The sequence below is a fragment of the Volvox carteri genome (assembly GCF_000143455.1).
Source record: "Volvox carteri f. nagariensis unplaced genomic scaffold VOLCAscaffold_37, whole genome shotgun sequence".
Lineage (NCBI taxonomy): Eukaryota > Viridiplantae > Chlorophyta > Chlorophyceae > Chlamydomonadales > Volvocaceae > Volvox > Volvox carteri.
Window position 1 is genome coordinate 1,208,398 of NW_003307580.1, and position 140,510 is coordinate 1,348,907.

The window sequence follows — 140,510 nt, forward strand, 5'->3', positions numbered from 1 at the left end:
CACCTTCGATGACGACCACTGCGGCCCGACATCTCAACGGGCGGGCACCCCCTTCGGCACCAGCCCCGCCCGTCCTGGCGGCAGCAACCCCGTCGGCGGCTCAACACAGCCTGCCACACCGCCAACTCAAGTGGATGCCCCGCCCCCAGTGAACCCAGCGCCCCCCCTCCGCCCCAACACTTGCAGTCAACGGCAACCGCTGCACCAGCCGCTGGCCCCTTTCAGCCTGGCCAACAACAGCAGCGGCGGCGGCGGAGATTTGGGTAGTCCACCGCTGCTTAACAAAGCGTCGGGTAGCTCTGATCGCGCTGAGTTTAACGTGCCCGACGGCAGTGCCAACAGCGGACACAATAGCGCTGCACAGGAGCTTAACATGCCCGATGGCAGTGCGGACAGCGGAGGCCACAGCGCGGTGCAGGAGCCGCACAAATATGAGGAAGCGGTGGCGAGTCCGCAAGCTGACAAGTGGAAGAGTTCGATGGATGACGAGATCCTGTCGCAGCTCTCCAACAAAACATGGGAGTCGTGCACACCGCCGCCCAGTGCACGCATCCTCGACTGTCGCTGGGTTTACAAGATCAAACAGGAGCCAGGCAGTGAGGTACGCTATAAGTCGCGTTTGGTGGTGAAGGGATTTGAACAGCGCGCGGGCATAGACTACGGAGAGCTGTTTGCACCCACCACGCGTGCAGTCTCCCTGCGGGCACTTCTAGCTGTGGCAGCAGCCAGGGGTATGACGGTCCATCAGATGGACGTCAAAACGGCTTTCTTAAAAGGCGACCTAGCAGAGGAGCTGTGGATGCGACAGCCACCAGGTTACAGCAACGGCGACCCGATGCAGGCGTGCCAGCTGTTAAAGTCCGTCTACGGCCTCAAGCAAGCCCCATGCTGCTGGTACGAGAAACTGGCGGCGGAGTTGGGCAAGCTAGGCTATGAGCCGTCTATGTCCGACCCCGCACTATTCGTCAAGCGCGGGTCCGACGGCTCAATTTATGTGCTCGTGCACGTTGACGGCATGCTGGTGGCGGCACACAACCTGCAATTGGTCGCGGCCGCCAAGGCGGCCATAGCTGGTTGCTTCGCAGTACGAGACCTTGGAGAGGCGCGCTACTACCTCGGCATGGACATCATCCAGGACCGCCGCAAACGCAGCATCATGCTTACGCAGCACAGTGCTGGGCATCAGGTGCTGAGGGCTTTGAGGATCGGCCTCAGTTCATTCCTTTTTTCCAAACGCCAAAATGGCCTGTTTATTACTTTTAAGGAATATATTACTTTAAAAAAAGACACTGAGCTGAGTACCGGCCATAGAGGGCTGTCCTTGCTGCTGTAAATTAATGCGAAAACGATAGTCTTCAAACCGGTAACCAGCCCCGGTTACGGCCCAGTAACGATCAACCCGGTAACCCAATCGTAACCACCCCCATTAACGACCCCCGGTAACCATCCACCTGGTAACCGGTCTCCGCATACCCCGTTAACGACCTAAATTGCCCGATAACCGGGCAAGTCTATGTGGTAGGGTTTGGTGCTAGCGGTTTCATCCCGCATTGAAGCAGGGTTGCCTGTCTTGCACGTTTTCCAGCGTTGTTCATGTCCTACGTTTATGACTATATTTTATGTATTTAAGAGCTGATTTCCGCCTTGAAATCCTAGTTTTTGCGAAGTTTGATCGACCGGCTTCGGAGGGTACGATATTTCGGGGCTGCGGTCCCTTGGGATACCTTAGAATTTGTACGTGCTACATATTCGTGGTGCCTCCCGAATTATTGTAGCACGAACTATAAGTAGCACTACGGTACACTGAACAACCCCCAGGATATGAGCAAGGGGGCGCTAACATTGCTTGTCACCTACGGCGTTCGTTGTACGGTCTGCGACAGGCTCCGCGCACCTGGTATGCACGTCTTCGGTCGGTGTTGGAGCAGATGGGGTTTAAGCCCTCCACTGCGGATCCTGGTTTGTTCATCACGACGGAGAAGGGTGAGCCCATCTATATTTTGGTATATGTCGATGATCTCCTTATTGCTTGCAAATCGGTTTCTTTGGTTGAACTTATTAAAGAGCAATTGCGTAGCGTGTTCGATATGCGTGATTTAGGGGAAGCCAAGTTTTATCTGGGCTTTGAAATCCATCGTGACAGGGAGGCGCGTACTATTCGCATCTCACAGAAGCGATATGTTGCGGAGGTTCTTTCCAAGTTCGCCATGGAGGATTCGAATAAACGTTCTACTCCTATGGATGCTAACGTGCGATTATTGTCCGATGGAGATGCACTTGATGTGTCACGTTTTCCTTATAGCGAGTTGATGGGTAGTCTGCTTTAGCTGTCAGTTTGTTCGCGTCCGGATATCTCTTTCGCCGTGGGAGTTTTAGCCCGTCACATGTCTAAACCTACTGTGGCGCACTGGAATGCCGCAAAGGGAGTTCTCAGATATCTGGCTGGCACTCAGGACGTCGGTATCTCGTTTGGAGGCAACTTGGACATTGTGGGCTTTTGCGATTCGGACTTGGCTGGGTCCGAAGGACGGCGTTCGACAACAGGGTTTGTTTTCCTGCTTGGTGGTGGAGCCATCTCCTGGTCTTCAAAGATCCAACCGACCATCGCCACATCAACCGCAGAGGCCGAGTACATGGCGGCGGCGTCTACAATTAAAGAGGCACTTTGGTTACGACATCTTCTTCTTGATCTCGGTGTACGAACTGGTGCTTTGCCCATCAAGTGTGACAGCAGCGCGTGCATCGCGATGCTTGAAAGTCCTATTTCGTCTGCGCGTACGAAGCACATTGACGTGTGTCATCATTTTGCACGTGAGCGGGTAGAACGTGGTGAAGTCAGGATGGTTAAGTGCTGCACAAAGGAGCAGCTGGCCGACGTTTTTACCAAAGCGTTGCCAAGAGAAAAGTTTAAGTTCTGTGTGGACGGGTTAGGTCTGGAGTAGTTCATTACTCCTGTCCTACAGGGTTTATGTCACTTCAGTCAACACCGCTGTGCTTATGAAATAGCTGAGTAGTTATTTGTTGTACGGAAGTCTGTCCGCGGGGGAGTGTTGTAATTCCGGTCAGACTTCCTAGGCTTTTATAGCTTGTCGTCGCGATAAGCTTTGTACTACGATTGGTGTGATTCCTAGTTGGGTCTTATCGTACGGACTTGATCTATTGGTACTATTTGTACCCTGAGGCAAGACTTCTTTATCAAGCTGATTGTAACAACTATTGCTCATTGGGACTTTGGAGTGTCCTTCGAGATAGGGCATAGTGTAAGCTCGCTTATCCAGCTCGTGCTTAACTGGATCTTGTGTCAGCTATTTCTGGCTATTTACGAGTAGTCACAACAACGATCGCAGACAATCACTCGAGGAAGACCATACCGAGGAATGACGACGTCAATAAACAACTCAACTGCTTGAAGAGCAGTAAGGGTTATACGGCAAGGAGCAAAATGAATCATTTTGGTGAGTCGGTCAACAACGACGAAAATGGCATCATTACCATGAGAGTCAGGAGGAAGATCAGTAATGAAGTCCATAGTAACTTCAGACCACTTCTGAAGAGGAATACCAAGAGGTTTAAGCAAACCAGCGGGTTTAGTATGTTCAGGTTTGTCTCAACGAACATGTCGCCGTCGATCCTCTGGTAGTTCCAGAGACACGTAGAATCGGGAGACATGTGGTACTGGGAACCGGAATCCAGCACCCAGCTGTCGTCGGCATCGCTATCCGCGGGAGCGACGGCTTCTTGAATTCCGACGCCAGACTTCTTGACGACGGGCGGTGTATCGACGCGTGCAGAGATGACGACAGGCGCCTCGAGCGCCGCGCCGCGAGAAAGACGTAACCCTTTTACCGTACACCTCGGAGATTTTCTTTTCCGTGCGCTTCTTTTTGAAACATTGTTCCTCTGTATGGTTATCCTTGCCGTAATAACCACACTTGGCGCCTGGCGTATTCCTTGAGGTGGTTGGCGCAGTCGATGTACTCGCCCCGGAGTTACCAGGCGATTTACAGAATCGCGCCTTATGTCCAGGTTTTCCGCAGTTGTAACATTTAGTGGTATTGCGAGAGAATAGGGCGACGGCGACGGGATCCGTAGTCGCGCTGTTCTTGGTTGCCTGCTCGACCGGCAACAAAATCTTCTCCAGAGCAAGTAGATCAGTAGGCATGGCACCCATAAGCAAATGTTGTCGGGCCACTTCGAAGAAGCTGCTAAGACCCAGTACCGCTTGCAAAACAATGGCGTTGTTGTCCTTGGCCAATCCCGAACCCGCTTCCCGCATTTCACTCACAACGTTCTTGACGCGAAACAGGTAATCAACCACTGACTCGGAGCTGGCCATCTTCAGTGCTCGACAGATGTCATCGCACCAAAGGTTTACGACGCTCTGGAACTGTCTCTGGAACTGTCTCTGGAACTACCAGAGGATCGACGGCGACATGTTCGTTGAGATCGCGGACGGTAGGCGACTTCGTGTAGCTGGTTTTGGGGATCTACGAGTGCTTAGTGATCAGGACGAGGTTTTGGAGTTTACCGGGGTATTCCATGTCCCGGGATTCAAGCACCGTCTGTTGTCTGTCCGTGTCCTCGTTGAGAAAGGAGCGAGTGTGGAATTTGAGGGAATTTATGGAAGCTCCGAACGAAGACCCTCATATAGTCCGGAGAGTTGGAATTCGCGAGAAGGTTTCCTGCCAGCCCGTTCACTACCCGTTAGTATTCGTCCACCTCTGCGGGCACCTAAGGCTGTTGTCAGGAGTGGTGACGGTACCTGGTCTCATAGCTTCCCTTATTCTCGGGGAGCTTACCGCCTGAAGGGTACCATGATTTTGCCTGAACCCCCCGCGCCAGTCAATGCGTTTTCATCCAGGTCTGTGTCCGATGCCTATCTTTGGCACTGCCGGCTCGGTCATCTGAGCTTTCGGAACCTGGCTCGTCTGGTTGACGGTGGTATGGTCACCGGGATCGATGTACCGGCGAAGGATTTTCGTGTAGAGGGTGAGTCGGTATGCGGCACATGCGTCGAGGCCAAACTGTCACGTTCGCCATTCAGTTCTAGAGTTGGCTTTGGTGCATATGGATGTGTGTGGTCCGCTTCCTGTCACCTCCCGTGATGGCCATTCATACATTGCTACGTTTTTGGACGATTTTTCACGTATGTCAGTTGTTTGCCTTCTGTCGCGAAAAGATCAGGTGGCGAGTTGTGTGAAGGAGACGCTGACTATGTTGGAAAATCAGTGCGGTGAGAAGATTGAGAATGATTTGTCCAATACCCCTTACGAACTGTTATTCGGCTCTAAGCCCGACCTCTCCAATTTGCGTGTTTTTGGTTGTGTAGCGTACGTTCACATTCCTAAGCAAAATAGGGATAAGCTTGATAAAGTTGCGTCGCGAGGCATTTTCGTAGGATACGAGGCCGGTTCCAGGGCCTACCGCGTCTTTGTTCCCGAACTCGATAGAGTAGTAGTAAGTCAGGACGTTAATTTTGATGAGGAATCTGTGCTTACATCACTATGGGATGATGCTTCCGATGATGAGATGCAGAATCGGGTAGAAGATGTTAATCCGGTTCTAGCCGACTCCGATGATGAGCCGGCACCTAGTGGGGTTACCGCCGTTCAAGTGCTTGGGAGCCCTAGTGGTAGCGTCTCGTCGGGTCCTAGTCCACCCGCACCAGTGTCGGCTTCGGAGGGCAGGGGGGGAGAGGTTACCAGTGGATCTGCTGCTTCGCCTCCTGCGCCTCCTGTGCCACATGCGCCTCCAGTTCCACTTGTTGAATTTGAGGGACTTAGGCGTTCTACAAGAAGCAACTTGGGTATTCCTCCTGCTAGGTACTGTGATGTGGCTTTAGCTTTGGGTGCTGTTAATATTGACGAAGAGCCCAAATCGTTGAAGGAAGCTCTTAGTCGTCCCGATGCTAGTCACTGGAAGGCTGCGTGTGACGAGGAAGTTAAAGCGCTATTGTCCAATAATACGTTTACGCTACAACCGCCTCCACCTGGAGTTGCACCCATTCCTCTCATTTGGGTCTTCAAGCGTAAGCGGGATGAGCATGGAAACATCGAACGTTATCGTGCGCGCTTGGTAGCGCAAGGTTTTCGCCAAGAGGAAGGGATAGATTTCGATGAGGTATTCGCGCCTGTCGGAAAGCACACCACCCTTCGTGCTCTGCTTTCTGTTGTTGCTGCGCGTGGTCTAGTTCTGGAACAGATGGACGTCAAGACCGCGTTTCTTAACGGAGATCTAGAGGAGCCTGTGTTTTGCGGCAAGCCGCCAGGCTGTGACCTTGGTGGACCTGATGATGCTTGTTTGTTTCACAAGTCGCTTTACGGTCTGCGGCAGTCTCCGCGAGCGTGGTATGTTAAGCTCAAGGAGGAGTTGAGGAAGATGGGCTTCAAGCCTACTGCTGCCGATCCTGCTATGTTTGTCCGTGGCGAGGGGGATGATCGTGTTTATTTCTTCATCAACGTGGATGACTCCCTCACGGCTGCTAAATGCCAAGAATTGGTTAACGAGGTGAAAAGACGGTTGATGGAGGTTTTCGAGACGAGAGACCTAGGGCCTGTCGATCGTTTCGTTGGTATTGAGATCAAAAGAAGCGTGAACGAAAAGTGGCTTAAGTTGTCACAGCGGAAGTACACTGAAGGCCTGTTGTCGAAATTTGGTTTTGCTGATGCCAACGGTCGCGCTACACCGCTTTCGCCTGGAGTTCAGCTTCGCGTTGCTGAAGAGGGGGATGAGTCTGTGGGCAACGAGTATCGCGAGCTAGTGGGCGGACTTATGTATCTTTCGTCCTGTACTAGGCCGGACATTTCTCAGGCCATGGGAGCGCTCGCACGTCATATGTCGAAACCCACCAAAGACCATCTTTTGACGGCTAAGGGTGTTTTGCGGTATCTGGCTGGTACGCGCGATCTTGGTTTGGTGTTCGAAGGGAACGGTGGCCTGCAGGGCTTTGCCGATGCTGATTACGCTGGTTGCCCTGATACCCGGAGGTCGACCACTGGCTTTGTGTTTTTGCATTCGGACGCGGCTGTTAGTTGGTCCAGTCGTGTACAGCCTACTGTGGCAGTTTCAACTGCTGAAGCTGAGTACATGGCTGCCGCGGCTGCTACGCGAGAAGCTTTGTGGTTGAGGCAATTGTTCCTGGAGTTGGGAGTTGACGCTAACTGCGTCAGCATAGCGTGCGATAATAAGGCAGCTATTTCTCTTATCGAGAATCCTGGTTCTTCGGTGCGAACCAAGCACATAGATGTCGCTCACCACTTCGTACGAGAGCGAGTTGAGCGAAGCGAGGTTTGTTTTCGTTATTGTGGTACGGCTGATATGGTCGCCGATTGCATGACGAAATCGTTGAGTCATGCGATGTTCAAGCGATTTCGTTTGGCTATGGGAGTGCGATAGTCGAACAGGCTTGCAGACTGCCCGCGTGGGAGTGTTGAGGAAAATGTTGTCCGGTCAGTCTGTCGCCTGATGCTTGCGTGATATTTGGTTTCTGGATAGAGTGGAGCCATCTTCCGTACTTGCTGATCGACTGTCGAACTCGTCAATAAATGGGAATGAGCCAGCGATTATCTTTGGTCTGGCATGCTTCTAGAGTAGTGAGTTGTGGCTGAGCTGAGCCGTTAGTCGCTTTGTAAACGCTCTGGCAATCACTATTGCGTCCGATCCATTCAGCCTTCAAGAAACACGCTGACAGCTATCACAGGAAGTACAGTAGGAATGAACGAAAGAACGAAGACCAGGCCACCAGTAATGGCGTCGGACTAAGTCTAACGTTTTAGTAACACCGAAATGACCAGCCATAGGATGATCATGGCAAAGGCGAAGGATAGAAAGACGCATCAGGAATCACCAAGGCGTGCTCACGAAACCAAAATCCATCACGCTGAGTAAGAGTAGCGAGATTGGTATGGTTAGCAAACCAAGGATCAGCCGGAAAACGCAGTTAAGGGCTGGGCTTGTGCGTATCGACAACATTCTGTAGGCTTTGCACCTGCTGGGAACATTTCTACAGTAAACGATAGCAATTTCAAAGTCCTGGAAACCAGCGGCGGGCACGTTGCAATCACTAAATCAACACCATGAATCATTTTGGTTGCAGATAGGTGTGCGGCCCGAATGGACACTGTCACGCGGGCGAAAGTAAGGCGAAAGTTTCTCAGGTTGCGATAGCGCTCTGTACCCCATCACGGTTGTGTGCTAGACGTCGACAAAGAGGCGGCAAGAATTTATACATGCATACGAGTGCGACGGTCAAGCAGGCATTGTGCAAGGCGCATGATGTTTGGACGGCGAGCCTTCCTGTCATGCTAAGCAAGGGAGGTCAAAACCATGTATGAGCGGATCAGGCCGTACGGTTCAGGATGACGTCGACTTTACAGCAAACTAGCGCCATCTGTGCAGATGAACCGCACGGCAAGGAGGCCAGTGCTCACCGCCATTGGTTCGGATCCCATATGGCCCTGTACGCTGGCGTGCGAGTAGCGGTTGGGCCATCCGCACAGGGAGCTTGCTGTACCAACTGAATCACCCCATAATCCGGCTTGCAGATCGCAGAACGGATACGATATCCTTGTAACCCATAACTGTATACGCTAGCCTCGGCCTGCCCTTAATGTTTAGTTCTTGTCGACCGGTTTCACTTGGTGCCTTTAGTCGCTTAGAGTCCCAACTCCCACGCGCGCAAGTCGCAAGCCGCAACGTGCGTAATTCGCAGCTCGCGAGCTCAGAGCTCAACATGTACAGAGCTCAGAGCTCAACCACTTGATGCTGATCAGGGAAGGTAAAGATGTGGACAAATGCCTTTAGCCTTGCCAAAGGCACTTGCGTTAGGGCAAGCAAAATCGCAAGATTACCACGTTGAGTTGTATTGCTGTGCATAGTTTCTGGGGTTATGTCGACAAGCTTTATTGCGAGCTTGCGTAAGTAAGCTGGGTTAGTTGGGCGTAAGGCCCAATGCGTAACTGTTAGACTAACTGTTTCGCAACGGCCCGTGTCCTCAGGGCCGTCATTTATTGCGCGCATTAAGCTGGTTAGCTTATCTTGTTTTTGTTGTTCAGCGCGCGCTGATCAACAAAACAGGTCCCGCGCCTTCGGCGCGCTTTCTGTTACTACACCGCTGTGCCTTCGGCTCGTCAGCGAGACCCATCGGGTAGAGTGCAGTGGAGAATATATAGCACTAGCACCATAGAGTTAGCCCACCTTATTGAAGCACCTTTAGTAGTGCTAGTGGCGGCGCATGTCCCGGTATCGCTAGGCATGACTCCGCTGGTGGAGGCAACTCACAGCTATCCTACATAGCTAACTGGAATGTCACAGACTGGCATTTCCTCGAGGGCTTCTGCGACGCAGTTTATGCCCCCTGCTTTCTCCGGAGCGGATCAACAACTCCCGCCCACCCCGGACCCAACAAGCTTGCCCCTGCAGCTACAACACTAAATGTCCTCTTGACGACGTATTTCATCAAGCTCATCCCCGAGGTTTGGGCGCGACGCTGAAGGTTTGCTCTTTAGCGGATCAGGAAATCTACGTCCGCCCACACCGGTGGTGGCTATGTGTGCGCTTCGTCCCATCCCTTCCGCGTGGCGACGGGCTCTACAACNCCAGGCGTGGAGTTTCCGGGGCAGCACGAGTAGTCCGATATGTCCACCACCTCCGTGCCCCTGCATGCTAGGGCCTCGGCGCGGCTGGCCGCTTGGAAGGCAATTGGAGCAGATGCGCGCACATTGCACGTCTTGAAGCATGGTGTCCCGGTGGAGTTTCGAGGTAACCGCCCGCCGCCTGCCTTTGACCTGCCAAGTTTTCCTGCTACAGACGAGCAGAGCCGTTGGTGGTTGGAGAAGGAGGAGCCTCGCCTGGTGGCGCTCGGGGCCATCTCGCGGGTAGACCCCTCCCGTGCGGTTGATCATGTGGTGAACGCTTTTTGTGTCCCGAAACCGGACAGTGGTTCTTGGCGTTTGGTCGTTAACCTGAAGAGGATGAACGTAGCGCAGAAAGCTTACAAGTGCCGGTATGAAACCCTCCGCACCCTGCGGCGTATGGGCCTCGAGGGCTCTTGGATGGTGAAGGTTGATTTGGCGGACGCCTTTTACCACATCCCTATTCGCCCAGCGGATCGGCGTTTCTTCACTTTTCGTTTTTGTGGTGTTCTGTACGAGATGAACGCCTTGCCTATGGGGTGGCTAAATAGCCCGTATTGGTTTACGAAAATCATGCGCAATGTGGTGCGTTTTTGGCGGGATCCTTTGGCTGCGTCGGGTAAAGGTCGCAAGCGTCTCTCGCCCCCGCTCCCGCCCCACCAGTTTTTTCCCGTTTCCCGGACAGGGCGTCCTTCTCGTCCGGGTGCGCGAGTGCTGCCGTATTTGGATGACTTCCTCTTCGTGTTTAGTTCTGAGGAGCAAGCGCGTCTTGGTGCGCGCTGGGTGCGTGAGAGTATCGAGTTCTTGGGGTTGTCGTGTCACCCCACCAAGTGCCAGTGGGAGCCGTCGCAGTCAGTGTATCACTTAGGCATTACGATCAATACGGCAGCTGGTGTGTTTGAGGTGCCTAAGCAGAAGCTCGCCAAATTGCGGCGACTGGCGATCGGGTTGCGGATCACGGCAAAGAAAAATCGGCGCCTTGTCCAGAAGCGTGAGCTGGCTAAGTTTTGTGGTTTTGCACAGAGTGTCAAATTGGCCCTTACCCCAGCGCCTTTATTTCTCCGCAATTTTTACGACGACATTAAGCAACCTGTTGGCTGGTCCGGTCGAGTTCGCTTGTCCCGTGGGTCGTTACGGGACTTAGATTGGTGGGCGGACATCCCTACCCACCACTGCTCGGCGGCTATTCACCAGGGGCCTGCTGCAATTGAGCTTTCAGTGGATGCATCATGCCGTTCGTGGGGCGCGGTCCTGCATGGTCGTGTGGCGCGCGGTTATTGGTCGGCACCAGAGCTCTACGAGCACATCAATTGGAAGGAGTTGCGCGCTGTCCGTCATGCTTTAGAGTCCTTCCTCCCGTTCGTTCAGCAGCGTGTTGTGTTAATTAGGGAGGACAACATGTGCACGCAAGCAGTGCTAGGGCGTCTTTCTTCGCGCTCGGCAGCTCTGCATGCCGAACTAAAATTATTATGGGAATTCATGCAGAAGCATAGTATTGTTCTACAAGTCGAGCGTGTGGCTAGTGCTGACAACGAGGCAGATGAAGCCTCGCGTTGGGTAGACCGTGATGATTACCGCTTGCATCCCCGGTTTTTCCGCCTTTTGGAGCACCGCTTCGGTCCGCACCATGTCGACTTGTTTGCCACGCATATTAACACGCACCTCCCGGTTTTCTTTTCTCGCCACCATTGTCCGGGTTCATCGGGGGTCAATGCTCTCTTGCAATCTTGGGCAGGGCTTAATGCATATGGCTGCCCACCCTTGGACCCCGACTTCTTGCTCGCTGTGGTGCAGAAAGTGCGCGAGGAGGGAGCGTGCCTCACCCTAGTCGTGCCGTACTGGACGGCCCAACCTTGGTGGCAACAGTTGATGGAGTTGGCGGTTGACCTTGTGTTCCTGCCGTCGAATACGGAGCTGTTTGCGCCGGGCGAGGGTGGGTCGAGCACCTATCTACCACCCCCTTCCTGGCAGGTCGTGGCAGTGCGGGTGCAATCTTCATGTGGGCGCTTTGCTTAGCACTCGGTCGTTCCGTGAGGCGCTGCAAGTTCGGCCGTGTGTGTGCCCCGCTGGGAGCGCTTTCCTAGCATTTCACCCTTCCCTGTGGGCCGCGTTATTTGTTATAGGGGCCGTGGGACCATCTTTGAGGGAACGCCGTAGTTGCTTTGCGCCAGGGGAGCAGTTATGCAGTTATGTGGAGCGAATAGGTAGGGATTTGTCGTGTGTGCGCTCCTTAGGCACCGCGCAGGTAGTTGGTTTTTCGTCGCTTGGTGTTAACCTGCGTTTGGTTTCTCGTGATTTCGGAGCGGTTTCACTTGCTTGGTATCCGGGGTACCGCTGGTTCCAACCCCGCTGGATTTGGGACTAGATTCGAGTAGTACCTTTGGCGCGGAATAGGTCCCGGTTTCTCGCTGGATCTGCAGTCCGTTGCGACATCCCCGGTCTTTGATAACCTGTTGGTATCGCAGCTGTCGCTCGCCGGCCTAGGGTTGGTCCATTCCGCATGTCTTTGCCGGTTGCCAGGTTACCTTGTCCCAGGGTTGGTGCTAAGACCTGGCAGTTTTGCATCGCTGTGTTTGTGCGTTTTCTGTGTCGCGGTAGGCTGGGGCTCTTTCTGACTCCGTTTATGTTGAGCTCCTGTGGGGTCAGTTCCTAGCTGCCAAGAGCTTTATCCAAGCCCGTGCTGCTCAGCCTTATTTTCAGTGCCATGAGCTCCGTGAACTCCGTGAGCTCCGTGTATGTCTTGCTCGGTTAACCAAGAGCGCCCTGTGCTGGAGACAGCCCCTGCTGGCGGCGATTTTATAGTAGTTGGTTGCATTTGCAGCACTCCGTGGCTCTGTCAGACTCTCTTTGTGTTGGTCTTTTTGCAGGTGCTGTGTGGATTCTTTGAACAGTTGGCCGGTGTACCTGTTGGTTCGGAGGTGGCCCGACCTTGCTGTTTGTCGTGCTGGGTTTCGTCATCCGTATCCCTGCTGTCAGCGCCCTGGGCGCGTGGAGCGGTCGTTATTGCAGAGCCGGTGTTCAGTTCAAGCCCTAGTTGGCCGTTTAGTCAACCCTCAGCGGGCACATGTTTGGCATTCTCGCGTGTCTATCGTCCATTCCTTCAGTGGGCGTCCGTCAGCGTTTGTTGAGGGATCCGTCGCGTTTGTGGCCGGTGGGTCAGTCTGTGCGCGGTTGGAGAGCGCTGGTTTGACCTCGTCCTTGTGGTTTTGGCAGCGTTCTGTTTGTTTGCTCTTTTGCCTGTGTAGAGATGGCGTGTCCGCCGTCCTTGCTGCTGGAGTATCGTTTGGAGGTCGTTGAGGCGTTTTGCTTGGGGAGCTTTATTTCGTGTCGGTGTGTGTGCCTGTCTGGCAGCTCTCGCGTCCTTTGTCCCTCTAGCGGCCCGTCGCGTTGCGCTGTTTTGGTGCTCAGTTTGTTTGTTATTTCCGCTAGAGGGGGTATCTTCTCCTTTGGCATTTACCTATGGAGCAACAACTAATGCGAGCTTGCGTAAGTAAGCTGGGTTAGTTGGGCGTAAGGCCCAATGCGTAACTGTTAGACTAACTGTTTCGCAACGGCCCGTGTCCTCAGGGCCGTCATTTATTGCGCGCATTAAGCTGGTTAGCTTATCTTGTTTTTGTTGTTCAGCGCGCGCCCGCCCGCCCGCCCGTTTCTGGCGCAGCCTCGCGTTAGTTCAGTTGCGGTGTCTCTTTCTCCGTTCGTAAGGCCCGTCTTCTTCGGGCCTCTCAGTCCTTTTCTCTCTTTCATTCTTTGTAACAGAAAATGGCATTTACCTATGGAGCAACAACTAATGAAGTCAACCAACGAATCGTCGTCGTACTGTACCTGCTGTCTTGACGCCTGCAAAGAAATGTAAGCTGGAATTACGAAGTCGTGAGGCAGGACCCAACGTCTGGAAATGTATTTGGGGAAATAAGGCGATCCAAGAGAACCTTCAGTCATGAATTGCACTGTCACATTTGTAGCCGTTTGATCGTGTTTTTTTAGTTAATTAGTACTGCAATAATTAAATCTTTTATTCCTCCATATTTATACTTGGATACATGCTCCGTGTATCCTAAGCCTTTTCGGATGGGAAGACGTTTGCATGATGATCTGCGCAATCGGATAGAATACTTTTTCATGGGAGAGTAGTAAGATGTTGTCTCAGGACCTTGGCTCGTCGTTGGCGAGGCAACTGCCAACGATGGCGTTGCAGGCCGAGGCTCCTCCAGCTACGGGCTCAAGTGCAGCGCAACCTCAAGGTACGAAACCTCGGTGCGACATCCAGTCTGTTCACTCTTCAGCAGCGGGACGTGCCCTCGCACTCCTTGCGCCATGGTTCCTTTGATATCATCCCCCCTTCTGGATTTCTCCCACCGACTTCTATCCCTTACACAACTCCAACTCATCGGGCCCACCCGTCCTTTTCCCAACGTCAGAGGATGTGGACTGGTCATCGGTTGACCAAGTGGCTCAGATGGTCAGCCGCACAACCATGGGCACCATGCAGCAGCTCTGGCGGCAGCACGCCGCCGGCATGGACGAGCTGGGCCGGTTGTACGCGGAGCGCATGTACGAAAGCCACTCCCAAGCCGTCAGGGTATGTCTTTCCCTCTCTCTCTCTCTCTCTCTCTCTCTCTCTCTCTCTCTTTCCTCCTCTATGCATATACCGATGTGGTGCGGTGCGACAGGCACCCGCTGTCTACCGCCCACAGGTGACGCCTGCTGTACCCTCTGCTTTCCCTCTAGATCGGCCATACCTCTGTACTGCACCTCCCAAATGGTTTTGCTTGGGATGAAGCGTCGGGGTAGCAGCAATCTTCAAGTCCGAAGGGTTGCGGCAAGTTCGAGATGGGTGAACTGTCAGCCAATGTCAGGGCGCAGGGGCACACATGTACGCACATTGGATGGCACACAATTACACCACACCACACCACACCTCTTGGGGCGCAGTGCCGCGCCAGACCGCATATCGAGCCGTTCGCTGGCTCCATGAACACTGGCTCCATGAACATGGGCTCCATGAACACTGGCTCACGCCTCACTGGGACATTTGCCGGGTTATCAAGGACACAATACACAAACTTGCGTGATTTGCAAGGCATGGCGGGCGCTGCACAACCAAGTGTGAAACATCCGGGCAAGCAGTGCCCCGGCAGACCGCGCATGTTGCCTGCCTGTCGACACGTCGGTGTCCGTTAGTCCGACTATCAGTTAGCAGACTCGTCATTATGCCGGCATTTTGAAATCCCGTTGAGTTCCCGTCGATTTCCTTTTGCAGGAGATTGCAGAGGTTAAAAACTTTGACTTGCGGCGAGTGCTGGGGGTCCTCAACGGCTTCACTGAGGTTACTCGGGAGCTAGTGCTGGGCATACTGCAGGTTGGAGGAGATGGGATTGGAATTGTTGGGAGGGATGAGTGCTGCGCTGTGATGCGATGGGGGTGCAGCACATGCCCTGAAGTTGTGGCTGTACGCTCTGAAACGGGGTTTCGGAGGAGGCCTATGAAGCATCAAGGGACGAGTGAACGGTTTTGGAAACGGATTTTTTGGGGTACAACCCTCGGTGTGGTCACCGGGTCGCGCATGAGTAGTACACGGCATGACACGTGGATCCCGCAAACGGCAAACCGCACGGCTGTACATTGCGCTCCGGACACCACGCGGGAAGTTGGTTCACGCCGGTATCCTGGGTTTCCCTCTCTTTTCTGTCCCTCCTCTCCGGCCACAAAACGGACCCCGAATGTGTCGCGATCCTCCTCTCAGGAAATCAAGCGCCGTGATGAGGACTTTACACAACAGCTGTATCAGGTGCGGAGGCCCTAGGGATTCTGTGTAGATAAAGGACAGATGTGCTCCGCTGCCAGTCCCGACGAGATCTCACCAAGCCTTTCCCCCCCCCCCCCACGGCTGGCTCCTGACCACCTGCCGCATATGTGGCACTCTCTGTGCAGAGTTCTCGTGGCGCCTTCTCGCGCAATCTTCGTTCCGCCCTGGAGGCGCGCGACGCCTGGTACCGAGAGAAGTTGCGGGGACTGCGGCAGCGCCACGACGCACAGCTTGCGGCGGTGCGCCACGCGGCGGCTGTGGAGCTGCAGCAGCGGCAGGTGCGTCTCAAGGATTTTCAGAGGTATCAGGGCGATTTGAGAGTGAGACGGCCCCGATTCGAGTGGTGATTGACTGGGGCATCTGGGCGGAGACGGGGAGCAGCACATGCGTATGTGTGTGTGTGTGTGTGTGTTGCAGCTTGTGTAGTAGCTGGCCGCTGAAAAGGCCTCTCGAGATGCTGGTGGTCGCGCTTCGCGCGTATTTGTAGAGCCGTACTATGTACCAGCTACTACAGCTTGCATGTCCGTACATGCTCTTCGCACATGTTCATGCAGGCGTGCGTGCTTGTGTGCACTAGGGCCTCTTTAGGGTGTAGGTAGCACACTTGGAGCAGACCTCTACTTTGCGGCATCGTTGCAGTCAGGCTCAGGACAGCTCATCCGTCCGAACCTACTGATTGGCGCAGCGGCCTGGAGGCGGTTCATAGCGTGCCCTCGTCCGTGGCAATGCACCAGCTTGTGGAATATTTGGGTTATTTGGATTGTTTGAAATATTTGGAATGTTTTGGACATCACCCACACGGAAGAGAGGTGCAGCGGGTCCAATGTGCTCGAGGCCGCGGCCATTTCTTTCCTTGACGGACCGCCCAACGCATCGGCACACCTCTACGCTTGCGCAAAACACGCCGCACGGACCCGCCACCTATGTTTGGTCCCTGTCTTGAACATCGCCCTGCCCTTCGAGCCCTCAGATGCAACTCAAGATTGCGCTGGCGCGAACGCTGGCGAAGAGCGCGCGCGGGGAAAACCCTGCAGCCATCCTCAACATGCTGGGTGAGTAGTAGTAGTAGTAGTAGTAGTAGTAGTAGTAGTAGTAGTAGTAGTAGTAGTAGCAGTAGTAGTAGTAGTAGTAGTAGTAGTAGTAGTAGTAGTAGTAGTAGTAGTAGTAGTAGTAGTAGTAGTAGTAGGCCGGGCGACAGAACACCCCATGTGCTGGGTGGTGGATTGCCGTACTGCGGCAAATGCGGTACCATAGGGCACCATGGGCCGGCAGGGAAAGCCTTCCGGTGATGAATTAGCAGTAAAGAGCTACCAGGGGTATGTAAGTATGTAATAAATCTAGGGTACCTACGGCGCGGCGGGAGGTAGCCATGCAGACCGAATGGACAAATGTACACACAAACATATGTACACGATACAAGTGCACCGTACACAGCCGCACTTAACCCCCGTCGTAAGGTGCAAGGTACAGTTCCATGTCAGGCTTGGGTTGGTTACAATTTGAATTGGTGTATTGTACAACTGTATGTGTTCTGTCCCACAGCTGCGCGGACTGGCTCAGAGCTAGGAATGCATACGAGCGGAGTTACCAACGCACCCAGCGTCACCGCTGCCGGAGCTGTCGCGCTCGAAGTGCAGACCACTACCTCCGGCGCCGCCCCCGGCGCCGCAGGCGCCGCCGTCGGCGGAGCCGCCGGCGCTGGCGCCGGTGCCGGGGTATCGCCGGAGGCAGCGGCGGCGGTGCGCACTAACGCTGCCGCTATGGCGGCGGTTGCCGCTGCCGCCAACGCGGTACCCAGCGGCGGACTGGGGCTCGGCGAGGGCGGCAACAACGGCGGCTCTGTGGCGCCGGCGGACTTGGGGCCGGAGACCGCCATCCTTGAGGAGCTGTTTGAGGATGCTAATGCGGCGGATGCGCTAAATCGGGAGTTGGAGGCGTCGTTGGCACGTGCGAACGCAGACATCTTGGAGCTCCGGGACAAGGTAGGGTAAGGTGCTCGGGAGGTAGGGGATGCGGCTGCGGGACTTGGCAAACAATTGTGCCTGACTCGAAGGGGAGTGAAGTGGGTTTGAATTATGTCTTTTCGATGGGGTCTATTAAATCTCGTCTATAAACCATGAACCTTGTCTTCCCTAGGTCACATTCCGCCCCGGCACATTCGGGCCCATCTGGGCCTCATCTCTTTCCTTGCCTTACCGCCCCGCTCGTCCCCCCCGCCGCTGCCCCATCCCGTTCTAACCCCGTCTGGATGAAGTTGGAGGCGTCCCAGACAGCCGCACAGGAAGCAGCTGCGGATGCCGCGCAGTGGCGGAACAAGTGGGCAGTGGAGTCCACCAAAACGGACTCCATAAAGCGCGAGTCCATGGCCATCATCGCAAAGTGCGAGGAGGTGAGTGGATCTTAGCTGCGCTGTGGTGGCGTGCGTGCATGCAGTTGCTCTGGCTGGGGTTCAAACAGCGGAGCCGTCTTAGGGACGAAAGTCCCTTACCAATGTAGAGATATCCTACGCCCCGCCCTTTTCGATACATATCGACGACGTCCTGTCTCGTTAGCTTCTGTTCCGCAGCGGTTCGGAATCCCTCATAATCCCAAGCCTCTCCCCAGCTGCATGGGGCGTGCAACGCCCTGCCACGCCACGCCACACAAAGCTACGCCACGCCATGCCGCTTTACCACCTCAGCTCTGAACCCAACCCCCGTCGTCCTGTAAGAATCCACTTGATCGAGACCTACGCATAAACCTTGCCTGCGCCGCCTGCGTATACATGTCGTACTCTGCCGCGTCCGTGTACGGCATACATACTGGTTGGTGCTGTTCCTCCGCTCGCCGCGTCTCGCTGCGCTTCTACACAGCATCTGACCCAGCTTCAACAGCACCACATAGCGGAGATCAGCCAGCGGGACTACCTGCTGCAGCGCTGCAGGGACACCATCGCCAATCTGGAGGCGCGGCTGCCGGGTATGTGTGTGTGCGTGTGTGTTTTAAATCCTTTGAGCCGTGGGTAGGAGCTGTCGAGGATGGCACTACTGCGCATGTGTACACGCTGTGCTGGAGGTGCGAAATGCGTTCTGTTGTCGTATTATATCGGTTGTTAAAAGAGAACGTTAATAACGGATGCCGTGCAAATTGCGGTTGTGTGCGAAATTAATAATGGCGGTTGTGCTGTGGATGTGTTTGAAGGTAAAATGCGTGCTGAGCGATGTGAAGCACACATACAGGTTATGGACGGCACTGTTAACAAAATAGTTTAAACAATTTAGAAGAGTCAATCATGACGAGTTACTTGCTCTGCATTGCTTTGCGAACCCGCGTATGTGTCGCGGCATTGTCTTTTAGGGGTTCCCGTGCACCACGCGACTTATTTCGGGGCCCCTCATATCGTCTTTTGTAAGACTCCACGGCTAACGCTGCTGCTGCTGCTGCTGTTGTGCCCCACCACTGTTGCGTCCCTTCCTAACCGCAGCTGCGCCGAGTCCATCATTAGCCACGGAGCCGCTGCGCAGCACACCACCACCGCCTGAGCCCCCCCAGCGCAGTCCTGTCCCGCCTGCTTGAGGTCCGCCCGCCAACGGGCATTACGGTGCTGATGGAAGACATTGCACCTTCAACTGCTTGCTCCTAAACCCCTAAAACCCTACATTAAGCAGAGTTTTAGCTTTGTGTTCTGCGCCGCTAAGGCCGGAGACGCCGTTAGATGCAGGTTATATGCAAGCAGGAACAATTATGTCTCCATGTTGAGACGGGGACGAATTGTGACTTGAGGCGTTACGGAGGAAACAGCCTGACACTGAGAAATGAAGCAAGCAAGGGACGGCCCCGCGACGCTTTTCAAGGGGGAAGTGGTCCGTGGTCCACTTCGGAAGCAAGGTCCGTGCGCAGTGGGAGTGTGGTTGTCCTCAGTGCTGGACGTTCCGTGTGCGGCTTTCTTAGGCTGCCGTGCGTGAGGGTGTTTTGTAGCTGCCACGCGGCCAATAAAGGTTTTAGCTACGGTCAAGTAATGGCTAAATGCTGTGTGGTGCTTCTGTGTGTGTTGGATGTATCGTACATATTTAAATGCGATGCTGATACCTGCCGATAAAAGTACTACTGATGCACAGAATCGGTATGGATGTCTTGTTATTTTTGGGAGTGGGGGTTAATTGCATTCAGAATTGGATTCATGGAATGGCACGTCTGGAAGGGCGTACAGCTGCGACTTGACGCGCTTGGAAGCGGGTAGGGCCAACACTCGAACGTCTGGATTGCTGGTCGTGTATGCCTGGGTGGACTGTAAAAGACGGCCAAGGCTTTCGCTGTCTGCTGTCTGGCAGCTGGTAGGCGCGGAGCGGAGCAAGTTGTGGTTGCCGGGGCCTGGCGCCATGTTAGAAAACGTGGACGAACGGTTGGCACGGACGATCCTGAAGATGAACGAAATCCAAGCCTAGAGGAGGCCTGCGATGTCCGCTGTCTACCCTTATCGTAAGCTTAAAGTTTAAAGTGTTGCAGTACAACGCACATAACGAGAAAAGACCAGAAGATAGGACGTTCCAAGCTCTTTCGGATTGCGGGTACATAGGGAAGTTGGCCGTTGGCAGGGCTGGTGGGCGTTGGTCCATGCTCCATGGCGTTCTCCGGAATGGAGTTGTCCCTCGCTATTACCAAGACCATTCCGACGTTGTGAAGCAGCTGTGGTTAGGTCGAGTTGTGGTATCTGTTGTTGACAAAGATTTTCAACTTCGGATGCCTTGTAAACTTCATCCTTACGAATACCTTCAATCAGGTTAGCTCCTGCTACGAGTCTATTGCCATTGCCATTTCTGTTACAGATATTGGCTGTGCTCTTACGGCCTGATCGATGAAAAGGCCGCACCGAACCAAAAGGAAAAGAAATAATGTAGTAGAGCGAAAAGGGCGGGCGACGCGGCCTCCAGGGTGGGAGGGCGGGGCGCGTGCTGAACAACAAAAACAAGATACAGAAAACCTGCAACACGCGCTATTTATGCAAAAGACGATCCTGAGGACACGGATCGCCGGCCTCAAGTCGTACCACTTAAAACGGCCGTAAGGCCCTACGCCTTAGCTAACCCGGCTCAAGCTTCGCATAGCCCGCAATAATTCACTGATACCATTATCTCATACCGAGTGCTACCGTAGTCTCAGGCCAGCTGTCAATTCGAACGTTTGTTGACATATGCCTTCCCAATAGACCACAGCATGGCTCGCTACATCAGCAGTTTGACGTGCAGCCATATGCTTGGAGAAATGCATCCATCTAGGCCAGGACTTGACGCATCACTGCGAGCCGAACTAGCACCCTGAGCAGACCGCCATACTTGGCAAGGCATCTGAGCTCGTAAAGCCAAGAAGTATTGATTCTTTTTTTGGGGCCTTGAAACTCGGCGGGAGAATCTCGCCGGGCGCGCTTTGGGATTTCCTCGTCAACGCTGGAAATGAGCTCGCGACAGCAAGGTAACCAAGGCCAATTGGGTCATAGCTGCATGCCTACCTTAATACATACTTCTAAAGATGCAGAACCTACAGCTGCCAGGCACGCAACCAAGCTTCCGCAGTTTCCTGCGCGGAGGTCCACGACAACCGTTGGGAAATCACCCTTGAGGCGGAGCAGGTACGCAAGATACATCCTATAGTATATGGAGCCTATGGACGGGCCACATGCATCTATTTAATACGTCGCTTACTTCCCCGGTCCAGGGTGGACGCCCTGCCAGGCGTGCCGCCGGCAGCACGCTCACCGGCAGGGCGTCTTGACCCATCGCAGTCAGTGCGGACAGGGGCTGAAAAGCTCCAGCAACTTGGCAAGCGCAAAGATGCAGATTCCAACAAGTATGACTCTTTCGACGACGAGGCGGGAGGCGTGGACGGATTCGAAAGCCCCCAGCTGGCGAAGGCACGCGCACAGGTGAGGGGTTACACCAGCCGCGTCCAGGTCTCAACCTGACCATCCTAAAGCCTATCTATACCGTGAACACTGTGGAGGCTGCGTCATGGAGAACTGGGTCTGTCTCCAAGTGAAGGCCTGGTGGCCCAACGGGCCCCCAGAGGGCTCGGGAACACGTTGAGCCATGCGGTGCAAGGTAGTGAGCTCGGGTTTTTGCTGCGTAGGTGGCCCGGGATGAAGTGCTATCCTACATGCACCATCGGCGCTACCAGCGCAAGGACACGGGCAAGCGAGCCATCGTAAGTCCTGCCCAAGGCGCCATCAATGGCCCTGCACCCCACGTGTAGCTGCCAACCTTGGGTACTTGGCCATCGTTAAACCCCGGGCAGTGTGCAAGTCCTGGCAGCGGACATGGTGGACAGCCACCTTTCACGGCCATATGATACCATTTGCTAGCCACTGGCCAAGGACCATCACATCCATTCAGTACCATTTTGCCACAGGAACCCCTGGCGACACCGATTCCTGACTGCCCGAGCACCTCACCGCGCAATATCCCCCTGTCATCGCGGCCGCCGCCTGTACAAAGTGCTTCCTGGTGCTCTCCTGCACCCTCTTGGTTTCCCTCCTCCACAGGCCCACACGACCGAGCCCCGCGACGATGATTCCGATTTCGACGATGATCGGACCATCGGGACGGCCACCAAGAGCCAGCCCACTCCAGACAGTGCCGGCGACCCTTCGAAGCTGTTGCAACGGGTACAGCAGGCGCTAGACAGATGGCCGCCAGGCCGGCGGACTACACAGCAGCAGCAGCACGACCACCACCACCACCACCACAGCTTCCCAGACGACGACCTCCGGCCCACCAGCGCGGATCAGTCCCCCACACGCCACGGCCGCAGCTACTTGGAGTCGTCGGGAGCCAGCTTGGTGCCTGTGAAGTCGGTGGTTGGGACTGACGAGGGGGCTGGCAGGGATATGGTGATCGTGCACCGCCCCTCGTGTGCCGGTCAAGGGCATGAGGAGCGGAGTTTGGTGGCTCGAGCGGGGGCGGGGGACATCGTGAAGGCGCCTGAGGCGTATCTCAGTGAAGGCGCGTTCTATGCGTTTAAGCGGGAGCTTGCGGCGCGGGTAATCCAGACTCACTGGCGGCGGTGGCAGGGCTGGAAGGCCAAGGTGGGTGACTGGCTTCAAGGCGGACTGGCTGGATGAATGACTGGCTGGATGTGTTTTCTGCCGGTCATGCACGGCACTGCACCACACCGCGACTTGGGAGCCCCCCTCCTCCCATGCCACAGGCTGTCATTTCGCGCTCGTGCCTGAAGCCTATCGGCCGGAGACTCGCCAGCTCTATTATTCTGTCTGCACGTTTTTACTTCAACTACACTACACTCTCCTACCCTGAGCTTGTTCCCTCCGTAACGACGACGTAACCACGTCACTTTTGCTGTAACTCTGCAATATTCAGCAGCCGTATTGGGTCGTGATGCTGGGAACCCTGTCTGTCAACTTCGCAGGTGCGCCGCGAGGCCGAGGAACGCATCTTACAGCAGCTACTGGCGGACGATTCCGGCCTCAGCCTCAGATTACTGCTAGGTCCCAGCCCCAGCAGCGGTAACAGCAAGGGTGCCGTCGGCGAGGTCGCGGACGGCGCACCATCCCGGGAGCGTATGACCGCGGAATCCATGCCGCCACAATCCACACACGCCAGGGCGCTCACCAGCGCTATCGTGCCGACCAGCCATACCCATGCGCTTCATCAGCCTGCAGGGCGGTCCTTGCAACCCGGCAGGCCTGCTAGCGGCAGCAGTGGAGGAGGAGGAGGAGGAGGAGGACCGCAAAGCAGGCCGGGGACTGTCGGCAATGTGACAGACGCGGCGGCCCGGGTCCCTGTTGTGCGTCCGGCATCAGCTGCAGCAGCCCCAGCGTTGGCCCGGGGCAGAAGCCCGGCACGTACTGCACCCGCTACCGTACCTGGCGCGGCGTCGCCGGGCCGGGGTGGGCGGCCTGGGCCTGGAGGACCGGCTGCGTGCAGGGAGGGCTGCGCGGGCCAGGGCCCGAGCTTCGACTCAGATAAATCAGCTGAGGATTTCGTCCGCGGCGCTTGCAGGGTAGGCTGGGCAGGGTTGATTGTGGGGCGTTAGGCTTATCCGCGATGGCGGCCAGTTTAAGGGCGTTTCTTGGTTTCCTTCCTGTTGCTGCTGCCTGAATTTCTGAAACCTTCTAGCTCATCTTCGGTCGCTAGCCTGGGTGTGCTTCACGCATATGGGGAGTTTGAGCTGCGTCCATGTCGCTGATGCTGCTTTACGAGCAATGGGATTAGGAGGGGTCAGCAGCACGGGTTTGCATGCAAGCTCAACTCAATCCCTGCATACCTAACACCCCTCCCGTCCCCCTAAATACACACATGCACACGCTGATTGGGTTACAGCCTTCAGAGGACAGCGTGAGGCCATGGCGGAGGCACGTTGGCGGCCACGCCGTCTACACCTTCGTCGCCACGCCACAAAAGCAGGCCAGCATTGCCGCTGCTCCGCCTGACGCTTTCCCGGCGGCAGCAACGCAGCCAGATCGCGCCGGCGCGCGCTTCACGACTGCAGAGGCGAGCATGCCACCCCGCGGTCTGCCGGAAGATCACCATGAGGCCAAGACAGCTCCGTCCAGTTACGTCACCACATCCAGGGATGACGATGACGACGCTGCAGCCGCGCCGCAGCAGGATCCGCGCCCTACGTCCTCTGGCCCGAAAGCCGGCCCTCGCCCACCTTCCCCGCCACCGCCACGGCATCACCATCAGCAGCAGCAGCAGCAGCAGCATGAACAGCAACAGCAGCCGTCCCTGGATGCGGACACCAACCCCGCCATGGCGTCCCCTACGTTGTCCGCGGCCACAGCGCAGAGCATCGGCGATTCCGTCGTGGGACTTGGCGCCTCACCTCTCACGCCCATGGCAGGCCCATCAGCCACCCGTGGCGCACCTCAGCCCGCCACTGCTGCCGCGGCATTCAAGCAATCTGATTTAGTTTCTCAGCCACAGCTGAAAGACCCGCGCCCTCAGGACGGTGAGACGCGATTTGAAGACCGTTCGCGGTGCAATGCCCGCCCGCAGCAGCCACATCAACAGCAGGACCAGCAGCAGCAGCTACAACAGCGGCCGCGCTCTGGAGCAAGTGTGTCCGAGCTCGCATCGCCGCCGCTAAGCCCGGTCAGTGGGCCAAGGCCACCCCCATTGCAGCCGGACCTCTCGCCTAGCCCGCAGCACCGAGCCCGTATGCAAGCGCTGCAGAGGCTGAAGCTGCAGGGCAGTATGCGCGGCACCTTGAAACCCAGCAGTGCAGCAGCGCCGGTGCCGGCACCGGCAATCGCATTGGCGCCACCATCACAGCCCCATCCGCCATCCGTGGCCGAAGCGGAGGAACGGCAAGGGCAAGGCCGCCATTTCTTAGACAGCCAGCCAGAACGGCAGCGTGAGCTCGGTGTTGCTGTCCCATCGGGCGAGCTACAGCAACCCCGAACACGGCGGCAGGTGTGGCTTCAGGCTGAAGAGGGCCTGGAAGAGCCATGCAGGCAGGAAAGCCGGAAAGGATATCGAGAGCAGGGCGGTTCTTCTAATAGCGGTAGAGAGCATCAGCACCAGCAGCATCCGCACCTGCAGCCGCAGAAACTTGTCCATGTTGATGTTGGTGGGGATGGGGATGTCCGTGGGCGACAGCTGCGACAGCAGCCCTCAGCATTATCAGCAGGAGCAGCAGCCAAGCGCCCAGAGCTGCGGCCAGAGCTTTCCGAGGAAGCAAGCCTGCGGTCGATGCGGGAAATGCCCAGCAGCTCGCACCAGAAATGGCCATCAGCCCTCTCGCCTTTCTGCGAGCCGCGAATTCAGGATGCTACCGTGATGACATCACCGCGGAGCTGGAACTGCGGCAACGGCCGCCTGGCCACAGCCCCTCCGCCGCGTGGCGCTCACACGGAGCAGCCGCAGCCTCCAACACGCCATGCAGATTGCTCTGTGCAGCCTTGGGAGCACGGCAAAGGAGGCTACATCGATGGCGCCGACCCCGCAGCCCCCGTGAACCCGGACTGCCGTCCTGTCTGCCGCGGCACGTCCCAACACGTGCCTCAGCTCAGGCCTTCAGGCGCCGGACGCCCGTTCTCTGCCGCAGACGCGGACGACACGAGATTGCGCGGGGCGAGTGGCGTACAGGCGGCTCCGGCGCCCAGGTCAAGTTACGCTGGTGATGAGGGCTCCCTGGAGCAGCTGGCTGTGCACAGCCAGAAGAGGCTCCTACAGCATGCCGTACAAGGACCCACGGGTCGTGAGGATGCCGTGGCGTGGCCTGAGGAGCCGGTCCAGGCCGGTGCAGGTGGCCCCGCCGAGCGTGGGATGGAGCAGATGGTAATGCAGGGGCGGGGAACTCCTGCGAGCGTATGGGGTGACGCCGCTGGTGGGGCAGCGAAGGACGCAGAGGGGGCGACGCTGGGTAACGCGGGCGATGGCGGGAAAGCACGTGGCGGCATGAGCAGCAGCAGCAGCAGCGGCGGCGCCAGCGGCGGTGGTGGAAGTGGCAAAGTGGGGCGGGGTGCGGTCAGCTGTGGAGGCGGAAGCAGCGGGGCGGGCGACGAGGACCCACGGGTCGCAGTGGATACAAGCGCGACGGCCCAGAAGATGTCGTCCATCCTGAAGTACCTGGAGGAGGTGGAGTTGCAGGTACACGTTCCGGGCCGTCGTACACCAGACCATTGTTTTTTTTCAGAGCGACGAAAATCGGGTGACCAGCCATGACTATCAACTTTTACGTAAAGCATATCCACGTAGCTTGCACGGAACTTGCATCGTGAGTGACATGCGGCATCCTCTGTGAATTTTTCCGTTCCGGCGTTGTTTTCTCCACAGGCCGAGCAAGAAGCCACCTGTGCAGCCCTGGCGCCTGCGCTGCTCGCCACGGAGCCGTCTGCTGCAGCCGCCGTCGCCGCCGCGCTGCTGCCTGGAGGCATCGCGTACACCACCCTCCACACGCAGCACCACAGCGGCTGCAGCGACGGTATCAGCGCCCGCAGCGGCAGGGGCAGCGGAGGCGGCCATGTCCGGCTGTACGGCTACTCCTCGGGGACCGCAACCGCCAACGGAACTCGCCAGGTCACCAACTCCTCACGTCCGGGGACTGCTCACACCATGGGATCGCTGATGTCACAGCAACAGGTACGGGATGGGGCTAGGGCTTATACGGCTTCGGGCCATGTCCAGCACGGACTAAATGGACTTGACTTGTCCTTTTCACTGCAGCTGAAGTAGCGGAGCCAAATCGGAAGCCCCCCGTATTTGGAACTGACCACTGACAATCGGCCTATCTGTGCTTGTGTGGGCCTTGGGGCCCCACGGGGCTCATCAGGGCTCGTTACACCTTTGAAGAGTGACACAACTCCAGGAGTTGTAACACATACATACAGTACAAATAAGTGTCAATTGGCGAAACCTTAAACCCTGCCTGAATAGTGTTATATACTAGTGTAGCATCTATGGTACGCCACCCGGGCTCCATCTTGCAGTTGCACCGCTCGCAGGCCGCACTGAGCGAGGCATGTACAGCTGCGCGCCAAAGCCGCCACCAGCATCACCAGCAGCAGCAGCATCACCACGGCCGGAGGCCACGGTCCCAGCGGCGTGGCACCAGGAGCCTTGCTGGGGATAATGGCTCCGAAACCGGCGAAGACATTGGTGGCGAGGAGTACGACGTTAGTGACAACGACGGTGACGGTGACGATGACGATGGGGTTTCTGTGGCCACCCGCACTACGGTTGCTGGCATGGCCAACAGGTGAGGAATAGCTGGGCTGGGCTGGGCTGGGCTGGGCTGGGCTGGGCTGGGCTGGGCTGGGCTGGGCTGGGCTTACGTACCTTACAGATGTAAGGTACGTAATGTAAGGGTACGTGAAGCCTTTGATTTGGCGGCTTCATTACCCTTATGCATCCCGAGTTGTTGTGGATTGTGATGAATGCATTCGGCTTTGGGAGCTTTGTAGGTCAGCAATCCTAGGCTGGCGCCGGGAGCATAGGCCCAAGCCGACATGCAATCGACGTCGCTGACCTCCTCCCCACCTTAATCCAGCTCGCTTCGGCATCGGCATGAGACAGGACCTGCTGCCTTCTTGCGCTCACCTCTCGCTTCCATTGCCATGGGGCCCCTCCTCTCCGCCGAACATTCTCTTTCGGGTGCATATGCAGATCAGCGTTCCTGGCGGAGTCGGTGTACGAGAACGTCCGAGCCAAAATCCGGCGATTAGAGGCGCGTGCGTGGCGGGTGGATGGGGTGGGACGGGCGTCTTGAGTTGGGTAACGGGAAACGGTGCAACCGGGCCTCCGTACCAATTCCACATGTCAATATAATAATAACTCGGCCATGTTCCAGCACACGTATGGCAGCAGGCACACCTACCTACGGCTCTTGCACCCTAGAGCGGTTGTACCGTGAGTAGAGTGCGCTGCGGCGTAAGTGTTGCCATAGGATAATGCCATGTTTTCCCCCGACGCTGCCGTTGCCGTTGCCAATGCCAGCCACGGCCTCTTTTAGCTTGCCCTGCCCCTGCCCCTGGCTGTGGTCGTGGTTGCGCTCCTGCACCCACTTAGTTGTCGACCGAATATGCTTCTTCAACCATTGGATGCAGGATGCAATGGTTTGCAGTGGATAAAATAGTTCAAATGTTCAAGTAATCTGTGAAAAATCTTATAAGGACATTTTGCAATTAGAGATCTGCCCACCATCCGCACTGACCTCGCGCAGGACGACATCAAGCAACGGGACGCACGCATCAACGAGCTCTCCCAGGTAATCGATTGATACCAAGCCCGGGGGCCCACAGAACCTGCCCAATTGCGGTTCTACGGTGTATCATATGCAGGGTGCGATAGGTCCCCTCGCATGCACGTTCCCTTAGGTCTATCATGTTCTCCAAAGGAGTCACCCCACTCACTCAATTAATCAACGCGGCATCCCGGTTCACATCCCACTCTCCCCTCCGTTCCACTCTATCCCTAGGATGTTGAGTCCCTGCAAGCTGCCCAGCGCACCTGCCTGCTGGACGCGGACGCGCGCCTCACGGAGATGCTGGCGGCTCAGCGGGCCGAGTACGAGGCGGCTGTGTCCCGCCACATGGCCTTCGTGGACCGGCTGCTGGCGGACAAGGAAGCGCTGTCCAGCCGGGCGCAACAACTGGCGGAGCAGGTCAAGGTAGGGCCTGGGGCGGAGGGAGCCTCCCTCTTAGGGGTTTGGGTAAAATACCTGCCTGAATGATTGCTCCCAGGCGCTATGTTCCAAAATAAAGTCAAACACCTGTTAATTCAGCCGTCCTAGCATCTTACGATAGAATCCAGCTAAATTATACCCCGAAAACCGCTTCAGGCAGTTTCGGGGTGCCCGAAAAAACTGTCAGGCTGACAGGAAAACTTGCGGGAAGGGCCCCGAAAGGTTATTCAGAGGGTTTCGGACACGACCGTAATTCTTGGGTGCCCTGGTGAAGAACCCTGGAGTGAGGGTTTGGTATCGTATGTCGCATGGTGGGAGCTCGTCGATAGAGTGCCCGAGATCGTCGGACCATGCATGGTCTAGACGGGCCGAAGACCATGTAAGGTTCGACATGCTAAGGAAGATTCGACGAATAAGTAAAGAAAAGGAAACGGTTTGGGAGAGTTGGGAAGGCTTGGGGTGGCTTGCGGAGAGCTTGCAGCTCCTAGAAGCGAGAGTTGTTCTCGCCTGTTGTGTTGCAAGGCCCACAAGCAATTCACCACCACCACCACCACCACCACTAATAGTGCCATCGCCATACGCCCACGGGACATGGAGTCTTCCTGTTGCACGGGACGGAAGCGCGGAAATTCCAAGTGGAAATTCTGGACACACATGTGCACACGAACAAAACATGCATTCGTGATGTGGGCGGGGCCGCGCGGGAATCTCAGGGTCGCGATAGGGAAAGGACCTGACAGTCTCTTTTCCAATCGAAGTGCTGCTGCTGCTGTTGCTGCCGTTGCCGTTGCTGTCTCTCCATCTCCGTGATGCGCTTCGGCGCCGCCACCGCTGTCGCGCGTGGATTCATCACAACATGCGGCCTCGCGTAGTCCGTGGATGAGCGACAAGAGCGCGCCATCGCCAAGCTCAAGGAGGGCTGGGCGGCAGAGCTCAAGCGCCAGAAGGAGAGCTGGGCGGCAGCGGAGAAGCAGCGGCGGGAAGCGTGGATGCAATCCAAGGCGACGGAGATAAAGGACATGACCGTCAAGGGACTCGAGGGCGAGGTAGGGCCAATACGGGACATTGCCGCCTTCCAGGGTCTGAGAGGAGAGGAAGAAGGGATTGACGCATGGGAAGGCAGGGCTCAAGCTCCTTAAAAGCGGGCCGTTTCAAAAGCCAGAATTCGGCTGACAGCTGTGCGTTCGTTGCTTGCTATTAAGCACTTCACTCTCCTGGTCTTACCGCAAGTCCACCGCGGAGGAACGTGAGGAAGGACTTTGAAGGGGTGCGGGAGTTCACCCTTTACGGCATGTCCACCCTTTACGGCGTCTCCGCACGTGTCATCACTTGAGCTTGGCAGGCGCCTCTCTACCTTTTGGAACGCTGAAGACGCACACCCTTAATATCTCTGCCCTTGCTGCACGGCATTATGGATCCATGAATCCATACAGTGCCCCGCAAGGATTGTCGCCTCCGCCATGCTCCTGTATGAGTCTGTGTAATTCTTCATGACTGGATATGACCCATGGGACCGTCCACAACCGACGAGGATGCGCCTGTCTGCCTCGGCTGTCCCCGGTGTGCGCAGGTCCAGAAGCTGCTCGCGCGGCACCGTGCGGAGCTGTCCGCCGCGCAGCAGGCCGCGGCGGAGGAGGCCAAGCGCCACTTGGACGCCTACGTGGCGCAGAACGAGGTCGCCGTGCGGCAGGTAAGTACGGCCGTGCAAAACATCCACAACGATTAGTTAGTAATCATTGGTGGATGGGAAACCGTTACTTTTGCGCTGTACTGCGTGTACTGCGTGAGCTAGGGTGATGAGGTAAAGAAATGGTGTGAACAACAGGGAACAAGGTGACGAGCTGTTAATGGGGCCCGCACCTCGATGCGGTTATTCCTGGCGCGCCTCGAGTCTGGACATGTACATGCAACTATGATTCCAGCTGAATGCAAGTAGGTCGGGGTGACTCTGGACATGTACATGCAAGGCCCCCGGGGTGGTGATGCACGCAGCATCCAGGATAGCTGCGTGGCCACGGCTCGTGAACACCTCCAGCCGCACTGCCCCAGATACAATATGTACCCCAACTCACCCCAACACCAACCTCAACCCCGGTACTGCACTGCCACATCAGCACCTTGGCAACTTCGTCCCTTAGTGAGAACTCACACAGCCGTCGCCGGCACGTGAACGGCACGCCCTCCTCAGCTCAAGGAGCGAATGTCCCGCGAGGCCGAGGAAGCGGTGGAGAAGGAGCGGGCCTCTGCCGCCACACGGCTACGGGAGGTCAGCGAGCGCTATGAGCAGCAGCTGCAGGTATGCAGGCAGAGGGTGCGGGGAGCTGTGTACAACTGGTTTCAGCGCTTAATGTATGCGTTGTAGCATTTCCCTTTGCTCTGGAATGGAGAGCGCGCGGATGAGTGCGCACAGCAGCCAGTGTGTGAGGCCGGGTGTACCACCAGTGTACTACTTGAATTAAGGACGTGCATGCATTAGGGTTTTTGCACACAGCCTAGGGTTAATCGACCCCGGCGTGGTAGGCACAAGGGAATCCTCGGCCAAGGGAAAGGAGGGATCAGTTGCTCACATGATCAGGACGCCGCCCTCGAAACCCCTAATAAGCACACTTGGCTGCGTCTACTGGCAGACGTCTACTGGCAGACGTCTACTGGCAGGCAGCTTTGCAAGCAAATTGTTCCTTGGCCGACACCCGAACGCAGTCGTTTTTTCCACGTCCTTGGTGGTGAACCTTTTAATTTTGTAGCTGTGTCTGTGGGGTATGTCCGTGCGGCCCTGCAGACGCAACGCATGCGGCTGGTGGCGGATGCCGACTTGAGGCTAGAGCAGCTGGAGCAAGCCAGGTGGGGGGGAACCGCATGAGGGTTTGTGTTGGCGAGGTTCATGGTGGTGCGAATGGGAGATGCCAGGGGAGCTGATCCCTCTTACATTCCTCCCCCCCTCGAGCGAACGTCCTCGGGCGCCCCCGGGCATATCCCGTAGGATTAATATTGTTTGAGATCCCGTAGGATTGTGAGTTTGGGTGTTATTGACATTTCGTCAGTCCCCGTCCGAGATGGGGCCTTTGTTTATACTCAGCTGGTAGACTTCTCGCCCACCCGGGCATCCACCTTTGGGGTAAGAGTATGCTGCATCATGCCTGATGTGCAATATGTTCGCAATCGGATTCGATCCGGGGAATTCCCACCTCCTAGCAATTCGCACCAATGTAACACCAGGCAAAGAGTACTCAGTTGGGAGATGCCAGGGGAGCTGATCCCTCTTACAGGCGCCGCTACCAAGTGTTCGTAAATCTGGCAAGCAACCTTAGCTGGGTGGCAAATGCATGCTGTACGGTTGTTTGCAACGTCGGCCTGTTCGAAACGCGTTGCCTTTGCTCGCCGCGATTGCTTTTGCTTGCGTTGCCTTTGGGCCCCTGCAGCGTTGTCTTTGCTTTGCCGGCTGCTTTGCTTATATTGTACTATGGTCTTGGTCGCAGTGGCTGCACTGTATTTCACCTTTTGCTTCTTAGGTCAATGTGTGTCGTATCAACAGCCATAGATACAGTACTCCCATTTGTGGGGCCCGCCTTGGCGGCGAGCTGGTTGTGGTTGCAGCATCTCTTCATCTGCAACCCCTCCGCCACCCAACTCCACCCAACTCGCCCCACCTCAACCACCTCAGGAAGGAGGATAAGAAGCGCTACGAGGAAGCAATCGCAGCGGCTAAGGAGGCGGGCGAGGCCAGGCTTAAAGAGGCCGAGGAGGACTGGAAGCGGGAGAAGGAGGCGGTGCGCAAGGCACACGAGAAGCAGGCAAGAAGAGCGATGGAGAGCGTGGCGGGCTCTGACCCAACCTCTGAACGCAACTGCGCCTTTGTGTGTGGCGTCCGGGACTTGAGCGAGGGTCGCTATAAGCATCAGCTGTTGGGACCCCTCGCGCTGGCTTTCCGCTGTTGCAATCCCTTTTAGCTGTAGGGCCGCTGTTCTGTTAGCGACTCGGGCTCTGGTATGCACTTGCCTGCCCCAGATCGACGCCCTTCGCGAACAGTACGAGACGGGCCAGGAAGGGTGGCGGGCCGCCATGGCGGAGCGAGCCCGCAAGGAGGTTTCGGAGCGTGTGGCGGCCATTCGAGAGAAGCTGCTGCAGGAACGCAACGAGGAGGTGCAGGTAGGTCCTTGCGTAAATTGCCCTGAAAGGCTTCGACCTAGAAAGATTTGCTGTGTGTTCGTGACTTCTGGACGGTGGGTTGCGACCATCAGGGTGGGTGCGCCAAGCGCTGGTAGATTCGTCCGATGGTTTCTTCGGTGGTGTCATGCAGGCTGTCATGACTCGCCTGGAGGCCGAGCATGCCTCCACGGTTGAGGCCCTGAAGGAGGACTTCCGCCGCCGCGAGGAGGCGGCCGCGGCCCGTGCAGCCTCGTCGCTGAAGGAGGCCCGCAGAGCAGAAGCCAAGATGGCGGAGCGCTTCCGGAACGCTGGCGTGGCGACCAAGGTGAGGGCACATCACCGCACGAGGGGGTTGGGGTGGGGTGGTACAACGGCGGATTTGCGGGTGCTGGGTGCGGACTGTCATCACTCTCTTGAGTTTGTGAGTGCGGCACCGGTGGCATAAGGCCTCCCTTGCCCGTCCGTCACTGCTGGCGGCCTCAATGGCCTTCCCTGCCTGCCTCCCGCGGGGCTGCTAGTACCTATCGCTCCCGTTTTATCTGCAGCTCCCTGTGTCGCTTTACCCCATCAGCCCCCTTTTCGCTATCCATCCTGTTGTCCATCCTGGTCCCAGGCTGCTGAAGAGCGGCTGGCAGCCAGCGAGCTCACCATCAGCGACCTGCGTAGGGAGCTGGAGACACGGAACAACACCATCCGCTGGCTGGAGTCACAGGTGCCCCGGGACACTTCTTTGGGAAGTGAGGGAAAGAGGAGCCTGTTGGGGCTGGGGCCACTGCACTTTGAAGCGCAGGCCTTAGCCTGCCAGGTTCCCGGATAATGCAACCGTTCGTGTGGCAGGTTTGTGGTTGGGTGGTGTCTGCGGATACCTCATGTTGCTATCGCTGTGTCACTGGGGGTTGGACCGTGTTGCCATCTGCATGCCTGTGCAAGGCTGCATGGGATCAGTGGATGTGTATGGTGGTGCTGGAATCCAGGACGGCACGTTGCACAAACAGGGATGGAGGGGGCGATGTAAGTTTAAGGGGGGAGGGAGTTTGTGAGAGCCCGTATGAGCCGACGGGGACGATGGTCAACCGAAGCTCCCCTAACGAACCCGGTCGGCTGTCCAGGTATCCTCCGCGAAAGACGAGGCAGTTGCCCGCGAACGCGACGTGCGGTCACTGGGCGACGAGAAGGCGGCTGTGGCTGCAGAGGTAGCGGCCGCAGTGGCGCGCGACAAGCAGCAGGTGGAAGCACGGCTGGCGCAAGCGCAGCAGGTGCGTGCGGCGAGGAAGGGGATGTTGTACTGATGTTCCCCTTCCTGCGTAATACCAGCGGAGGGAGGCTAGGAAGGTTTCAACACTAGAGGCGGTTACAGACGTGCAAACCCCCCATGAAGTCCACAGAGGGCGCGGTTCACACCATGAAGACATGCAGTTGTGTGCATATGTTTGTGTCCACAAAGGATGCATGTTGTACAGCCAACCGCCAGTATCATTACAAATCTCCAAGGTCTCTTTAGCTTTATTGTCATGTGGTTGCGGCCGCTCTCCGCAGGAGAATCAGGAGCTCCGAAACCGGCACGCAGCGGAGATGGCGGCCGTGGAGGCGCGCGTCAGAGCTACCCTGGCGCGCAAGGAGGAGGTTATCAGCGGTCTGCGGGAGCAGGCGGCAGCCATGGCAGCAGAGCTGCGGGACACGCAAGAAGTGCTGCGGCAGCAGCAGGAAGAGTTTGGGAGCGACCTGGACGGCGGTGCATCGGCTGCGGCGGCGATAGTGCCAGTCGTGGCTGCCGGGCGTAGCATGTACAGCGAGGCGAGTGCAGGCGCAGGCGCCCGGCGAGGGGGGCGGCACTGAGAGGTGACGGGGGAGGTGCCGCCCCGAGAATAGAGAGCACAGCTGCGGGAAGTTAACCGGGCGGATTATTGAGCGCGTTGAGGGAGAGGGTTTTTGCGGAAAGGTGAACTTGCCTGTGAAGATAATGAGCTACTGTGTGTGTGTGTGGGGGGGTGTTGGTCATGCATTCCGATTTGCTCCTTTGATTGCCAACTGATCTTAAGGTTTCCATACACAAGTGCGTCAAACGAAAGAACAGGTGGACTTTCATCTGTCTTAACCTGCGCGCGGGCAGCTGTGCATTGGTTATCGGGCCACCAGCCCTGAAGGGAAACAGTACTACCGTCTTTACACCGCATGCGCTGAATGAGCGACGGCGCGCATTTTACTTGGGATGAAATGTGGGACTGTGCTCGCTCCGTAAAGGACAGCGTATGTGGGGCTGCTGCGTTGCGTTGGCGCTGCGTACGGCTAACGTGTGGCGAGCGTTGCTGCTGTGATTGGCTGGCACTGTCAGAGAGGCTAAAAGTGCGTGAGCTTAAGAACTTAAGAACTGGGGGCCAATCGTGTGCACGATACTTGCAAACTGCGACACTTTTCGCTCGTCTCACTCGTCTAATATCATCCTGTGGGGGGCTAAACATTTTAACCAACACAGCAAGGCGGCTGTGGAACGTAACGACGTATGCGTGTACCTGCGCCGTAACGCGCTGTAGGGTCACTTAGAGTTGCCTTTATCCGGGCAAAAGCGGGCTTCCTTACGAGCACTGCTGTGCCCCTACGGAGAGTCACAGGTTTGTTCCTGGTCTTTCGGATTCCCCCCTCAGGCTACGTCCATCCTGGTTGCCATCTCACCTAGTAAAGTCGCTGCACACAGTCCGCAATGCTTCCTGCCAAAATCTACTCTGCCTTTTCAACTCACATACACACATATACACGTGCGCGCGCACACACTCTCACCACAACCACCCAGGCTCAATCTCGGCCAAACAATGAAGGGTTTTAGGCACCCTGCGCACACATACACGCTCAGGTATGCGCAACCCACGACGGTCACAAGCAGCATGTAACCAGGCAGCACCACATGTGCTCGCTCAGCAGCCCTGTCAGTCAACCTGCTTGCCAACCTGTCAATCTGTCAGGAGTCATTCATTCCTGGCCATCGCTGCCGGCGTCCCGGCCGCCGGTCTCGCCCTCTGGTCTGCTGCCTCCCTGGACGGTATCGACACCCTCTATGGTAGAATAGCCCACTGCGTCGGTGGCGGCGATGCCGGCCCCAACATCGGGGCCTCGCTGGCCAGCACGTGGCATGAGCTGACCGGTGGTTGCGCGAACCGCACCTGACTCCTGAGGCGTGCCGCTGATATGGTAGTCCTCCAAAAGCTGAACCGGGCGCTCGTCGGCCATGTTTAAGGATGCTTAAGCGCCGGGTCTTGACTCTTTTGGTCTTCTCCTCGTGTTTTTCTCAAGTTTCTGGCTTAGATTTGTTGTTTAAATCGCGTTTAAGAGGAAAAGATGAAGTGGGTGGTTTTTGATGTTCCGCGAAGACGGCTTCCATTTGCTGCGCCAGGCTCGCTGAATTCAGTTTTTGCCCGCGTACGTCATTACCTTGGTCATCACCGCTCGTCGCAGATTTGCGCGAAAAATCGTCGGTAGGACTTCACGCCTCGCCATCCCCTTGCGGTCTCCCAAAACTAGCTTTATTGCAGGCATTCGCTCGTCGCATCTTCAACCAGCTTTGAGGATTTTGTGCGGCCAGGTCCAGCTTTGTCATTATCACAGCTACCAACCACACCATGTGCGCTTTCCAGCATTTTGAACGTCCCGTCCTGAGACAACAACAATAATAACGGTAAAATTGGCGAGGTACCTACGCCGGCGGGCTTCTGCAAGGCGACGGCCTCGGGATCAAAAGTGCGACGGGCATCGGCGCCGCGGGCACCACCACTGCTGGCGATGGCCCCGGCTTGGCCAACGACAGCCGCAGCGGTGACGGGGAATAGTAGGTAGGACACAAGGTCGGGGAGAGCAATTCTTTGGACTGCCCCGGTCGCACAATTCCTGTGCTTCCCTAATTCGACACCCCGAACAGGCCAATTCTGACTGTCCGAATGTCCCTGCCAGGCCAATTTGTGTCCCTGTCAGGCCAATTCAAGGGGCTGTCCCGGCAATTCAACTTGTCCCAGGTGTAGACCCCGTGCCAATTTCAACCCTTCTACCGAGCAATTTAGACCAATCGCAGGGTCTGCACCGAAACTCTCAGGCAGGCATCCAGAATCGGGGGAGTTGAAGGAACTTTATGAAACTCTGTAAGGGAAGCACTTACAAATATCTCTCGTATGTTTGTTGGTTGCAAACCCGAACATGGGGCAGGAAGTGGCAGGAACCCCACACGCCTTGTTACCGTACTCCGTACTGATTCATTCATACATTCATTCTGTGTGTGTGTGTGTGTATTCAACGTAAAGTTACCATCACCCGAACTGACCAGAACCAAAGGTGTGTCTGCATGGCAAGCCGCTGACAATTCTAACACCCCATTTATTCATTCATTCATTCATTCATTTGTTTGTTCAGACAAACAGACATATCCACACGCCTTGTCTTGCACTGTGCTTCAGTCCTGCTAAGGGCCCCCTGCACTGTACCATATGACATGTGTTCCACAAAAAGATACCACCACCCGAACTGAACCAAACCAGGGGCATGTTAACCACACTTTTCATTCGTTCATTCATTCATCCATCCATCCATCCAACTATTCATGCGGATGAAGAGATGTAAACACACACCCTGCCCTGCACTGTGGTGTGGCCCAGCACAGTGTAGCACCCCATTCATTCAGTGTAGGAAGGTCTCCTTTTGAGTGCTTTTGATTCGACACCTGGACTTCGATCGGTGCTGCCCAAGTCCAATGGCTACATCCATGGCGGCCAGCACTTCGGCCGGCACACATTCTTTGACCTTTTGTTGGCACGGCTGGTGTTTCTGTGTTAAGCCGGCATCAGCCCCCTTGCGATGGGAGGGCTTCTTCAATGTATGTCGTGTTGTGCCACTGTCCTCCGTGTCCGCCAGCTCACCTCCATCAAGCTGCCAGTTGTAGCTGACACAATAGCTGCTCAGCTCCTGCACCAAACACACATTGCTGAGTGTAATGGCCGAAAATACTAAACACAAGGAACCAAACACTGTTTTCTTTTCAGCCTTACTTGCACCTGTGTGCTCCCAATGAAAATCTCCTACCTGTTCACTCTCCCTGTCCAGCTTCACGATGCTCCCTCCAGGCAGGTCCGGCCCGGGTCTTACACCCATGATCTGGACCAGGTGATTTGTTGTCCACCGGTCATTTGGGTTGCACTGGAAGTGGTGTGGCAAGTAAAACTGTTGCTCCCCCATCTCATGGTCTAGTGTTTGGAAATGTGTAATGGATGCATGGGATCAATGGCATGAATGCAGGCATCATACAAGTGTCGTGCCAATAACTGGCTCAAGGCTTACCTTTTCCAGCTGGTTCTAGCAGCCGCAAGACCATATCTCCCGAAGGGTCATCCACCATGAGCCTGGTGGCACTCTGAAGTGAACACCGTCCATCTTTTGTTGAAGCATGGTTGCACAAGAGGACACATGCATGTTGTATGGTGTGCATCGGAAGTAGAGGTAAGCCTTGAGCCAGTTATTGGCACAACACTTGTATGATGCCTGCATTTATGCCATTGATCCCTTGCATCCATTTCACATTTCCCAACACTAGACCATGAGATGGGGGAGTGACAGCTTTACCTGCCACACCACTTCAAGCACAACCTGAATGACTGGTGGACAACAAATCACCTGGTCCAGATTGTGGGTGTAAGACCTGGGCCGGACCTGCTTGGAGGGAGCATCGTGAAGCTGGACAGGGAGAGTGAACAGGTAGGAGATTTTCATTGGGAGCAAGTAAGGCTGAAAAGAAAACAGTGTTTGGTTCCTTGTGTTTAGTATTTTCGGCCATTACATTCAGCAATGTGTGCTTGGTGCAGGAGCTGAGTGTAACAGCCGTCTCTTACCTTAGCTGTTTTAGCGGAAGTAGAGGGTCTCGTCCACGATTGGCGACCCAGCGTTAGGCGTGAGAAGAGACAAGGGAAGTCGGGATTCGAAGACATACGTCGAGAACGGTGACAGCAAGGTCTTGAACCCTGAACACTAGTATAGTGATACGTTAAGTGTCTGGCCGAAGCACTTCACCTGGGTGGCTTAAATGCGGCCCACCTGCCGCCATCTCCATTCCTGGAGTCTTGGTGCCGTACGCTAGGTTGTGATAGCGTACCAGAAAGTGAGTTCGTACAGTTAACGAGTATGGTTCGTAAATACGGGACCGTACCGTTACTGTGATTAAGCTTTAATAGCTTAAAGATATTCTAAGGTAAATGTAGCTTGCTACACTGAGCAGCTCTTAAGAGCTTGTGTCAGCTACAACTGGCAGCTTGATGAAGGTTAGCTGGCAGACACGGAGGACAGCGGCACAATGTGACATACATTGAAGAAGCCCTCCTGTTGCAAGGGGGCTGATGCTGGCTTAACACAGAAGCGCCAGCTGTGCCAACAAAAGGTCAAAGAATGGGTGCCGGCCGAAGTGCTGGCCGCCATGGATGTAGCCATTGGACTTGGGCAGCACAGATTAAAGTCCGGGCGTCGAATCAAAAGCACTCGAAAGGAGACCTTCTTATACTGAATGAATGGGGTGCTACACTGTGCCGGGCCACACCACAGTGCAGGGCAGGGCGCGTGTTTACATCTATTCATCCACATGAATAGTTGGATGGGTGAATGAATGAACGAATGAAAGGTGTGGTTAACATGCCCCTGGTTTGGTTCGGTTCGGGTGGTGGTATCTTTTTGTGGAACACATGTCATATGGTTGAGTGCCGGGGGCCCTTAGCAGGACTGAAGCACAGTGCAAGACAAGGCGTGTGGATATGTCTGTTTGTCTGAATGAACGAATGAATGAATGAATAAACGGGGTGTTAAAATTGTGAGCGGCTTGCCATGCAGACACACCTGCAGGTTCTGGTCGCTTTGGGTGATGGTAACTTTTCGTTGAACACACATACATATATACACACATAAGCAGGCGGCTGGCAGAGGTTAAGGCCTGACTTCTGCTCCCAGAATGACCGGGTTCAAATCCATCTGCCGACTTTTCGGGTGTTTGAGAAGTGTGGAAGTGGGAGGTGGCCCCCATCTTATGGACGATGTAGGACGTGATAATATCAACTTGCGAGCTAACCAGGAACTAAGTTGAGGTGCTGTTGATCCGCTAGCTTTGGTCAGATGCTGATGGTGAGTTGCTGAACCCAACGAATACATTCTGAAGTCAGATGGGGTGAACAGATTAGGGTGCTCCTCTATTAGGGGAGAGCAGGGAACTGCCTCAGGAAAGGGGGCCGCTGGTGAAGCTTAACCACCCTGTAACGACATACACACAATCAATGTGTGAATGAATGAGTACAGAGTACTCTTACAGAGTACGGTATCAAGGTGTGTGGGGTTTCTGCCACTTCCTGCCCCATGTTCGGGTTTGCAACCAACAAACATACGAGAGATATTTGTAAGAGCTTCCCTTACAGAGTTTCATAAAGTTCCTTCAACTCCCGCGATTCTGGATGCCTGCCTGAGAGTTTCAGGGCAGACCCTGCAATTGGTCTAAATTGCTCGGTAGGAGGGTTGAAATTGGCACGGGTCTACACCTGGGACAAGTTGAATTGCCGGGACAGCCCCTTGAATTGGCCTGACAGGGACACGAATTGGCCTGGCAGGGACATTCCAACAGTCAGGATTAGTCTGACAGGGACACGAATTGGCCTGGCAGGGACATTCCGACAGTCAGAATTAGCCTGTCAGGGTGTCGAATTGGCCTGGCAGGGACATTCGTACAGTCAGAATTGGCCTGTTCGGGGTATAGAACTAGGAATTGTGCGACCGGGGCAGTCCAAAGAATTGCTCTCCCCGACCTTGTGTCCTACCCTCTAGGTGTCGCCCTGCGCTGTCCGTTCATGAAGAGCGGGGCTGCTCATCAGTTGCGTATACTGCAAAACTGATGTAACACCGAAAGACCGGAATATTAAATGGTTGTGCGCAGGGGCTCAGGCTTTTGTGATGCTTGGTATGTTTCAGGGCTTCTCATCTAGCCACGCCAGCGCCAGTGTTACACCGTGCCAGGCGGCAAAGAGGCTTCATTGTTTAATCGCGTGTTCGCTGGGGATTGGGGAGCATTTGGGATTGCGTTAGAGGTAGCAGTGCTTGTGCGCATCAAGGACGTGCAGCAGCCGGGGCGCAGCCCTGTCTCGTACGGATGTCCGACATCTTCCGGAGCGCTCTCTAATGCCAAGCAAACGCTTACACAAAGATTGAAAACTTTTACTTAAGAGCAGTTTTACATCGGATCCTGTGTCTGCCTCTATCGCTTCCGGTATTCGGTTGCCATCATAGGAACCTTCTGAAAAAAAAGGGCAACCGCAGCCTTGGCATCGTTTAAGCCTCTTCCCCGATAAATAATTATAACGATGTCGGGAGACGCCCAGTCTCTTCTAGCTGTAGAGGAAGCAGCAACTACTGCACCGAACAAACCTTCCGAAGATTCCACCAGCGGCGGGGCATCAACATCGTCCGAAGAGGTGGCCTTTAAGATTCAATTTGGAAAGAACAGCTCGGACGTGAAGCGGCCGTTTGATTCTACGGTTGGCGACTTGAAAGGTGGCGTGTCCATTGGGCGGGTTTCATGGCAAATGCTCTCGTATGGTACCGTATTCGTCTTATCCAGCCAAGCATGAGAAACTTAGCGGTTACTGAGTATTTGGCTACAGTTTTATTACCCTTTGCTCACTCTGGCAAACCTTGAAGGTTTGGACTCTCTAGCCATCTGGTGACCCGTCGACCCTTCCCAACCCACGTTACCACCCAACCCCCCGACGCCACCAAAGGTGAAATCGAGAAACAGCTGGGGATACCATCCAAGCTTCAAAAGCTGATGTGCAAAGGAGCAGCCCTGAAGGACGACGCGGCGACACTTCGGCAGGTAAGAGGCGCAGGCTCTTTCTACAACACTGGGCTTCGGTATCCTCGGCAGCTGCAAATGCTAACAAACCCTCGCGGAGCTGTCTCTTACTCAAAACCGCGTCCGCGCTTATTCATTCCCTTCATAAGGATGAGACCCTCCCATGAAAATCCAGGGAAAAGGTCAAGCAAGGGTCTCCTAGCGCCAACGGAGCCTCCCGAGCCCGTCGATATGTGGCCCCAACGTGCACCCTTCCAGCACGCATCTAGCGCGCGTGCGTGCGTGCGTGTGTGTGTGTGTTACACCTTGAGTTGCGTTACCCTCCGAAGGTGTGAACCGCGCTCTGCTTCATAGCCCTCCCCAAATGCCGCATCCCCTATTATCCCAGGCCGGCATCAAGGACGGCAGCAAGCTGCTCCTCATAGGCAGCAACCCCACGGCGGTGGATGCGGCCAAGGCAGCTGCCGCGGGCGCCGGTGCGGGCGGCGAGTGGGATGCTCCCAAGACCGAGGAGCCCATCCACAAACAGACGCAACACGCCAAGGTACGTGACTGCTGCTACCGCTGCGTGGCCCGCCATCCGCTGTAGCCGCTGTAGCTGCTGCTGTTGGTATTTGCGCGATGTTGTTGCCGATGGCAATCCAACTGCTTCAAATAGCATGTCGAAAGACCGCATTAGCGATGTTGTGCAGAAAGAAACCCAAGCAGCCAACAACGGTACCCACGACCTTCCTCACCTTCCCCTCAACCCCGTCATCCCCCCTTTTATCCTCTCCATTCACCCATCCTCCACCACTACTACGCGACTACGCGGCTGCAAAGGTTCTCGCCAAGGGGGTCCCCGACGGCGCCCTGCCGGGCCTCGCGGGTCGCCAGGTGCCCCTGGACGACAAGCTGACCGCCATCCCTGGACTGCTGGACAGCCAGGGCAGCAAGGTGAGGCGGTGCTGATATGTCGGCGTCTGTGCGTGCACACGTGGGTGGCTGGGGGGTTCTGCAAATTTTCAGGCCTCATTCGGGCTGGGGGCCAGAGGCGATGGCTAAGCACAGACAGAGGCTCACACAGGGGAACACAGCGTGTTCTGCTGTACCTGCTCGGTTGGTGCACGGTTGGGTTAAGAGGGCACAGAGGGCACAGAGGCAATAGGTGTTGGGTCATTGATGGTCCGGGCCTAAGGGTGTCAAAAACACACGGAAGGAGGCAAACAAGATACTCAGCTCAGATACACCTTCTAGGTCTCCTCTCGTGGGTTCTCCTTTCTCTTCTGCTTCTCCCTTTACCGGGATACGTGGCCATTTCCTTCCCTCCCGCTTTTTCCCTCCCTCCCTCCCTCCTCCCTCCACCCGCCCCCATACCGCCAGGTTCGTATGACGTTCAAGACGGAGCTCCAGCAACTGTGGCTGGGTTCGGAAGCTACTACGCAGAAGGGTATGCGACCTCAGTGTGGGCCCGACCTCGACTCTGGACAAGTCGTCCCTGTCCATTTTGTGCACGTCTGGGTATTGTGCAACCTATTCCGTCTTCCGGTCTGCTCCTTTGTCCCGTCAGCTGGCGCGCTCGTACGTAATGCCGTGGTAGCGGCGCGAGGTCATTTGCATGCGCTCGCCCTCTTTTCTTCGTTCGGCCTCTTAGTGTTGCGCATGTATTTGGCATGTTCTTGGGCTTTAGGCTTCCCACGCCCGTAAAGCGCATCTTAACGGCATGGAAGAGTTTCGCGCTCCCGGCTGAAAAGCATACCCCACAACCATACCACCACTACACACGCAGAGCAGCTGCTGTGACCCGCCTGATGCCCAGCCAGATGTCCTCCTCCTCGTCCTCCACCTCCTCCTCGTCTTCCTTTTGCTCCCTGACGGCTTGCATGCTTTCCTCCACACGCCGATTTTTCCACATGGCTCCCGTGCTTGTGACTCGTCACAGTGCCGTACGGTACGATCGGCAAGATCGAGTCTTGGCCCATCGAGGGTAATGAGGGCTACTCCGTTGTGGCGCTGCACCTGGGGGCGGGGGGCACCTCGAAGTACTGGCTGTACTACTTCCCGTCGCAATACGTCGCAGGGCTCAAGATCCGGATCTTGGGCGTTGAGTCGCTGCTATGAGGGTGAAGCAGCCCCCTGTCTCTCTCTCTCTCTCTCTCTCTCTCTCTCACACACACACACACACACAAAAGCACACAAAAACACCTTGCTGCTGTTCACAAAGGACAAAGGCGCACATGACTCCCCATACGCCATTAAATATAAAACATTCTGGGCTAAATGGAAAGTTTGAGGTTTTTTATTTTCACGACACGATTGATTTTACGGCAGTGATTGTCGCACTCGGTCAGAACAGGTGTGCAGGATGCAATGCTTGGGCATTACGGAAACAGGACAGTGCGGCAGGCAGCAGCAAAAGTAGTAATTAGGACGATTGCACCGCTAGCAACAACGTACGTCTTCTGCCTTAAGAGTATCTACCTTTAGGAAAACGGATGAATGATGTCGTGAAAATGCCGCGCGCACTCCGGGAGCCGGCAGATAGTGCCTTACCATGTGCCGTCAAGGGTAAGTGGAAGGAAGGCAGAGGCGAAGAGCGGTTTGCATCGGATGCACCCTGCATGTGTTGGCGGTCCCCGGGTGCACCTGGCTTGGGAGTTGTTGGCAGTTGCTGTTGCTGTTGCGGCGGCAGCTTGGCGTGTGCGTTTCGAGCACAGTAGATAGCAGCGGCTGTGGCTGTGGCGGCTACAGTGGGGTGCCCTTTTGGGTTGTATTGAAGTTTTCTGTGCACGGGAGGCTTGTCCTGGCCGACACGGAGGCGCAGATAGTGGGGTTATTTTCGGCTCTAATCGCTGTGGTGGTTTCGGTTGCTGCTGTAGCTGCTTTGGGTGGTGTTCAGCACGCGCGCTTCTTGCTGCTTTAGTAGGTTAAGCTGGAGGAGAGAATGTCTTGCTGCGGCAGCAGCAGTAGCAGCAGTAGTAGCTACTGAATGGTTGCTGATGTTATGGTGCAGTAATCAATACGCGCTAGGCATGTATAGCTCTGAGGAAAACGGTTCCATGCGGCTTGCCACGTAATGCTTGCGTTTGCCTAAGTTGCTACCCGATGAGGAACTTTACTAGATGCTTTAGGAGGCACTGATGTCGTACGGGGGACTTGGTGTTAAGGCCCATACGGGAAAGGACTCCTCAGCTTCAGCTGTCTCTCTTATTGCAAGGAACGTTGCCTTGATGCCCGGCAGCAGCCGGACAGGAGTGTTAATCGGGCGAGCCTGCTGCGCCGTGTGTTTGTGCGGCGTAAAAAGGAGTGTAAAAGTGATTACGGATGAAAACCGGGAAAACGGGAATGTTTTACTGATGAGGCGATGGTTTCCGCTTTTCTTCGGGATGGACAGCGTCCAGTTGGGCTTTGCCTGGGCGACTATGAGACCAACAAAATCCGGTTCAGTGGAAAGAAAGGGGACGGGCGGTGCGTTCTGTGTGCCATGAACCAAGTAAACCTTTATATGTAGAGGTGTGCCACTCCGCATCTCATGGCTCTATTGGTAGGTAAGCCCGGGTTTCCCTGTCTAGCCTCGCCTAGCACGTCGCAAGAGTCGTCCCAAAGACTGTCGTACCACTTGGTACCACAGCCTCCACATTCCTGAACTCATTCTTTGCTACCCCCGCAACAAGATAAGGACAGGCGACGATTCGGGCAACTCGCCGCTGTTCGACGTGTCCTGCGCATCAACAAAGGTGCGCTGGACGCAACGAAACCTATAAATAGCTTCACGCGCGGCTTCAGAGATGTAAGGAGGAATAAACAGGCGAAAACTCATTAGACCCTGCCATGGCTGTAGCGCTTCCCTTTGCAGCGCCTCGCTCTATGGCCTACTTCCTCCACCTCTTGACCCCCATCCCCCACCCCCGGGCAACTAATTGCTCACGTCGTATCCCAACAGCGACTGACGTGCGGCTCCCCACGCCACCACACAACCCCGTAAACAGCCAACAATTCTTCGCCTGCCACACGTACAGCAGCTGCGTACAACAAAACTCCTCGCATGTCTTCAACTCTTCATGATCACCTGGCTGTGCTGATTGCGGCTCATCATCAGGGCGGTTCAACTCGGGTTCGATCATTTGGGTCGTGAAATCGCGGCCCGTTTACATGGCGTCTGTGAGCCGTCTGAGCCGCCGCGCATGGTGGCCCTCCTTTCATCAGACCGCGGGTTGACAACCGTTGGCCTCAGGGTGGGCGAAGAGGACATCGCTGCGGTGGATCTCTGAGGCTGCCTATGTCTCCGGCTGCTCCGCTGCAGAGCGCACCTCTGCGGCAGCAGCGGTCTCGTCACAGTCCATGGTCTCCGTCGTCGACAGTCAGCAGCGCGCTTTTGTAGATTGAAAATGGGCGAAAGTTTGAATTGAAAGATAATCTGAGCTACGGTAATCAGCTTGTGTCCTATAAAATAAGAAAAATGTTATGGAAGGTGTGGTGTTGCGGGCCGACGGTAGCTTCGCACGTGTTTTTTTTCACAGGATGCCGCGACGCCTTGCTGTCCGACCCGCGGGTTACTCGGTCCTATCATCGCTATTGCTGAGATGATAGGTTGATTGTTGCCGAAAATAAGACCTAAGCTGATAGATCTTAAGCAGAGATTTTCGCCAGAACGTAAACTCTCATCCTCCTCTGTTGTCATCAACAGCCATAAGAGAGACTCGCGCATCTGCCCTTGTGTCCCTCTAAACTCTTAGAGCAATAAGGACTTCAGGGTATTGATTGTGATCTCAATTCTTCGTGTAGTTCAGAGTTATAAACACGGACAGAGAGCCGTTTGTTTCTCCGAGTCACAGCCTTTGCTGCTTTCTTCGCTTTCCCTTTCTTTCGACGTTTGATTGCTACCTCAAGGGAGCCAAGTTCCTGGTAAGTTATGCAGTATTATATGCGTTAATAATATGGATCAATCCAAGATAGACACGAGCCGGATTCTAGAAACAGCCGCTGGATATCACTGTTCGTTAAAAGCGACCACTGAATGTCCTCCCTCCAGGACCCACCTAAGTCGCGCTTTTGCAAAGCAAGGGAGACCGCTTCCCTAGCTATGAACGACCGAGGTGACCGCGCTGCTGCTGAACCTGGCTATTCCGAACACCAGGATGGAAGCCAAACAACGCCACGAACAGAAGCCGCCGGCGCAGATCGCCTTAACAGACCTCCTCAGCATTCCTCTTTTGCGTCACCTTGCAGTCGCCCTGTGGGTAGCGTGCTTGGGAGGAGGGTCACCGAGACTTTGGATGAGGAGGGCGGCGTTGGGCCCGAGCTGACTGCGCTCATCGACCGAGGACTAGAGCACCTTCTGGCGCCACGTCATCACCACCAGCAGCAGCAAGGGGAGGGGTTTAAGATAGATGGGGATGGCGGCCGGCCAAGGTGAAACTATCGCCGGGCGGCCCCTACATGTGCATGTATGCTCTCGGGCGTCGTTGTCGTCGATTGACAGCTCGTGCGAGCGGGTGCAAGACATGGCGGATAGAACTGCAAAACATACCTGAGGAGATTAATTAGGCCGCGCATGTGATTGTGTCGAATCGTGAACGCGCTGAGACACGGCTGGGCTGTGGAGGTTTATCATTGCCCTGCGCCCCGTACGCGAAAGGGCGTCCACGTCATCACGCTGATGCCTTCTTTTTGTAAGTGGAATACCCCCCTGGTCTCGATTGCCGCTGTATGGCATCAAAGTACATGTACGCACAGTCGTTGAATGTCCGCGTGTCTATGAGCCACATGGATTAACAACTGCGTCACAGCCGTTTGAAACGAATCTAAACAGCTCAGTAAGCCCGTACGACCAACCACCGTACAACAGCAAAACTTAGCGCACAGCAACTCTGCAGGCAAGGAACCTGGGTAAGTGTGGCACAGCTAAGGCCGTATGCTAGAACACCCACTGATCGATAGCGTGACGTCACATGGGATGAGAGCTAGGGTCTGCCACCTTCCTTTGTCCTGCCGTACCCTAACCAGCCAGCCGACTCAGTCAGCCAGCCATCTACTGACCACTAAACCGGATGTCACCAGGCCTATATATATAACGTGGGTGCTATATATGATATATATATGTATATATGTATATATATGTATATATATGTATAGGGCGGGTGAGCGTCGTGGATTGCTTAAACAAGCTCCATATGGATGCATCCATAGGACGTCGGAAATGCATGAAACAGCCGGCTTCCAGAAATGCACGGACGAACATCCCGGCAGCTGCTGTGAAATGGAGGAGCGTCTAGGGGGTAATTATCTTTAGGCCTTTCTATTAAACCTTGGCGCGATTTATAGACAATTCTTAACGTACGATACGATCTACTTCTCGGTCCTATCTATTATTACACGGTGACCCTGTATACAGACAGATATTAAAACATTTGACGGACGAGCGACCTCCGTGCTCCTGAATGCCGGCACTCCTGAACTTGGCTATGCGGCACCTATCAACGCATTGTTGTGCTCCATTTCCCCGCGGCGTTGCTTTCTCAACCCTTCCCAGCGGCCGACCCCATGGCCGCTCAACCGTCTATGCGATTTCCCCAGGATCAATTTATCTTCTTTTGAATTCCCCGGGCCCAGGGAAATTAAATGATGGGTGTGATCACGGGTGGTGGCACGGGTGCACCCGTGTAAAGCGCACGTGTGCTTTTCATCCCAGTCACCTTAGGGGTGGGTCCTCGAACGCAACAGCCCAAACCTTGGCAAAAATTCAGGTCTCTCTTACTCTTTTCCACGAAAATTTGTACCTACGAAGGCCGGGTCTTATTTGCTTGCGAGGTTTCTGCCTGGCACGGATTATAACTTTCCACAAAAGCCCGAACCGGTTGTTTCTCACTTGGGCGCTTTTTTAGTCGGTTCGTGTTCGTGTACCCTTCCCCTCTCTACGGCAGCAGTAGCCCCAGCAGCAGCTGAGGCTAGCCAGCACGTCGGCATGTCGTTTGCCGTTGCCACGTCGCAGCCCGCGGTGGCCGATGCTGCAGCACCGCCGGCGCTTGTGGTGGGCATAGACTTCGGCACCTACGCCTCCGGTTTCGCGTACCGCAAGAGCACCAGCTCGGATGCCACCACCGCCCTCGGGAGCCCAGCGGCAGGAGGGGGAGGAGGAGGAGGAAGGAGCTCAGCTGCGTCACTCCGCGTCTCCACACACGACCGCTGGCCCGACCAACCCACACCCGACTCCAAGACCCGTACGGCACTGCTGTACCAGGGCAATCGGGTGGTGAGTGAGTCAGTACAACTGGGAGCGCACAACCCCGCCACTGGCCCTCACGCACATGCCTAGTTTGGGTGCCCATGACTTGCAGTGCTGCGTGCGTTGCATGGATTGCTTGTTGTTAGTTGATTGACCGGAACTAGCTGAACTCTACAACTCCTGGACAGGTCGCCTGGGGCTGGACGGCGTGGAAGCGCTGGTCAGAGATGTCGTCGTCCGAGCGCAGTGCCCAGTCGTACAACTACCTAGAGAATTTCAAGCTGCTGTTGGAGGATGGCGCTGATGCGGATGTGGACACGGTGTGCCCCCTGCCGGCCGGGGTGACACGGGTGCAGGCGGTGGCGGACTACCTGGGGGAGATGAGGAAGTGAGTGAGCAATGGTTTGATAGAAATAGGAAGGGCCCTTCCAAGCAATCTTGCACTTGAGGGGGGCAGTGCCTACGGCCCGGCTGTGTGCCTGATGCTGTATGCCTTCAGTGCGCGAGGCACGTAACTGATAGTTGCTGTTGTGCTATTAGGTTGCCCTCCTAACTGGAGAGCTAGATCACAGATCTCCGCCTGCTGGGCGAGAAGGTCGGCTGTGTCCGTTGCCCCTCCCACCCCTGCCCCGGTCTCCGTACCCAGGTACATCCGCGACCAGCTGCGCCGCAGCGCGGGCATCACCAGCAGCCTGACGTCCTCGGAGGTTGCGTGGTGCCTGACTGTACCCGCGATCTGGAGTGACGCGGCCAAGGCACGGATGAGAGAGGCGGCGCACAGGGCCGGTGAGTTTTCCGCATGCAGGCAGGCTAGGACGGCTAGGACAGGGCGACACGCGTTCAAGTGCTTGGCGGATCATTCGATTAGCTGCATTCCATCTGTGTGTAATCGTTTCGGCAGCTAGCGAGCCAAGAAAGGTGGTAGGTCATCACCGTCCCTTGAAGAAGAAGCTTGGCATCAGAATCCACATGCATATCGTACTTTCTGTACGGCTGTCCTCGCCGTTCATACACAGGCATGACGGTGCGTATGGACTCCCGCTCTCTGTCACTGACATTGGAGCCCGAGGCGGCTGCGCTGTCCGCGGTCACGATGGGCGAGGCGGCAACACCCGGGGCCGGCGGCGGGCTGAACTCCGTTGACATCAGCGGTCTCCTTGTCGCCGCCTCCGTTTCCCGGCCCATCGGGCTGCGTGACGGCGACGTGCTGCTGGTGCTGGACTGCGGCGGCGGTACGGCGGACGTCACCCTGCACCGAGTTCGTGGCTCGGGAGTGGCGATGAGGCTGGAGGAGGCGGCAGTGGGGCGAGGTGGATAAATGTGGGGTGTCAGGGAAAACCATTTCCTGGGGTTGCCGCCAGGGGGACCCTATCCAAGCTGCTTTCTCCCCAGGCCTTTCAGACGTGCCGTACGCGCACCGTACGTACGGATTGAGAACCCAAAGAAGAGAGTTCCCTACCCCAGGTGCTCGGGCACGCATGGTGGACTTCTAGGACAGCTTCGGTGGGCGGGCGAGAGGGGCGAACCCAAGCTTCCATGCGCATATGCAGCAAAAGAGAGTGAAAGGTATAACGCGATAAGGAAGCATGTCATAAGCATGCCATTGACGAAACGGTCCAATGTGCGCTCCGAAACCACTGTCTTCCCATTGCTGGTGGTGTCTGTTCCTCGTTTCCCACAGGTGCTCTGGCGGGCGGTGCACACGTGGACTCCGCCGCGTGGTCGTACATCCGCGACCTGCTCGGTGTACGGCAATTTGACAAGTGGAAGGAGGCGCATCCAGACGAGGTTGCCAAGCTGAAGAGCAAGTAAGTCGTGTCGCTCTACATTTCATTTCATGAGGCAGGGAAGATACAAGCATGTGCCGGTGCCTTGCCGGAGATCCGTTCGTTGTGAAACCCGTTGTTTTGCAGCTTCATCAGCTGCGCTGTGATTGCATGTTTCCTTACGAGGAACTGTTGTTCTTTGTGAGCAGCCTGTGGCCTGAGGGCTTACTAGGAACATGGAAAGCGACTTCCCCTGCTAGGTGACGTGCTAGCTACCTGGCGATGGGTCCGGCCTGCAGATGGGAGCTCTCCAAGCGTGCCTTCCTGTGCAACAGCCGGCAGCCGGGAGCTGCATCGTTGCCGTACTCCGCAACCGCTGCCGTACAACAGGCTGACGGTAGCAGCAGCTCCTTCCCCAGCGGCCTGGTCCGGGTGGCGGGAGTGCAGCGCAACGACATTCGGCTGGCGCTACCGCCCGGCTTGGTCAGCGCCGTCGGCCATACTCAGCTACGGGTGAGCGGTCCGGGGCCACGAGGGCACCACCAAGCGAAGGAGGCAGGCTGAGCAGATTGAGGCCGCAGAGCGGAATGTTGGAAACCCCGCTTCGCCAAGTCGCTGTGTATCGTACCTTGACGTGATGACGTGTACATACGGTGTCTCACTCAGTTATGGAGGTGTATGACCTGGTTAATAGTTTTCACCGTTCTCATGGCTGGACGGAGTCATGGCCTGCGTTGCGTGTATGCGATGTGCACCAAAGTAGCCGTGCACGTGCCCTGGATTGGTACGACACGCTTGACACCCCTCACGTGCACCCATCACGTATGCAGCATATGCATGGATCTATGTATGTATGTCGTTACAGGGTGGTTAAGCTTCACCAGCGGCCCCCTTTCCCGAGGCAGTCCCAGCTCTCCCCTGCGAGAGGGGCACCCTAATCCGTTCACCCCATCCGACTTCAGAATGTATTCGTTGGGTTCAGCAACTCACCACCAGCATCCAACCAAATCTAGCGGATCAACGGCGCCTCAACTTAGTTCCTGGTCAGCTCGTAAGTTGATATTATCACGTCCTACACCATTCATAAGATAGGGGGCCATCTCCAATTTCAACAGTTCTCAAATACCAGAGAATTCGGCAGGTGGATTTGAACCCGGGCACTCAATGCATGTATGTATGTCTGCCCACAACACACACGTTTCGTTCGCCTTCTCGCTCCCCACCCTGTGTTCCCTTGGTCGCGACCATCACCCCTCAGGCCCTGCAGCAGCAGGCCGGTGACAGTAGGCGCGGCTGGGTGGGAGCCGACCAGGTCCTGGTGCTGCCGGCTGAGGTGGTGGCGAGGCAGATCTTCGACCCGGTGGTGGATAAGATCACGAGGCTGATGGGTGATGTGATGGACGAGGGCAGGCGCAGGGGCAGCCCCTGCAGCAAGGTACGGGCGATTTAGGACAATCAACGGCTGGGCTCTGCGCGCTCCCTTCCTCTATTAGGTCAGCTGATAGTAACCAGACTTCCTCCCCATGCATAGAGCCGTGGGGTACGTCGATTAGGTACGTCGGGCCGTGTGGCCATCTGTGGCCAATGTAGTCTGTTGTTACACCGGCCGTCGTTTCATTAGACGCTTTTAATTGTAAGCCCCAAGAGATCAACGACTGTCCCTGCCGTGTATACAGGTGCTGCTGGCGGGCGGGTTCGCTCGGTCGCCCCACCTTCAGAGTCGGGTGCGCGAGGCGCTGTCGGCGACCACACCGCTGCTCATCCCCTCGGACCCGGGGGCTGCGGTGGTGACGGGTGAGGAGAGGGGAGACTTGCTACAGGGAGAGAAAGAGGGATGGAGGGATGGAAGGAGGGGGAAAATAGGGCTCTGGTGCGGACGAGAGCTTAGCTGCTGGGCAAGTGCTTGGCACCGGATGAGCTGCTCAGGTACCAGGCACCCCTGACCGTCCCGCAGCCTCTTGTCGCTTGAGCCTTGGAGTGGCATTTGCAGTGCAGGGATATAGGGTTCTGCTGGGATAGGCCCATGCGTTTTCACACGCACCTTCGCTCGCCTCACATCCCACCCGTCCATCATCACAGGCGCTGTGGTCTTCGGGGTCCGTCCCTACATGATCTCCAGTCGCCGTGCCCGCGTCGGATACGGTACCACCTACTCGCGACGCTGGTCGCATGCAGACGCACTTCATGCGGCTCGCTTTGGATACCCAGAGAAGTTTTGGCACGCGGAGAATAAAACCTACTATGCCCGTGGGTGGTGCATTACCTAGCTGTACTAGACCTTCATTTGCCGTTGCCGTTGTACTTGTCGGCACAAGCCGGCCGGCCGCAGTGATGGGACGGTGTTTTGAGGGTTGCCTGTGTAAGGAATGAAAAGTGATTGCAGATGAGATAGAATGAGGGTTGCCGTGCAGTTGTACGGCTTACGGTTGTCGTACCTTGGCAACAGGCCACAGAGAATAGAGAAACCGATCCCGGTTCGTGCAATTTCAAAATTGTCCAGGGAATGTTTATTCGAGCTTCGTGGAGCCTGGTCAGCTGGTGGGTGTGAACGAGGTGGTCAAGCACGACTTCATCCCACTCTACAGGCAAGCAAGCGTGGTTCCAACCCTTTCTCGGTCTTCTCGCTTGTCGTTTTGGTTTCCTTGCAGCTATTTATAGTCGATTTCCGTTGTCAGTCAGTACTGCCCCGAACACCTTTGCTCACGAGCTCACATTTCACGCAGCACCTCCACGGAGGTCGTCTTGGAGCTGTACTCCACCACTGCCGACTATATGCGCTTCACTCGGGACCCCGCTGCACAGCAGCACGCAAAGATCCGGCTGGAGCTTCCCCGCGTCGATGGTGTCAGGCAGAGAAACCGGCTCTTGGAGGTAGGCGTTTGGCGCGGCTAGCAGAAATCTGGCAGGTGGGAAACTGGGCAGGATCGAAGGCCTCCTTGGCTGCTTGATGGAAGCTGATGCGAAGAGGATCGGCCGGTGTGTGCGCTGTTTGCTCGGTCAATCGTCTGAACTCGGCAGGGCACGCACGCACAGTCCGTTTCATCTTATAAGGTTTGGCTTAACGCTGCCTGTCTTAACGCTTTCTTTAAGCCTGCCTACCTACCTGCCTGCCTGCCTGCCTACTGCCTACCTGCCTAACTGCCTGCCTGCCTGCCTACCTGCCTGCCTACCTACCTGCCTACCTGCCTGCCTACCTGCCTGCCTACCTACCTGCCTACCTGCCTGCCTGCCTGCCTGCCTACCTGCCTGCCTACCTACCTGCCTACCTACCTGCCTACCTGCCTACCTGCCTACCTGCCTACCTGCCTACCTGCCTACCTGCCTGCCTACCTACCTGCCTACCTGCCTGCCTACCTGCCTGCCTACCTACCTGCCTACCTGCCTACCTGCCTGCCTGCCTACCTGCCTGCCTACCTGCCTGCCTACCTACCTGCCTACCTGCCTACCTGCCTACCTGCCTACCTGCCTACCTGCCTACCTGCCTGCTTGCCTACCTGCCTGCCTACCTACCTGCCTACCTGCCTGCCTGCCTACCTGCCTGCCTACCTACCTGCCTACCTGCCAACCTGCCTACCTGCCTACCTGCCTGCCTGCCTACCTACCTGCCTACCTGCCTACCTGCCTACCTGCCTACCTGCCTGCCTGCCTACCTGCCTGCCTACCTGCCTACCTGCCTACCTGCCTACATGCTATGCGGTATATTTGTGCTGACACAACGCTACTAGATGCATGGGCGTGTTTGTGAGGTGTCAGTTCGTGCATGCAGCCGAACTCTTTTCGGAGCCGGCGAATCATTTCACTGGAGGTGAACTACAGTGTGTGTCGGTATGTATACTTACGTCATCTTTCCCTGCCTCCCTTCGTGTTACTCGGCAGGTGGAGATGCGTTTCGGCGCCACGGAGCTCTCCATGGCGGCCACCGACGTGAAGACCAGGAACGCAGTCGCCACCACCATTTGCTTCGATTCAGTGTCTGCCTGATGCTTCAGTAAATCCAATTTATTATGCACCCGTCCTGGAGGAGGTAGCAGTTGGCGGTTGACGGTTGGTGCCGCCTTTTAAAAGTGGGAATGGGTCCAAAGCTGCAGCTGCAGCCCAATGATCAGCCCAATGATCAGCTGATCACTGGGGAATCACCCGTACGTACGGGATCCATATACATAGCTACGTACGGGTTATGCAGCTATACAGTGGTGGAGTTCGTTCGATTGAACGTTTGTAACGCTGTCATCTTGGCGGCGCGGACCTGGACATCATCTGATTGCTTGCGTAGTTTTTTGGGCAAGGCCCCGGGCGTGAAGCGCCATTCGGGGGGCCGAGCCCCCTGGGTTCACTGCTGTCCGTCCGTCCGTCCGTCCGTCCATCATGGTGTAACATTTCATCTTATCTCACCCCTCTTTAAATTGCTTCTGAAAGCTATTCTAATTCGATAGAGAATTAATTGTGGCTTTGCGACACACCATCAGCTTTGCTGCTGCATAAATGCGCAATTGGCAGGGCTCGGGCCGAAACGTAATCCTGCCGAAACGTAATCCTGCCGAAACGTAAACCTGCCGAAACTAGTTTCGGTGTTTCCGACGAAGAGGTCCTGGTTCTGCGGAAAGACCGAAACTAGTTTCGGCCTCTTTCGGCTAGCGCCGTACGGCAGAACCTACTTTGAATAGTTTCAAAGCGTAGGCGCGTTATGCAAGGCTGCGAAACTCTGCGAATGTTGAGTTTATCTTAACAATGTCTCAGACAACTTCCGTTGTGAGTGCAGACACAGAGCAGGTCAAAAACAAGGGCGGAAGGCCCGCTGATCAGACCGTTTGGGCTCACTTTGAGAAGAAAGAATATAAAGCAAAGTCTAAGAACAGGATTATCATCTGCAAGTACTGCCGGATCGAGTTCAAGCAAGGGCGCCTTCAGGAGATGCGCATACACATTGCTCAAGTGTGCAGGTCCAGTCCCGCCTGATGTTAGGCACGAGCTGCTGACAGTAGTGACCTCAAGATAATATATGAAAGGGATTGGACTCCGGTTCTGGTTGGTATGTCAAGATAGTTACACTGATGGCCGACTTAACAACTAACGAGAAAACTTAACATGCCCCCCTGCTTAACACAAGCATCGGCCTCGATGCGATCAAAGTATGCTAAGTCGTGCGCCGCTCCGATTCCCTAAGCGAAAGCGGTACCAGGCTAACGAGGGGAAGGCAAAAGGAAACCGGAGTCAAGGCAAACCATATATACATATGGCAGGCGGCTGGCAGAGGTTAAGGCCTGACTTCTGCTCCCAGTCGACCCAGTCGACCCGGGTTCAAATCCGCCTGCCGGCTCCTCGGGTGTTTGAGGAGTGATGAAATGGGAGGTGGCCCCCCATCTTATGGACGGTGTAGGACGTGATAATATCAACTTGCGAGCTGACCAGGAACTAAGTTGATGCGCCGTTGATCCGCTAGATTTGGTTGGATGCTGGTGGTGAGTTGCCGAACCCAACGAATACATTCTGAAGTCGGATGGGGTGACGGATTAGGGTGCCCCTCTAGCAGGGGAGAGCAGGGACTGCCCCGGGAAAGGGGGCCGCTGGCGAAGTTAACCACCCTGTAACAACATACATACATACCCTAATGAACGTGCCCAAAACATCCACAAAGAGTGCGCAAACCATAAGCCCAAGGCACAGAAAAGCAGACTCGGTGGATGATAAAAAAAACCAAGAAAACGCGAAAGTACACGACATGCAATACACAGCAACCCGAAGAAAAACAGAAGTCAAGACACGACTCGCGCAAAACAGAGGCGAAATAACCCAAAACTGAAACACATAGGACACGAGTCACACACGACACACATCCTACACGTAGCACTAGGTTGTCACGAAATGCACTATCCTCAGGGCGCGTTCCAGAAACTTCACTCTGAACCAGGTGTAGCGGTCTGACAGATAAACGAGGTCCAGGCTGGGGTCGCCAGGAAGGCACGAAGTGCTGGTAGGCTGCGGACGTCATCGTACGGTTCCCAGGACGCATCACGGCCACTGGCGGTAGACCACTGAACTAGGAACATGACGGACGGGCGACCATGTTTGTTGTAACCTAGGCGAACAGCAGTAACAGTAGTGTTGGCGTAGTTGTATGGGGACTTACGCCGACCCGAGCGCTGGCACCCAGTGACGTCGCAATGCTTCATTGAAACAATGCCATTTAATTTCTTACACTACTATAGTGTAAAATTACAAATAATATGTGCCCGCCACGGGGTGGTGGCTACTAGAGTAGTAGAAAAGTTCGTCTACTGGAGTAGTAGCCAGAGCATTTACGGCTAAGATAGTTGGAACGATCCTCGAATGCGCTCTGGCTGGGAACGGACAACAATTGGTCCATGAAGGACGGGCACTTTGGCGCGCCTTGAACTGCCAGCCAGCAGACCGAAGGGCCGGCGTCGAACAAAGATGCAACGGTAGTACCACCTACGTATCGGGCAGTCCCGACTCATATGGATGTGGCGCAGCAGCGGCAACACACGTTGCCGCAATGACACTCCTGCTTTGTGTGTATCTCATTCTACGGACTGCCGCATCACGAGAAGGCTAACTGTTCAGTCAATAATGCTTATGCTATGGCAGCTGTGCGCATGCGACGATCCAGACAGGTCTATGCCGCCGTCCGCAAGCCTGCCAACCTTTACTGTTTGAAAACTTCAATAACAAGTGTGTACTCCAAACGTGGCGGCGTTCTTGTGCTTGCATTCCTATGCCGTACGGACTGCCCTGCCAATCAAACGGGGGTCAAGTGGCTGCACCGGGGCCGAGCCCCTTTCCGGCTTTGGAAAGCCGCCCCCCTAGTTCTTGACCCGGGCGCTACCTGGAGGCTACCAGGAGGACGGCGGCCAACTTGCATGGGAGCTTTCCACTCGCTGCATCTGAGGATCATTCATTACAGCTCGTTCATGCATGTATTACACAACTGAACACCTTGCGCACACGCACCACCCACTGCCAAGCGATCCAGGCGTTGTGCAGAGGCGTGTCGTGTCGTCAAGGACACCTAGCTAGCTATAGATCATCAACACTTATTAGGAGCCTTAGGGGCTCACACGGCAGTGGTAACAAAACGAAACAACAATAATAACAAGACAGTGGTAACAAAACGCAGTCGCAATTCTGGACGTCCTGGGCAAGAATTGCCCAGGACGTCGGCAACCGATCTGCTGCATAGTGGAAAGGGCGGTTGTGTCCGGCAGGCAGTGGAGGATTAACGACATGTAGTGCTAGATTGCTCTGTGTATGCGATTTACCGGGCCACCTTTGGAACGCGGGAGCAGATCCAGGAGACCCATCAGGGGCGTTGGTAACCAACGCGGGCTGGCACACGTCCTAGACTACATTCGGGACGCAGGTCGTAATATCTCCTTGGTGTTAAGATTTTAGTTCTTGAGACATATACCCCGCTTTAAGTTTGCAGATATCTGTTTTTACTTCTTTACTTTGTTTCCAGCTCGGCGGTACGTGAGCCTCTTACTTGTTTGGTCTGTACAGGGGTTATTTTCTTGTCTTGAGTAATTGCCTTACCGCTTAGGGGTCGTACAGACGGAGGGGTCCCTGCAGGCAGGAAAGTTGTGCTTGCTTCCGTGGGAGGGGGCGAGCCTGGGTACCGAGCGACTCTGCTTCTGAAGCCTGTAGATTAGGCAGAAGCTGCAGCGGAAACCTGTCAGTACTCTGACGCTATGAACTCGCGAAATTACTCTTTCCCTCGCACTCCTGCTACTTATCCTAGCCCTGTACGGTCCAGCCGTACGCACCAACTACATTCAACCGAGTACGCTCCCGGCAAATACACAGAAAACCTTGGTTTTCTTTCGTTTCACTCAGAAAACCTACAGTTTCCTTGTTGGCGCCCTTCCTTTGCTATCTCCGCAACCACCCACTTGGAAAACATCTGGACTGCAATTGGGAGGGGTACCATTGCAGTGCCGTATGGTATATACTGCTATGCCGTGGGAGACGGTCGTGGTTTGGAAAATAAGGATGCGCTCTCCGGTATGGTGTTTCAGCCACCAGCCGCCAGGGCCAGAAAACGTTACAGGCTGCGAGTAACGCCAGCCACTGCTATGTGTGCTATGTGTGAGCCCGCCTGAGGCCCTTTACTCGTACACGAGTCCGTACCGGGCCCGACCCCGGATAGACAAAAGACAAAGACGATATACGGATGACAAGCAATGATTTAAAAAACCAACCGCAGGTCCGCCTGGGCTTGCTTTCCCCATGTAGAGAACATGTGTGTGCATGTGTGTATAGCATGTGCGTGTGTGCGCATGTGTGCGTTACATGTGCTATCTTGCGTGTGTGTGTTGCTTTCATTCAGTTGTTACTTTCACGCCAATTGGAACAGACAAACTGATGCTGCCGGGTGAGCTGGCGCAAACCTATCCAACCATACCTGCCCCAAATAAGGCTGATTTCCGCACCCGTGCGCCAGCCGCACTCCTTCCAAAGTCCTCTACCAAAGGGTTGGTGCATGTAAATGTGTGCCTTGCATGAACAGCCCCAGCAACCTACCCCTTCCCCACTCAGCGGCTAGACCGTTCCCATACCCACGTCACCACCTCCTCCTTCAGCAACACCCACGGATCACCCGATCCGCCACCACCATCACCGGCGACGGCGGCACCCCCTGCCCTCACTCCATCGCCACTCAGCTCGCCCTCCTGCCGCTGCGCGCTTCTGGCAGGCACGGCAATCCCACACGCCTGCGCCTCCTTGATGTCGTACCGTACACCGGGCTGCACGCTGCACAGCACGCCACCGCCAACAGCCTTGCCTTTGCCGTGCCAGGTGTACTTGGGCTGCAGCCGCACACGGCGGCTCTCGCCCTGGCTGGCGCAATCTAGGGCCGCGTGGGCGGCCCTGTGCTCTTCCACCAGAGGCGTGGCGACATACAGCCGTAACAGCGGGTGTGCCGCTTGTACAACAAGGCCCACTTGCAGAGCATGCAGCAGCAAAGCATGGAGCGCCGCATCGTGCTTCACAGCACTTTCGATGCCTGGAAAATTCACCAGCCAGTTCGCCAGCGCTTTCACCATGCTAATCAGGCTCGACCGCACGGCCTTGACGCCGGCATCCTTCACGCTCTGGTGTTCCAGGTCCGCATACCAGCCCCTGCCGAAGCACCGCCCACTCGTCTCCTGCCTGCGAGCCTCCGCCTCAGTAACCAGGTGCACCACTCGCCGCATGGTGGGTAGCCACCGACGGGCCGCGTGGCTGCGTAGCAGGACCAACAGGTTGCGCTCCTCAGGCCCGGAGGGCACTGGCAGCGAATCTAACAGCTTCAGCGGGGTGCAGCCGAAGTACGAGAGTGGGTCCGGCCAGAGGTGCACGGTCATCCAGTACAACAACATGTGGCCTAGGAAGGAGGGCCTCTGCGCTCGGAGCGCGTCTCCTGGAATTGCTCGCTCCGCGTGGTCGGGTAATGCAGCCTCGATTGTGAGGTTGATCAGTTGGTCCGCCACGTTCAGCAATTGCTCGTTGTGGCACAGCTGCAGCCGACAGGGGGGCAAATCAAAAGGTTGCCCTCAGCAGGCTGCATGTCACACAAGCACCAGCGTGCAGCTAATACCACTATACTTGATGCGTAAGCAAAACGTCTTAGGCCTGCTCGTGCGCGGCTTCTACATAAGAGCGTATCTGAACACACAAGAACACCGCAACAAAAGGATCGGTACATAGGTTATGGCATGGGAACGCACAGGGCAGCGCTAGACCTGGCTCGCTTTGAAACCATTAACTTAAGGTTTGGGCATGTATACACACGGCACTCGATGCATACCGCGAAGCCTTTCGTAAGGACCAAATCCATGCAAAAGGAATGTCAACCGTCATGCGTCAACCGTCATACGATGTAATCATGTGGGCTTAGGCTCCTAACCCGTGACCCAGTGTACGGCAGAGTAATAAGCCGCTGTCTACACTGCACAAACCATCGACTGCCCACTACCCTCACGCCGTGTTCATCACTATCCACTACTGCTGCGGGTCATCAGTCAAGCATGTTTGCCAAGCAGCGAACCCTAATCTACCCCACTCACATGTGCGAGGTTCGTGCTGAACTTGTGCAGCTCCAGCTCGATGTCGCTTCGCGTGAGGCCCACTTCCAGATCCGCTTCCACCAGCAAATGGGCTGGATCCAGATGAAGCACCGGGGGAAGGGGGCGGGGGAGGATGAGGGGTCGTGGTGCGGCTGCCGCGGTCGGGGGAGATGTGGGAGCGGATACCCGTGGCTGATGCTCGTCCACCTCCATAGGCCCCGCAGGCCGGTTGTCATCACGGCCAGCAACGCCACCGGTAACAGCGGCAAAGGACATCGCCTCGGCCACCTGCTGAAGCGGATCAGCAGTAGCCTGGTGTGCACCGTAGCTGTGCTGTTGCTGCAATTGCTGCAGCTGCTGCTCCAATGCGTGCTTTGACTGTTCGGCCTCCTCCAACTGCGCAGGTGAATAAAGCGACACGGTAGTAAGTCAAATGTTTGCCAGAACTCATTTTTATGTAACCAATGCCGCGTACCTAGCGCGGGTATCATATTCTATCTGCTTATATGACAGTGAGATCTGGGGACCTGACGCCCTAGATGAAGCTCTGTCACGAACCACCAAGCGCCGTAACCAGCCGTAACAGCCTGGCGGAGGGTCTTTTCGAGAGCTATCTGATTGACCCTAAGCGGAAGCTGCAGGTAATGTACATGCGCCGAATATTAGGAGCTGCACGGCCCCCGCACAGTCTGCTGCTTGTTGAGCTCTCGCAATCTCCCCTACACTACTTTGGGGCCTATCGATGTTTTGGATTCAAGGTGCACCACCACGTGGTTACCCAGCCGCAAAGGTAGTTATCCAGCATAGTCTTCGAGTGTGGCCACACGTACCTCTTGGCGCAGTCGCGTGGTAACGGACGTGCGTTCATCCTCCGCCTCTTTTAAGCCGCTCTGCACTCGGGTTTTATGGATTTAATATTAGGCCTAACATATATGTTAGGAAATTTATACATCTCAATTTTAATTATGCTTTTTTCATAAACCAAATAATTGTGGTGCGCCGCTACCTACGAACCGAATACGTGCTAGTTCGACAAAGATGGTGTTTGACTTTCATGATTTCCAATGTTAAAAGTCTAGGTTTGTATCTTAGGACATTACCGGGTCCGTGCTATACAGCTACCACCCTGCAGGGGTACAGCTGTACCCCTATCCTTCATGCACCGTATGCACGGACGCACGTACCTGTAGCTTCTTCTTCTCCTCCGAAACCTCCTTCAACTTGGTCTCCAGCTGCCGTACCTACGACAAGAGGAACATAGGGCCCAGCAAAAGAAATGTGACGCAGCAGGGACGCGCGAAAGCACAACATAAATTCACGTCACCATATCAGCTTTCAGACATTATCAGATGGCATGAGCGAGCGTGTACCGTCCGGGTTTGCATACTATTTGCGTGTTGCGCCAAGAATATGTTTAGAACACACATCATCATCATCATCATCAGCAGCAGCAGCAGCATGGATTGTAACTACTGCTGGTTGACCAGGGACAGGTAGGCACCGACAAGACCTAGAATAAACTGCTTTCACATTTGCAAGAGCCTCCCTGCCATCACCACCATCGGGACGTACGATTATTGTTGGGCAGGTAGTTAGGGTTAGTTGCACCGCCATTGATATTGATCTTTGAAGGCACGGTAGAATCTTCCGGTTGGTCAGCAAGGGCCCGCCGTGAAAGACCTCCTTTCCTGTGAGATTGCTGCTGCGATAATGCCGCATCGCAAACTGTCTGCCTGCCTTCCCGCTACCCAACGGTCCTGGTTGCACAGGCTTCCTCTTCTGGTTCTCCTGACCGTTCCTGTAGTTGCTGTTTTACAGTACGGCACACACTGCCTAAGAATACGCGCTCAGGCGCTTTGCCAGCATCTTGAGAGGCCATTTCAGCGGCCAGCTACCACAACTTCAGTAACCACTCGCACTGTTGTAGCCTTCACGTTTCCGTACTCCATCCCAAGACGTAGCTTGAATGCCCACCCCTGCCATGCAAAGATATTGACGCACCTGCAAGGCCAACTTCTTAGTCTGTGCCTCTACCTTTTCAACACATGTTGCCTCAGTCCGAGCTGCCTCCAACAGTTTACGCGCCAGCTCTGCATTTTCAGTTGCCAGTTGAGCCGACTTGTTCCGCAGCTCCAAGGTCGTCGTGACACTGCGGCAGAGCAGCGCCAGCGCCTCCTGCTCCTCCGGCGGCTTGGCGGAGCTCGACGCCATTACTCCCGGAGGCGGCGCGTGAAGCCGAGCCTCCGAGACGGCGGTGCCAGGAGACGAAGTAAAGAGCAGCCTGCAATTGGCGGGCGGCATCTGCCTAATTCAATTGAAGGATTCGCTCATACACGACTCCACACACCCGACTCATCTTTGACGGTCAGCCAGGGTCAAAATACACTACACGTGTGTGTGTGTGTGTGTGTGGTGTGTGTTACATGTTCGTGGGGTACGTTCCCCGTACCTGCAAACCGCCCAATACGAGCCGAGGGCTCAAGGGCTGCCAGATCGCCTACCGCACACGGACGTCCGACATATTCGTGCGCTTTACACGCGACAGACAGTCAATTTCGCGAGGAATGAAGCTGTGAAGCAAGAGCCACCCTCCCATACATGCATGCCCAGGCATTCACGCACGTACATAAATACATAAATACATACATACACACTCTTCTAGCTTTCAATCCAGGAAGAAATGGAAAGTATGTACTTCAGTCTTCGGGGTAGCGGCCACGGGTGAAGATATATATGGTCCCCTGTCCACACATCATACACGCGTACGCAAGTTATGGCGCCACGTGCGTGCGTGTACGTGTCTTTTTTGGGGGCATAGCAAAGTGGCCCGCCCCAGATAACTTGATTCTAGTCAAATAACTGACGCTACCTCCCTCACCTCAACAGCTGGGCCAGGACGGCGCTTGCGCGATACCAGCGAGAAGCGAGAGAAAAACACGCGGTTCTCGCTGTTGGATATGTGCGTGACTTACGAGTAGTCACAGAGATGCCGGGCGGCCGCGGTGAGGTGAAGTTGTCGTTGCTTTGGCGTAGTAAAAGGTATCGCTGTGTTAGCGGTAAGAACTGATAAGTTACCGGAGGGATTCGCTTTGCCAAGGTCTGAGCTCTTATCTAAATAGTAACAAAAACGTATGTTTCTGAACTCCCATCCGACCCAGGCTGGAAATATTCGCTGCCTGGGAGGCCGCAACGACTTCTGTCGTAATGTGTCGCTTCAGCTCACCTGACGGTTGTCAAGACCGAGGCAGACCGAGGTGTCTGTAGAAATTATAAATGAATGTGATTCCTTAATTAGGAAACGCTTTATAGATTCCAAGACGTTCGTAAAATGTTCATAGATTAGTCTTGATCAAGTCATATCTTAATCGGTTTGCGATCGATAATCCCAAGGTACGATAGCCCAATCGCCGTCCGCAGCATATTGATCGGTTGACATCACGGGTGGCGCCACGGGTGTCTTGAGATGACAGATCTTAGCCTTTTTCCTAAAAAAGCTTACGTTAAGATCCGCTGAGGGGGCATGCGCTGTAACAATCCGTTACTCAAGGTTCCCTGTCCCTCGCTACGAACTGCGACAAATAATGGAAACCACCCTGTAGCGATCTAGCGCACAGGGCATCTAACATGGCTTGTCATTCAGTATTCTTTTCATCAAGCATTCCAATCTGCGCTGCCGGGCTAGTGCTGCAATACTGTCCAGGGACCGCTGACCGCTGACCGCACTAGTCCTTGGCGGTTCGTGTGAATGCTGCCTGATGCTGCCTGGCTACTAAGTTCCTTCGCACACCTCCTCTGCATTGGCACTGGCTACACAACGGCGATAATCTAGCCAGAACCTGCTGCCAGAACCTGCTGTGGTAATATTAACCCTGCGCGCCAACAGGTCAGCAACATCATGGCAATCTGCAATTCATTTACATGGCATGATTTCTCCTTTCCTTACTAACAAATCGAAAGCGTGTCCTTAATTATTAAATAGAGATGCACCTATTCCTTGCTTCTGTACCTGCTATCTATCTATCTATTCAGGTCACACATGTCGCTCCCGACGGCTTCTGTACCCCCGGCGGTGACCGCGGCGCCGCCACCCAACCTGGTCATCGGAATCGACTTCGGCACGCACGCCTCAGGGTTTGCTTTTTACAAGCGAGCTCATGCTGGGGCTGGGGCTGGGGCTGCTGCTTCTGCCTCCGGCTCCGTGTCGGCGGAAGTGTTCCCCCGGGTGTCCACACATGACCGCTGGCCCGACCAGCCCATCGTCGATGCCAAGACACGAACGGCACTGCTGTACAAGAAGGACAGGGTGGTGAGTTGTCACACCCAAACCCCACACGCACGGTTGGATGGATGACCCATGACCCATGTATGTAAAGGGGACGCTCATGCGCGCCTTTCTACCTGGTGCTATCGAGATGCAATTTGGATTAGGACTAGCGCTGGGGCATACAGGCTAGTGCGTAGTAGTGGGAGTTAAAAGATGCCAGCGGAGTTAGTTAGTTAGTTAGTTTCCCCCAGGGAGTATGTATGCACTCTGCTGTGCTCCTGCAGTCAGCCTGCCGTACCTTGCGGCGGTGCGCAATCTTTTCTGGGGAACTAGCAAGGTTAGAACGCGCTTTATTCAAGGTTACGTAACTATCCTAGCCTGTAGCGTCTACTACATGTACGACCTCCATGGAAATAGAAAGAATCTCCCGAGGGAACCTCCCCAGCCAGAATTGACATTTACCTCGGTGTCTCAAGTGACTCACGCGAGCGAACGCCTTACTAACTTGGTTCGGGCCTGCTGGACAGGATGCCTGGGGCTGGACGGCGTGGAAGCGCTGGTCAGAGATGTCGTCGTCCGAGCGCAGTGCCCAGTCGTACAGCTACATGGAGAACTTCAAGCTGCTGTTGGAGGATGGCGCTGATGCGGATGTGGACACGGTGTGCCCCCTGCCGGCCGGGGTGACACGGGTGCAGGCGGTGGCGGACTACCTGGGGGAGATGAGGAAGTGAGCCGCTGTGATGGGTGGGAAGGGCTGGGAAATAGATCGCACCCTACAACTCACATACATATAACACGCTTGCAGGCGGCTAACAACCATCGGCGTCCTAATTGCAAAGGTTCTAGCTTTGGTGCTACATGCATGCTGCTGTGAAGTGACGAGATGGCACGTAGCATACAGTCATGCGATATGCGTAGGAGATTAAGTGAATAAGAACATGTGCGTGTGGCGTTTGTAGTTGTTACAGAGTGGGAGGCCTCTGGGGCATTTGCGCACACATGCGGATGATTTTGCCTTCGAGAATCACCCGAACATCCGTAGAGACAGAGGGTTCAGCAATCGCCACCAATCCAGCGCGCGAATCTCTGCCCATCAACAGTGACCTCAACTCCACATCTCATCAGCTGGCCATAATCTCACACTTTCGACAATGTCAGGTGTCTACCCATGCATCAAACACCAGACGTTAAACCGCAAATCGCAGTGATGTCACGCATGTATGTACGTATGTATGTATGTGGGTGGGTGTTAGAAGGTTGGGGTTGCGTGACCCCATACCTATAGAATAGAACTACCCATACGAGCCGAAGGCCCAAGGGCAATACTACAACGCCTAAAAGCCACGGAGAAAAGGAAGCACGTGTATGTGTATCTGTATGTGTATCTGTTTGTGTATGTGCGCGTGTGCGCGCGCGCGTGTGTGTGTGTGTCACATATCGATCCGGGGCTGGTGCTGGCCAGGGGCACCTAACCTTATCCCATCGGCAACGACCGCCGAAGCACTCCATAATTGGAGGGTCGATATATCGGCCAGCATCCTAACCGTTTTCCCACATCAAATCAACTCAAGGCGCCGTCACTTATTCGAATCCTCTAGCCAGCTACATACACACCAGCTCAGATGCCAAGCAACCTCCGTTCTACCGAACGCATGCCCTATAGCTGCGCGCTCGACCAATGCAATCACACCGGTGCCAATCGCCACCCTGTCCTTGCGAATCCTGCTGCCGCCCGGTTTCATTAACCAATCACCATCTATATATTCTGGTATACAGTCTGGTCCAGATCCTGTGTGGAGTTACTCCGCCACTGCTCTGCGGCAGTGAGTAGAGTGTCAGGGCGAGCTCTCACTCCAGACGCTCAACGCACCGTAGAACCCTAGCGTCTCCAGTATTCGATACCCCAACCTTTTCACCCAGGGGACCAGTGATGGGATCTGTATCCACATATCCCGTTATAGCTAGATACCATCTTTGAGGGTCGAGCTCCAGACTTGCCAGTTATCTAGTCCGGTGCTCTACCAACTTGCGCCGGTTGTGCGTGTTTGTGTGTTTGTTAAATGGTTGGGATTGCGTGACCCCATACCTGCATACCTGCTTAGGTAAGTGAGGATGAAAACCTTAGCACGTGTTGGCCACATGACGGCTGGGGCTCCCGAAAAGGGCAGCCTGTAGTAGCTGGTACACAGTACGGCCATACAAACACGCGCTAAGCGCGATCGCCAGCATCTCGAGAGGCCTTTCCAGCAGCCAGCTACTACATTTGGTATCGAGACCTCGTGAAAGTTCACGATTCTGAAGTCGTCGGATTAACCCCCACCACTCACGCGTGGTGGAATAATGGGATTTCTGCAGGAGTGCCTCAGGCATGTCATTACTGGTGCGCTCATGTAGGCACGTAGGCATGTAGGCACGATGAGCGTATGTACGGCCTTGCCTCCCGCCCTGTTTAGGTACATCCGCGAACACCTGAGGCGCTCTGCGGGCGTCATACTACACTCCGATGAGTTGGTGTGGTGCCTGACTGTGCCCGCGATCTGGAGTGACGCGGCCAAGGCACGGATGAGAGAGGCGGCGCACAGGGCGGGTGAGATGAATGCGTGCGTGCGTGCAGATGCTGATGATACGGGACGAGGTTGGGAAGTCCAGAGATGTCCCATGCATGTCAAGGGCGGCTTTAATATTTGGCTTCGAACCCCGAGAGCACCCCGAGAGGGGTTCTACTTAGTTGGGGGCGCCTGCCAGACTTGATGCATGTATGCTCATCAATAAGCCTACACTGCCTTTGCAAGAAGGGATATACGGGAAATGCAGAGCGGCGCCCCATCCTCGCATCCTGGGGGGTCATCCGGGCGCGCATCCTGTTGGCTGGGTTCTACTTCCTACACACACCCCACCCTTCCCTTATCCTCGAACCGCACATCCAACAGCCGCATCCTGGTGACTGCATTCCCTCCCCTCCGCCATCCTCACCCTTGGTGGGTTGGCATCGACCCTTCCAAACATGCCGCCATCCTGGGCCCCCTGCCATTCTTATCCTGGGGTTCCACATTTCTATCCTACTCTTTTCCTATCCATATCCTGTGCCCAACCCTCCGCCGCATCCTGACCGCTCTGCAACCCTACGGATCTACACTACTGTACCTGCATCCATCTATAAAAATGGAGGAGTGTCTATCAAACGTCCTATGTTATGACTCCATATATTATATACGATCCTCCATATATTATATACGATCTACTTCTTGTTCCTGTCTATTGTACGATGACGCTGGCCATATAAGAGCCCGCAACCGCTTGGAACATACACAATTGCTTGCGTGCATAGGACTGATTATTGTACGATGACGCTGGCCATATAAGAGCCCGCAACCGCTTGGAACATACACAATTGCTTGCGTGCATAGGACTGATCATCGCGGTAGAGGCTGGGTCCTTGGTTTTGACGTTGGAGCCTGAGGCAGCGGCGATGACAGCGGTAAATACGGCTAATGAGACTACGCTGAAAGATAACGACGTGGCGCTTGTGCTGGACTGCGGCGGTGGCACTGCGGATGCGACGTTGCACTGCGTGAGGGGCTCGGGATCTGCTGTACGGCTGGAGGAGGCGGCTGTCGGGCGCGGTACGCACGGATAGGTTACTGCCTGACCGCATTAATGATATGTAGCTTGATGATGTGGCTGGTAGTTAGAGAAAGTATGTTTGGTCGGCTGCAGGCCGCAGGTAAATTGGCAGGAGGACCGCGTGCGTCTTGGCGAAACGTTGCCAATGATCACGTAACAGAGCCTTGATAATTTAGCTAGTATTTTTGTGCGTTTTACAATGAGATATCGGTAAAAACTGCAGCGCGGCAGCGCGAGGTAGTTGATCGCCATGGTGCATCTATCTCCGCCATCTACTTTCCGTCCACAGCGTGCAGCTGCAGATAACATGAGTTATTCCACAAAGGATAAATATTACATGGGATATAATAATTGTTATAGTAAATTACTGTTCATTACAGTATTGGTTCAGCAGATTTACCCGGATGTTGTGCAACGCGCGCGGCCGCGGGTGAAAGCTCTGTCCTGGAAAAGGTATCGGAGCGAACGAGCAGCCAGCGTTCGTTCCACCGGTCTCAGCATTAGGGCTCCAGGGTCCCCCATCGATCGCACTGATCTCTTGTGTGAAGTTTTTTTTGGCCGTTGTATGTTTCGGATCTACAGACCTGTAAATGCAGCTGCAAAGCTATTTTCGTACGTAAGGATCGACATGTTTCCTGCTTTCTCCTGTTCCTCGTTTCCCACAGGTGTTCTGGCGGGCGGTGCACACGTGGACTCCGCCGCCTGGTCGTACATCCGCGACCTGCTGGGTGCACGACAATGGGACAAGTGGAAGGAGGCGCATCCGGACGAGGTTGCCCAGCTGAAGAGCAGGCGAGTAATGTCACTTGCAACACAGCAAACCATAATTAGTATAAGCCCTTCATAGACCAGACCAACGTATCACACTTGATGACTGCTGCCCGTTCGCCTGCGTCCTTTTTATTCATCGGACGATGTCTCGCGGCGGTTACCGCAGATGGGAGCTGGGGAAGCGGGCATTCGCTGGCGATAGCAACCAGCAGCAGCACCAGAAGCAGCAGCAGCAGCAGCAGCGCGACAGCGTGTACCTCCAGCTGCCGATAAGCCTCGTAGATTTATTAGTCGACGCAAATACGCTCAAGGTGCGGGGGGGAAATGTCCAATGGACATTATTATTTCGTTGTGCTCCTGAACGTGAACGTGAAGGTGCTTTGGTGCTTTGGTGGAGTTCACATAATCCAGCTAATGTCTGCCGAATAAATGTACGGCGTGTTACACGCATATGCGTGTCACACCCACCAGCTACTGGGTGCGCAACCACGGTGGCTGCTGGTGCAAAATTTGCTATTCTGCCTTTACATGTGCTGAAGGCCTTGAAGCCTGTCATCCATGGACGATGCCGATACCCACTTAAAATGTATCTGGCCTAACTAGGCGCACTACTAACGCATTACTGTTGTAATGTGTTACAGAGTGGGAGGTTTCTGGGCCGCTTTATCACATTTGTCAATTCTACGATTTATCACCTTATAGCACCATCCACCACTACCACATTGTCCTACGCCATACGAACTGTAAGTCCAAGGCGGTGGATCCCGCCTTCAAGGAGCCCTCCTCATCCATTCACCCGAACATCCGAAGAGACGGATGGTGCAGCATCGCCACCAATAGAGCGTGCGAACCTGATCCATGAACTGTAACCTCAACTCCCCATCTCCACAGCAACCCATGATCTCGCGCTCCCGACCACTTCGGAGGTCTCCCCAGGAATCGAATCCAGGTCCTTAAACCGCTAATTGCAGTAATGTTAATCCAGACCAGACATTGTTGTGTGTATTAGTGATATGTTGTGTCCGCCATACACCTACTGATGCCGCTGTCGGAAACAGGGGCTGTCTAAACCCAGCAGCAGGCAGGGCTGGGTTAACTCAGATCTAAATCTGGTGCTGCCCCCCGAGGTCGTGTCTAAGAGGTTGATGGACTCTACGGTGGACAAGATAACGGAGCTGATGCACGATGTCATTAACGAAGGTGCTCGGCTGGGCAGCAAATGCAACAAGGTACGGTGAACGAGACGCAGTACACACATGTGAATATGTGGGATGTGGATGGGATCATGTCGAGATGCGAGGATGCATGTGGACGCGATTTAATGGATTTCAGGTGCTGCAGCATACCGGTGGTATGCATGTGCAGCGGCGTTAAAACCAGGGTTCTCACGCGCGTTGCGTCGCGTTAAGGTGTCAGCAGAAAAATAAACATGCAGGTATCGCAGGTGCTTAGGGTGTACCTAATGTATTATGACTAACGTTGTATGCAGGTTTTGCTTGCGGGCGGTTTTGCACGTTCGCCGTACCTGCAGAGCCGGGTACGGCGGTCGCTGCCGGAGGGAGCCGCTCTGGTGGTGCCGTCAGACCCAGGGGCTGCCGTCGTGACAGGTAGGCAGGCTGGGTGGAGGGTGAAGGTGAAAACCCTTCTCCCGTGGCCTCTGCGGGGCCCATATCACAGCGGATGCATGGCGGGCGTGTGTGTACTGCTAGCATACCGATAACGGCTGAGGGACTGAAATTTGCATTCATTAAAATTCCGGAACACCTACGTGCCTTACCACTACGGTTGCATCTCCGGATGAAATAGATATCCCTGGCACACATCCCTGGCATGTGTGGATGCAAGGGAGGTTATGCATTGGATACAAGCCCACGGTGTTGTGTGCAGCGGGGTGTTGGGTGTCGCATGTTGTACGTCGGGCAGAATATGATAAACTAGCGACAAGCAGAAGCGCAGTAACGAAGGAGGGTCAGTTGTCGAAGACCTTTCGGGCCGAAAGGTTCTAGGCCTTGTGCAACTACTAGATAGAGGAACCAATTCCATGGGACCTGGACATGTCAATCCAAGATAACTCGTCTCCCATCGTACATACAGGTGCCGTGCTGTACGGAGCTATGCCCATGGTGGTGTCCGCTCGCCGTTCGCGCTTGGGTTATGGTGTCGGCACTACCCGGCCGTGGACCTCGCATGATGCCATTCACGCGGCATCCTTTGGCGCGCCAGAGAAGCGCTGGCACAGCGAGAAGAACTGCTACTATGCGTGTGAGCTAGGGTTAGGGTTAGCTACGTGACGTATTGTCCGAGGCTACCTAGTAGCCGGGGTCCGTAAACTTGCGTGCAACCGCACTTGCGCCGAGAAGTTTTTGTTTGTTGTTTATAATTACACAGGTACTGGCTATTGCCGCTAGGCTCTTCTATGTGGTCTTAATCGCTCTTTACCTGCGTGCGATGAATTATTACCAAGGGAAAAAAGCTCCGAACAGCCTGCGACTGCTGGCGCGTTGTATTCTGGGCATATCACGGGATCTGCATCCGCGAATCGGTATCTTAAGATAAGAAACGTCCTAATGCAACAAACTGCGCTGCTAATAACCTGAGGGATTTTACATATGTGGTTGTTGCCCATATATATATTTAATACATAGCCTTCCGCGTGAGTATCATGTTCTACACTTAACTCGACGCTTTCTGTTGACCCCGACGACAGTTGGCACATACCATCCGTTCGTGAAGCACGGGGAGCTGATCAGCGTGGACAAAGTCGTTCGCCACGGTTTCACACCGCTTTACAAGTAAGGTTCGAATGAACGACATACTTCTGAGCTGAGTCTTCGCATTTCCTCCCTCCCTTACATCCGGAGGCTCTCGTAGAGGCCCCAGGGGGGGGGGGAATTCCGGACAACGCTGTTACCTCCCTAAGTAGGATTAATGGGAGTCTTGCCATTTTACCAACAACAGCTTGATAGTGTTAATAGGGCACATCGCCTGCATCAGCACGGATAGTGCATGTATCCATTCTGAAGTGGGGGGTAGTGGGTGTATATATCCCCCCAGGCGAGGGAGGTGAGGTACCTCATGCATTCAGGTACTGGCCCATGCGTGTCATGCATGCCCTTAAGGAAGTGCAACCCATTGGTGCAACAGTCGGCAGGCAATGCTATCAGGTGGACGGTCTGGGGGCTTTCCTAGCCTTAACAGTAGTGTTTGCGTGTGTGCAGCACGGGTAACTCGATCAAGCGAATACACTGCTGTAACATCGATGTTACTGACTGATATCAGTCAGGCCTAGGAGTCATATGGGTGGATGTTCCCGTGCATGCCTAGATCGTTGCCCACCCAAGGATTAAAATGATCTTCCCTGATGCCCACATAATTTGTTTCAGGAAAGAAGACGCGGGTACGTTCAAGCTATACAGCACCACCAACAATTCGGCACGCTACACCGCAGAGCAAGAGATGGAGGAGTTGGCCGAGGTGCAGCTGGAGCTCCCATATGGATGGTCCCGAAACGTGGTGAACGCCAGTGACTACAGCATTGAGGTCCGTACATCCGTACCCAGGTCTATGCTGCTAGCTCACATGATGTGATGCGTCCTGCTGGCGCTTCTGACTTTATAAGCAGGTTTCGATGCAAATGTAAATCGGTTGGTGAGGATGCAGCCACGGTGTACTCCACACGGGCATGGGACTGTACGTTTAAGATAGCTTTATAACATTAGCTTTAATTCGTTCTGGAGCACGCAGGGATGAATCTTTTGCAACACTTAATTGTTTATTGAAATTATATTATAATAACTTTTGTTGTGGTGTCAGCTTTATATCAACAGTTAAAAGCAGCAACTGGCATTTTGTCTTCCCTGCTGTCCTCCCCCTGTTGGAAGTTGGGATCAGCGTCACTAACGGTGTACTGGACAAACATGTTCCGAGCCGCGCCAACGTAAATGCCCGTGAATGCTTGATTTCCCTCCGCAGGCGGAGATGCGGTTCGGTGCCACGGAGCTGTCGCTCGTGGCGACTGATAAACGGACCAACAACGCCGTCGCGACGAGCGTGACCTGGAAAGCTGACATGACGTAGTAAACTGAACTTGTCTCTCACCGCTTAGACAGGGCTAGTGAGGGAGGGAGGCAGGACATAGAAGCAGGAACCGATACGAAGAGCTGATGCTGCCCTGAAGTACCTCCCGGCAGGAGACTTTAGTTACAAAAGAAGGTTCCTTTAGAAGTATACAGCTCCCTGCCGATCCCATACTACGCCACGTTTGCCTCTTGAGTAATGGTCGTCTTGACTTCTTAACATTTCACAGATGCATGGTATTACGAAGAGGGGTTTTCAGTGGCTGACAGGTGAAACGTCACAGTTAATAAAAATGTAAGTTGAAGTCACGTCTTTCGGTTGTAGGTTGTAGGTTGTTAGGTCATGACCAGCCATTGCAGGGTTAGCTCGCGCGGTCCAAGCTTTACAGCTTTGAAAGCGCTGTGTACTGAATTTTCCGCCTCGTATGCCGTCCTCCTAGCGCATCTGGGCTGCGCCTCATGACTTAATTAAGTCGGACGTCTGCATGTAATTCAATTGTATGTCGTTACAGGATGGTTAAGCTTCCCCCCTTCCCCGAGGCAGTTCCCTGCTCTCCCCTGCTAAGAGGGGCACCCTAATCCGTTCACCCCATCCGACTTCAGAATGTATTCGTTGGATTCAACAACTCACCACCGGCATCCACCCAAATCTAGCGGATCAACGGCGCCTCAACTTAGTTCCTGGTCAGCTCACAAGTTGATATTACCACGTCCTACACCCTCCATAAGATGGGGGGCCACCTCCCATTTCAGTACTTCTCAAACACCCGGACATTCCGGGAGCAGAAGTCAGGCCTCGACTTCTGCCAGCGGCCTGCCAATTGTATGTTTGTTGTTACAGGGTGGTTAACTTCGCCAGCGGCCCCCTTTCCCGGGACAGTCCCTGCTCTCCCCTGCTAGAGGGGCACCCTAATCCGTCACCCCATCCGACTTCAGAATGTATTCGTTGGGTTCGGCAACTCACCACCAGCATCCAACCAAATCTAGCGGATCAACGGCGCCTCAACTTAGTTCCTGGTCAGCTCGCAAGTTGATATTATCACGTCCTACACCGTCCATATGATGGGGGGCCACCTCCCATTTCATCACTCCTCAAACACCCGAGGAGCCGGCAGGCGGATTTGAACCCGGGTCGACTGGGTCGACTGGGAGCAGAAGTCAGGCCTTAACCTCTGCCAGCCGCCTGCCTAATTGTATATACGCTGAGGGGCAATAACGGCGCCGTGCCCATGGCTGTAATGCGCCAAGATGCACATGACACTAGCCCCAGCATGATGTGCTAAGATGGACAGGCGAGTACGAATGGTGCCCGTTCTTTGGGAATACAACGGTGCACATTTTTGAAAACGAGGCATCTCAGATCTCAGCAAGGATAGCTTCCAGATAAACGCTGACTACAGGTTTTTCAGAGAGCCATTAAGCGCCTACCCACTCCCACTTAATAAAGTTTGTCACTCGGGTTCTTGACTTGCAAACCGGCCAGCAAGCCTATTGTGCATAATACATGGCGCCACCGGAGGCATCTGCCTGCCGCCGCTTCTTAACTTTCACATCCTGCATGGGGTGTGCTCGTCGTATTGCGCTTGCCGGACTTGCCGTATGGAAAGTGCGTATCCTTCCATTATTCACTGGTATTGTATTACTACTTTGCCTTCCTCATCATGCCGCATGCGCATGCTCGGTATAAGAAGTCGAGCACTGTACCGCGCACACCCTACGAGGGCTTTTGCCGTTACATATCGCTCCGTTGCGTCATACAACGCGTCTACGTCACACAGAATGTAACTGTCCAACTACCACAGCCAAATCGTTTACCTGGCCGCTCATGGCTAAGACCATAGTTTGTGGGAAATCTGCGTAAAGAACGATGCAAGGGTAAGTCTGAAAGCTCTGAGCATTCCGATTAGATGCATATGTCTCGTGCATTCGTCTAAGCAGCAGCAGCGCTCACGCCTCGCTCCTCAGGTAGGGAGATATAAACTAACGAACTAACCACCAACCGCAATGCCACAATACGATACCGTTACAAACGGGGTTTTCCCGACAGGCAGAAGCGCCAATTTCACAGCTGGGCGCATGGCTCTCCAACCGCCAACTGCTACCCTCCTCCAGGAGGGGTGCATAATAAAGTGGATTTACTGAAGCATCAGGCAGGCGCTGAATCGAAGCAAATGGTGGTGGCGACTGCGTTCTTGGTCTTCACGTCGGTGGCCGCCATGGAGAGCTCCGTGGCGCCGAAACGCATCTCCACCTGCCGAGTAACACGACGGGAGGCGGGGAAAGACGACATAACAGTACATACCGACACACACGCGTAGTTCGCCTCCAGTGAAATGATTCGCCGGCTCCAGAAAGACTTCGGCTGCATGCACGAACTGACACCCAACACGCCCATGCATGTAGTAGCGTTGTGTCAGCATAAATGTACCGCATAGCAGGTAGGCAGGCATGCAGGCATGCAGGCAGGCAGGTAGGTAGGCAGGTAGGTAGGCAGGCGGGCAGGCAGGCAGGTAGGTAGGCAGGCAGGTAGGTAGGTAGGTAGGTAGGTAGGCAGGCAGGCAGGCAGGCAGGTAGGTAGGTAGGTAGGTAGGCAGGTAGGTAGGTAGGCAGGTAGGTAGGCAGGCAGGTAGGCAGGTAGGTAGGTAGGTAGGTAGGCAGGCAGGTAGGTAGGCAGGCAGGCAGGCAGGCAGGTAGGTAGGCAGGTAGGTAGGCAGGTAGGTAGGCAGGTAGGTAGGCAGGTAGGTAGGTAGGCAGGTAGGTAGGCAGGCAGGTAGGCAGGTAGGTATGCAGGCAGGCAGGCAGGCAGGCAGGTAGGCAGGCAGGCAGGCAGGCAGGCAGGCAGGCAGGCAGGTAGGTATGCAGGCTTTAAGAAAGCGTTAAGACAGGCAGCGTTAAGCCAAACCTTATAAGATGAAACGGACTGCGCGTGCGTGCCCTGCCGGTTCAGATGTTGGACCGAGGAAACAGCGCACACACCGCCGATCCTCTCCACATCAGTTTCCATCAAGCAGCCAAGGAGGCCTTCGATCCTGCCCAGTTTCCCACCTGCCAGATTTCCGCTAGCCGCGCCAAACGCCTACCTCCAAGGGCCGGTCTCTCCGCACGAAAAACCCGACGCGGGGCAGCTCCAGCCGGATCTTTGCGTGCTGGTGCGCAGCGGGGTCCCGAGTGTAGTGCGTATTGTTGGCAGTGGTGGAGTACAGCTCAAAGACGGCCTCCGTGCTGGTGCTGCGTGAAATGTGAGCTCGTGAGCAAAGGTGTTCGGGGCAATACTGACTGACAAGTAAAGAGGCAGTACTGACTGACAACGGAAATCGACTATAAATACTGCAAGGAAACCAAAACTACAAGCGAGAAGACCGAGAAAGGGTTGGAACCACGCTTGCTTGCCTGTAGAGTGGGAAGAACTCGTGCCTGACCACCTCGTTCACACCCACCAGCTGACCAGGCTCCACGAAGCTCGAATAAACGTCCCCTGGACAATATTTGCCAAGGTACGACAACATTAAGCCGTACAACTGCACGGCAACCCTCATTCTATCTCATCTGCAATCACTTTTCATTCCTTACACAGGCAACCCTCAAAACACCGTCCCATCACTGCGGCCGGCCGGCTTGTGCCGACAGGTACAACGGCAAAGGCAATGAAGCTCTAGTACAGCTAGGTAATGCACCACCCACGGGCGTAGTAGGTTTGGTCCTCCGTGTGCCAAAACTTCTCTGGGTATCCAAAGCGAGCCGCGTGAACTGCGTCCGCATCCGACCAGCGTCGCGAGCAGCAAACACCGTAGCCGACGCGGGCACGGCGACTGGAGATCATGTAGGGACGGACCCCGAAGACCACAGCGCCTGTGATGATGTGAGGCGAGCGAAGGTGCGTGTGAAGACGCATGGGCCTGTCCCAGCAGAACCCTATTGCCTTACCTGAACCTGAAATTAGTAATACCCGTGAAAGCCGTGCATGAGTCTGCACTGCAAATGCCACTCCAAGGCTCAAGCGACAAGAGGCTGCGGGACGGTCCTGGGTGCCTGGTACCTGAGCAGCTCATCCGGTGCCAAGCACTTGCCCAGCAGCTAAGCTCTCGTCCGCACCAGAGCCCTATTTTCCCCCTCCTTCCATCCCTCCATCCCTCTTTCTCTCCCTGTAGCAAGGCTCCCCTCTCCTCACCCGTCACCACCGCAGCCCCCGGGTCCGAGGGGATGAGCAGCGGTGTGGTCGCCGACAGCGCCTCGCGCACCCGACTCTGAAGGTGGGGCGACCGAGCGAACCCGCCCGCCAGCAGCACCTGTATACACGGCAGGCACAGTCGTCAATATCTTGGAGCTTATAATTAAAAGCGTCTAATGAAACGACGGCCGGTGTTTTATGACAACAGACTACCATGGATTGGCCACACGACCCGGCGTACGGCAACCTAACCGACGTACCTAATCGACGTACCCCACGGCCCTATGCATGGGGAGGAAGTCTGGTTACTATCAGCTGACCTAATGGAGGAAGGGAGCGCGCAGAGCCCAGCCGTTGATTGTCCTAAATCGCCCGTACCTTGCTGCAGGGGCTGCCCCTGCGCCTGCCCTCGTCCATCACATCACCCATCAGCCTCGTGATCTTATCCACCACCGGGTCGAAGAATTGCCTCGCCACCACCTCAGCCGGCAGCACCAGGGCCTGGTCGGCTCCCACCCAGCCGCGCCTACTGTCACCTGCCTGCTGCTGCAGGGCCTGAGGGGTGATGATCGCGACCAAGGGAACCCAGAGTGGGGAGCGAGAAGGCGAACAAAACGTGTGTGTTGTGGGCAGACATACATACATGCATATGGCGTGAGGGGTGTCAAGCGTGTCGTACCAATCCAGGGCACGTGCACGGCTACTGTGGTGCACATCGCATACACGCAACGCAGGCCATGAATCCGTCCAGCCATGAGAACGGTGAAAACTATTAATCAGATCATACACCTCTATTACTGAGTGAGACACCGTATGTATGTACACGTCATCACGTCAAGGTACGATACACAGCGACTTGGCGAAGCTGGGTTTCCAACATTCCGCTCTGCTGTGCGGCCTCAATCTGCTCAGTCTGCCTCCATCGCTTGGTGGTGCCCTCGGGGCCCCGGACCGCTCACCCGTAGCTTAGCATGGCCGACGGCGCTGACCAAGCCGGGCGGTAGCGCCAGCCGAATGTCGTTGCGCTGCACTCCCGCCACCCGGACCAGGCCGCTGGGGAAGGAGCTGCTGCTACCGTCAGCCTGTTGTACGGCAGCGGTTGCGGAGTACGGCAACGATGCAGCTCCCGGCTGCCGGCTGTTGCACAGGAAGGCACGCTTGGAGAGCTCCCATCTGCAGGCCAGACCCATCGCCAGGTAGCTAGCACGTCACCTAGCAGGGGAAGTCGCTTTCCATGTTCCTAGTAAGCCCTCAGGCCACAGGCTGCTAACAGAGAACAACAGTTGCTCGTAAGGAAACATGCAATCACAGCGCAGCTGATGAAGCTGCAAAACAACGGGTTTCAAAACGAACGGATCTCCGGCAAGGCACCGGCACATGCTTGTATCTTCCCTGCCTCATGAAATGAAATGTGGAGCGACACGACTTACTTGCTCTTCAGCTTGGCAACCTCGTCCGGATGCGCCTCCTTCCACTCGTCAAATTGCCGTACACCGAGCAGGTCGCGGATGTACGACCACGCGGCGGAGTCCACGTGGGCGCCGCCCGCCAGAGCACCTGTGGGAAACGAGGAACAGACACCACCAGCAATGGGAAGACAGTGTTTTCGGAGCGCACATTGGACCGTTTCGTCAATGGCATGCTTGTGACACGCTTCCTAATCGCGTTATACCGTTCATTCTCTTTTGCTACATATGCGCATGGAAGCTTGGGTTCGCCCCTCTCGCCCCTTGCCCACCGAAGCTGTCCTAGAAGTTCACCATGCGTGCTCGAGCACCTGGGGTAGGGAACTCTCTTCTTTGGGTTCTCAATCCGTACGTACGGTGCGCGTACGACAGGTCTGTTGATGAAGCCCTGGGGACAAAGCAGCTCGGACGTGATAGCCCCCACCCCTGGCGGCAACCCCAGGAAATGGTTTTCCCTGACACCCCACATTTATCCACCTCGCCCCACTGCCGCCTCCTCCAGCCTCATCGCCACTCCCGAGCCACGAACTCGGTGCAGGGTGACGTCCGCCGTACCGCCGCCGCAGTCCAGCACCAGCAGCACGTCGCCGTCACGCAGCCCGCTGGACCGGGAAACGGAGGCGGCGACAAGGAGACCGCTGATGTCGACGGAGTTCAGCCCGCCGCCGGTCCCGGGTGTTGCCGCCTCGCCCATCGTGACCGCGGACAGCGCAGCCGCCTCGGGCTCCAACGTCAGTGACAGAGAGCGGGAGTCCATACGCACCGTCATGCCTGTGTATGTACGGCGAGGACAGCCGTACAGAAAGTACGACATGCATGTGGATTCTGATGCCAAGCTTCTTCTTCACGGGACGGTGATGACCTACCACCTTTCTTGGCTCGCTAGCTACCGAAACGATTACACACAGATGGAATGCAGCTAATCGAATGATCCGCCAAGCACTTGATCGCGCTCTCGCCCTGTCCTACCCGTCCTAGCCTGCCTGCATGCGGAAAACTCACCCGCCCTGTGCGCCGCATCTCTCATCCGTGCCTTGGCCGCGTCACTCCAGATCGCGGGCACAGTCAGGCACCACGCAACCTCCGAGGACGTCAGGCTGCTGGTGATGCCCGCGCTGCGGCGCAGCTGGTCGCGGATGTACCTGGGTACGGAGACCGGGGCAGGGCCGGGAAGGGCAACGGACACAGCCGACCTTCTCGCCCAGCAGGCGGAAATCTGTGAGCTAGCTCTCCAGTTAGGAGGGCAACCTAATAATATAATAGCAACTATCAGCTACGTGCCTCGTGCACTGAAGGCATACAGCATCAGGCATACAGCCCGGCCGTAGGCACTGCCCCCCTCAAGTGCAAGATTGCTTGGAAGGGCCCTTCCTATTTCTATCAAACCATTGCTCACTCACTTCCTCATCTCCCCCAGGTAGTCCGCCACCGCCTGCACCCGTGTCACCCCGGCCGGCAGGGGGCACACCGTGTCCACATCCGCATCAGCGCCATCCTCCAACAGCAGCTTGAAATTCTCCATGTAGCTGTACGACTGGGCACTGCGCTCGGACGACGACATCTCTGACCAGCGCTTCCACGCCGTCCAGCCCCAGGCGACCTGCCCAGCAGGCCCAGGAGTTGTAGAGTTCAGCTAGTTCCGGTCAATCAACTAACAGATAACAACTAGCAATGCTGCAAGTCATGGGCACCCAAACTAGGCATGTGCGTGAGGGCCAGTGGCGGGGTCGAGCGCTCCCAGTTGTAGTGACTCACTCACCACCCGATTGCCCTGGTACAGCAGTGCCGTACGGGTCTTGGAGTCGGGTGTGGGTTGGTCGGGCCAACGGTCGTGTGTGGAGACGCGGAGTGACGCAGCTGAGCTCCCCCCTCCTCCTCCTCCCCCTCCTGCCGCTGGGCTCCCGAGGGCGGTGGTGGCATCCGAGCTGGTGCTCTTGCGGTACGCGAAACCGGAGGCGTAGGTGCCGAAGTCTATGCCCACCACAAGCGCCGGCGGTGCTGCAGCATCGGCCACCGCGGGCTGCGACGTGGCAACGGCAAACGACATGCCGACGTGCTGGCTAGCCTCAGCTGCTGCTGGGGCTACTGCTGCCGTAGAGAGGGGAAGGGTACACGAACACGAACCGACTAAATAAGCTCCCAAGTGAGAAACAACCGGTTCGGGCTTTTGTGGGTGGGACGAGCGCTATAGTACGAGGTTGCTTGTGCCAGACAGGAACCCCGCAACTATAAGACCCTGCCTTTTTATGTCCAGAGTTTCGGGAAAAAGAGAGAGAGAGAGACTTCATCATGTGTCAAGGTTTGGGCTGTTGTATCCGAGGGCCCCTAAGATGGAAAAAACGTCGTTATTAGTAAGAATCCGATTGGGATGAAAAGCGCACCCGTGCCACCACCCGTGATCACACCCATCATTTAATTTCCCTGGGCCCGGGGAATTTAAAGGAAGATAAATTGATCCTGGCGAAGTCGCATAGACGGTTGAGCGGCCATGAGGTCGGCCGCTGGGAAGGGTTGAGAAAGCAGTGCCGCGGCGAAATGAAGCACAACAATATCTGCGTGCGTTTATATGCGTCTCTCGGGTCAGACACCCCAGACAGTTGGCCGCTTAGCCAAGGTCAGCGGCTCCTAGCTTGGCTGAGCAGTTCCTAGCCATGTACGTCTAACCGCGAACTGCAACGCATCACGCATAGCCAAGTTCAGGCAAACCGAAGAATTTTAATATCTGTTTGTAAACCAGGCAAGGTTCTTGCTAGGTCTAAAGACGTTGTAACGCGAACTTTGCTTGGTGTTGGTGCCGCATAGCCAAGTTCAAGCAAACCGAAGTCCTAATTAAGCTGCAGGTCAATTACACCAAGGAAAGCTTAGAAGCAAGGAAGTCATAATCCTTGCGAGGAACGGAGGAAAAGATTTCGCAGAGGTCCCCAGAGCACATTTGACCGGTGTGTTGTCCAGACCGAAATTGCCTTAGTCCCATGCCGTGTTTACTTCACCCGCACAGCAACTTGCTGATGGACGTTGACGGATGGTGACATGGACAAAGGTCGCGGACGAGGTAGAGCGGGGAGCGGGGAGGCGCTGGGGGAGACAACAACGAGGCGGCGGCCGTCAATAGCGCCGGGTAGCGGTGGGACTGTGTGTGGGCTAGCAGGAGCTGGGCGGCAGCGGCAGTGCGGCGATTTGGCAGTGCGGCGATTTGCTGGCAAAGCAGAGTGCCGCACGGCGCTTAATGGGCGAGCGTGAACGCATTGGTTTAGCTGTCTGTGGATGCGTGTGGTTTCGTTGACGTTTCCTGGGTCTGTTCCCGTTGCAAATGGAGCCATGGCCGCCAGCACTCTTCCCGATGTTTTGCGAGTTATTTCCGCACGTTAGACTTCATGGCTTACATTGGCTCGCTGACATTAGTGCTGCGCTTCTGGGTACATGATGAGGGTTGGTTACCGTTGCTGGGAGGAAAACCTGCGGAAGGGGGCTGCAACGCCTTTTCCTCCCGTCTTATGTTTGAGGGGACTTGATAAAGATCGTTGCTTCCGGCTATCAGCGAACGGCGGGGAACGAAGCATGAGCTTTGCATGGTCGAACGGCATCGCAGAGACAGCCAACTTTGGTAACGAGGAGCACCCATGCATTGGAAATATATTATTATTGGCGCAAGATGTTCTGTCGCAAGCTTGCAGCGCTCACTCCCTAGACGACAAACCGTACACCTATTCAGTAAACTTTGACATCTCTGCTAGAGTCAAGTTGACGTTCTTTGTCCTCATAAACGTTTGTTTTTGCATAAAGCTGTTCTGTTTACGTTTTCTTTATTTTTTTATCGTCGTCGCTGTCAAAGCAGTTCATGAGGCTCCGGGTTCGTTTGAGCCGTACGAGCTCGCTGAAGCTTGGAGCATCCATCCATCCATCCATCCATCTATCCATCCATCGATATTCAAGTGTCACGCCACCTCCTGCGCACAGGCAAGGGCAATCTGCGTCTTAATCTTTTAGGGTAATGGATCTAATTATGGAACCAAGCCGTACACGTTCGCTCTAACAGCAAACTGTTTGGAAAGGATGTGCAGGAAATCGATTCCTTACTAGTTACCCTAATTATCATCTAGTAGCTTTACAAGGACGTTGCGCACATCTGAGCAGAACGTTTTATGCATAGTGCATTGAGACAGTGCGTTACACTATTAAGGCAGCTTCTCCAGTACACATAATTTACGGATTGAGGCTTCTGTTATCATGACTGAGAGTGTGGCAGTGCTCGATTATGGAAGCCGCTGGCTAAAAGCTGGCTGGGCTTACAACTTTCCAACTGATGAGGAGCCTCGCATTATGACGCCAAGCGCTGTATATGTTGATCAGGATGGTACAGCTGGCAAAACTGCAGAGCCCAGCAGTGCATCAGAGTTGCACCACCCTATACGCGCCGGCAAGATCACAAATTGGGACGAGTTTGAATCGCTAGCTCATTACACTCTGTACGAGCTACTGGGCTGGGAGCTTGGTAACGAGGGTAGTATTATGTTATGCGAGCCCCTTTTGACTGGCCGACCAGATCGCGAGACCATGACACAGCTGATGTTCGAGGTGTTTAATGTCACGGGGCTGTTCTGCCAGGACCAGGCTGTGCTTTCCCTGTTCGCCTTTGGCCGCACCAACGGTCTTGTGGTTGACATTGGCCACGACAAAGTCGACGTTGCGACGGTCACTGAAGGCCTGGTCAACCCATCCACCGTGCGCCGGCTGGAGTACGGCGGTGCAAACCTTACACGATACCTGCAGCAGCTCACGAATGACGCGCAGCGGAAAGAACAAGAACCACAGCCCAGCGGCGACGCCATGGCGGTTGATACCGCCGCTGGTGCCAGCAGCGGCGCAGCGGTGCAGCAACTAAGCGAGGAGTCCGCCGAGGCGCTCAAAGAGCTATGTATTCGCTGCGCAGATAGCGAAGCCGCCTTCAATAGCGCCATCACCTCACCCTCTCCTGAGACCTTCACCCTGCCGGACGGTCAGGCCTTCACTGTCCACAGTGAGGGCCTCCGTCTGGCTGAGGCCCTGTTCCAGCCCACAGCACTGCTCGGCGTCTTGGGACCAAACATCGCGGAGGCCGCAGTCGACAGTGCCGCCTGCCTACTAGAACCGCTGCTTCGCAAGCTCATGTACGAGAACATTATTCTGGTCGGCGGTGGCAGCGTTATCCCGGGCATCTCTGCACGCTTTATCTCTGAGGTCCGCGCTCTTGTGCCCATGTCCGCCAATGCCGTTCTTTGCCCGGCGCCGGAGTACATGCCTTCGCCCAGCGTCCCGCGCGATGCTGCCTGGGTAGGCGGCGCTGTGCTTGCAAAAGTGGCCCAGATCCAGAACCACTTTATCGTCAAGGCGGACTATGAAGAGGCAGGGCCCGGGGCCGTGCACCGCCGCTGCACTTGATATGGCAGCGAATGGCCAATAACGCTCACCCGCGTTCCCGGCAGCTGCACAACAACGGTGGCGGTGGTGGCGGCTGAGCCCCGTACTGTGAAGTGGTCGTTTTCTGCAGGGGACATGTACGTCAGCATGTGTCGCGGCTTAGCGGTTGTTTTATGTCTTCTGCCTTTGCGATATCAAGTTGTGCTGCTGCTGCTGCTGCTGCTTCGTGAACCTCTTGGACAACGCCGTAGCTTGCAGCAGGGGTGGGTATCCCAGCCGGCAACGCGAGTCAGGCAGCAGGCGGGATTTGGCTGGGCGTACCCTGTTGGTTGGGACTATGTTGGTGTGGGGATCTAAGCAAGATAGCTTTCCTGCACAGAACTCGGTATGAGTTTTCCTATCCTAGCACGGGAAGTTGACATAGTGGTTAGCTGACTCCTTGGTAACGTCGGCCTTGATGCGGCAGCTTTTTGGACCCAATTTAAGCTCCCCCGAATGGGGTTAGTTTGCGGGTCGTCGATCCAGCTGGCCTTCATGTGATGCCGGGGGCTCGTAATCTGAGGCTGTCACCAATCACGGCTTCATCTGTCCCTCCCCGCCTCTGGACATCTGCGCCGCATGGATTATGTAACCCGAGAGGTGAGCTCATGGCGATATTGTGACAGTGGTTGCTAAGTTGCTGTCACCTTCAGCAGCATGCTTCATTAACCGCCGGGGATTTCTTGTGATTTTGGGTTGGGTTGCCCCTCTTATCTTTTACATGTTAGCGTGTTGGCACCACTGATTACCATCTGATGCTACCATGACGTTCCTGAAGTACCTGCCGTACCTGCCATACTGCCATCTGTGCCTTCGCAGGTTGTGGTCTGTGACAGGTGGGGCTACATTGCGGCGACTGCGTTTCCAGCCAGCAGGCCGCTCACCACCAACGCCACCACCAATGCCATCAGTTACCGTGCTGCCCTATCATCGCCTGTGCTATCGCATTTTATATTGCCAGCATCCGTTGCTAACTTAGTGGAATGATCCTAACGTAGCGCGTTCGGCGCAATGACCGTGGTGCCCATCCGTTATGTCGTGCTAATAGGCTTACAACACCTGAAGGGGCGATTAGAAGTTCTGCAGCGTGATGAGGAATGAGGCTTCTTCGTTGGCAAGAGACGCAGAGAAGCGCGATTAGGCGCAGCCATAGTGCTGGTGATGCCAGCCACAATACCACACGCGGATGCAGCCCCAGTCATATTGGGGGGTTGTTGACGAATGAATGATGGTGGTGTCCCCTTGCAGTTCTCCTCGCAGTCCTGCTGTTGATCCAGACAAGGGCCTGCTAGTCAGCTTGTAGTCCCAGCACACCTGCAGGCCGTCCACTGGTGCTCGCATGCGGGACACGGAACGCAGTTTTTGGAAGAAAGGGAAGAACCATTACCGTCGCGATTGTCATGGTTCCTTTAGCTAAGAGGCCCGAGGTACTTATGCGAGTTACGTGACAATTGTGACAATGTGCAGAAGTACCCTCATGTATGTTAAGAAAGGCATGAATCTGAGAGTCCGGGGCTGGTTTCCCTCCTTCACAAGCGCCTCAGTTTTCGCGAGGGCTGTTAAATAAACGCCTCAGTTTTCGCGAGGGCTGTTAAATGACAGAATGATGGAAAGCACGGTCTTGTTTTGACGTTTCCGTACGGCGTTGGAGTTCCAGTTATGGATGCCGTGCTTATCGCGTTGTCTTCTGTTAACTGTCCGTTGTGAATAATTAGACCACTGCTATTTGGCGTATTGCTACGGAGCATATTGGTGGCTGGGTGCATCACTTGTTGTGGTAGCTGGCATGCCAGGTGAGTATGTAAACGTGGAAGGAGTGCCGGCGTTTATGGATGGCCGTTTGTGGACGAGGTCGATTACGGACCCTGTCTGCCTTAAGCGGCAGGAAACAACGCAGGCCGTTACCAAAGGTGCCAAGGCATACATGCGGAGCTGTGCAGTGCTTTTGCTTGCTTGCTTGTGCACACCAGTTGGTGTCTTGGGCACACCATGCAGGTAGTCCCCACGCGTGCTGGCGCAGTGTGTCGGAGAACGCAATTCGGTCCCATGGGATGTGCGTGTATATGTATGTGTGTGTGCATGTCTGTGAAGATAATTGTGTCCAGATGCGAAAACTGTAAATCCTGGCGCATCCTAGCGCCCTCCCTTGATGCCGCAGCATCACTATGTGTCATTTTTTGTTCTTTTTTTGTTCTTCGCCTCTGTCGCGGTTGTACCCACTGTCTGAGGGCGCGCGCAACTAGACCGTGTGCCACCTGCCTGCCGTGAACTATAGCATCCCGCCTCGGTGCCTCCATACGGTGCCTCCGTCGTCACAAGGTAAAGCTGCAAGTCCCGCACAAATGCGGGGCCGTCGATAAAAGCCGGGGCCGCCATGGACGGTTAACTAACTCACTAACGGACGATTATTGTTGCGGAGCTTAGCGAGGACGTCATAATGCGGCCTAGAACCTTAGGAACCCGCTACGGGCTCGTGAAGCGTTAGGCATGCTTGCAAATAGAGAATTGAAGGACGGACGACACCATACTGTATGCCAGTTATTCAGCCATCTGTTATGCATTGGTTTACGGCGCTTGGTTTCCTGCAGTACAGCTGGAGCGTTTTGGAGTAACACTTCGTATATCGTTCGGGTAGCTCAGCAAGCTGAATGGGTATCCGGAAGTGGGCCCTCGATGCGTCCTTTCAGCGGTTTCTACGATACCAGCTAGTCCTCACAAGCGCATAGGGGCTTAGGTGGGTTTGCTTGGGCCATGCATGTTAATGAAGTTGATGGCGGTGTGTTGCAGTTGATGGTAGTTGACGGCGAGCAGATAATGGGACATCTAAACCGCTACGTCGAATTTGTCGTACGTATAGCACAGCTTTGTGCGCTTGGAAAGGTTGGAAAGAGGACAGCCCCTAAACTAACACCAGGAGCAGTTCTGCACCGTCGTCAATTCCAGGAGCTCTGTTGACATTCTACGGAGATGTGTCACCTCGAGGAGGGGGGTATCACTTGGCAGCGCAGTGTGGTGCAAAGTGCGTGTCTGTGGCCGATGGCTAGTAATGCGGAGTCGTCTGCATCGGCTTTTACGATGTGGGATGCGGTATACATCAGCGATCCTTCTAACGCATCGCAGAAATATGCATTCATGCTGTAACGTGTTCATGTGGATATGTTCCGAAGCGTCAAGCCGGAGCCTGCTGCATCAGAGGTATGCAGCCAGGAAAAAGCTGTGGTCGCAGGGCGAGGTGCGGGGTGGGACTGGGTAACCCTGCTTTGCCGCAGCGCCATACTCATAGTTGTCCTTATGCAACGAATTGCGGGTCTTCTTCTTTTGTTTTGTTTGCGGCAGATCCGCTGGGGACGCAAACGCGCAAGAGCTTCCTTCCTTTCTTTGGACAGTCTACCGAAAGCATCTTATAAGATAGGGTAATTTACCTTGTGGCTGCCAGTTCAAATTAAAAAACAGCATTGGAGCTGCAGTGATTCGCACGGCGCTCGTCAAACAGTGACGTGTTGAGAAGGCTCAGGATCACTTTTAGATTGATGATTTATACAATACAATAAATAAGTAGCAAAGCTTGGAGGAACTAGCCCCGTAGCGCCGACATTGCCTGCTTGCGACGAAAGGCAAAGGAGGGCAGCCAGGAGACAGGCGCCTTGTTCATGCGCAAAATTAGGTAATATTATATGAATATGAATTACGTCCAAATCGCATGCACATTGCATTGCAGTTTTTCTTTCGTAGAGTTGACTAGACGACGGCCCAAGGAATGACAAAGCGCCGCCCTTCAATCGAAACGCTCTCGAAGCTTGTTACCGTTAGTGACATCGTGCTTCCGAGACATGTAGGGCCCGACGAAAAATGTACCACTGCCTAACCTGAATTCAATCAATTCATTGGATTACTTTATACTTAGCCGGTACCTGTTGTGCGAACAGTTTGCTGCATGTACCAGGACGCAATTCATAACTAATTTCTGGTGTAGCTCTCAAAGGACACACGACCGCAAAACTGTCTAGTGAATTGCCTGTTTGTCGGCTACTTTTACCCATACCGCATATAAAATAAGCTCTAGAATGCCGACCGGTGGATCTAGCGGCGGCAGTGGTGGTCGCCACCACGAGATGACAAAGGAGGATGCGGCCCGCATCCAGTCGACTCAGGCGCGCGAGGGCCACGACGTCGGAAAGGGCAGCTTCCCCGCGCGCGCACAGTCCGCGGCTGATCGTCACGAGGCTGAGCATATGCAGGAGAATGCAGCTGCTGGTGGCGGCGGCAGTGGTGGTCGCCACCACGAGATGACAAAGGAGGATGCGGCCCGCATCCAGTCGACTCAGGCGCGCGAGGGCCACGACGTCGGAAAGGGTAGCTTCCCCGCGCGCGCACAGGCCGCGGCTGATCGTCACGAGGCTGAGCATCACCGGGTTGGCAATGCCTAACGGGTACAAGCTGAACTTTCTACATCGACATGCCCGAGCGAGCATCCTTTACGCAAGAAGCTAGGCAGGCACGGCGAAGGAGGGTTCATCAATTAGCAATCACCGATCGCACATAACGCTATCAACATATGTTCAGGGGGCCCTGGGTGGTTGGCGAGTTGCCATTTCTGCCGGCAGCGCATTGCAGTAGGGGTGTACAGTGTACAGCATAAAATTGTTTCGACTAGCTAGCCTCACTCTGTTACCCGATTCCTCCTACCTGCCTGCTGTAGTGGTGTGGGATAAAAATGTGTAGATCACACTCAGGTTGGTGACAGCCTTCTCTTGACATGTCAGGATAGGTACAACAGGGCCAACACATTGTCTCTGTACCTGTATCCCATTCGTCAGGTGCAGCATGCCCTGCCATTCACACGTACACTTGCACGGTGATGGCCAGCATACGAACAATGCGTGTGTGCCTGCTGTAGGTTCAGGTGGACACGTGCAGTCACGTGCTGCCAATCTTGCTGTTCATTTGCTGTTCATTTGCTGATCTTTTTGGTTGGCATCATTCTGCAATGGCTAGGACTGCTGCAGGTGTTGGCGGTTGAGTTGGCGAGGCATCACGGAAGTAGTTTCAAACCGTTCGGGGGGTACGGCGTCAGCTCTGGTAGTCAATCGCAGAAGCACTTGAGCCTTCGGCTTGTATTGGGCGGTTGGCAGGTACGGGGAACGTACCCCACGACCATGTAACACACATAGAAGCGTTCTTGTCCTTAACAGTTAGCTCGGGATGCTCCCATGGTACATGAAAGCTGCTGTTAGCAAGCAAGCTGCTGCACCGGCTGCACAAATCCCGGTATGCTAGCTTTCGGGCTAGCTTTAGTCGGATATGTAACTGCAAACTTACGTACTGCTTGCTTGCAATGTGATATAGAATAGCGCTCGTGTCAAGGCAGTTGCTCTTTATCATTCATGGTGGCGCTTCAAGTTTGCTACTTGATGCATGTACTCAGCAGTCCGGGGCGACCTCTTGTGCTGTAGATTCATGCTGATCACTCCGGTTCAGTTCACCGGTGGACGTGTATGTCTTCATGCAGCAACAGTTATCATCTGTGCATCTTTTCCCGCAGCCTAACAACCAAATGTTATGAAGGTCAACAGCAACGTAGACTAGCTTACGGATGTGAGTAGTAACTAGGGTGGGAGTTGTGGCCGGGGCCGTATTTAGTGTTCACCAGATAAAAACTTTGTGATTGATCACGCGCTTACAGATGCAGTGGACGAGCGCCTCACCGAGCATTTGCAAGATTTCTGCGAAGATAACATGTCTTAGGTAACGGTATTTAGAGGTTATAATTTCTATCAATCTCGACATCATACTCGACCATTCGCACGCAGAAGCCCATTAAGCGACTGCCAGCTCCCGCCTCATAGCATGTGTGCAGCGATTGCACTAACCTTTTAATCACCACCGAGTCTCCCGGTGAACACGACCAAGCCGTTAAACCGCGATAGTGACTCTGTGCGGAACCTTCATACCGTTCGTACAACGTTTCCGCTAAACCCATATCCCTCTAGATCTATAGCATCAGCCAGGAGATAAGAGTACCTTTTATGCACATTACTTCATAATGTGCTGCATACTGCGAGATAACAGTTACACTTGCAGGGAAAAAATAATCGCAAAAGATAACCTTTTAGATCCCATGATAGGAAAGCGATTGAAGGGCCCCGGACAATTTTAGGCATCAGGAAGCGATATTACAACGGGGACCAAGAACCAAGTCGGTCACTAACCGGCGGCATTAGGCATTACAAGCATCGACCATTAACACGTGTTACCCCACAACTACAGTTGTATGATATTCAGCGGGAGATCATTCATGCAGCAAAGCTCTACGCGCTCCTTAATATTGAGCCAGAAGACTGTCTCGAGCTTATTGAACCAAGCAATGTATATCTAATTTAGTAGGTAAATCAGCTTCACAACAAAATGGATCATGTACCGGGCATTAGATTAAAGCACATGGTGCTCATCTTTTTAGTAGATAGCCCCGGCAAACTCGGCCACTCCGCTCTGCACGGGGCTTGCACCCTGGCTGACATGCAAAACGGCGCACACCCAGATCATGGAAAACACATGGGAAACGGATTGGGGCTCCCCTGATGCCGGGGCCGTGTAGGGAACTCCAGACTTTAAGCTATATCAAATCACTTCGAAACATAAACAACCATCCAACTCCTTCAACAAAGGATAACTAACTTTACACGAATTAGCACCCAACAGGGTTTTATAGCACCAGCCAGGCTACTTGTTGGCTGCTTCAGTTCACACCTGCGAAATAGACCTGCTTGTCACATACTTCATTATCAGCATACATTAATTAGTGCAGTGCCATTAGGTACATTCCTGCAGGGGACACACTAACAGGTTTCAGCATCTCGAGCACCTATTTAGCAGCATCACATTATACCACTGTTGCACAACAGGCCAGACAAACAATGGCATGGCGGCCGCTCGCTAGATATATCAATCCGACCAAATGCAGATATTTATCAAGCCGGCTAAAATTCAATGCTTTGCACAAGCTCCGAAGCAGGATTGAAGGTGGGCTGTGATTGTGAAAGCCACAAAGCCTGCCACTCAAACGAAGGACCATCCATCACAGGATAGGATGCTTATTCATTTATATGCCGTACATAATGTACAGCGTGTGTTATTCAACAATTCACCGGATGGAATAGATAGTTGCACAGTGAATGCATGGTGGTAGTGAGTAAGCATAATAAAATCTTGAGTGTTTCTCTTCGTTGCACATCCACTTTTTTCCCAAATGGTGCTCAACCATGACTACTCCTAGGCCGGACACATCGGCCGTACCTAAGCTGCAATACATCACGAGTCAAAGCAGAAATGGCCCCTGGACAACTTGATTAGGGCAGCAGTAGTAATACGGGAGTACACCGACCCGAGCCTGGTGTGTATGAGTTGAGGGGGCTTCATGTTAAGGGGGAAATAAACTTGGGCGGCATTTCTGCGCCTGCAGTCCACACTGTACCATGCCCCGGCGGACACATGCATCATTAGGAGAACTCGCATATGGGTGCGGGGCCAGGGGATGCACTCCCCACTTGCATGCAACGTTGACACAGGAGAGGCACTTAGGTATGTGCACTCTGATTGGCCAGCCAGCGCCATTGGCCAGTATGGATTCATGCGGTTGACTCCTACGACATGTGCTCGCTAGCTCGGGTCGCCGTGTACACATGCACGTGCACTATGGAGTAGCGGTGGCTTGGGAACGGTTGACATACATACAACATACACCGTGCATGTGGCAAGATAAATCCGCAGGATTCCTGGAACCTTTTGCAAACGTGTCCAGCAACCAATACGGCCAGGAGACATGGTACATGCATGTACACATATACATACATAGTGGAGGGGGAACAAAATGCGTGGCAGGGTTGTATTTGAAGCATGTGCATATATTACCGTGGGGTTGCGTTCCGTGTTTTTTTAATTAAGCGACGGACGTAATGACCACCCCTCCATCGCTGTCACCGCTGGTTGGCAGTACGTCGTCAACAGAAGCGAAGTCCACTTCAAGTGATCGGCGGTTGGTGACGGGGGGAAAGACGTTCGCCAGATAGTAGCTATCTCCAATAATGTTTCCCGGTGGTGCGTACCGGCAACTAACCACATAACAGTTCGTGCCCCGCGCTGCACCACAGCCGACTTGAGCCGTCGAAGCCCACACGACTTGAGTGAAGGCCCCGATCTCTGAGGTTTGACCTCTGTTGTCCGTGTACGGAGTGCTTGTAAACTTGTACAGCACATTCTTGTCGTACCATGCTTTCACTGCCATACTGCAGTTTAGGGGAGATGTCTGGCTGAAGGTCGAGATAGTGAACAGAATCTCACCGCCGACTCCTCCACTGACCAAACGGCAGCTGTTGTTGAGCGCCAGGTAAGAGGCCCAGTCCTGCAATCGGCCGGGTGCACGTGCAAGGCGACGTTACAGCAGGCAGCACCGCGGAAGGTGGCCAGTAAAGTGAAGAACGAAGAAATGACAGATGATGCATGCTATGAACAACAAAAGTTGCAGCATGTGCATGTGCATGCAATGTGGAGCAAGCTGCAATGATACAGTGCTCATTACGGAGTGCCCCCAGCACATCCATTGCATGTAATCATCTGCCTCCACGCTACACTACTGATGTGATGCTTTCCCCCCACCGCGCGTCGATATTCACAAGCAGCAGACAAACACTACACACATACGCGTGCGAGCGTACATACCTTTGCTTGCTGTGCGAGGGTGTTGTTCCAGCCCAGGGCCGGCGACCCGTGCCGTGCACGGTACTGGTTGTGCAGCAGCAGGGCGGCGGCAGGGTCGGCACAGCCTGCATCGGCGGCAGCAGTGGCGACGCCAACATTACAGCAGACGACAACAGTGGGGTTTTAGGTAAGACATGTATTACCGCCATGTGGTTCGCGGGGGCAGCACAGGTGGTCCGGTCGGGTCCGGGATAAACCGTATGTAACATTCCCATTCATTCAGCTGGTGACAGGCGCATGAGTAGTCGGTGGTGGCTGCAGGTCGGCTCGCCCTTAGCGTAGCCATCTTGAAGAACAGAAACATTTCTTCAGGAATCCGTTGCAATTTATCCCTTTCGGACAAGTCCTAATGTTACCTTAAGTGTCCTGCGGTTCATCCACGGACTGCAGCTTTAATTTAACTTCATGTTTTGATTCTTAAGCTCTAAAGCAGATGTATAGCCCCTACATGTCGCAAACACTGCTTAGCAAAGGATAAATCCTAGGCTGTTTAGCCGGCCTTCCAATTCTTCCGAACGTTTAGGCCTATCACGGAGCCCTGTATCTAGATTGCAATTGCCAATGCCCAACCACCTGACTACAGAACAGCCAACTTCGCATGTATGGTGACGACGTCTCCAAAACTCGCCCTCGCCCTTGGCACTATGTGTAAACCAGTTACATGGTCGCGTGCAGGAATAACCATCTCTGTATGTGTGCGCGTATGTGTACATGCCTGTATATATGCCTGTGTATATTTGAGTAAGTGGATGCCAAACGAGTCTGTTGGTTGATGATCAGGGGCGGGCTATCTGAGCAGCTGCACGGCTCTGAGTGTAGCTGCAAGAATGCATGTGCTGATGGGTACATAAATACCGATAGATGCATGGATGGACATGCAACCGCCCACCACACAAATGCACGTGTGCACGCATGCGCATCATGTTGGGCAGCGATTTCTATTTGCGTCGTGTTGGGAATAAGAGCCACTGTGCGTGAGTGTAACTTGTAATGAGCATATACAATCAGTTGCGCAGCACAGCGGTTGCTAGCTAGCTCACCGCCGATTAGGGCATCTCCGGGAACAGGCGGTGGAAATGGTGCATTAGGAGGCCTGCAGCAGCAGCAGCAGCAGCAGCAGCAGCAGCAGCAGCAGCCAAACAAGCAGCAACAGCAGCAGGTCCGCGCATTGGTTCAGCCTCAGCGGGTATGTCTTGGAAAACGAGAGGCCCAGCAGGCATGTCTTCCTCTTATCATGTTGCCAGTATATTGCATACACAAGCGGTAACGACCAGCAAAGCGCCGGACTCCCCCCGTCCTATTACTGCTGTCACCATTCTCTGGTACATGAGTGTCGGTCACTTTCCAACACAAGCCAAGCAGGAAGTATGGATGCAAAAATTCGTGTTCGCACAGAGGGCTAGCCACCACACACATACAAGTGCATGTCCGGAAACATGCAGCAAGCAGGCAACAGGCAGGATGGAGCAAGCCGGAAAGGTCGCAGCAAGATTGTAAGTTAGCGTGCATGCATGGAGGTGGTGTGGAGCATGCAGTAGATGCATATCCAGAAACATACGTACGCGATGCAGACTCCACACGACTTGCGGCACCAGTAGTCACGGACGGATAAGTCTCCAGCGAAGTATTTGGGATCACAATAGCCGCCGGCTTTCCAGTCCACGCAGTTCGACAACTGGTCAACGCATCTGAGATGCATGGGACAGACGGCAGCCACGGATCATCAAGAACGGGGATGGTCTTGTTTATCATTTCGCACCACAGATAACAAGCGCCGGACGGAAGCAAGGTAGGCAGATGACATTCGAGCACACCCACCCGTCAGGAGAGTCAGGCAGCGGCAATATAATGATTGCAGGAGGTGCTGAAGGCTATGCCGGTGGACTTATACGAGCATGCTTGGTCAACTGATTAGCGGGTTATCCCTGCATGCACCCACCAGGCCATTAGCCGCTACTCACTAACATAATATCATTGCTAGTAGCCAAAATAAGTCGATTCAGCTTGCTCGTCCTAGCGCTCGAAAAGCACGCTGAGTGCGGGTGCGTGGGTGCATGGAAAGTTGCAGAGCAAGGCCAGCACCCAACCGCCCACGCGCTCTAACCAAGCACTTACGACAGTGGTGGTGACGGTGCTGGCACCGGCGGTGGTGGGAGCGCCTCCCTGACAAAGGTGGACGCACAAGCCAGTGTGATTCAGTGAGGGCCCGGGTGATGATGTATGTTGCCATTGCAATTCATATCGTTGCTGGATATGCATCATGGCAGCAACAGCCCCGAGGGGACAGAATGTTTAGAATAAGGCAAGGCAAGGAACAACACAGGCCTGTAGCAAATGTTGCAGCGGTTGTACAGGTAGGGCAGACATATCGTCACAAGCCAACTGAGGGCTTATCAATAGGAATTCAGGGCATCTCCATAAGCCCTTTCAGCAACCAGCTACTGTATATCTCACACAAGCATCTGCGACCCATTATGATGATCACGAGCACCACACCATTCCCAATCACGTTCAGCAGGGCACCGCTTGCTAAGGGCTACAATAAGCATACACGCGATTCTGTACATGTGGGGAGTGGTGAGCCGATCATACATGAAGGAAATTGCGCAGAATTGATCGCACACGTGATCTAAATGCGTCGTTTCCCGTCATTAACTATCGTATGAAGAAAGGGCATACTTGTACAGAAACGGCGGACGGACATGCAGGCTCGCCAGCAGCAGCAGAACGAGTCGCTCGAGCGAAGTTGAGAGATGAGAGATTTTTTTGGGCGTTATGACGACAGACAGACAGACATTCCAAAACTTCATGACATACCCGACGCAAATTCCACAAGTCTTGCGGCACCAGTAGTCAGCTATGGACTGGTTGTTGGCAAAGTACATGGGGGTACAGAAGCCGTTGGATTTCCAGGTGGCACAGTAGCTCGCCAGCGGCTCCTGATCAGCGCAGCTGTGAATGTACATGTGCACGTGTGTGTTGTGCCGTAGACACGTGTCATGGGATTGTAAGGAGACCTTACTTTAATAAGCCCATGCATCCTGTATGCGCTAACATGATGAGGACTATCACAAATGCTAATACAATCTCGTCGTGCTTCACGCATCCTGTGTGCATGCATCCACACATCTATAAATGACATGGCGCTTGTGTACCTTGTGTGGTTAAAAAGGTGATTCAATGCTACCCACTGCTAGAACATTATGGCAAGTAATGACAAAGACATGGACAGTTTGTTTGTCCTAGATCACGGGAAACATGCTGTCTGCCCGAACACTTACAGCAGCTGTGGTGATGGTGCTGGCATCGGCGGTGGTGGGAGCGCCTCCCTGCCCCAGGGTGTATATGTAGGACGATGCAAGGCGCGCAAGGAGGAGCAAACATAAGAGAGCCCAAGCAAGGAAAACCAGGTTAGGGACATCCACCAAGACGGCCACCACCAGCACCACACCCTCGGCAATCATGTTCAGGATGGCATGGCACGTGAGGGGCTAGTAATCATCCGAGCTACATGCAAGTGTATGGTGGGAGTGATGAACCGATCATACATGAAGGACATTGCGCAGACGCAAGCGCGTTCCCAGGCATACTTGCATACGTAGTTCTTGCATACGTAGAACGCATGGATGGTTAACCCTGCAACAACGGCAGCCTCCGGCAACAGCCGCCAGCAGTTGCATGCACAGGCAGCAGACAGCTACGGGCTAAACACTTGTGCGGCTATTTACGTCTGTAAAGTCTTATTGTCTGCAGAGCATGCCCTGGTGGATTAGGTAGAGGCCGTCACTGTCTATCATACTAGGGCACAATGTCCTGTGGTACGTACACAGGGTCATGACATAGTAGATAGGGCCGAGAAATAAATGGTTTATAGACCTATGGTATAGACTGGTCTACAGATTGTGCCATAGTAAACAGATCGGCCTGAAAAATAGATGTTATATAGATGCTCGTCCATTTTAAATACATGTAGACGATATTAAGGTGTAAACGCTAGCTCGTTATTTAACTACCCGGATAGAGAAAGGCTTAAACACGGAATGGACAGACAGAAGATGCAGGGAGGTCGACATAAGCTCGCCGTGTGGTAGCTGCATATAGACGATTTGTGTGTATGTGTATAAACGCGCAAGTTTCGCAAGCATCCATAAGAACCTTTTTAGCGACCAGCTACAACAAATGGTATCGAGACCTCATTCACGTCTGTGACCTGAACCCTAATTGACTCTGTGCATGAAAAATAGAGAAGGCTAGGCGCATGTGAGCCGGCACATGACGTGATGTGGATTGGTCCCCCACCACTGCCCGAGGATGTAGGAGATGGCAGGTACAGGGCCCATGACGCGGATCCCTTAAAAAGGGGAGGAATGTAGTAGCTGCACACAATACAGCACACAGATCAACTGTAAATATGCGCAAAGGTGCCCCACCAGCATATATGGCCCATTCAGCGGCTAGCTATGATACGCTGACAGCAGCAGAGCAAGTCGCAGGTTGATGACAGATAGCTAGATGGGCGTTGTGATGACAGGCAGACATTCCAAACTTCATGACATACCCGACGCATGTTCCACACGTCTTGCGGCACCAGTAGTCAACTACGGACTGGTCGCTGGCAAAGTACATGGGGGTACAGTAGCCGCTGTATTTCCAGTAGGAGCAGGAGCTCGCCAGTGGCTCCCGATCAGCGCAGCTGTGAATGTACATGTGCACGTGTGTGTTGCGCCGCGGTCACACGCATATAATGGTATGTTGAGTTTACAAGCAGCCGCATTTAATAAGGCAACAGGTACGGTGAAACAAGCAAAGCAGTAGGAGGGATTCATAAGAAGCAACCCCGATTCCTGAAGTGATGGTAATAAGCCAATGCTGCAGGCGCTAATAACGAGATGAGGGCCAGCGCAAATATACCCCATGGCGTTTGCTGGTGGTACGATATACCGCAGGCTTGGGAGTTTAAAAGCCGCAATCTCCCCATCAAAGCACATTAGCGGCGGAGGCCATCCAGTCCGCAACGGACACACACACACACACACACACAGCCGAGGCTGGATCCAGTATGCATGTACTGCTGGGTATTCCTTGTTATGCTTCACGCCCCTTTCATAATGCACATGCATGCATGCATGCATCTGCATACAATGAATGATATCGGGCCTGCTGCATGGCAATCGTGTACACTGTGTGTTAAAAAAGGCAATTCAATGCTACGTATACCCAATGCTAGAACATTATGGCAAATAATAACAAAGGACATGCACATTTGTTTATCCTAGGTCACGAGAAACATGCTGAATGCAAGATGTACAGTTTCGAGTTTGGCCAGCAGCCACCAAGCACTACTTTGCCCAAGCACTTACGGAACTGGCGGTGATGGTGCCGGCACTGGCGGTTGTGGAAGCGCCTCCCTGGCAACCGGGCGGCCCGGGGCATGGAGAATAATGATGCGTGGCGAGCAAGGGACAGCAAACAAAAGAGAGCCCAAGCAAGGGGAACCAGGTTGGTGACATCCTTCAAAACGGCCACCACCAGCACCACAACTTAGCAGGGCTCGGCTTGCAAAAGGCTAGTATGCACCCTTGCACTCACATAGGAATGCAACCTCCTGCCCGTAAATGCAAACCTAGGATGTTTTGGATCGCCTATAAGCACCAAGCTAGACAAAGGCTTATGAACGAAACGGGCAGACAAGCATGTAGGCATGCAGGCTCGCCAGCAGCAGCAGAGCGAGTCGCAGGTTGATGGCAAATAGCTAGATGGGCAGAGCAATGACCAACGGACGTTCTACAAATCGGAACGCACCAGACGCAGGTTCCACACGTCTTGCGGCACCAGTAGTCAACTACGGACTGGTTGTTGGCAAAGTACATGGGGGTACAGTAGCCGCTGGATTTCCAGTAGGAGCAGGAGCTCGCCAGTGGCTCCCGATCAGCGCAGCTGTGGATGTACATGTGCACGTGTGTGTTGCGCCGCGGTCACACACATACAATGGTACGTTAGTTTGCAAGCAGCCGCATGTAATAAGGCAGCAAATAAAACAAGCGAAGCAGTGGTAGGTATTGAAACCCCAAGTAGCCCCGACTGCAGAAGTAATGGTGATAAGCCCACACACACTGCCGGTGCTAACGACATGAAAGCTAGCGCAAACACAACAACATCTTTGCTTGTCATGCTTCAAGCCCCCCACATATGCACACTTCGCATGCAGGCATGGAGACACACAGAAAACGGTGAAGGCGCTAGCATTGCAATCATGTACATGATGTGCTGGACCTGGTCCATCATGGACAGTTCCTGCGATCTGGGCTAGAGGACACATGCACCCATACAGCTAAATTAACTCGATGGTTCGTCGGTGCGTTTGTGCCTACATTGAGGGGGGTGATGGAGACACCAAGGGTCGCGGAGGCGGTCGTGGTGGTGGCTGCGGCTGTGGCGGTCGTGGTGACGGTGGTGATGGTCGTGGTGACGGGGGTGGTCGCCGTGGCATGGGCGGGGGAGTTGCTTTTACTGGTCTTGGAAATGGCCTAGGTGATGGTGGCTTGGGAGAAGATCGCGGTGGAGGCGGCTGCAGCGGAGTTGTGGCCCGCAATCGACGTGTAGAGCCCGCAAGCATGTGGGTGCTCAGCTGACGAAGTACCTCAGCGCTTTGGCTTTCAGCGACATCAGCAGCCTGTAGGTATGCGGCGGAGGGTCACCGCGTAAGCATAGCCTTCGGCATATCAGTATAGAAATTTTATGACCTTGCGTTTTCTCCTCGACTCGTATCTTGAATATGCATGGCCCTCCCTGTCTATATAAAAAGATATAATCCGCACCTTGGTTATTACAGGGCTGCTGCTAACGGATGCCGCAAGGGCCCCGCTGATCAGCAGCAGAACGAGCAGCGACATAACAGCTGAACACAACTGGAGCTCTTAAACGTATGATGCTCAACTTGTGCACTAATGTGATAGGCTCAAAGTGTGCTTTAAGTGTGCTCCTACTGCGGGAATCCGCTCCCGGAAAGGCAGGACAGACACTTCGTTATCCCCCTGCAACCGTATATACAGATAATAGTACACTTCGTTCTAGAGGTTATCATAGTGGTGGCGATGTTGTCGATGGTACTTTGCAAGCTCGCATCAGCTCGTAAGGCCCAGACAAGCCAGGAGATACCGTAATGCGTATTGTTACGCCCGGAATATGCCCCGTATTAATTTTTAACTCCTGCTTGGCTTAGGATTGTCATTTTGAATTCAGGCGGCGGGATACCTCCGAGATCCGGCCTGGGCCCAGGCACCTGGGGCCTCGAAGTACTAACGAGCTACTAACGAGCCCCGCCCAGCCGGCACCTGATGAGAGGTCTGACTGAAGGGTTTGACGAACTTCCTCACGAAACACCCCATGGTGAAACACATTCCCAAAACGATAGATGAGCGAGGCCCCGAGGAGGCGCAGTGGACGTTGGCGACCAAACCCCTGATGAACAGCACTCTAGTATAGACAGGAATCCTACCAAGACCAGCAAGCGTCGTATCTGTCGTACAGTACGGCACACACCATTCACGTATAAATGCGCTTTCCCAGCACATCTCGAGAGGCCTACCTTTTTCGGCGGCCAGCTAGCTATCAAATGTTTTCATCATGCGTGTGTCGTACAGTATACTGTAGAGGCAGTACCGTGTACTGGTAGAGACATACGTATGCCTCTCTGTCTATCATCCCTTATTAACAAGCGCTGCTGGTAATGGATGTGGGGACGAGTAATAAACTCAGCCAACTCAGCCTTAGCTACTGGACCCCCCGTGGTAATGTCTAACCTCATCTGTGCCTTACGAAACAGCATGGCCGCGAGGGCCATCACTACACTCACTCGTGGCCCAAGGAGCATCACTACTGCTGCAGACAGACTATTACTGCATACGCTGGCGACAGCCATAGTCTTTGCCAAACGAGCTTAATTAGCGAGCGCGCACGTGCACCCCATGGGCTGTCGGAACGCGCACCCCAGAACATCAACCGACTAGGGTGGCATGTATGTAGCTGTTGGCCGAGAGACTATTCAGTGCCTGGGGAAATGTGATGACGCATGAAAAGGCGGGCGTCCGCTTCAAAGTCCTGCTCATAGGGTTGCCAATGATTGATTGACATCGAAGCGCGCCCCTGTCCCCCATCGCCCCCCTTGGGCTTTGGTTTCCGCGCCAACGCTGAAGTGCCTGCCGTAACAAGGCAGTGATCACTCAGCAGCTCACAGACTTTTTTCCTAGCTTCAGCAGCGGTTACCTTACCTTAATCCCCCCAACCCCTCGAGCCGGACAGCTTTCACAAAGGGAGAGAGGTTGTTGTCACATCGAGTTCATTCACGCCCCTCTCTGCTGAAGTTATTTCTGCCGCCAAAATCCTATTTCACCTCCCCAGATTTCCCTGCATGCGACTATCCAAACTAGCTTCGTTCTCTTTTCAAAGGTAAACCAATGCCCTGCTAAAGCCATCGCTATTTGGTCCTACTGAGTACTAAGCCTGCTGTGTTTGCGCATACATTTCCAACCCTGCATCTTCCTGTCGTCGGTCATCAGGCACTTCCGATACGCAAGCAGCCCTGCTCAGCATTAAAATCTCCTAAAACAATTATCCCACCCTGAATCATTGTGTGGTTGAAGGACCGATATCGCTGTTTGAGCGCACGACCACTTGTTCCGCCCGGGTTTTACGCCCGGCAGACGGCGAGGTTGGCCATGGAGCTTTGATTCGGCAGGGGAGGTATAGTAAGCACTAAGGGCGATGTTGCGTCCATGCAATTTAAGCGCATGGCCATCCACTAGGCGCTGTCCATGTATGTCCATGCCCCTCGGAGCCTTCAAGGTGCTTAGGAGCTGGAAATAAATAGCTAATCTACTGTTCATCCCGAGTGTGTTGTAGGATTGTCTTTAATATAATTGCTATTGGCAAGACCTAGGATGGCGTCTGCTGAGTGCAAGGGTGCTGGCAATTGGGTGGCAACCGCAAGGCGACCTTCGCTGAACGCGTTACTTATGCTTAAGCATGAGCAAAATGTCTCACACAAAATAATCAGAGTCTTAAGACTGAAATGGAAGCGTAAGCAATTTCAGTGGAAAAAAGATGTAGCTTTGACATGTGGGCCCTAGCTGCCTTGGGGGCATGGAGGGCGACCAGAAGATTAATGGCCATGTAAGGTCTTTCGTAGAAGGAAGCTGTTTCACCTCTCTTCACATCAGAGAAAAATATCGGTAAAGTATTTATCTAGTGAGGAACTTGGCCAGCAAGGCGGTTATAGACCAACTCTGTACTCTGAATAAAGCTTTGCTTACGTAGCGGTTCAGTGCTTGGCTGCAATAGACTGCGACCCCTCCACAACGGGCAGAGCCGTAAGCAACACTTGGCAGTTTGGCACCCTGCTGCGCTATGAAATGCGTATGAGACTGCTATCGCCCACCACCACGTGAGTTCCCGCAAACACTGAAATGTCATGCTATGCTGCTTACTACTGCTATAGCCCACATCCAATTGGTTGCAATTTTTCTAACCTTTGAATGACTCTGATGTTCCAACAACCCCTCGTGAGCGACACTCACTCGCTCCGGGCATTCCCTTACACCTCATCCCAGCCTCTCATTCTCTGGGTTACAGCCAGAGGAACTAGAACCGGCGACCTTTCGACAGCGCAATGTGCCATCGGGGGTCATAATTTATTAAGACCAGCAAAGCGCCAGATCCCGCCGTGTCCTATTACGGCTGTTTCCATCCTGTGGTATATGAATGTCGGTCACTTTTCCAACATCTCATGTTCATTTTTTGTGTTCAATGCACAGTCAAAGTTAGCGTCCTGGCTCGTACCTCTCTGGGTGTCGGCCATCTTCGCGTTCCATCCGCCCAGTTCCGCGAACCATCACCTGCTGGCTCCTGCCGCAGCTACCGCCGCTGCCATCACTGCCGCCCTGGCCATGGCCGCTGCCACTGCCGCTGCTGCCACCACTGGTGCTCTTCATCCCCCATGCCGCCACTCCAACACTTCCGGACGCCATCCCAGGCGCCAGTGTACAGAACAAGTGAACCGTTTGGCGTTGATGAGATGCGCGGTTTGGACTCCTGGGCGAGCTGAGATGCGAGTATCGCCGATGATTTGCGGCACCTGAGCAAGCTTCTGTTCTGGCACATGGTGCGTAAGTCAGTCATGGTGTAGTACCGGTAGCTGGTATCGGCGGGGGAGGTGGTGGTGATGTGTGCGGATTTATAATATCCGCAGTAGTGGTGCTGCGTTTTTCCGTCCAGGTTGTTTCATTTGCTCAATTGGGCTGTCGTCCACATCCAGCACCCGCCGAAGGACCTTCTAAACGGACATTGCGCGGAGCTTGGTGTCAATCTCAGCGCGCGCCATCATATTCCCCAGGCGCTGTCTTAGCGCAGTAGAACGTCCTTATGCTTGAACGATCTCTTGCAATGAGGCGAACAGCGCCGTTCTGTTCTGTCGGGCCGCAGACGCCATCCGCTTGGGGGCCCAGTTAGGCTGCAATTCAGGAAATTTATTCCTTATCTTATTGGAAATTTGTTTTGGTCATGCAAAACAAGTTTAGTGGCGCAAGCGATCCTATACATGGGTACAGGATGGACTAGTAGAACCTGTGGGAAATATAGATTCTAAAAATAGAGATAAGCGATAATGCTGGATGTGATCCCCATATTGCGAACATTGCCCGTGCTTGAGTGATGTTCCGATGTGCTTCGGATCACACTTCTTGCGGCTTCGTTTCGGAAGCACGGCCATGCAAAAAACACTCATATGAAAATATTTTTATGCAGGTGAAGTACCTGTAAAACTGCATCTAAATCATGTATGGCGCTAGGGCGTCCGTTAGGAGGACTGGAGGACAGAGGTTCCTCCAGTTGCCGATGACACTAGCTGGACACGCACCGAAAAGCAACATTTGCTTTGTTACCAAATACACCAGGTTTATCTTTTTTACTTTTCTCTTCCAAACTGTCAGAGTACTTCGTCAAATACATTCGATACGAACGGTTGCCAAACTTTTCAGCAGACCCTTTCCTTTACGCATGATTCCAAAGCTCTGGTAGCTGATGAGTGCTGGTAACTGTTGCGGTGCAATGACACTTCCGTTAGATATTCACCGTTCCAGGGTCTGATCCAACATGTGACGCACTTCTGTGGCCAACGAGCCTGCCATTCACACTAGTATCCGCCATCTCACACCCTTTCGTAACTCTCCCAGTTAAGCCGCCGAGCTCCACGCACCTTGCACAAAATTAATCTTTTTACAGCGGAGTTAAAAACTTGTTGTCAGCACAATCGTAGCTTGTTTCACATCATTTCCTGTGCTGGATTATAACCTTCAAATGACGTAGCATATAGTATAGCGCTATCATGTGCAATGCATGAATCCATAACGGGTGAAAGCTGGCATAAGGAGTGCCTGCCCTCTCTCAGGCAGCCAAGCAGCTTCCTACGCCGACATAATGGACCAGAGGCAGCGGCAGTGGAGTTGCGGAGCTATTTAATGGAGTTAGTGGAGCGCGCAGCTCATCCCCCTGTAGCAAGGCAATATCTGGCCGCAATAAGCAACGGTTTATACGCATCGGGACGCAGCATGCTGCTGTTGCCTTGCCAAGCTTCCCAAGAACCGTCGGGCTTGCTTATCAAGGCAAGCACATCGCTTCCAGCGGTATAATTGGCTATTGTTATCGTAATGCTATATGAGTGACGATGTTGCCTTGTTGTTGGCGCGCCCTCCTGAAACATGGTGGATAAGCCATGACAGCTTGCAAGCAACGGTTACGGACGAGCACGTATGTGGCAGGAATTCACACTTTCTGATGGAAAGTGAAGAAGGCCAGTATGAGGAATATCATTGAAACTCTGAGTAGATATATTGTATGTATGGAAAAAGGGCTTCGGAAGCGGTTTGAGGAGCGGAAGACGCAGAGATTCGACAACGCCTAGAATGGCAAAGGCGACATGACTTCCGAGAACGGGCAAAGAACAAGCCAGGTTGATGAGAGCGTCAGAGTCCTTGATATGTTAAATGCAATTCATGCTAAGAGGTAGAAGCAATATTAGACGAGAGGGATCAAGGACGGAGTAGCAGAGAGTAGCTAAGAGTTTGGGGAGGGACGAGTGTAAAAAGTGTAAAAATAAAATATGTAGAATTACATAAAAATATGTAACGTTTTCAGTTGCATCTGAAGGTCGGACAAGCTAGCAATACATTGTAGGCATTCACAACCATAAATGACCACGCATGATACCGTAGTGACAGGAAATGTTCGTGATTTTAATTTCGTGACGGCATCACGAAATTATGTCACATATAAATTACAAGCTGTTCCAGGCGATGGTCGTCACGAATACATGTGTGCTCCGAAGCCAAATCGTATAATGCCTTCAACACAGTAATTACTCGTAGAATTCCACTTTCCTGGCCATATATACATCCATAGTAATTGAACGGACATGGATCCGAGGGCCAAGCGGCCTAAGCAACAAAGCCTCCTTCAATGCGGACTCTTCACACTTGCTCGCGGCGCCCCAGCTACGGATAGAGCTCCTAAATAACCGTGCATGCATTGGCCAGCTTTTGCGTCAATCGGCGTTCTGAGTCGGACCCATTAACGAATATTGCAGGCACCGTTGCTTCGGTTGCGTTGGCTTCTCACGAATTCAACAGTTTCACCAATAATTTCGGGTGTAATTTTGAGGGTGTCTCGAACAATAAAATCACGAACATTTCCTGTCACTACGGTAGTACCAGATAGTACTATGAAGAGATGAGAGGGATATCCCCTCTTGCAGTGTTAGCATCAGGAAATCACCGTGTGTGCACACACTCATGCATGTGTGGATGCATGCATGGGTGCATGCGCACGTGCATACATGTGTCCGTGTGTCTGTGTGTACGTATGTCTGCTTTTGTTACATATCGATCCGGGCCTGACACTGGCCAGGGGAACCTAATTAGGTACAACCGTACCCCAACGGGAATGGCCGCTGAAGCGCTTTCCTCCTTGTGGGGGGAGAGGGGCGTGAGGGGCCACTATCCCCTCCTGCTCGACCGAGGGCGTGCAGCCCCGTGTCTCCCCCTTTTGTCAAGATGAAGGAGAGCGCGGTGGCTACCAAGGCCATTAAACAAACAACCTCAGTACGCGTCGCGGCAGAGTTCCATAAATGCAGCCTGCGCCTTATGCAGGCGCCGCTGTGCACCCCGGGTCCTTGCAACACCCGGGCGCCCCTCCCCGTGGGGGCCTGCCTTACCGGCGCATAACGCCCGAAAGCTGAACCCTACATTTAAAACTGACCACACTACGCCCCTTCTCAACGAACTACCTGGCGAACCCCAAGCCACGCAAAGTTGTGTCAGACCCCACTCAGTCAGCCCGCGGCCGCACCAGGGGGGTGTTTCAGTCCGAGGGGGCCCTTATCCGAGTCAGGCAGGCGGGGCAAGGTGTCAAGGGGTCTGGCGGGGCTATAGCTCGCCCATGACCGCACCTCACCAGATCACCACTCCGTCATGCACACTACCACTGCAAGATCACCCGCGCCTATGAGGGCGTCTTCGGTCCCGGGCTTACCCTTCCCCACACTAGCGAGCTGGGCAACCAGCACCTGGGTCGTCATAGCCCCTAGATCAATCCCTAGTTATTAGTTATACCATTATATTATATTATATCATTAGCACCACTATGACTGAGGCGCCACCCCTGGCATTGGCCAGGTACCTCTCGGAAATCTGGGAGGCCAGGCACGTCGCGCTGAGGCGCTTCGCCCTGAAGCGGACGAGGGAGAATGAAGATGACCTCCCGCGTACCCGCATCAATACCAATACAACGTCCATGGGCCCCCCGGCTTTTACGGACACACCCGCACTTGTGTGCGGAACTTGTAACTTGTAACTTGTATACCGTTCCTAGACTGTCCTCCTATTTCCCCTGGTGGCTGCACGCAACGCATTCTGCCGTCCACGACCGAGATGATGAGTTGGCCGCCTCTCACCCCATCCCACCGGTAGGTACCCGTGTCGCTGCACTCCAATATCAATGGCATGCACAGCACAATACATATGATGCCGGAGACAAAAGGCAAACTGTGGAACTACATACCATGCATGTGGCTGGCATAATACATGAATGTGGCATGTGGCTGGCGTAATACATAAATTCGCTGGAATTCGGCTTTTGCAAACACGTCCGGAAACCAAATCAACCAGGAAATGCGAAAACTCGATCTGCACCAAAGAACGTGTGTATCTAAGCGGGACACCTATCAATCAGATGGAACAGAATGCCTGGCTGGCGTGCATTTAGGTGGATGAAGTAGTGGTGGGGCATGTGCATGTGTTACCGTGGGTTTGCATTCCGTGTTTGTTATTAAGCGACGGACGTAATGACCACCCCTCCATCCCTGTCACCGCTGGTTGGCAGCACGTCGTCAACAGCGGCCACATACCCCTCAAGTGATCGGCGGGTGGTGACGGGGGGAAAGACGTTCGCCAGAAGGGAGATATCTCCAAGAATTTTTACCAGAGGTGCATACCGGCAACTAACCACATAACAGTTCGTGCCCCGCGCTGCACCACAGCCAACTTGCACCGCCGAAGCCCACACGACTTGAATGAAGTCCCCAATTCTCGAGGATTGATTTTTGTTGTCGGTGTACGGTGTGCTTGTGAACTTGTACAGCAAAATTTGGTCGTACCATTCTTTCACTGCCATACTGCAATTGAGGGGCGATGTCTGGCTTGAGGTCGACGTCACGTACAAATTCTCATTGCTAACTCCTTCATAGTACAAACGGCAGCTGCTTTTTAGCGCCAGGTTGGCGGCCCAGTTCTGCGTTCGAACGGGTGCATGGGGAGGATACGTGGTGCAGGCCGTGCCGCAGGAGGAGGGCAGGTGACGAACGGGACGACACACGCTGTGAACCGCAAACGGCCGCAGCGGCATACGTGCGTACGATGTGGAGCTGCGTGCGATGCTGTCACGATACAGTTCCCATTACTGGGTTCCTCCCATGCATCTGTCTATCTTGCAAGTGTATTCATCCTATTGCTACAGCAAGAATCCGTGGACACAAACACGGATTCTCAATCTAGCTGGTAAACACGCTCATTCATTGTTGTCTCTTCGTACTGCTCCCAAAACACGCCTGGCTCACGTGCCGGCAGGTGGCAGCTAGGACTCTTGCATGACAGGGGTCCGCCTCTCCCCGCGGGCCATTACCAAACCCCACCGCCCCTAACCGACCGGGAGACCCCCACCTCGGGGCCCCCTCTTCAGGTCCCTTTTTTTGTAACTTGGTCCACAAACACTACACACATACTTGTGCGTGCGTAGTTACCTTTGCTTGCTGCGCGAGGGTGTTGTCCCAGCCCAGGGCCGGCGACCCGTGCCGTGCACGGTACTGGTTGTGCAGCAGCAAGGCGGCGGCAGGGTCGGCACAGCCTGCAGCGGCGGCAGCAGTGGCGACGCCAACATTACAGCAGACGACAACAGTGGGGGAGGTACGTAGCAACAACGAAAAAAGACATGTATTACCGCCGTGCGGTTCGCGGGGGCAGCACAGGTGGTCCGGTCGGGTCCGGGATACACCGTATGTAACATTCCCATTCATTCAGCTGGTGACAGGCGCATGCGTAGCTGGTGGTGGCTGCAGACCTTTATGTCTTCAGGAGAGCCAGTTTTAAATGGGTGGTGAAGACATATGATTGAAATTGATTATATTGATATATTGGCGGTTCGTCCGCAAGTCGCCCTTGGCATTATGTACAGCAGTCAGAGTGCAAAAACAACCATGTTTGTATGCGCATATTCGTACATGCATGTGTATGTGCGTATGTATCTATGTGTGTATACGGCTGCCAGCCGAGTTTGTTGAATGATGAACTAGGGGCGGGCTATCTGAGCAGCTGCACGGCTATGAATGTAGCTGCAAGAATGCATGTGCTGATGGGTACATAAATACCGATAGATGGATGGACATGCACCCGCCCACCACACAAATGCACGTGCACGCATGAGCATCATGTTGGGCAGCGATTTCTATTTGCGCAACATTCTCCGTGGTCCTGAAAACTAGGACCAGATTGTGTTCCGACCGTACAAGCTCATTCCTCCAGCCAAAAATGGGCTGTCAATGCCAAAGCCGCTGGAATCATACAGGAGACATACATGTTAATCACATCATAGCACTTCAATCCCATGGATGATACTGTTCGGAAGGTCACACCCGCGAGTCAACGAGGAACAGGACTGCTTCTGACCGGACCAAACGCTGCAAAATATTCAGCCCCAAAGCTCCCACAGCGGCATTTGTACGAACTAAACTGTAACGCATGGGGGGGTGTTTCTGGGGGGGCCGGAGCCTCCCCAGCGCCTTACAGATTGGGAATAGTTTTATTCCCGCGTCTTAAACCCTAAAAACCCTAGAAACCCTATTCCTCCATTCGGACTGGAATATTCACGGGCAAAAACGCTGCTGTTGGGAATAAGAGCCGCTGTGCGTGAGTATAACTTGTGACGAGCGTATACAATCAGTTGTGCAGTGCAGCGGTCCCTAGCTAGCTCACCGCCGATTAGGGCATCTCCGGGAAGGGGCGGTGGAAATGGTGCATTAGGAGGCCTGCAGCAGCAGCAGCAACCAAAGGAGCAACAACAGCGTTCGTTTGGTTCAGCCTCAGCGGGTATGAAAAGCAGGCCTGTCTTCCTCTTATCATGTTGCCAGTATACGGCATACACCAGCCAAGCAGGAAGCATGGACCCCCATTCCTGAGGAACGTGTAAAAACTTGTGCAAGTGCATGTCCGGAAACACGCAGCAAGCAGGCAACAGGCAGGATGGAGGAAGCCGGAAAGGTGTCCGCAAGGTTGTAAGTTAGCGTGCATATATGCCGCTGATGTGACGCATGCAATAGATGCATATCCAGAAACATACGTACGCGGTGCAGACTCCACACGTCGGGCGGCACAAGTAGTCACGGACGGACAAGCCGCCAGGGTTGTACGCGGGATCGCAATAGCCGCTGTTTTTCAATTCCGCGCAGTACGACAACTGGTCGACGCATCTGAGATGCATGGGACAGACGGCAGCCACGGATCATTAAGAACGGGGATGGTCTTGTTAATCATTTTGCACCACAACTAGCAAGCACCGGACGGAAGCAAGGCAGGCAGATGGCATTCGGTCACACCCACCCGTCAGGACAGTTAGGCAGCAGGCAGCCAGCGGCAATATTACCATTATTGCTGGAGGTGCTGAAGGCTATGCCGGTGGACTTATACGAGCACGCTTGGTCAACTGATTAGCGGCTTATCCATGCATGCACCCATTATTATCTTAGTTGAGCTGCCACCAGGCCATTCGCTGCTACCATAACATTATGGCTTACAACGACAGACATACATAGCTTGTTTGTCCTAGCTTTCAAGGAACACTCTGGATACGTGTGCGTGGTGGTACATGTAAAGTTACACAGCCCAGCATGGAGGTGCACCGCCCAGCATGGATACCCATAACCTCTCCACTCCTGGCCCCTTAACATACCCCGCAATCCAAGCTCTTTATCATGATTATATGTAGTGTTTCGGAACTTGGCCATCAGCCACCCACGCACTCTGCCCACCCAAGCACTTACGGTGATGGTGGTGCCGGGGGTCTCCGTCGTATAGTCGATGACCTGGCGATCGACGGAGATTCGTTCCGTCCGTGATATAAAATATCACGCACACGCGAGCGTGATACAGCGAGGGCACGGGTATGATATACGTTGCCAGCGATTCATATTGTTGTTGCGCGACAGCATCATGGTGGCGTCGGGCCAGAAGGCGCGGCCGTGTGGGGGGCGGGCGGGATTATACGAAGCATAATCTACACAAACCAGCGAAGCAAGTAGGAAAGATGAAAGCCTGCTATGGATGAGCAGGTTTCGGAGCCTTCCGTGCCGATGTGAATCAGCGAACGTATGCATGCCAAATTTTCAATGGAAACAAAGCAGCAGGCAGGCGCGCACATGAAGGCCACATGGCTACCTATAACACACACATACAAATGCATGTCCGGAAACACGCAGCAAGCAGGCAACGGGCAGGATGGAGGAAGCTAGGAAGGTGGCCGCAAGGTTGGAGATTAACGTTAGCATGCATGCATGCAGCTGGTGTAATACGTACGCAATAGATGCATATCCAGAAACATACGTACGCGGTGCAGACTCCACACGTCAGGCGGCACCAGTAGTCACGGACGGGCAAGCCGCCAGAGAAGTACTTGGGATTGCAATAGCCGCTGAGTTTCCATTCCACGCAGTACGACAACTGGTCGACGCATCTGAGATGCTTGGGACAGCCGGCAGCCACGGATCATCAAGGACGGGGATGGTCTTGTTAATCATTTCGCACCACAACCAACAAGCACCGGACGGAAGCAAGGAAGGCAGATGGCATTCGGGCACACCCACCCGTCAGGACAGTCAGGCAGCAGGCAGCCAGCGGCAATATTACCATTATTGCTGGAGGTGCTGGAGAACCATGTACATGGGAATATTATGCCGATGGACTTATACGAGTATGCTTGCCCACTGGTTAGCGGGTTATCCATGCATGCACCCAGCAGCAGTATCTTAGTTGAGCGGCCACCAGGCCATTAGCCGCTACTCACTACCATAATATCATTGCTAGTAGCCAAAATAAGTCGATACAGCTTGCTCGTCCTAGCGCTCGAGAAGCACGCTGTGTGCGGAGTGTGGGTGCATGAAAAGTTGCAGAGCAAGGCCAGCATCCAACCGCCCACGCGCTCTAACGAAGCACTTACGACAGCGGTGGTGGCGGTGGTGGCACCGGCGGTGGTGGGAGCGGCACCCTGGCGACCGCGATATGAATAGTTATACCACATTAACACAACGGGCATACACAAGCGAGCGTGTTTTAGCCGGGGCCCGGGTCGTGTCGTACAGCGTTAGCGGGTTATATTGTTGTTGACATCATGGCTCCCGATCAGTGCAGCTGTGAATGTTCATACGCACGTGTCTGTTGTGTCGCGGTCACACACATGCAACGGTATGTTGAGTTTACAAGCAGCCGCATTTAATAAGGCAGCAGGTACGGTGAAACAAACGAAGCAGTAGTAGGCATTCAAACCCCAAGTAGCCCCAACTGCTGATTAAATAGCACCTATGTACTGTAGATGATGATAAGCCCACACATGCTGCAGGCGCAAATACAGAGATGAGAGCTACCACAAACGCAACAAAACCTTGCTTGTGATGCTTCGAAGCACATGAATTAATTGCCTCAGTACAAACAAAGACACTCCGCACAGGATTTGATGGCGCGGCCGGCATTGCATTGACGTAAACAGAGCAGGTCAGCAGTCCCTACTGCGTGAGCTGCATGCATCAACCAAAGCTTTGTTGCGGATTCAGTCGTCCGTCGCTGCCTACATTGGGGTCGGTGGCGGGGGGAATATTGGAGGGGATGGCGGCGAAGGCGGTGGAGACCGGGGCGGTGGCGGTGAAGGCGGCGGCGGCGAAGGCGGTGGAGACCGGGGCGGCGGTGGTGAAGGGGGCGGCGGCGAAGGTGGTGGCGACCGGGGCGGTGGCGGCAACGGCGAAGGTGGTGGAGACCGGGGCGGCGGCGGTGGAGGCAATGGAGACCCGACGCATGTTCCACACGTCTTGCGGCACCAGTAGTCAACTATGGACTGGTCTCTAGCGAAGTACACGGGGGCACAGTAGCCGCTGGCTTTCCAGGTGGCACAGGAGCTCGCCAGTGGCTCCCGATCAGCGCAGCTGTGAATGTACATGTGCACGTGTGTGTTGCGCCGCGGTCACACACATACAATGGTACGTTAGTTTGCAAGCAGCCGCATGTAATAAGGCAGCAAATAAAACAAGCGAAGCAGTGGTAGGTATTGAAACCCCAAGTAGCCCCGACTGCAGAAGTAATGGTGATAAGCCCACACACACTGCCGGTGCTAACGACATGAAAGCTAGCGCAAACACAACAACATCTTTGCTTGTCATGCTTCAAGCCCCCCACATATGCACACTTCGCATGCAGGCATGGATACACACAGAAAACGGTGAAGGCGCTAGCATTGCAATCATGTACGACGGTTCCAGGTATCTGGGCTAGAGGGCACATGCCCCCATACAGCTAAATGGGACTCGATGGTGCGTCTGTGCGTCTGTGCCTACATTGAGGGGGTTGATGGAGACACCGAGGGTGGCGAAGGCGGTCGTGGCGATGGCTGCAGTGGTGGCGGTCGTGGTGACGGTAGTGATGGTCGTGGTGGCGGTGGCGGGGGAGCTGCTATTTCTGGTCTTGGAAATGCCCTAGGTGATGGTGGCTTGGGAGAAGGAGGCCCAGGTGCAGGTGACTTGGGTGGCCCGAATGAAAGTCGCGGTTGAGGCGCCTGCAGAGGCGGAGTTGTGGCCCGCAAGCGACGTGTAGAGCCCGCAAGCATGTGAGTGCTCAGCTGACGAAGTCCCTCAGCGCGATGGCCACTATCAGCGACATCAGCAGCCTGTAGGTATGCGGCGGAGGGTCATCGCGTAAGCAATTGCAAGGCCTTCGGCGCCTCAGAAAAGAAATTTTATGACGAAACGTTTTCTCCTCAAATCATATTCTGTATATGCATGGTCCTCCCTGTCTATATAAAAATATATAATGCGCACCTTGGTTATTACAGGGCTGCTGCTAACGGATACCGCAAGGGCCGCGCCGATCAGCAGCAGAACGAGCAGCGACATAACTGTACAGCTGAACACAGCTGAAGCTCTTTGAGTGTATGATGCCCAACACTTGTGCAATAAAATGTTAGGCTCAAATTGTGTTTTAAAGGTGCTAAGTGCTAAACAACTAAGACGGCGGCAGCTTAGTCTTGAGCGCCGAACATCAAGTCGTCGAGATTTTTAGTACCTGGCCATGGCACCCCGCCCGGGTAGCTTATATCTCGGCCTACCTGCCGGAGATTCCCTACTACGGACCTAGCGTACTAGGATACTGACGAGGGGGCCCGGGGCCCCGCCCCGTTAGGTTCGCTACCAACAACTGCCGTCTTCGTGACATGTCACGATAGTACGTGACATGTACGAAAGTTGTGTCGGATCGTCAACGAAATTTACAGTTATTGTAAAAAAATAATCGTTGAAACATTCTAAGGGAAATGTAGCGTACTACAGTGGATATCCTTGCAAAGCCGTTGCCGGATGTTTTCTTGAGAATTTGTTCTGCGATACCTGTAACGGTTGAATTTGGCTACACCTACAGAGATCTCTTCGCCTATATCTCAATATGCTCCTACTGCGGGAATCCGCTCCAGGCAGGCAGGACAAATATTTCGTTGTCCACCTGCAACCGTCTACATAGATATTAGTACACTTTGTTACAGAGGTTGCCATAGAGGTGGCGATGTTGTCGATGATGACGTTGCAAGCCTCGCCCGGCCGTCAGGTCAATGGATTCAGGGCGATGACCAGGATCCACTTCGCCTCGCACTTTTTAATACTGGGCGATGGATGATGTACAACAAAGGACACACTTGGCAAGAGAACATAAGCCTGCCAACTGGGAATAGTACAGTATAATTTAAATGGATAAAAGGATTAGGGAGCTGCGGCGATTAGTTAAAACAGTCAGTTTTGGAAAATATATATCAGGGTTGCGACTATTACAGAATAATACGCAAAGCACAACTACGCCCATATACGCCGGCGAGGTGGTCGATTTTTCGGGCGGCGTATTAGTGGCGTGAAGTCAGCGTAATTGTTTTACCGTATGGTCCTACAGGCCCCCATACCGCTTGTTCTGTCACCCCAAACAGCGCGCACTGCTCTCTCCGTTGCTAATGGTATCGTCTTAATAGTGCAGTGATATCGACCGGCTCAGGTAAACAGTCGGTGTTCGTGTGTGTATGTGTGTATGTGGTTGTTACAGTGGGCTCCAGACTCACGAAGAGTAGAGCCAGCGGGACAGCTGGCCGTGCACTGAGACTAATATACAAATTAGACAATCACCCAGATAAGACAACTAAAGGCAAATAGACGGTCAAAACCGCGACTAAAGGGAAGGCTCAGGATTCCTAGTTATCCTACGAGCTGGAAGTACTGCTGGAAAAAACTAGTTTTCGTGAAAAGTCTTCGTTACAAAGACAGTACCTGCAAGCAATAAAAGCAGCCTTTGTGATAGGGTAGGGCGCACTGTTAAAACCAACAAAGCGCCGGACCCCAGCCGGGTCCTATTTCAGTGGTTACCATTCCCCTGGTATATGAGTGTCGACCATTTCCAACACGCACTACCCCGAAGCGACAACTAGGCCTGCAGACCAACCGCTTCAGGACAGCACCCTAAGCGTAGCTACGCAAACCCGAAGTAACCAGCACAGTCATTCGCAGCGACACATAACCACGCAAGTCCGTGCATCGTACAGTTGCACTCCGACTTAACAGAAAACCTTAGTTTTCTAGAAGCTTCGCTTAGAAAACTATCAGTAAATAGCTAGTCTACTGTTCATCCAGACTGTGTTGTAGGATTGTCCCTAAGATAATTGCTATTGGCAAGACCTAGGAAGGGTGTTGGCAGTTGGGTGGCAACCGCAAGGCGACCTTCGCTGAACGCGTTACTTATGCTTAAGCATGTGCAAAATGTCTCACACGAAATAATCAGAGTCTTACGACGAAAATGGAAGCGTAAACAATTTCAGTGGAAAGATGTAGCTTTGACATCTTCTTGGGGACATGGAGGCCCACATGCCACTGCCGCTGCTGCCACCACCGGTGCTCGTCATCCCCCATGCCGCCACTCCGACACTTCCGGGCGCCATCCCAGGCGCCAGTGTACAGAACAAGTGACCCGTTTGGCGTTGATAAGATGTGCGGTTTGGACTCCCGGGCGAGCTGAGATGCGAGTATCGCCGATGATTTGCGGCACCTGGGCAAGCTTCTGTTCTGGCACATGGTGCGTAAGTCAGTCATGTGTAGTACCGGTAGCTGGTATCGGCGGGGGAGGTGGTGGTGGTGTGTGCGGATTTATAATATCCGCAGTAGTGGTGCTGCGTTTTTCCGTCCAGGTTGTTTCATTTGCTCAATTGGGCTGTCGTCCACATCCAGCACCCGCCGAAGGACCTTCTAAACGGACATTGCGCGGAGCTTGGTGTCAATCTCAGCGCGCGTCATCATAATCCCCAGGCGTTGTCGTAGCGCTGTAGAACGTCCTTATGCTTGAACCTGCTTGAACGATCTTTTGCAATGAGGCGAACAGCGCCGTTCTGTTCTGTCGGGCCGCAGACGCCATCCGCTTGGGGGCCCAGTTAGGCTGCAATTCAGAAAATTTAGTCCTTATCTTGCTGGCATTTTGTTTTGGCCATGCAAGACAAGTTTAGTGGCGCAAGCTATCCAATACATGGGTACAGGATGGACTAGTAGAACCTGTGGGAAATATAGATGCAAAAAATAGAGAAAAGCGATAATGCTGGATGTGATCCCCATATTGGGAACATTGCCCGAAACCTGCAGTGCTTGAGTGATGTTCCGATGTGCTTCGGATCACACTTCTTGCGGCTTCGCTTCGGAAGCACGGCCATGCAAAAAACACTCATAAAAAAATATTTTTATGCAGGTGAAGTACCGATAAAACTGCATCTAAATTATGTATGGCACTAGGGCGTCCGATAGGAGGACTGGAGGACAAATGTTCCTCCAGTTGCCGCTGGCACCATCTGGATACGCACCCAAAAGCAACATTTGCTTTGTTACCAAATACACCATTTTTATCTTTTCGACTTGTCTCTTCCAAACTGTTAGAGTACTTCGTCAAATACATTCGATACGAACGGTTGCCGAACTTTTCAGCATACTCTTCCCTTTACGCATGATTCCAAAGCTCTGGTAGCTGATGAGTGCTGGCGACTGTTGCGGTGCAATGGCACTTCCGTTAGACATTCATCGTTCCAGAGTCTGAGCCAACATGTGACGCACTTCTGAGCTGCCATTCACACAAGGGCTGGAGAAGTTGGGGCGAGTATCCGCCATCTCACACTCTCTTTCGTAACTGCCGTCGGTCGTACGGTGTAATCAACTTTCAATATATATATAGCCCATGGCCTCCCTGCTTTGACGGACCCCCCCGCACTCGTGCGGCACTTGTAACTTGTAACTTGTAACTCTCTTTCGTAACTCTCCCAGTTAAGCTGTCGAGCTCCACGCACCTTGCACAAAATTAATCTTTTTACAGCGGAGTTAAAAACTTGTTGTCAGCACAATCGTAGCTTGTTTCACATCATTTCCTGCGCTGAATTTTTAACCTTCAAATCGACGTATCTATAGTTTAGCGCTATCATGTGCAATGCATGAATCCGCAGCGGGCAAAAGCTGGCATAAGGAGTGCCTAGAAGCAGTGGACTTGCAGAGCTATTTAATGGAGTTAGTGGAGCGCGCAGCCCATTTCCCTGTAGTAATGTAAAATCTGGCCGCAATAAGCAACGATTTATACGCATCGAGACGCAGCATGCTGCTGTTGTCTTGCCAACAGGCTTGCTTGTTAAGACGAACATCTCAATTTCAGCGGTATAGTTGGCTATTGTTATCGTAATGCTATATGAGTGACGATGTTGCCTTGTTGTTGGCGCGCCCTCCTGAAACATGGTGGATAAGCCATGACAGCTTGCAAGCAACGTTTACGGACGAGCACGTACGTGGCAGGAATTCACACTTCCTGATGGAAAGTGAAGAGGGCCAGTATGGCGCATATGAATAGCGCGATGAAATCCAATGAAACGCTGAGTAGATATATTGTATGCTAGGAAGACGGGTTTTGAAAGAGGTTTGCGAAGCGGAAGACGCAGAGATTCGACAAGGCGACAAGGCGACATGACTTCCGAGAACGGGCAAAGAACAAGCCAAGGTGCTGAGAACATCAGAGTCCTTGATATGTTAAATGCAATTCATGCTAAGAGGTAGAAGCAATATTAGACGAGAGGGATCAAGGACGGAGTTTGGGGAGGGACGAGTCTGTGTGCCTGTATGTATGTTGTTACAGGGTGGTATAGCTTCACTAGCGGCCCCATTTCCCGAGGCAGTTCCCTGCTCTCCCCTGCGAGAGGGGCACCCTAATCCATTCACCCCATCCGACTTCAGAATGGATTTTCGTTGGGTTCAGTAACTCACGACCAGCATCCAACCAAATCTAGCGGATCAACGGCGCCACAACTTAGTTCCTGGTCAGGTCGCAAGTATGTCTGTATATATGTGTGAAACAGGGGGGTGTATCTTCGCCCGTGGCAGCTACCCTGCGAAACCCTGCCTTCCCCGGTATTTCGGGGCACCCTCATCCAGTCACCCTAGTCAACTCCAACGGAACCTGCCGGGTCGACAGCAGCGCAACTCCATTCCTGGTCGGCTCGCAGGTTAACTTTATCCCAGGTCACCACCGTCCATCAACTAGGGGCGCAATGCCTTCCACCATCGGAAGGACTTTTGACCCTAATGGGTATCGATCCCGGGATCTCCCGGGGGCAGTGGTCGCGCCTTACCAGTAGTGCCAAACCCTAGTATAGTCTGTATGTCTGTATGTCTGTGTGTCTGTGTATGTATGTCTATGTGTCTGTATGTCTGTGTGTCTCTGTGTAATCAGTGCAGTGCAGAACAGTCATGCATGGGACGCAAATATTTTACATGCAAGGTTCTGCATCTGGGACATTTCATTTGTCGACCACCACACCACGCACTGGCTACACACCGTGCCAGCTAAGTGCATGGCTGCATGATAAGAAGTATTGACCTGACCGAACGCAGAACTAACCTGCAAAGGATATTGCCTCTACCGCGGTTAACCACGCAAAATTGCAATGCCTTGCGTAATCTCCTAGACACGACTGAGGATGATGAGCCATGGATGTGAAAAACCGCAAACCGGGCAAGGGACCGCTCCATCACAGGATCAGCTGGCTCCCGTACATACGGAGCATGTTTACGATCGACCTATTGGCATAAATCGACCTAGTGGCATAAATGGCCGTACAGCGGTATAATATAGAATTAAGCACATACAAGTAGTTGCACATCCGCTTTTTTCCCAAATGGTGCTCAGACACATGACTACTCCTAGGCCGGACACATCGGCCCATACCTAAGCTGCAATACATCGCAAGTTAAGAAGGAATGGCCCCTGGACAACTTGGTTAGGGCAGCAGTAGTAATACTAATATATGGGAGTACACCGGCCCGAGCCTGGTGTGTTTGAGTTGAGGGGGCTTCATGCTAAGGGGGAAATAAACTTGGGCGGCATTTCTGCGCCTGCAGTCCACACTGCACCATGCCCCGGCGGACACATGCATCATTAGGAGAACTCGCATATGGGTGCGGGGCCAGGGGACGCACTCCCCACTTGCATGCAACGTTGACACAGGAGAGGCACTTAGGTATGTGCACTCTGGTTGGCCAGCCAGCACCATTGGCCAGTATGGATTCATGCGATTGACTCCTACGACATGTGCTCGCTAGCTCGGGTCACGCTGTACACATGCACATGCACTATGGAGTAGCGGTGATTTGGGAACTATTGGAGCCTACATTTAAGCAAACAACTGCCATACATACAGAGACGACCTTAGGTGAAATGAATGGCATGCACAGCACAATACATATGATGCCGGAGACAAAAGGCAAACTGTGGAACTACATACCGCGGTCCAGGGTTCCACGGTCGTGCATGTGGCTGGCATAATATATGAACTCGCTGGATCCCTGGAGACTTTTGCAAACACCAAATCAACCAGGAAATGGGAAAACTCCTTCTGCACCAAAGAACGTGTGTCTCTAAGCGGGGCACCTATCAATCTGCGTGGAATGTGCATGTACACATACACAGTGGAGATGGAACAGAATGCCTGGCTGGCGTGTATTTAGGTGGATGAAGTAGTGGTGGGGCATGTGCATGTATTACCGTGGGTTTGCGTTCCGTGTTTATTATTAAGCGACGGACGTAATGACCACCCGTCCATCCCTGTCACTGCCGGTGGGCAGCACGTCTTCAACAGAAGCGATGTCCACTTCAAGTGATCGGCGGGCAGAGACGGGGGGAAAGACGTTCGCCAGAAGGTAGCTATCTCCAATAATATTTCCCGGTGGTGCATAATAGCAAACAACCACATAACAGTTCATGCCTCGCGCTGCAGCACAGCCGACTTGCGCCGTCGAAGCCCACACGACTTGAGTGAAGCGCGCAATAATCGAGTATGGATTGTCAGTGTACGGTGTGCTCGTGAACTTGTACAGCGAAATTTCGCCGTACCATGCTTCCACTGCCCTACTGCAATTGAGGGGAGATGTCTGGCTTGAGGTCGACGTCGTGTACAAATTCTCGCCGGTGACTCCTTCGTTATGCAAACCGCAGCTGTTGTTTAGCGCCAGGTTGGCGGCCCAGTTCTGCGTTCGGACGTCAACATTATACATTAGTACATGGGGAGTGTACTTGGTGCAGGCCGTGACGCAGAAGGAGGCCAGGTGACGAACGGAAAGTAAGCTACACGAGGACGGCACGTGCTGTAATCCACAAACGGCCGCAGCGGCATACGTGCGTACGATGTGGAGCTGCGTGCGATGCTGTCACGATACAGTTCCCATTACTGGGTTCCTCCCATGCATCTGTCTATCTTGCAGGTGTATTCATCCTATTGCTGCAGCAAGAATCCGTGGACACAAACACGGATTCTCAATCTAGCTGCTAAACACGCTCACGCATTGTTGTCTCTTCATACTGTTCCCAACACACGCCTGGCTCACGTGCCGGCAGGTGGCAGCTAGGACTCTTGCATGACAGGGGTCCGCCTCTCCCCGCGGGCCATTCCCCAACCCCACCTCCCCTAACCGACCGGGAGATCCCCACCTCGGGGCCCCCGCAATGGAAACCCCTTCAGGTCCCTTTTTCGGAGTTGGTCCACGAACACTACACACATACTTGTGCGAGCGTACTTACCTTTGCTTGCTGCGCGAGGGTGTTGTCCCAGCCCAGTGCCGGCGACCCGTGCCGTGCACGGTACTGGTTGTGCAGCAGCAGGGCGGCGGCAGGGTCGGCACAGCCTGCATCGGCGGCAGCAGTGGCGACGCCAACATTACAGCAGACGACAACAGTGGGGGAGGTACGTGGCAAGAACGACAAAAGACATGTATTACCGCCGTGTGGTTCGCGGGGGCAGCACAGGTGGTCCGTTCGGGTCCGGGATACACCGTATGTAACATTCCCATTCATTCAGCTGGTGACAGGCGCATGAGTAGTTGGTGGTCGCTGCAGGTCTTCATGTCTTCAGGAGAGCCAGCTTAAATGGGTGGTGAAGACATATGATTGAAATTGATTATATTGATATATTGGCGGTTCGTCCGCAAGTCGCCCTTGGCACTATGTGTAAAGCAGTCAGAGTGCAGAAATAACCATGTTTGTATGCGCATATTCGTACATGCATGTGTATGTGCGTATGTATCTATGTGTGTATACGGCTGCCAGCCGAGTTTGTTGAATGATGAACTAGGGGCGGGCTATCTGAGCAGCTGCACGGCTATGAATGTAGCTGCAAGAATGCATGTGCTGATGGGTACATAAATACCGATAGATGCATGGATGGACATGCACCCGCCCACCACACAAATGCACGTGCACGCATGAGCATCATGTTGGGCAGCGATTTCTATTTGCGCAACATTCTCCGTGGTCCTGAAAACTAGGACCAGATTGTGTTCCGACCGTACAAGCTCATTCCTCCAGCCAAAAATGGGCTGTCAATGCCAAAGCCGCTGGAATCATACAGGAGACATACATGTTAATCACATCATAGCACTTCAATCCCGTGGATGGTACTGTTCGGAAGGTCACGCCCGCGAGTCAACGAGGAACAGGACTTCCTGACCGGACCAAACGCTGCAAAATAATCAGCCCCAAAGCTCCCACAGCGGCATTTGTACGAACTAAATTGTAACGCATGGGGGGGTGTTTCTGGGGGGGCCGGAGCCTCCCCAGCGCCTTACAGATTGGGAATAGTTTTATTCCCGCGTTTAAAACCCTATTTCCCCCATTCGGACCGGAAAATTCACGGGCAAAAACGCTGCTCTTGGGAATAGGAGCCGCTGTGCGTGAGTATAACTTGTGACGAGCGTATACAATCAGTTGCGCAGCACAGCGGTCGCTAGCTAGCTCACCGCCGATTAGGGCATCTCCGGGAAGGGGCGGTGGAAATGGTGCATTGGGAGGCCTGCAGCAGCAGCAACAGCAGCAGGTCCGCGAATTGGCCTCGGCGGGTATGTCGTGAAAAGCAGGCATGTCTTCCTCTTATCATGTTGCCAGTATACGGCATACACCAGCCAAGCAGGAAGCATGGACCCCCATTCCTGAGGAACGTGTAAAAACTTGTACAAGTCCATGTCCGGAAACATACGTACGCGGTGCAGACTCCACACGTCGGGCGGCACCAGTAGTCACGGACAGATAAGCCTTGAAGGATGCGCGTGGGCTCGCAATAGCCGATGTTTTTCCAGACATTGCAGTACGACACCTGGTCAACGCATCTCCGTCGTCCTCCAGGCGATGACCTGGCGACCGACGGAGATTCGTTCCGTCCGTGATATAAAATATCACGCACCCGCGCGCGTGATACAGCGAGGGCACGGGTGATGATGTACGTTGCCAGCGATTTATATTGTTGTTGCGCGACAGCATCATGGTGGCGTCGGGCCAGAAGGCGCGGCCGTGTGGGGGGGGGGCGGGATTATACGAAGCATAATCTACGCAAATCTACGCAAAATTCTACTTGCGTAGAAAAGATGGAAGCATGCTATGGATGAGCAGGTTTCGGAGCCTTCCGTGCCGATGTGAATCAGCGAACGTAAGCGTGCCAAATGTTCAATGGAAGCAAAGCAGCAGGCAGGCGCGCACATGAAGGCCACATGGCTACCTATAACACACACTCACAAGTGCTTGTCCGGAAACACGCAGCAAGCAGGCAACAGGCAGGATGGAGGAAGCCGGAAAGGTGGCAGCAAGGTTGTAAGTTAGCGTGCATATATGCAGCTGGTGTAATACGCACGCAACAGATGCATATCCAGAAACAGACGTACTCGGTGCAGACTCCACACGTCTGGCGGCACCAGTACTCACGGACGGACAAGCCGCCAATGAAGGACTTGGGCTTGCAATCGCCGTTGACTTTCAATTCCGCGCAGTACGACATTCGGTCGACGCATCTGAGATGCTTGGGACAGCAGGCAGCCACGGATCATCAAGGACGGGGATGGTCTTGTTTATCATTTCGCACCACAACTAACAAGCACCGGACGGAAGCAAGGAAGGCAGGTGGCATTCGGGCACACCCACCCGTCAGGACAGTCAGGTAGCAGGCAGCCAGCGGCAATACCATTATTGCTAGAGGTGCTGGAGAACAATGCACACGGGAATATAATGCTGATGGACTTATACGAGCACCCTTGCCCACTGGTTAGCGGGTTATCCATGCATGCACCCAGCAGCAGTATCTTAGTTGAGCGGCCACCAGGCCATTAGCCGCTACTCACTAACATAATATCATAGCTAGTAGCCAAAATAAGTCGATACAGCTTGCTTGTCCTAGCGCTCGAAAAGCACGCTGAGTGCGGGTGCGTGGGTGCATGCAAAGTTGCGGAGTAAGGCCAGCACCCAACCGCCCACGCGCTCTAACCAAGCACTTACGACAGTGGTGGTGACGGTGTTGGCACCGGCGGTGATGAAAGCGGCACCCTGGCGACCGCGATATGAATAGTTATACCACATTAACACAACGGGCATACACAAGCGAGCGTGTTTTAGCCGGGGCCCGGGTCGTGTCGTACAGCGTTAGCGGGTTATATTGTTGTTGACATCATGGCTCCCGATCAGTGCAGCTGTGAATGTTCATACGCACGTGTCTGTTGTGTCGCGGTCACACACATGCAACGGTATGTTTAGTTTACAAGCAGCCGCATTTAATAAGGCAGCAGGTACGTGGAACAAGCGAAGCAGTAGTAGGCATTCAAACCCCAAGTAGCCCCAACTGCAGATTAAATAGCACCTACGTACTGCAGATGATGATAAGCCCACACATGCTGCAGGAGCGAACACAGAGATGAGAGCTAGCGCAAACGCAACAAAACCTTGCTTGTGTAGTGCTTCGAAGCTTATAAATTCTCTTTCTCTCTGTACAAACAGAGTCCCTCATGCATCCGCACAGGAGTTGATGGCGGGGCCGGCATTGCATATACGTAAACAGAGCAGGTCACCAGTCATGGACGGTCCCTACTGCGTGAGCTGGACGCGTCAACCACAAAGCTATACTACCAATTCAATTGTCCGTCGGTGCCTACATTGGGTTCGCTGGCGGCGGGGGGAATATTGGAGGGGATGGCGACCGGGGTGGCGGTGGTGAAGGCAGCGGCGGCGAACGCGGGGGAGGCCGGGGAGGCGGCAGCGGTGAAGGCAGCGGCAGCGAAGGTGGTGGAGACCGGGGCGGTGGCGGTGAAGGCAGCGGCGGCGAAGGTGGTGGAGACCAGGGAGGCGGCAGCAGTGAAGGTGGTGGAGACCGGGGTGGTTGCAGTGAAGGCGGCGGCAGCAAAAGTGGTGGAGACCGGGGTGGTGGCGATGAAGGCAGCGGCGGCGAAGGTGGTGGAGACCGGGGAGGCGGCGGAGGCGAAGGCAGTGGAGGCCGGGGCGGCGGCAGTGAAGGCGGCGGCGGCGAAGGCGGTGGAGATCGGGGCGGCAGCGGCGGTGAAGGCGGTGGAGACCGGGGCGGCGGCGGTGGTGAAGGGGGTGGAGACCCGACGCATGTTCCACACGTCTTGCGGCACCAGTAGTCAGCTATGGACTGGTTGTTGGCAAAGTACATGGGGGTACAGAAGCCGTTGGATTTCCAGGTGGCACAGTAGCTCGCCAGCGGCTCCTGATCAGTACAGCTGTGGACGTACATGTGCACATGTCATGTTGTAAGGAGACCTTACTGTAATAAGCCCATGCATCCTGTATGCGCTAACATGATGAGGACTATCACAAATGCTAATACAATCTCGTCGTGCTTCACGCATCCTACAGCTGTGTGCATGCATCCACACATCTATAAATGACGTGGCGCTTGTGTACCTTGTGTGGTTAAAAAGGTGATTCACTGCTACCCACTGCTAGAACATTATGGCAAGTAATGACAAAGACATGGACAGTTTGTTTGTCCTAGATCACGGGAAACATGCTGTCTGCCCGAACACTTACAGCAGCTGTGGTGATGGTGATGGCATCGGCGGAGGTGGGAGCGCCTGCCTGCAGGCAAGGAGCAGCAAACACAAGAGAGCCCAAGTAAGGAAAACCAGGTTAGGGACATCCACTTGGGGAACGACTTGGTCATGGACGGGTTTTCCAGTCATGGATCCGGTCATGTATGTGGTCATGGATCCGGTCATAATTTGTCATTAAGTCATGGTTCAGGTCATGGAACAGTTCATAGTTTGCAAAAGCCAAGTGCAGGATATGACTGGTGGGGGTCATAGAATGTCTGCGATTCATGATGTCAATTTATGATAAGTCGGGTGTCGGCTTCCTCGAAGCCGGAAAAAGGGCCGGCCACCCCTGGTGTGGGAGCTAAGCTTGCACCGGCGGAATCGTCAGCACCGCCTGTGGGCTCCACGCGAATCGCATCCATCCCGGGTGCATGCCACATGGACAGTGCGGCAGACCGCAAGTCGGAATGCCCGTGCGGGCAAATGGTAACGCAAGCTGGGTGAAGTTCGGTGCGGACTGTGATGTTTATCCCCGAAGCGCCAGCGGCCTCAGCAATCCGCCCCACAGCCGCGAGCTTCATCGCGGCACACCGCAAGTCTCCCGAGGCCCCGAGCATTGGCTAAAGTAAATGTACAAACGAGCAGCTTGCGAATTTCATAGCGAAATGAAAGGAAATATGTCGGTCTACTGGTGGCAAGTCGGAATGCCCGTGCGGGCAAATGGTAACACAAGCTGGGTGTTCAAGTTATCGTACGCTGTCATCTCAGAATTCATGAGATACGCGGCACCTTTTGAGATGAAATTTAGGCCGTGAGGCGTTGATGTGACTTTGAGATCGGTCAATGGAGGCAGCCAAAATTGTTTGTGCTCATACGATTTTTGTTGGCTACAGGCGAGATACCTTGCGATAGAGAATGCAGTGTATTACCGATAACGCGTTTCAGCCGGGTGAAATACCGTATCGCTATGGCCGATTGGTGATTTCTGGATTGGTGAAAGTAAAAAACGCTTCTAGAATTAATCTTTCCAACACCGGAATTGGTGATACGCTTTGGTGTTACCCCGTCCACTTTTTCCCATTGCCACCGAATTGGTGAAAGCCGCCAACCGGACTGCCCCCCGTTCACTGTGGGCCCTCCGAGGCGCCCCAGGCCCACATCAACCAATCTGCAGTCGCATGTAAACGTTTCTAGTAGGCTGGACCCCCAGACGCTCATCCACTGGCGTATCCTTGGGCAGCTTCGGTGCGAAGTCAAACATCGTGCGCTGCCTTCCTGCCATGATGAAACTCTTGCTGACCAAGTAATAATTTATTAATGTAATGACTATATAATGTAAAGTTTGGCAGGAAATATTGCTTTATGTGTGCTTTTCTGCGAGTTAGGCGGTCCGGCACCCGACCTGGATCCAAATTGTACAGGGATTGGTGATGGCCGCCGCTCAATCCCAGCCCGGATTATCCTTTGCTACTGGATTGGTGATTTTCACCAATCCGGTGTCACCAATCGGCCATAGCGATACGGTATTATGTTTGGTCCGTTACACACCCAAGGCCTGGGAGTTCGAGTAATCATACGCCGCCATCTAAGAACTCGATTATGAGATACGCAGTACCTTTTGAGGTTAAATTTAGCCCGAGAGGCGTTGATGTGACTTTGGCCTCGGTCAATTGAGGCAGCCAAAGTTGTTTGTGTGAATGCTGTGCCTGTGGGAAGGTGCAAGGTGGTAGTTCACAATGTCATGCTTGAACACAGCAGGAGAGATCCTTTGCTGGTTTAACCTCAAATACATGCCTTAAGTGTGTGTTGCATACCTCTTCTTAAATCTGATCCCAAACTGATACATTTTTCTGTCTAGTTTTTCCTTTCTCGCTTGGCGCGGTTACTGGACAAGTTCACTGGTTCACAGTTCGAAACTCTTCCAATCGGTGTCTTCCGACGCCACCATCCAGTTGTGGTTTGGTTAGATGTAACAAGTTTGGTATCGAGACGGTTCCTCCCGGGACCTCTCTCATTCCTGAAGTTTTCAAGATCCTACTTTTGCTATCAAGATCCCGATTTCTACTGGCGCGTGGATGGAGGTCGATGATGTCACCGGACCTCTGGCTACAATAGTCGACGCCCTCGAAGAGGCCGTCCGCGAAGTGGCAGCCGCCGGTCTGTAACTATTTTAGCAAAACCGTTTGCTAACGTTTTCTAGAATTTTGGGTTACTAGCGTTAAAGCTGCTTTAGGTTCCGAGCCGCCGGTTCCTTCGGCGGTCCCTGCCCTCCCAATGGCATACTCCAGGCCGGTTCCGGCCCGGTTCCGACCTAACGGGTCCAGTTAACGAGATGGGTAACCGGTCGGTAGGATTACCGGGCGAACCGTTATCCGTTAACCGTCCCCAGTAATCGGTAACCGATGTCGGTAACCTGGCATGAGCAAAAATGCATTTCTGACTGCAACCAGTTTCTTTGTGACAATGCCCATTGTCACAAGGTTCATGCCCACGTGTCACACCCCGACAAGCTTGAGGAGGTTAAGGCAATGTGAATGCCGGGTGACAGGGGTGACAGTCTTGTGCAGGCACATTTGGAGACTAGTTTACACTGAGATTGGGGTGATGTTGGATGAGAATACTTGCAGTTCATGAAATTGAGGAAATGTGTTGCATAGGCATATCCAAACGTTTCAGTAGGACGTTGTTTCGCCCGTAACAAACTTGTTACGGGCGAAACAAACTGGATTTCCACAGTCCCACCACTCAAAGAGCTCCCCACACCATCGCAAAGTCCCTTTTTTATTACAGACACATGTAACAAGTTGTCATCGCTTGAGATTGTCGATATATGACTGCTGGATTGTGACCAGGCCATCTCCTTACATGTCTTGCTGCACCAGCATGAGCAGTGATCCCTTCTGTTCAAAATTTTTAGGCAACATCGCAATGAGGCAAAACATTGTGCCGAATCTGCCGTACAAAGAGTGTTCAAAGCTTCACGCTACTAACGGACGAATACATCAGCATTCATTTACCTTGAAAGAATAAAGGAATTCTATAGCTTCATACAAATTCGCCTATCAGCAACTCTCCCTGGTCGTTCAAAAGTTGCTTGAAGATTCTACCGTCTCCATACCGTATCGCTATGGCCGATTGGTGATTTCTGGATTGGTGAAGTAAAAAACGCTTCTAGAGTTAATCTTTCCAACACCGGAATTGGTGATACGGTTTGGTGTTACCCCGTCCACTTTTTCCCATTGCCACCGAATTGGTGAAAGCCGCCAACCGGACTGCCCCCCGTTCACTGTGGGCCCTCCGAGGCGCCCCAGGCCCACATCAACCAATCTGCAGTCGCATGTAAACGTTTCTAGTAGGCTGGACCCCCAGACGCTCATCCACTGGCGCATCCTTGGGCAGCTTCGGTGCGAAGTCAAACATCGTGCGCTGCCTTCCTGCCATGATGCAACTCTTGCTGACCAAGTAATAATTTATTAATGTAATGACTATATAATGTAAAGTTTGGCAGGAAATATTGCTTTATGTGTGCTTTTCTGCGAGTTAGGCGGTCCGGCACCCGACCTGGATCCAAAACAGGGATTGGTGATGGCCGCCGCTCAATCCCAGCCCGGATTATCCTTTGCTACTGGATTGGTAATTTTCACCAATCCGGTGTCACCAATCGGCCATAGCGATACGGTACTATGAAGGAGCGCTTCTTCATTTCTTCATTTTATCTGAACCTTAACGTATCCTTCCAACACAATGTCCATGGACAACGGTAATGAGGACGGCGCCTACGAGTTTGACCGGAACGCCCTGGACAACATCGCCCGTCGGCGACAAGATCGCCCACGCAAGAAATACAGCCAGCATCGTCCAGTGGATGAGTTTGGAGTACATAAGTTTGCCAGGGCAAACAATCTAAGTCAATTTACCGCGTGCCAATTGGAGGATGCCTTGTCCAAGGAAAGGTGCCATATGGACGACCTTGTCAACCTATTGCGCCAATCTAGTGACATGGACGCAAAGCAGTTGCTTGGGGACATCGGCTTGACACCACTTCATGCTGCTCTGGTCGTCTCAAAAGTTTGTCCTAGCATAGCTTGCGTAGCTAGTATTGCCTGGTTTTAGTTGTTGCATGTAAGCTTGTGAGTTGGTGGCCTGGTTCATGCTTATGGCCTTTGCCGAAGGCTCTGTCAAGAGCTCCGTAGCACCCTTTCGGTGCTGCAACAGACATTCAAAAATTGACAGCTCTCTTTACCTGGGTACACGGTCTGCCTGATCTGGGTCAGGATAGTTGGAATGGAGCAGACTAGGCGAAGTCGATATGACCAATGGAACTGTCCCACCGCTATCGATATGACCAATGGAACTGTCCCACCACCGCCTATTGCCCTGAATAACAACGATCAATTGATAAATATCAATAATCCCTCATCTGCTGTTCCGATTCCTGCGGTGGAACACATCGCGGGTCGCCACCGCCGGCGATGTTGTTCCTTACATCGCTACCGAGCGCGATTTGCCCGCTGGGGTCAGTGATGAGGTGATTAGGATAAATATTCCGGTACCTAGGCTTAGTATCTCTGTCGATATTAAGCTTAGCGACTTATCGCGGGAAGTTGCGCCACGTATCCGCGCCTTCGTCCATGATGTCCGGAAATATTTTGATTTCATGCGAGGCGGAAACCATGATGTATACGTTGCCTGTTTTTAGCTAATGCTCTTGAAGGCGCCGCGAAAACCTGGCATGATGACTGGACAAACGCGCAGTTGCCAAATACTTCAGAGCAACTTTTGGAGGCACTGTTAATTCGTTTTGCCCCGCAGATCCAAACACGCGAACTGGCGGCGCTAGAAAAACTTGCTGCAGGGCAGCATTAGATGCGGGCGAGCGAAACGGCAGCCACGTACCATAGTCGTACCATAGCCTTTCCGCTGAGTTTTCAGGAGAATGTGCGACCGACCAGATGGTAAACCTTTTCAGGAATATGCAAAACGTGTGCAGCACACGCTTGGTGTTGAGGCCCGTCAACTTGCTAAATTTCATTCTCAAACCCAAACCCGCATGCTTCTGCATGCTTCTACCGCTGTGCAGGATACCACACCCATCATCACTGACGAGGGGGACCTCCCGGTGCTGGAGGTCAGGCCTCGGGCTGCTACTGCTGCCGCTTGGCGGAACACAGCTTGCCGGGCCTCCGGTGCTGGTCAGTCGAACCATGGGTGCAGGGGTCGGGGTGGCAAGCATAGGGACAAGGGTCGGCCCAGGGCCGCTGCTGGGGGAATGGGGACGACGGTGCTAGGCAAGCGTGGCAGGAATCCGAATCCGGCAGAGTGGATGACTAAGTTTTACTGCACTCGGGTGGAGTATGACTACTGCCGGAAAAATGGCCGTTGCCTCTGCTGTGGGGACGACAAGCCCCTAGTGGCAGAGTGCCCATGGCATTCTAGGAACGGGGACAAATAGGGGGTTGCCCAGGACAGTGTCAGGGAAGTACTCCCAGGGTTACAAACCCGATTGGTGCCCATAATCTGCCCAGTTGGATGTGCTGTCCCGGCCGTGTTAGACCAAGTTGAGAAGGCTGTTGAATGGCGTTTTTCGTTTGACACTCGTACTGCTCGTCCTGGTTTTGACGAGCACTGTAATCTGTTTGCTATTCCACGGTGTGTATCCTCTAGCAACTTGGGTGGGCATACCATTTGGTTTTCCTCCTCTTTCCAAGAACTTCAGTCTCAACTTGCTCATTATCGTATTTGCAAACATCAGCGACCTGACACTGCGGCCTGTCTCCTGTTACCAGCACATCTATCCCGGAGAGCTGCCTCCTTGCTGATCGGGATGAGTCGGGTTCTTCAGTTTCGTGCTGGTAGCAAGCTCTTCAACAGTGTAGACATGACGGGTCAACTTGTTTCCCTTCCAGGTCTGCCATATACTGCTGACGTTTGGCACGGTCCCCCTCTTGTCCTGGGGCACCTTGACATGGAGCCCCATGTTTCGGTTCTCTGTGCAAAAGTTGCTGCGTCAACTGGGCCCAGAGTTCCTTTAATTGGCATTCATGTCGCTAGACATTCTTTAACTGCCATGGCCGACTCTGGTGCAAGTGATGACTTCATTTCTGCGTCCATCGTTGAGCAGCTCGGACTGAAACCTCAACCGGCATCGTGGTCATCTGTCACCCTTGCTGACGGGGGTAAGCAGGTCATTTTGGGCCAAGTTTCCCTTCGCATATCCTTGGGCCCTCTGCACCTAATTGTCTGTCCGTATGTGCTGCCTAAGTTTACTGATGCAGCCACATTTATCTTAGGGTCCGCTACCCTTGATCAGTATGGGGCTCATCTGAATTATGAGACCCACACCTTGCAGTTGCAGAAGGGAACCTTGTGTTATAAGGCACCTTTCACCACTGCGGGACGGATGGGAGAAGGGAATACTAGTGCTGCGCATTCTGAACCCTGTGTGAATTTTGCTGCTGCCGCTATCTGTAAGCGAATTGAGCCTGAACCCGTTGGGTGCAAAGCAGCTATCCATATGATTCACAAGGGGGCGCATGCATTGCTAGTATGGCCTAAATTGCAACTGAATACAGCCGTTACCCAGATCACTGAAAATGACCCTGCGGTTGAAGCCCTTCTTAACGAATACTCAGATATCTTCCGTGAGGTCCCTGGACTTCCCCCGATGAGACTGGTAGATCATACCATACCTTTGGCTCCTGGTGTGCAGCCTGTTTCGTGGCCCATGTATTGCCTCAGCCCCCTGGAGCTGGATGAGGTGACACGCCAGGTAGCCAACCTACTGAGGAAAGGTATGATTAGACCCAGCACATCCCCATACTCTGCTCCCATTTTATTTGTGGGTAAGAAAAACGGGACTCTGTGTATGTGCATAGACTATAGGGGTCTAAATGCGACCACCGTTAAAAATCGCTATCCTATCCCACGGGTCGATGATCTACTGGATAGACTGCATGGTTCGGCTTTCTTTAGCTCCATTGACCTACAGCAGGGGTACAATCAAATCCGTATTGCTGAATCAGATATTCCGAAGACTGCATTTCGTACACCCTATGGTCATTACATGTATACTGTGCTGAGCTTCAGCTTGACGAACGCTCCTGCCACGTTCCAAGCCCTGATGGACTGAACCTTTCGGCCCTACATAGACCGTTTTGTCGTTTGCTACCAAGACGATATCCTGGTCTATTCAAAGACATGTGAAGAGCACCTGGAGCATTTGCGGCTGGTCTTTGAAATTTTGTGGCGTGAGCAACTGTTTGCCAAGCGTTCTAAGTGCCACTGGGCCCAGCCTCGGGTCGAATACCTTGGTCACATCGTCTCCAAGGATGGCATCTGCATGGATCCCCATAAGACTGCTGCGGTGCGGAACTGGCCTACCCCGACCAATTTACAAGAACTAAGGAAGTTCTTGGAGCTGATGAACTACTTCCGTAAGTTCATCGAACGCTATGCCATTATTGCCGCACCTCTGACAAATCTGACATGAAAAGGGGCTTTGGTATCTCCTGACTGCTGGGGTCCTGACTGCCAGCAAGCGTTCGATACACTTGAGCGTATTGTCTCTGAAGACATCATTCTGCGTTTCCCGGATTACTCCCAACCTTTCCGTGTGGAGGTCGTAACTGATGCATCCATGCATGGTACGGGAGCAGTACTCTGCAAAACGGGAGACCAATCGCTTTTATTAGTAAGAAGTTCTCGGGGGCTGAAACCCGTTATACCACTGGGGAACAAGAACTTCTTGCTGTACTGAACGCGCTTAAGGAGTGGCGGTGTTATCTGGAGGGTTGGCCGTTCACCCTCAAAACCGACCACAAACCCCTAACGTTTCTGCAAGGCGTGCCTACCCTTAACCGTCGTCAAGCCCGGTGGATGGAATACCTTAGCCGGTTTGACTTCACATGGGAATACCTGCAATGCATCCTTAACGTTGCTGTTGCCTTAAATCGGCACCCTTGTCTGCATGCAGCCATTCTGTAAGTCGTTACACGCAACCGTGCTGCAGCACCCGTTGTGCCCTCTGAACTTATGCAATGACTTCGAGCTGCCTATGCCACGTATCCCCGGTTTTCCGATAACCACAATACTGGCCATTTAACCTGTAACAGTGGCCTTTGGATCCGCACTGAGGGTACTTTTCGGCAGGTTGTCGTTCCGAATGATGCGTCATTAAAACCTGTCACGTTTTCATGATGACCCGCTGGCTGGGCACCCTGGCTGCACCCATCTGATCGAGGTTCTCCGTCGTCAATTCTGGTGGCCTCGGATGGCTAAGGATGCTGAGAACTATGTCCAGAACTGTGAGCTGTGCCAACGCAATAAAGTCCTGTCAGGTAAGCTCCACGGCCTCCTGTGCCCCTTGCCTGTGCCGGCCGCCCCTTAGGAAAATGTTACCATGGACTTTGTTGTAGCTTTGCCCAAAACTGAGGGGGGATTCGATGTCGTTTAGGTCATGGTAGACCGACTCACGAAAATGGTGCACCTGGCACCTACGGTATCATCCTGCACAGCTGAGCAAACTGCACGTCTGTTCTTTGACAACGTAGTGCGTTTGCATGGTGTCCCCAAGAACGTTGTGACCGACCGCTGATCGCAATTTGCCAGCAGATTTTGGGGAACCTGGGTGATCTGTTAGGTATGCGTGTTAACCTGAGCACCGCCTATCACCCACAGACCGATGGACAGACAGAACGTACGAATAGCACTCTTGGCAATATGTTGTGCAATTATGCCGGACGTACACCTTCTGTCTGGGACACATATCTAACTGCTGCTGAATTCACGATTAACAATGCTGTGAATCGCGCGACTGGCAAAAGTCAGTTTTTCCTGAATTACGGATACAACCCTGCCTTGCCTGTTTGGCGGGAGTTGGATGTCAACTTGCCTGCAGCAAAGACGTTTGCCAAGTCCTTTGTGTCCCGACTGACTGATGCTAAATCTTGCCTTGAAGCTGCACAGCAACGTACGGCGGACTACTTTAACAAATCCCGACATGCCATCTCGCAGGACCAGTTGGTGATGCTGAGCACTAAGAACCTGAGGTCCTTAGCGGATGGTTCTCGTAAGCTTTTACCTCGTTGGGTGGGACCATTTCCTGTCGTTCGCATGGTTGGGTCTACTGCAGTCGAGCTGCAACTACCGCCTGACATGCGCATCCACCCCACATTCCATGTCTTTCCGTACTACTGACTCTGCTGATGCGCTTCAGCCAAAACCTGCTCCTACTGTCACGGAGCCAGGACCAGTTACTTGGCTTTCAGGCAAGCAGACATTTTACTGGATTACCATAAGCACACTGTGCACGAGTATCTTGTCAAATGGGCAGGGTATTTGGCTGAGCACAACAGTTGGGAACCAGAAGCTAACTTTACCCCTGATCTGAAATCTCTGCTGGAAGAAGCACGGCAACGAGCACAGGCAAGGTAAGATTTGCGGGTTAAAGGTAAGCATTTAGCTCCCCATTCTGCTCTGCCAGTTTCTTACCATGCATCAAGGACGCTGCACTAGAGGGGGGATAGTTGTTGTATTCCGCTTCTTAAATTTGGTCCCAAATTGATACATTTTCTGTCCAGTTTTTCCTTTCTCACTTGGTGCGGTTACTGGACAAGTTCGCTGGAACTAACTGAATTCCAACTGCCTTGGTGGAATACCGGGTTTGGCGACTCAGAGAGCGATTATCACGAAAAATAAAATGTAGCTGAACCAACTGGACTGACTCTGTGCCTGAAAAATCTAAAGAGGCTAGGTGCATGTGAATCCGGCACATGACGTGACATGGACTGGTCACCCACTGCCCGAGGGTAGGAGAAGGTAGGCACAGGCTGGTGGTATACGTGGTATATGTGGACGTAAAGGGCCCGAGACGGATCCCTTCAAAGGGGGGGGATGTAGTAGTTAGTACACAGTACGGCCCTACAAATACGCGCGAAGTGTGACCACCAGCATCTCGAGAGGCCTTTTCAGCGGCCAGCTATTACAGTCCATATGGCATATAATTATCACTCTTTAGATTGGAACAAAACATGAACACATAGCCAGCATATGACCATTGGGAACATGACTGCATTTACACACAAGAGTGGCAATTCATGATGGGTCATGCAGCATAAGGAGAATGACAACGTTTCATGACCACGACTATGCCTCATGACCGGTAGCATGACCGGTCATGAGGCAACATAATCAGGTCTATGACCACATCCATGACCAAGTCGTTCCCCGAGTAATTCCACCAAGACGGACACCCCAGCACCACACCACATCTTATACCAGACGTGTTGTGGCACACTTGCATATTAACCCTCGGATCTTTCCCCAATTCTCTGGCACTTTGCCGCTGGGCAATATCTTCGCTCTTACTTGGTTAACCATTGGGCACTTGCCTATCTCTAATTGGGCGCTGGCCCATCTTTAAGCGGGCACTTGCCTGTCTTTATCACGCGTGATACTGGATTATAGCGCTCTTGCTATAATCGTGACACTTGTCACTGGTAGACCCACTTGGGTTATGATTGCACCGATTGGTGATAACTCGCGTTGACGACTATATCTTCAGACCGTACAGACTTCTGTACGGGTCATCCTAACGCAGAGGCATTTAGCCTCTTCTCATTCACTAATCGGTAGTTTTCACTACCACCTAAACAGTGGAAGTGGATACAACAAGTGGTATCGAGACGTTCGGTCTCGACCTGCTCTTCCGCGCCAATCTCGATTGTTAGTAAAGGTCATAGGCTTACAGTGTTGGAGCGCTCGTGGCGGCTCTTCAGGGTAAGTGAAAGATCGTAATCATCTGTATTGTTTTGTCCTTGGTTGCCTCGCTCATTGTTGTTGCAGAGGTTAGAACGGGTGTTCTGGACCCGACTGAGGTAGAGCCGCTGCTTCAAGCTCTTCCCCTATCCGCGGCAGTGACTGCATCATTGCTGTATAAGGGTAGGCCCTTCTTAGTTAGCTAAAATGCTTAGCACCGCCCCGTTTAATTTGGGCGGCGACCATAATGGTGTAGACATGGCGTCGGGCGCACCTGATGCTCGTTCCACTTTGCCTGCCTACGCTGTTGCGGGACTTGTTCCCGATCCTGGTGCACCTAGTACGTCTAGAGGTTCGATCGGCGCTACTGAGGTGCCAGTTTCCGTTCGCCAACCTGATGCGTGAACACCATTCTCAACTTTTGCCGCAGCACCTTTGTTGCAGTTGCCCACTGGGGCTGCCGAGAATGTTCGGTTAAGGCCACTTGGTCCTACTGGTGACGAACGTCTCCACTCCTTGCCTTCTTTGGCCCCTTTTGCTCTGCGCCATCCGCTTAACACTCCCATGAATCGTCCGGATGTTCCAATGGTGATACCAGAAACCCCGACGACAGATGCGGACCACCGTGCTGCGGCTGCGCGTGCGTTAGCGGTGGAAGCTGCTGCTGCTGCTGCTGCGGTAGTCACAGCCGAGCCAGAGCCTTTGCCTGCGGTTCGGCCAATTTCTTCGGCCGACCTCCCGCGGGTTAGTTTACCGACTCCTGTTTTGCAACTAGATGCCAAGCTTGATGTGAAGCAGACTGCTGCTCGAGTAAAGGTGTTTATTCGCAACGCGTCTTTGTTTTTCGAAATCGTGCCCTGGGGTAGGGACCATCGGTCATGCTGCCTGTTTTTGTCGCAAGCGCTCCGTGGCGTTGCAAAAACGTGGTATGACGAGTGGTCTCTATCGCAGCGCGAGCTTACTGCTCAGCTTGTTCTGGATAACCTGCGCACGCGTTTTGCTCCTCAGGTTATCTCTGTAGAACAAGAAGCACGAAGTAGGCTTTCTGACAAATCTTTTGCGATGCACGCTGGTGAAAGTGTACCAGCTTACCTTTCGCGTCTTGAGGCCGTTTTCCAAGACATACCCACGATCACTCCTAGTGAGCGTATGTTTTGGTATTTCGAAGGCCTTTCTTCTTCCCTGCAGCCCCATTGCGCCACAGACGTCTATGGAAAGCCGTTTGCCTCTTACGACGCCCTGGTACAGCATGCCTTGGGCCAGGAAGTGCGAGCCCTGTCTGAACGAAAAGTTCGTCCTGCTCTTCGTTCGAATTCCGTTGCTTTGCAGGAATTCGACGGGGACCAGCCCCCGTTCAAGAGGGCGCGCGTGGACTCCGGCCCTCGTCCAGCTGCGGCTGTTGCGGGTACCTCCTGGCAGCCGGGACGCGGAAGTGTTCCTGGGTGAAGTAGTCGCGGGGGCAGAACGGGTCCGCGTGGTGGGCGCGGTGACAGGGTTCGCGGCACTGACCACCCTAGCGAATCCGCCGGTGGAGAGCCCGTCGTTCCGTTGTCTAAAGCTTGCGAGTTGACCAAGTGGGTCAACCAGTTTGGTCGTAAGTTGACGCACGGGGACGTGGGAATTCTCCGACGGCGCATGGGCGGTAAGGCCATCTCAAGAGGTTGCGTGAAGCGGGGCTGTACTAGGAATTTGCTCAGGGCGGTATTGAGGGATATTCCCTGAGTTTCCTTTTGCGGGGATTCGTTCTTTGGTCCGCGCGGTTAGACCCGCTACGTTGGCAGAGTTTGAGACGCCGTTTTTCTTTCGACACCGTTGCTGTCAAACCGGGCTTTGACTCGGAATGTAACATAACGGTTCCTCGTGGTCGCTCTCTCTGCTCGGTCGACGTTGGTGGTCATACTGTGCTTTTTGTCCCTGCATCCCTCACTCAATTGCATGTTTTGCTTCGGCACTACCTTGCATGCAAGCACCGCCGTCCTGATACCGCGGCCGGCATTTTGCTACCTTCACATATCTCTCGGCGGGCTTCAACGTTGCTAGCAGGTATGCGCCGAGTGCTTATGTTTCCTGCGAAGTCCGTCCTTTGCAACGGCCTTTCGCTTGAGGGTAAAACAGTAGAGCTTCCTGGTATTCCGTATCCTGCTGAGTTGTGGTACGATGCACCTTCACCTTGTCTCTCTGTTGCCCGGGAGCCCTTTGCTTCCTCTCTTTGCGCAGTTGCCTCCGGTTCTGTGGACACACGAGTTGCTTTGCCTCTGGTGTCTCTGCGGACTGGTGGCCAAACGTTTTCGGCATTGGTGGACACAGGCGCTACTCACGACTTTATTAGTGAGTCCCTTGTTCAACGGCTACACCTCCCGGTCCACTCTTCGGACTGGTCCCACGTTTCGCTCGCTGATGGAGGTAGGCAAGCTATCGTGGGTCAGGTGTCGTTTCGCGTGGCAGTCGGGTCTTTGTACCTAACCGTCTCACCATACGTTTTGCCGTCCTTGACTGATGCTGCTCCTTTTATTCTGGGGTCTGATACTTTGCGTAAGCACTCTGCATCCCTGGATTTTCAGAACAATATTTTGCGTTTGTCAAAGGGTACTGTTCGGTACTCAATTCCTTGGCGCGCGTCTTCTAATGATTCAGGTGACAGTGGTGCTACCTCGTCGGCGCCCCTTGTTAATTTTGCGGCTGCGGCCATGTGTGCGCACGCCACCCCTGAGTCTATTGGTCGTAAGGCTGCTATGCGTCTTATTCGCAAGGGGGCACATGCTTTGCTGGTTCGTCCTTCAGTTAGCCTTAACGCCACTTCTGTGATTCCTCCCACTCAGGACCCTGAAGTTTCCGCACTGCTTGAGGAATACGCTGATGTTTTCCGGGAGATCCCGGGTATTCCTCCAGTTCGTCCAGTGGATCACACAATCCCGTTGGTGCCTGACGCCCAACCCGTCGCACGCCCTATGTACCGACTTAGCCCTCTTGAGCTTGATGAGGTCAAACGGCAGGTTACTGAGCTGCTTGCTAAAGGAATGATTCGTCCGAGTACGTCTCCCTTCTCTGCCCCGATCTTGTTTGTGGGTAAGAAGGACGGTTCCCTACGCATGTGCATAGATTACCGTGGATTGAATTCCATGACCACTAAGAATCGGTACCCTCTTCCGCGTGTAGACGATTTGCTCGATAAGCTTCGCGGGTCTGCTTACTTTAGCTCTATAGATCTGCAGCAGGGATATAATCAGATTCGCATTGCTGAGTCTGACATTCCTAAAACCGCTTTCCGCACTCCTTTCGGTCACTTTGAGTACACGGTTTTGAGCTTCGGCCTTGTTAACGCTCCTGCTACTTTTCAAGCCGTAATTGACCGTATGTTCAGGCCGTACATCGATAAGTTTGTCGTGTGCTACCTGGACGATATCCTCGTCTATTCCAAAACGAAGGAAGAGCACCTCCAACATCTTCGTTTGGTGCTCGACGTTTTGCGGCGGGAACAGCTTTACGCCAAGCAGTCCAAGTGCCACTGGGCGAAGTCCGAAGTTGAGTATCTGGGTCATGTGGTTTCCGTTGACGGGGTTCGCATGGACCCTAAGAAGACTGCTGCGGTGCGTGACTGGCCTGTCCCGACGTCCTTGCTTGAGCTGCGAAAGTTCCTAGGGCTTACCAATTACTTTCGCAAGTTTATAGCCAATTACTCGTCTCTCGCCGCGCCGTTGACGAGTCTTACACGCAAGGGTGCGTTTTCTTCCGCTGACGTCTGGACTGCTGAATGTCAGGCGTCTTTTGAGGCTATAAAACGTGCCGTTTCGGACGATATAGTGCTGCGTTTTCCCGATTACTCTCAGCCTTTCCGTGTTGAGCTTATTTCCGACGCCTCGCTGCACGGTACGGGGGCAGTTTTGCTTCAGAACGGTCATCCTGTCGTGTTTTCCAGCAAGAAGTTTTCTGCTGCCGAACGCGGCTACACCACGGGTGAACAAGAGCTACTAGCCGTTGTTCACACCTTGCGTGAATGGCGCTGCTGTCTTGAGGGACGCCCGTTCGTTGTCAAAACTGACCACAAGCCTCTAACCTTTCTGCAAGGTGTTCCGACTCTTAACCGCCGCCAGGCGCGGTGGTTAGAATATATGCAGCGTTTTAACTTCACTTGGGAACATGTGTCCGGTTCCGTTAACGTTGCTGATGCTTTGAGTCGCCACCCTTCCTTGCACTCTGTCGTCCTGTCGGTTGTGACTCGACGTCAGTCTGCGGCTGCTGATTTGACGATTTCTGCTTTTGCCAAACGAATCGTGGACGGATACAAAACCGACCCTTGGTTCAACGATCCCAATAACGTCGAGCAATTGACCCGTGTCCAGGGTCTCTGGGTTCG

The 140,510-nt window shown here is 54.0% G+C and overlaps 14 protein-coding genes across 14 annotated transcripts; 7 read left to right on the plus strand and 7 right to left on the minus strand.

The window, feature by feature from the left end:
- Positions 1-20,416: 20,416 nt before the first annotated feature.
- On the plus strand, positions 20,417-34,539 carry mot3 (uncharacterized protein; the record flags this gene model as incomplete). Its single annotated transcript, XM_002953604.1, has 22 exons — positions 20,417-20,478; positions 20,950-21,043; positions 21,197-21,337; positions 21,541-21,615; positions 21,953-22,495; positions 22,837-23,430; positions 23,751-26,024; positions 26,211-26,516; positions 26,879-27,132; positions 27,540-27,624; positions 28,096-28,140; positions 28,351-28,542; positions 29,430-29,603; positions 30,128-30,247; positions 30,746-30,853; positions 31,337-31,398; positions 32,219-32,324; positions 32,563-32,703; positions 32,855-33,028; positions 33,317-33,415; positions 33,813-33,959; positions 34,240-34,539. 22 exons carry the CDS (start codon positions 20,417-20,419, stop codon positions 34,537-34,539), a joined length of 6,096 nt encoding a protein of 2,031 aa, XP_002953650.1.
- A 2,820-nt stretch (positions 34,540-37,359) lies between these two features.
- Positions 37,360-38,660, minus strand: VOLCADRAFT_94498 (uncharacterized protein; the record flags this gene model as incomplete). The annotated part of the gene is made up of 4 exons (XM_002953681.1): positions 37,360-37,922; positions 38,017-38,089; positions 38,299-38,409; positions 38,565-38,660. The coding sequence occupies 4 exons, from the start codon at positions 38,658-38,660 to the stop codon at positions 37,360-37,362; spliced, it is 843 nt and encodes a 280-aa protein (XP_002953727.1).
- A 331-nt stretch (positions 38,661-38,991) lies between these two features.
- Positions 38,992-39,606, minus strand: VOLCADRAFT_94499 (uncharacterized protein; the record flags this gene model as incomplete). The annotated part of the gene is made up of 2 exons (XM_002953682.1): positions 38,992-39,246; positions 39,556-39,606. 2 exons carry the CDS (start codon positions 39,604-39,606, stop codon positions 38,992-38,994), a joined length of 306 nt encoding a protein of 101 aa, XP_002953728.1.
- Positions 39,607-41,060: 1,454 nt separating this feature from the next.
- VOLCADRAFT_118451 (uncharacterized protein) lies at positions 41,061-43,651 on the plus strand (the record flags this gene model as incomplete). Its single annotated transcript, XM_002953605.1, has 6 exons — positions 41,061-41,250; positions 41,478-41,572; positions 41,940-42,095; positions 42,374-42,487; positions 42,914-42,980; positions 43,473-43,651. 6 exons carry the CDS (start codon positions 41,061-41,063, stop codon positions 43,649-43,651), a joined length of 801 nt encoding a protein of 266 aa, XP_002953651.1.
- A 4,006-nt stretch (positions 43,652-47,657) lies between these two features.
- VOLCADRAFT_94501 (uncharacterized protein) lies at positions 47,658-54,502 on the plus strand (the record flags this gene model as incomplete). Its single annotated transcript, XM_002953606.1, has 12 exons — positions 47,658-47,670; positions 48,454-48,782; positions 48,944-49,143; positions 49,402-49,541; positions 49,772-50,065; positions 50,437-50,563; positions 50,821-51,034; positions 51,780-51,956; positions 52,198-52,315; positions 52,601-52,768; positions 53,324-53,427; positions 54,398-54,502. The coding sequence occupies 12 exons, from the start codon at positions 47,658-47,660 to the stop codon at positions 54,500-54,502; spliced, it is 1,989 nt and encodes a 662-aa protein (XP_002953652.1).
- Positions 54,503-56,823: 2,321 nt separating this feature from the next.
- Positions 56,824-63,181, minus strand: VOLCADRAFT_94502 (uncharacterized protein; the record flags this gene model as incomplete). Its single annotated transcript, XM_002953683.1, has 8 exons — positions 56,824-56,971; positions 57,598-57,711; positions 58,073-58,102; positions 59,099-60,036; positions 60,586-60,981; positions 61,770-61,826; positions 62,587-62,866; positions 63,087-63,181. The coding sequence occupies 8 exons, from the start codon at positions 63,179-63,181 to the stop codon at positions 56,824-56,826; spliced, it is 2,058 nt and encodes a 685-aa protein (XP_002953729.1).
- Positions 63,182-63,358: 177 nt separating this feature from the next.
- VOLCADRAFT_94503 (uncharacterized protein) lies at positions 63,359-72,040 on the plus strand (the record flags this gene model as incomplete). Its single annotated transcript, XM_002953607.1, has 11 exons — positions 63,359-63,368; positions 63,472-63,544; positions 64,615-64,891; positions 65,377-65,576; positions 67,303-67,436; positions 68,257-68,472; positions 69,139-69,269; positions 70,303-70,473; positions 70,776-70,851; positions 71,339-71,506; positions 71,952-72,040. 11 exons carry the CDS (start codon positions 63,359-63,361, stop codon positions 72,038-72,040), a joined length of 1,545 nt encoding a protein of 514 aa, XP_002953653.1.
- Positions 72,041-75,466: 3,426 nt separating this feature from the next.
- On the minus strand, positions 75,467-81,363 carry VOLCADRAFT_94504 (uncharacterized protein; the record flags this gene model as incomplete). Its single annotated transcript, XM_002953684.1, has 12 exons — positions 75,467-75,571; positions 76,401-76,564; positions 77,002-77,169; positions 77,489-77,606; positions 77,867-78,043; positions 78,448-78,661; positions 78,919-79,045; positions 79,432-79,725; positions 79,957-80,096; positions 80,355-80,554; positions 80,714-81,042; positions 81,336-81,363. 12 exons carry the CDS (start codon positions 81,361-81,363, stop codon positions 75,467-75,469), a joined length of 2,064 nt encoding a protein of 687 aa, XP_002953730.1.
- A 1,818-nt stretch (positions 81,364-83,181) lies between these two features.
- On the plus strand, positions 83,182-84,372 carry Arp7 (actin-related protein Arp7; the record flags this gene model as incomplete). Its single annotated transcript, XM_002953608.1, has 2 exons — positions 83,182-83,661; positions 83,830-84,372. 2 exons carry the CDS (start codon positions 83,182-83,184, stop codon positions 84,370-84,372), a joined length of 1,023 nt encoding a protein of 340 aa, XP_002953654.1.
- Positions 84,373-88,502: 4,130 nt separating this feature from the next.
- On the plus strand, positions 88,503-90,771 carry VOLCADRAFT_94506 (uncharacterized protein; the record flags this gene model as incomplete). The annotated part of the gene is made up of 4 exons (XM_002953609.1): positions 88,503-88,802; positions 89,090-89,123; positions 89,386-89,522; positions 90,658-90,771. The coding sequence occupies 4 exons, from the start codon at positions 88,503-88,505 to the stop codon at positions 90,769-90,771; spliced, it is 585 nt and encodes a 194-aa protein (XP_002953655.1).
- A 1,555-nt stretch (positions 90,772-92,326) lies between these two features.
- VOLCADRAFT_106085 (uncharacterized protein) lies at positions 92,327-95,312 on the minus strand (the record flags this gene model as incomplete). The annotated part of the gene is made up of 5 exons (XM_002953685.1): positions 95,260-95,312; positions 94,707-94,832; positions 94,185-94,237; positions 93,106-93,209; positions 92,327-92,788 (listed from the first exon to the last, which is right to left on the minus strand). Exon 5 carries the CDS (start codon positions 92,669-92,671, stop codon positions 92,327-92,329), a length of 345 nt encoding a protein of 114 aa, XP_002953731.1. The 5' UTR covers positions 92,672-92,788; positions 93,106-93,209; positions 94,185-94,237; positions 94,707-94,832; positions 95,260-95,312.
- Positions 95,313-107,520: 12,208 nt separating this feature from the next.
- Positions 107,521-113,893, minus strand: VOLCADRAFT_94508 (uncharacterized protein; the record flags this gene model as incomplete). The annotated part of the gene is made up of 9 exons (XM_002953686.1): positions 107,521-107,982; positions 108,491-108,594; positions 109,719-109,771; positions 110,087-110,212; positions 111,346-111,479; positions 111,802-111,872; positions 112,812-112,930; positions 113,339-113,556; positions 113,819-113,893. The coding sequence occupies 9 exons, from the start codon at positions 113,891-113,893 to the stop codon at positions 107,521-107,523; spliced, it is 1,362 nt and encodes a 453-aa protein (XP_002953732.1).
- A 6,216-nt stretch (positions 113,894-120,109) lies between these two features.
- On the minus strand, positions 120,110-121,388 carry VOLCADRAFT_82450 (uncharacterized protein; the record flags this gene model as incomplete). The annotated part of the gene is made up of 2 exons (XM_002953687.1): positions 120,110-120,565; positions 121,116-121,388. The coding sequence occupies 2 exons, from the start codon at positions 121,386-121,388 to the stop codon at positions 120,110-120,112; spliced, it is 729 nt and encodes a 242-aa protein (XP_002953733.1).
- Positions 121,389-124,098: 2,710 nt separating this feature from the next.
- Positions 124,099-126,144, plus strand: VOLCADRAFT_106087 (uncharacterized protein; the record flags this gene model as incomplete). The annotated part of the gene is made up of 4 exons (XM_002953610.1): positions 124,099-124,138; positions 124,408-124,986; positions 125,451-125,494; positions 125,848-126,144. The coding sequence occupies 4 exons, from the start codon at positions 124,099-124,101 to the stop codon at positions 126,028-126,030; spliced, it is 846 nt and encodes a 281-aa protein (XP_002953656.1). The 3' UTR covers positions 126,031-126,144.
- Positions 126,145-140,510: the final 14,366 nt, after the last annotated feature.